Source organism: Saccopteryx leptura, chromosome 1, assembly GCF_036850995.1.
Source record: "Saccopteryx leptura isolate mSacLep1 chromosome 1, mSacLep1_pri_phased_curated, whole genome shotgun sequence".
NCBI classification, from domain to species: Eukaryota; Metazoa; Chordata; class Mammalia; order Chiroptera; family Emballonuridae; genus Saccopteryx; species Saccopteryx leptura.
The window spans coordinates 95,411,791-95,555,969 of record NC_089503.1 but is presented as its reverse complement, the minus strand read 5'-3'; the positions used below and the strand labels follow the sequence as shown (position 1 = coordinate 95,555,969).

Here is a 144,179-nt window from a genome sequence, read left to right as displayed (position 1 = left end):
AAAATTTTTAAAAAGCATAAAGTATTAAACACTTTTAGATGATTATACATGAAGGAGGGCTTAAAATCTGACAGTTGTTTATCCAGGCATCAGATCTACCCCCAACCCTGCCAAGGGAGATTTGCCACCGTGAGTCTATGAGTGGTCTTGGTGTGACAGAGTATACTGCTTCCAACCTTAGTAGCTAGAGGACATCAGTCTTCCTCTAGTCCAGCTTTGCTGACAAAAGAAGAAAGTATTTGGCCCTGGTCAGTTGGCTCAGTGGATAGAGCATCAGCCCAGCATGCGGACATCACAGGCTTGACCCCCAGTCGGCACACACAGGAGAAGCAACCATCTGCTTTTCCCCCCTCCCTCTCCACCTTCTCTCCCTCTTCTCTTCCCACAGCAAGTGATTTGATTGGTTCGAGGGTCGGCCCTGGGTGCTGAAGATCACTCAGTTGGCTGGAGACAGGTTGCCCCGATGGATACCAGTCAGGGTGCATGCAGGAGTCTGTCTCTTTATCTCCTCTTCTCTCGAAAAGAAAAGAAAAGAAAAAGAGAAAAGAGAAAAGGAAAGGAAAGGAAAGGAAAGGAAAGAAAAGTACTCAAAATTGGTTTTCAGATGGCTCTTTCAATGACTCTAATATACAGTCATTGGCACAATTGGGACTACAAGTTTCACCCATTTAGAGGTGGCCTTGAAGGACTATTGAAAAGGAACATCTTTCTTTAAGCTTCAGTCAAGGAATGCATTAAAGATTACACTAAAGTGGAAAATAAAATTCTTACTTTGCAATTTTTTGGCAAACAGAAAAAGTTCAAGTGTAGGCTGGGTGCTTAATTCTGAGTATAAAGGGAAGGAAAGTTACTGTAGCATAATAGAGGCAGAGAGGTGACCCATGATATATACACCTCCTCACACCCCAGGGCCAGTGTTAAAAATCAATAAAATCAGTAGGGGATGCTAGTAACACCACACAAGCAGGGCCACTAAGGGCTCAGATCCCTTGGAAATAAAAGTTTAAGTCACTCCAACAAGAACTCCAACCAGCTAAAGAACAAGTGAAAGCTCCTGGCTGGAGGGCTCGGCTGGTTAGCGCTTCATCCCTGAAGTGCAGAGGTTGCTGATTTGAACCTCGGTCAGGACATATATAGGAGCAGATCTATGTTCCTGTGTCTGTCTGTCTCTTTCTCTCCCTTTCTCTATTTTTAAAATCAACAAATAAAATAATTTTTTTAAAAGGAGTAATTAGAGGGCAAGAATTAGTTTTGTAGTTTCAAGATAGTATAAATGTATTTTGGCTTATGAATTTCAGAAACAAGACTGACTAACATATTAACATATCCCCATTTTAAACACAGTCTGCTTGGGATTCAAAGAGAAAGTTATACCTTCTTGCTTACCGATAGTTTTGTAGAGGAAGTTAATATCATCTATTTTTATCCCGCTATGTCTTTAACTTCATCCCCTCATCTCCTACCTCCTGGCCTTGGAACTCTCTCTCTTTCTGAGTTATGATACCGCACTGTAAATAGTCCTTCCGCTCAGCAGGCAAGTTCCCTTCTCCATCACTCACACCTTATGCTCTTCCTCCACCTCTTTCCATGACTGCCCACCTACTGCCATTTAAGATTCAGACTAACAATCCTCTCTGAAGCCTTGCAAGTGCGTGCCCAACAGAACTGATCACTTCTTCCTTACTTCTACAGGAGCACCTATACTACTTTACTGACCTGATGGGTCTACATATTTGTCTCTGTTGACCATGTTTACCTTTAAAACCGCAGAGTTTGGCCCTGAGAATAACACAAAATAGGTACTCAGTAATGCATTTGGTCTAACCTAATGAACCATCAACATTTAAGGCAGATTGAGAACGAAGACTTTCAGCCATAGACTTTAAAGAAAACAAATATTCCTATAAGTTTACTTTACCTTAAATAACTAAAACTTATGTCCACAAGTGCTTAGAAAGAACCAGAATTAATTCTTTTTTCTATCTAGGCCATATAAAATAGAACTATTTTTTGCACCCAATGTTTAAGGGGGAAAGGTTAAATCAGCTACCAGGTTTGTGGATCCCAAAAGATCACAATAACAACCAATCAGCCGTGGCTCTGGTCCTGTCACTGTCCTCTCCCTTTTCTGTTCAAAGGGCAAAAGAGAGTTGCACAAACATACCACATTAGTCTTTAGAGCATTTTCCAGGATTGGCAGTTCTTGTGATAATTAAGGCTTGGAGTTCAGTAGTATTGGCAAAATTTGCATTTTTTGTTACAAACCAGTCACTCACTGACTAGCTGTTCTTCCTTTCCCTAACATTTTCTCTTGCTATGATAATTTGCTTGGTAAACATACTGTGAAATTCTGGGAAATTTCCATTTCCTTTTTTTTTCTCAAAGGCACTTTTCCCAAGAGGCCGGGTTTTTCTTTTGTTTTGTTTTGTTTTGCTTTTCAAAGACTTTATTTGTTGATTTTACAGAGAGACTACAGTGGGGTGTGGAGCAATAAGTATCAATTCTTAGTTGCTTCACTTTAGGTGTTCATTGATTGCTTGTCCTATGTACCTTGACTGGGCAAGCCCAGGGTTTTGAATTGGTGACCTTAGCGTTCCAGATCGATGCTCTAGCCACTGCATCACCACAAACCAGGCCTGACAGGTCATTTTTATACATCATCATTGTCAGAAGTATTTAACATGACAGGAGTCTTGTGACCTCTCCAAATGGTTCCTATTTCCTCTTGAGTATATTTCAATCATCTTCACATCTGGTCAGCCTGTCTAATTTTAATTGTGATTCCATTGGGCATAGGTCTGTTCACATCCAGTTTACTGCTCTGTGAAAATACTCAGCAAACCAGACTTTAATTCCATAAACTTGGAGAAAGTTAGGTACCACAGGGAAGCTACTTTAAAAGTTTTGGGATACTAGAGGCTATTTTATGCACTGAAGCAGTAACTTACTAAATGCTCCTTAGTAATCTGAGAAAAAAAATTGCTGAAATTTCCACAGTATTTAATTTGGTTCTAGAAAGTTAAGCAAAGGGAGGATCTGAGCCAATATGAACAAATGACTAATCTTAGATCTTACCTATTCTAAAATCAATAGTGTGGCCTAATAGAGTGTGCACATACAGGAAATGTGCTCGGGTACTGGCCAGGCTCTCTGAACACCGAAACACTTTATTTTCTTCTCTTCAGAAAATATCCTCAGGAGAAATTCTGTTCTTTCCTCCCTCTCCTTCTCCCTCAGAGTTGATTCTTTTCTTTAGACACCAAGAATGTATTTTTAACATGCATGCATTTTTAAATCCTAGATTACCAAATATTAGGCATATTATTTATATGTTTACATTGTTTTCTTGAAACACATAGACATTTTAAACAGAGAAAGTCAATATTTTTCAAAATGAATCAGTAGTCTTTTATAAGTTACCCATTCCAATTACACTGTATTTTTCCAAATTTGATACTTCTATATCTTTCTGCTTACTCTACAGCACCTCTCAGATATCTAATAGTCCCAAACTGAACTCTGAATTCCTTTCTTCACTTTGCACAAATCTACTTCTCAACTAGTGTTGACTTTTTTTAAAATTTTTATTTATTTATTCATTTTAGAGAGGAGAGGGAGAGACAGAGAGAGAGAGAAAGGAGAGACAGAGAGAGAGAAGGGGGGAGGAGCAGGAAGCATCAACTCCCATATGTGCCTTGACCAGGCAAGCCCAGGGTTTCGAACCAGCGACTTCAGCATTTCCAGGTCAACGCTTATCCACTGCACCACCACACGTCAGGCATAGTGTTGACTTTTTTTATTAAATGGAATGCATTTTCATTCAATTGATCAGGCCAAAAATTCTGAAATTATCCACAACTTTTCTTTCTTTCATATTCCTCCTTCAACTTACCTGAAAATTTTATTGGATTAACTTTAAACCAATATCACAATTTAACCATTTTCCACCACCTTCCTCATTATTCAAGACACCACTTTCTACCATCACAACCATTCCAGTAGATTCCCAACTGATCTCTTTGATTCCATTCTTTTGTTCTATTATCTATACAGCAGTCAGAGAGATTAAAAAAAAAAAATGCCTGGCTATGTCATTTCCTTATGTATATCCTTTCAATGGCTTCCCATTAAACTTGAGTAAAATGCTTACCGTGACATACAAAGCTCTACATGATCTGGGTGCTGCCTGCCTCTTCGCTCACCTTTCCTCCTACTCTTCCTGCTATTTCTTGAGTCTGCTCTGCATATTCCCACTTGGAGCCTTGGCATTTGTGTCTTTCTGCCTAGAATGTTGTTCCCCTAGATATTACATTGGCTCTCTTCTTCAGTTCATACACGTCTCTGTTCAAATGTCTACTTTTCAGGTTAACCTGCTAGAACAGCACTCCCTCTTCACTGTTTTCTCACTATCTTCTTGGTCTCTTTTGTTTTCTTTATTAGTCTTATCACCTCCTGACATTGTGTGTGTGTATGTGTGTATTTGTTTATTCTGTGTCTCTCCTATTAGGATTTAAGGTTCAAGAGTATGAAAACTTTTATCTCATTCACTTTCATATCTCCAATGCCTAGCACAAGTGCCTGGCACATTATAGGTACTCATTAAATATAGGTAGCATAAATGATGTGATGACAGAAAAAAGGAAAATTATAGGGAATGATGCAATATCATACATAGATGTAACTTAGGTTGGGGTATCAGTGAAAACAGCAAAGGAAGAAAATATGCATTATGGTTAACATATAGAACCGTGATGGCGAACCTTTTTATAAAAACCGCCCACTTTTGCAGTGCTGGTCAACCTGGTCCCTCCCGCCCACTAGTGGGTGTTCCAGCTTTCATGGTGGGCCAATCGGGGCGCCATTTGGTTGCTCCGCTAGGGCTCACATGCAAGCTGGAACTCCCACTAGTGGGTGGGAGCGACCAGGTTGACCAGCACTGCAAAAGTGGGCAGTTTTTATAAAAAGGTTCGCCATCACAGATCTAGAAATAGAAAAAACAGCCACACAAATGTGGACAACAGTTCTAATACTCTCAAGGCGTTGCACACACCTCCTTCTGAGCTGGTAGGCATAAAAGCTCTATTGAAGAAAAATGTTTTTCATGTATAGTTTGGTTTTATTTTTTTTTCCCAGAGAAATGTGACCAGCAATATCTTGTTTATCTGTGTAACAGATCTGTTAGGTAGTTGGACAAGAGAGATGAAAGGAGAAGGAAAGAGAAAGAAATAACACCAGTTCTGTCTTAGTTTAAAAGGCAAGGAAACAGAGAAGTCTTGTGACATACCCAGCATGATAGTCAGAGAGCTAGACATGTAATTGATCCTCTTAACTTATTACTGATCTCTGCTTCTAAGACCTGAGATAGGAGGGAAAAAGAAGTTTCTGCATATCTATCCAGAGTGGATATGTTTTCCCTTCTATCTTCTCAAGCTGAACTCATAATTCTCATCATGACTGCCTTCAGGTCTGCAGTTTAGAATTTAGGAAAGGGTAGGAGGAAAGAGAAAATGTTCTAAAAATATTTGTTGAATGGCTAACTTAATTGGTAAGAGAAAAGGGGCAAGAGAGGTTTTGTGTATGTCCATGTATTCACAGGTACAAATACACATGTAGTTCTTAATGATTTAGACCTGTGTGAAGAAAAGGAGTTTAACTGATAGCATAAAAAGAATTATAATTTATGGAAGTGGAATGTGAAATTGAATGGAGGAGTTTTATTTCCACTTCTCTCGCCCCTGTGTTTTTACTCTTAATAACTTCCCAACTTAGTTACTAGAAACTACTACTAGAAACTACTAGATAGTTTTCATTTATGTCAAAGTATCTTTTCTTTAAAATTATAAAGAAATTATATCTTTTGAGTACAACTTAATTGCTATATCAGATTTAAATATGTAACAGGTTTTTCTACTCCAGGCCAGGCATATGGGTAAATCAAACTGACAGTAAAAAAAACAGTAGCCCTGGCCGGTTGGCTCAGCGGTAGAGCATCGGCCTAGTGTGCGGAGGACCCGGGTTCGATTCTCGGCCAGGGCACACAGGAGAAGCGCCCATTTGCTTCTCCACCCCTTCCCCTCTCCTTCCTCTCTGTCTCTCTCTTCCCCTCCCGCAGCCAAGGCTCCATTGGGGCAAAGATGGCCTGGGCGCTGGGGATGGCTCTGTGGCCTCTGCCTCAGGCGCTAGAGTGGCTCTTGTCGCAACATGGCGATGCCCAGGATAGGCAGAGCATCGCCCCCTGGTGGGCAGAGCGTCACCCCATGGTGAGCGTGCCGGGTGGATCCCGGTTGGGCGCATGCGGGAGTCTATCTGACTGTCTCTCCCTGTTTCCAGCTTCAGAAAAATCCAAAAAAAAAAAACCAAAAAAAAAAAAAAATAGTATCAATTTGTTTTGGCTCTTAGAATTTCTTAATCCCATCCATCCAGATGTAGGCAGTCCTCAGAGAATGTGCTATGTGCTCACAAATGTGATCCTCTTGACTGCAGCGTGGCATCTGACAGTTCTTCCTTTTGTGCTCCTGACATGGGCCTTACACGTGCTGGGCCTTCGGGCTGTTAATTTCTGTGTGCTTCTCTGTGTCAGTATCTCTGTAATTCTTCCCTATTTCACTCCCAACTCTTCCAACACTTGTCCTCTGGCCACTCCCCTCCCCCATTTTTGATGCACAGTGTGTTCTGCTGTTCTGCATGTGCAGATATTAGTTATGTAACAACATGCTACGACGCAAGCACCAGGGCATTGTTTTTGAGAAATTGTCTCTGCCTTGTTTCCTACTTATCAGGAAAAAATGAGAGTTTATGGAAGATAATGTTAAAATGGCTGCAGAAAAGCCATTCCCAACCCTCTTTTCCATTTATGCCTCTTCTTTCCAGCCTGAAAGGCCGAATATCGGCACTTGCTTTTCTATCTGTCCTTGCATCTAGAGATGGTTCTGGAAACCAGTTCTGGCCCATGGAATTCAACTGAGGCCTGTTGATAAAGAGAGAGGGGGTTCTGAGAAAGATTCTTCTTTGCTGAAAAAAGAAAACAGATGAGATTCTGGTGTTGCATTTTCCCTTCTGCCCCCTTCTTTCTCTTTTGAATTCAGGACTGATGGCTGGATCTGCAATGCCATCTTGTAACCATGAGAAAAAGTTCAGAACCACAGACATCAGCACTGATATCACTGACTTGGAGAACAAAGGCCAACACTTAACTTCCTGTTAAGTGTGAAAAATAAACCTGTATGTATTAGAGTAACTATAGGTTTATTATTTGCAGGTGAATGCAAGTCTACAGGTACTTCCTTACCACCACACCATAGCCTCCTTTAAAGAGAGAAGCCAGAGATTTGTAAATTGAAGTCTAGGACTTATTGGTCATTATGGAAGAGCTAAGATATTTTTATTTTTAAAGTAGGTGAATTGGAGAACAGAGATGAATTATTCAAGAAGAAGGGAGGAGGCCCTGGCTGGTTGGTTCAGTGGTAGAGCGTCGGCCTGGCATGCGGAAGTCCCGGGTTCGATTCCGGCCAGGGCATACAGGAGAGGCACCCATCTGCTTCTCCACCCCTCCCCCTCTCCTTCCTCTCTGTCTCTCTCTTCCCCTCCCGCAGCTGAGGCTCCATTGGAGCAAAAAGATGGCCGGGGTGCTAGGGATGGCTCCTTGGCCTCTGCCCCAGGCACTAGAGTGGCTCTGGTCGCGACAGAGCGACGCCCCGGATGGGCAGAGCATCGCCCTCTGGTGGGCGTGCTGGGTGGATCCTGGTCGGGCGCATGCGGGAGTCTGTCTGATTGTCTCCCCGTTTCCAGCTTCGGAAAAATACAAAAAAAAAAAAAAAGGAGGAAGGGAGGAATACAATCTGGGGAAAGAGAGATGGGAAAGGATGGGAAACTATTAGATTCTATAAATAGTGGGGCTTGAGTGGCTCCAACACAGAGCCTCAAGGGGTAGGACCTCAGATGGGAGTTTCTTGTGTCACCTACTGAGAGCAGAGGTAGGGTCCTTTGTAAGAGTGTAAGAGTATTGGTCAGTAGAGAAGATTGCTATAAAGGGTATTTTTCTTCCTGCCCAAGGCAACAATGCTGAGAGACAACCTAGGATCAATTGAAAATGGCATCATGCTGTAGTACAGGGGTCAGGAACCTATGGCTCGTGAGCCAAATGTGGCTCTTTTGATGGCTGCATCTGGCTCGCAGACAAATCTTTAATTAAAAAAAATAACGTTAAAAATATAAAACATTCTTATGTATTACAATACATTCATTTCCTATCACTCATGTTCATGGTTGTGGTGGCTGGAGCCAATCACAGCTGTCCTCTGGGACAACACCATATTTTTATTGGATAGTACATATCGTACATGGGTTGTTGTTTGGCTCTCACAGAATTACATTTTAAAATATGTGGTGTTCCTGGCTCTCTCAGCCAAAAAGGTTCCCAACCCCTGCAGTAGTATAAGGAACAAGTGTAGCTCTATATAGACTAAGGACCACATTTACCCACAAACTCTGAGAGTTTTATGCAATCTAATTGCAGGTGGAGAAGAGATGGCAATAATGCCTGATATTGGAATTTTTGTCTACTCTAATAAAGAGGAGATTAAGCTGATTTAATATTTTTAACCTATCTATGTATTTATATTTAAAGCAAGTTTCTTGTAGACAGTACATTCTTGGGTATTGTTTTTTTATTTTTTATTTTTTTATTTTGTTTTTGTTTTTGTTTTTATAGAGACAGAGAGAGTCAGAGAGAGGGATAGATAGGGACAGACAGACAGGAACGGAGAGGGATGAGAAGCATCAATCATCAGTTTTTCGTTGCGACACCTTAGTTGTTCATTGATTACTTTCTCATATGTGCCTTGACCGCAGGCCTTCAGCAGAAGGAGTAACCCTTTGCTCTAGCCAGAGACTTTGGGTCCAAGCTGGTGAGCTTTTTTGCTCAAACCAGATGAGCCCGCACTCAAGCTGGCGACCTCGGGGTCTTGAACCTGAGTCTGCCACATCCCAGTCCGACACTCTATCCACTGCGTCACCGCCTGGTCAGGCAGGTATTGTTTTTTTAATCCAACCTTTTTGTTTTGTTCAAACAACAATTTTGTCATTCAGTTGGTGTGTTTAGACTTATTAATCCACTTTTAAAAAAATCAAATTTTCTAGATTTTGCATCCCTTTCAAGTTACTATGTAATTTCTTCCCTTTAGTGCCAAGTTTCTTGAAATAATCTCTATACTAGTGGCTTTCAAACTGGGGTATAGCTACCCCTGAGAGTTTACTTTTTAAGTCACAGGACTTAAAAAGGACTGTGGTTGAGGAATAAGTATTCAGGTCCCACATAATGAATCTGCTCCAACCTTTTTATCTCCCTAAACCTATGGGCTACCTCCTCCACATCATGCCAGGGAAGCTCTGGAGTCTCAGTCTCATTGCTGTAGGCCACCAATCAGTCCAAGTTTTAGCAAATCCAAGGAAGCTACTCGAGGCAGGCACCTACAGCTGCATGAGCTAACATATTATACCTGGACTCTCTAGGAAGCACCTGTATCAATTCATTTGGCTCATCTTTATATTCTACCCCCCTTAATCTAATACCGTTACAATTCGTTTCCATATATATCTCCCAGTTTCTGATGATATGCAGTCACAAAATCTTGCCATTCTTTTGGTGTGTAATCTGTTACCTTCCATAGTTGTTTTGGCCCTCCAAAGCCTGATGATATTTGACCATAGTTATGGGTCTACTGAAAACCGAGGGTGAGTGTGGTGGGTCTTGACAAGAAAGAACATTCCCTATAAGACATATGTCTGAAGTGAGATGATCATAGGAAGGCTAGTAACCTCAGGTGTAAAAGGAAAGCTACTTCTACTGGGAAGGGAGACTTAGAGTGTCTCAGGGGCTCAGAGTATCAGTAGTTTCATCTGAGTTCTCAACCAGATGTTCTCATTTCAAGCTTCAGAGTGCCATCACATCCCCTAACTTTCACATGAGATATACTTAGTGAGGTTGTAAGTTCAGCTGATATTGTAAATCTGCAAACCATATAATTACATCTTGTGTTCAGTTTTCAACAGCATTGGTTCTGTAGCTATAAAAAGTAAAGTCCCTTTAAAGATGTTAGAGATTGTGGTTGTAAGAGCATGATTTTAACTAAGAGTTATAGAACCTGAGGTTCTCTTTTTTTTTTCTGTATGCTCTCTGATGTACTCAGAAGAATTAATAATGGTCATATGCAGCTGCTGCATGGGCTCTCATAACATTATTTAATTGGCATTTAATTAATTATAGGTGATAACTTAGTTGCAATGCTTCATTCCCTGGATTACTAGCATCTCATTTTCGCTGGGCCACTAGCTTCAGTCTGCGGTTACTATCAACTCTTTTTCTGTTGGCAAGAGGCTCAGCACTTTACCCAGTTCTCACAGTCCATCCTTTTGGGTCTGTCTTCTCAGGACTCTCCAGATATGAATTCCATAGCAGCGAGAGTTTAGTCAAGAGAAAGAAATCATACCACACCTGTAATTAAAATAGGAAAACTTTTGAATAAAGAATTGTTAAATAATAAAAGGTAGTTAACTACTAAAAATGATAAAAGAGGATTCCAAAATATCCATAAGTGGCAAAGGCAAAGAAGAAATTACTAACCATAGACTAAGAAGGAGTTAACAATGTAGGAAAAAGGGACTTAGCAAAGCAGATCCGACCTCTTCAAAGAGGACCTGTCTACCACAGAAATATACATGCATAGCCTGAGCATGATGAATAAGCTGGCCAAAGTGTCTGCAAGGAAGTTGGTCTATAGAAGTGGCTCATAATTGCTGGGCTAGATGGGTGGAGAAGAGCTGGTCTATGGGAACAGGACTAAGAAGGGTAGATTTGGACCTGAGAGAAATTGATAACTGGCACTTCTAAAGATAAATAGATTTATATATTTATTCCTTTTTTTCATGGTTTGCTACAAAATAAGCCATAATGATTTTATCAATGATTTTAAATCATCTTTTGGTATCACATTGTCTGAAACTCAAAATTCAGACTAATCAGCACAAATGACAAAACAATCCCATATTATAGTCCTTGTTATTCTTTTCTTAAGAAAACTGAGAAGTTATATCATAAAAACAGGGACTTAGGGAGCAGATGTGTCTACCTTAAAGAGAAAAAATATTTTATATCTCAAATAAGCATGGGGAAACAGTAGCTACAGTCAGTATTGTTGTCCTCCAATTACTTGACATAACACAACGTTATAGAGAGCAGAAAAGCAAATCCTGGAGGGAAAAAGGGAGGGCGTTGTGGGGAGGGGTGCAAGGGGGATGTTGAAGGGAACACGGGGGAGGGGAGATGCATTTGGAGGGACACTAGGATCTTTGTAAACACAATAAATTAAAATAAAATAAAAAAGGTGGAGCCTAGTTTTCTTCTCCCAACATAGGTTGAACTTGATCTTTTCTAAAACTAGAATATGACAGAAGTGATCATGTATGACTTCCTATGCAAAGTCACAGAAGGCATTGCCACTTCCACCATGCTCTTTGGCTCACTCGCTCTGCAGGAGTGACTGTCAGTAGGACACTTGTTTGAGGAGAGGTCCCTGTGATAAGAACTGAAGTCTCCAGCCAACAGCCAACACGAATCTGCTAACCATGAGGGCAAATCATTTTGGGAACAGATCCTTCAGTCACAATCAAGGCTTCAGATGGCTGCAGCCCCTGACTTCATCTTGACTGCACCCTCATGCCAGATCCTGAGCCAGAATCACCCTGAATTCCTGACCCACCAAAACAGTGATGATAATAAATACTTATTGTTATCTTAAGCCACTAACCTTTGGGGTAGTTTGTTATACAGCAATAGAAAACTAATGCAAATAAATGTTGTAGTGTCATGAGGACATTTACTCTATAAAAGTCAACTTACTGCATAGGTGTGAGAATTGATTACATAATCAACATGTTATCCAAAGTATGAAACATGACGTGACCAAAACACTCTCACACCTACCCTGTCTCCTTCCTGTTTTAAATTGTCCATGGTATTACTTTATGATGTTGTGTTATGTGTTATTCAAGCATTTATTTACATACTAAGAGCAAAAGTCATTCTATTCCAAATTGAACGACTTATCAGTTTCATGATTAGTTCATCAAAATCTGTTTTGGTAATTGAAAAGACACTTTTGTTTCACTTAAGTTTTCCTTTCTTATTTAGGAATGGTCTCAAATGTAGGATACACTGACCACTCGGGCAATGAGGATATGAGGTAAAAGCTCAGTTCTTTCTATTTCCTCCCTGTCTCCAAGATGGCAGGTGGTATTTAGGAAGGCTATTACCTCTCAGCCTTAAAGCCTTAATATTAATTCTGAGGCTGAATGTGTTGATGAGCAGTGGGAGAGGAATGGAAACCTCTGGAGGAAAGTAGAAAAGAAGGGAAGAAAGTGATAGCTCTTCCTGAGAGAGGAAGGCATCAGGGTTTGTCTATAGGGTCATCTGGTGCTCAGCTAGTGACCCAGTGTTATCAGCTGCCTGAACACTGGCTCTTTTTTCTGATGAAGATCCTGAATGTCATCAGCCCAGGGCCCCTCAGTCTGGCTCACTGTGGCTCCATTATTTCCTGACAGGTTACTTCTCTCTTGACTTTATCCTAGGTGAAAATATATGGCACAAACCATATTGACCTTTATCCATGTGGGTGCAAGTCTTCATCACCATCTCCTGCCTTCACTGGTCATTGGAAATAAATATGTATAGATACCTTTTAAATATGCAAACTTGTTTTGTTTTCCCAACTTTAAAATTTTTATGTTCAAGAACAGTACTAGGGAAGCCTGTTCTGAGAACCCCAGCTGAGCCTAATACATATATAAGACAGAGTGAAATGGGAGTAACCAGTTGTTCCAGAGTCAGAATGTCATGGTTGTACCACAATGTGTGAGTGGTGGGCACAGTTTATGGCATGAGCCAGAGAATATGTTCTGAAGAGTTGGAGCCCTGGGTGACTGAGCAATAATGAAGTGTCTGGCTAGACCTGGTTCATTTCTATTTACTAAGGAATTGGTCAGTGACCCAGAGAAAAGTGTGTCAAAGTATTAGAGAACATGGAAGAAGCCAATCTCTTCTGAGCCAGTAGCCTCTGGTCACAGTCTTCATCCCCAGCAACAGTCTTTCTAGTCCTCTCTTTTTGCTGAACCTCAAGAGGACAGCAATTCCAATTACACCCCGAGAGTCAGAATAGGGAGCTGCCCTCCAGAATGGGCAGGGACAGAACCCGGAGGCTGGAGCTCTGATGTTGAAGTAAGCTATAGATCTCTGGTTCTTGCTTCTAGCAATCAGTTTCTAGTTCCTGCTCATTGCCTAGTTTAACTGGGCCAAGGGAGCAGGCATTCACATATAAGCACCTTAGAGTTGACTCGACTATTTATCTTGCAGTTTGTGAAGAGCCCAGCTGACAACTCACAACCATGAGAAACACTTACACATACAGTAGCCTTTTTCTCCACTTGCAGCTATGTATGTTCCCCTTGGGATAGAAAAGGAGGAGGGAAATCTCATTGTTTATTGCAAGAAGTTTATCTCCTATCCCCATTCTTGTGGTCATAGCAACTTTGTCATCTCCTCCTTACCAACAACTACTGCCTTTCCGGTCACCAATAAAGCCTGTTGTCCTTGGGCTGCAGCCACGTTGGCTGTTGTTGCCCTGGGTTTCTCATAGGAGATATCATACTGTCACCCATCACCTGAGCTGCTACTCTCTTTCCCACTCCTGCCTCGGCAGCACTGAGTCTGTGTGACCACATCTGCTACCGTCTCCGCATTGCCCTCTCCTCCACCACCACCTCTTCAGCAGCAGCCACAGCCCCTGCCTTCTGTCAGCCTGCTCTCATCTCCACAGTCATCTCCACAGCCTTCTGTCTGTTGCCTGCTTTTCCCCCTGGATATTAGAAGAATAGAATGACCTCTATGTCCCTTTTCCAAGAGGAAGATTAGTCTGTTCAGGTTTGAGGATGTTTCTTGTACTGATTGACTACATTTCTACAGAGAAAATAGATTATTTAATAAAAGTACATTATACACTGAAAACTCTTTGCTCACAAACAAGTGTGTTTGGAATTGTAATTCTGATAAAAACTATCTATACTGCATAGTCGAGTTATCTACTAGATTTTTCTGAGGAATTGACTCTTCATAGCTAACAAAATTGGAAGCAGCCTCTGCGAAAATGAAAGTGTGGGTCTGCCAACGTTGGGCTGCCATAAACCTGGTCTGGGTAAATGGCATTTCTTCACTAAACCCCTTTTAGAGGTGAGAGAGTCTGAGCAATTTTCTAGGGCCCAGGCTTTAGTCATCACTAAAACGAATAATCTGTTGCTTTACATTTTAAAGACTTAATTTTCAAAGAATTTTAATCTTATGAGAATAATTTCTAAACCTCAGTTGAAAAAAAGGAATGAAAAGAAACAGGTAATTGAAAAACCCTCACATGGGGGCAGAACATATCAGTGGTGGCCTCGGAATTAATTACTTGAGTAGCTGTTCCTTTGAGCAGTCTCCTCCATATATTAGCATATTAAAAAAAAGTCTTTTGTTCGGTGCTGGCCAGTTTCAAAAGAAACAATTCTATAATTTCTAGTCTAACAGGCATAATATAAGTTTGCTTCTCGGAACTCTGGGAGATCCCACTAATTATTATTATGACTTTAATTTGACACCCTTCTCCCAACCTGCTCACTCCTACTTTCAGCTGTGCTTAATGTTCCAGAGTTCAAAGCCTTGCTGGTTCAATTTCTCCAGAGTGAACTTTGCTCCAGTTTTCTGCAGAGGTGAGGAGAGGGTCTTACGGTAAGGAAGTATATAAATCTGGGTGTACTAACTGCTTCTTTCAGTGAAATCTCCTGTTGTTAACCCAACCGTATACTCCACCTTCAAAGGTTATTGTAGTAGAGACTACATGCCTAAATCTTTCTGAAACTCAAATATTTATTTTGGTGTCTGAAGGGAGATGAGGATATAAATTGAATCTCACTCTGTACTCGAGCTAGCCGAAGAGTCATTATTTATTGAACATCTTCTTATGTGTAACACATAAGGGAATAGAGTATGCTTTGCCTTCAGAAATCAGAAATGGTATAATAAAATTTATACCATTTTTTCTGCATCTTAAATGATCAAGCAAGTAGAAATGGGGGGAGGGAATTTATTGAGGTATAGGAAATGATGTGTGGGAACTGCATGGAGGTATAAAAATGGATGAGAAGTGAAAAATGAAGCTGATAAGAAGACAGGTACAGATCTTAAATGGCATTTTATGTCATACAAAAATATTGAACTTTTTGTATAGGACCATTAGGTCATAACATAAGGTAAGCCTAACATTTGAAAAGATACACACAACCATCTTGTTATCACACCTGTAAGTGGCCTCATGCTGGTCCCCTTTTCAGTTATATTTGACAGGCAATTTCTTCAGCTTTTCCTCTCCAAAGCATACTTCTTCATGATTCCATCAATGCTGTATGCCTTTATGGTTTTTACTTCTTTTTGTATCTGAGTGTGATACCACTAAAGAGTTACTCATCTCAAATATGCTAAATAAGCTATTCACACATCTTCTGATGTCTGGGAAATGGTAAATATGCACAAAGGACACCCAAGAGAACTCAGTAGAAAACAAAAGCCAAGGGACACTTAACAATCAGCTAAACTTTGAGTACATTACCCAACCATTGCACACATGGAGAGCAGAGTATGAAGGTTTACAGGCTTGAGGTATTTGAAAATAACTTTTGCCCAAATAATTGGTTCACTACTAATCTATGCAGATACAGAAGTAAACTCTAGGAAGTTAGGCTAAAAGAAACAAAAATTACAATTAAAACCTCAGCAGACAACCTGACCTGTGGTGACACAATAGATAGAATCACCCTGGAATACTAAGGTCACAGGTTTGAAATGCCAGGCTTGCCTGGTCAAAGAACATACGAGAGGCATCTATTACGAGTTCATGCTTCCTGCTCCCCCACCCACTCTCTCTCTCTCATTTCTCTCTCTAAAATTAATAAATAAAATCTTTAAGAAAAAATTCTCAGCAGAGACATCAGCAGCTGCATCCTGTGGGAAAGACAAACCCTGTAGTTCGAGTGCAGCAGAGATAACCCCTAAAAAAGCCCCTTAAAATTTGTAGTTACTACAACATATTAGCTAAGATGTCCAGGTTTCTAAAAAAAAGTATGAAATATGCAAAGAAATTATAACATACTTGGGACAAATAAGCAATCAGTAGAAACTGACTTTTAATGAGTTGCCTTTATCAGGAAAAGACATCAAAGCAACTATTATAAATAAGTTCAAATAATTAAAAGAAATAGTAAGAGGATTTAACAAATCAAGGATATGGATGAAAAAGTAGAAATCAAATACACATACACAAAGAATTTGATTTGAAAAATACCTCATTGAAAATTTTAAAGTCACTTGGTAGGTTCAACAACAGAGATGGCAGAAGTAGGTATCAGAAAATTCAAACAGAGTAATAGAAATTATTCATTCTGAAGAACAGAGTGAAAAAAAGATTGAGGAAAAATGAACAGAGCCTCAAAGACCTGGGAGACAACATCAAACATATTATAAAAATCCCAAAAGGAAAGGAGAGATAGAATGAGACAGAAAACCAAAGTCAAAGAAATAATGGCCCAAAACATCTCAAATTTGATGAAAACATAAATCTACAACTCCAAAAAGCTCAAATACACAGCAAAAGAAACTAAAAACAAAACAAAAAAGCAACCAACCAAATGGAAGATGATATTTGCAAACACCATGTTTTACCAGGGATTAATATCCAAAATAAAGAACTCATAACAACTCAACACCAAACAAACAATCAATTAAAAATGGGCAGAGGACCTGAACGGACACCTCTCCTAAGAAGACATACAAATGACCAACAGATATATGAAAAGATGTTTCACATCGCTAGCTATTAAGAAAATGCAAACCAAAACTACAGTGAGCTACTACCTCACATCTGTTAGAATGGCTGTTATCAACAAGACAGGTAACAACAAATGTTGGAGAGGCTGTAGAAAGAAAGGAATCTATTCACTGCTGGTGGGAATGTAAACTGGTACAGCCAGTATAGCAGTTCCTCAAAAAATTAAGAATAGAGTTACTATATTACCCATCAATCCCTATACACACAAAAAACTAAAAAACATTTATTCAAAAAAATATATGCACCCCTATGTTCATTGCAGTATTATTCATGGTTGGCCAAGATATGGAGACAACAAAAGTGTCCTTCAATAGAGGACTGATTAAAGAAGATATGCTACATATATTCTATGGAATACTACTCATCCATAAGAAAAGATGAAATGTTGCTATTTGAAACAACGTGGATGAACTTTGAGACTATTATGCTAAAGTGAAATAGGAAGAAGTTAAGAACCATATGATTTTACTCATGTGTGAGATATAAAACTGAAACTCATAGACAGACAACAGTATGGAGGTTCCAGAGGAAAGGGGAAAGGGAGTAGTAAAGGTTAAAGGGGGTCAGATATATGGTGATGGAGATGATTTGAGTTTGGATGGTGAGCACACAATACAATATACAGATCATGTATTAGAAATGTACACTTGAGGCTTGACCTGTGGTGGTGCAGTGAATCAAGCATCAACCTGGAATGCTGAGGTTGCTGGTTCAAAACCCTGGGCTTGCCTGGTCAAGGCACATAAGGGAGTTGATGCTTCCTACTCCTCCCCACCCTTTCTGTCTGTCTGTCTCTCTCTCTCTCTTTCTCTTTCTCTTCTCTAAAATGAATAAATAAATAAAAATAAAGTGCTTTGCTTTTAAAAAAACCAAACCATTCAGGTTTCTATTTTAAAAAAAAGAAATGTACACTTGAAACCTATATGATCCTATTAATCAATGTCACCCCAATACATTTAATTTTTCAAAAACTTCAAATAATCCTAGGTAAGATAAATGCAAATATGCGCACACCTGTACAAAGAGAAAATCCTGAAAGGAGGAAGAAAAAAAATATATAAAATTCTTTTTGTCTTTGTCTAGGTGTAGATATCTTTGTGACACACTTTATTGTTTTAAATTTTATTTTAAGCATTTACTTATTTATTGCTTGACCAGGCGGTAGCACAGTGGATAGAGCATCGCCCTGAGACATGGAGGACCCAGGTTCCAATCCCAGAGGTCGCTGGCTTAAGCCCAAGGTTGCTGGCTTGGCTGTAGCCCACCGGGCAAGGCACATATGAGGAAACAATCAATGAACAACTAAGGTGCCACAATGAAGAATTGATGCTTCTCATTTCTTTCCCTTCCTGTAAGTCTGTCCCTATCTCTCTCTCTCTCTCTCTCTTGGTCTCTGTCACTAAAAAAAAAAAAAGTATTTATTGATTTTACAGAGAGCGGAGGGAGTAGGGTGGAGTAGGAAGTATCACCTCATGGTTGCTTCACTTCAGTTGTTCATCAACTGTTGTATGTGCCTTGACGAGACAAGCCTAGGTTTGAACCAGCAACTTCAGCATTCCAGGTTGACAATCTATCCACTGCACCACTACAGGTCAGGCCTTTATGACACACTTTAAATTCAAAGACTCAGATATAGTAGGTTGAAATAAAAAGCATGGCAAAAGATACATAAGTCAAATAAAAGCTATATGGTAGCTAGACTGGATTTACCAGTTATAATAAACTTTAAAAATATATTTTCTGAGACCAAGAAGATGATTTCAAAATGATAAAGGACCAATACATTATGATAATTTAACAACTATAAATGGATAACACCTAAAAACAGCCCCAAAATACCTGACAACTGACAACTGAAAGGAGAAATAGACAACTCAACAATCATAGCTGGAGATTTCAGTACTCTTTTTATACTGCTTACAAAAATTAGGGGATATTTTATCGCTTCATATTCATTTTGAAATATCCTCTAATTTTTGTGACCATAAACTCAGCCCTAACAACCCACTTGAGACAAACCAGCCCAGCAGAAAGAACGGGATTAGAACAAAAGTAGGATTTCACGGGCCAGAGCCCTAAAGACTAACAGGAATGCCAGGGCTGAGTATGAATGTCTAAAGAGCAGAAGCACAATCCTTACAAATCAGGGAGGAATAGCAGAGAAACAAGGCTGAGCCAAAAGAGGCAGCGGCTGTGAAAAGAAACCTCAGTTGAGGCCCAAACTGGAACTGGTGATCAGAGGACTGATCCCAGAGAGCAGACACAGAAGCAAGTTCCAGAAAGAATAACAACAACAAAAATCCTTTCTAAGATCCCACCAGAGATCATTTGTTCCAAAGTAACGTTGGGCCAGAAATCCGAGGAGCTCAGTCTAGCCTCCACCCTATCGGGCCAGACAACGCGGAGGCCAGGAAAAAGAACTGGAGCCCGGCAAACTCCACACTCCATGCCAATTCAACCAGACTATAGCTGGACCTCGGTGAGATTAGGATAACAAAAATCTGGGTTTTGTAAACCTATCCGTTTGTCTGCTCTCATATTTGCTTTCTTTTCCTTCAGTTTGTTTTTGTTTGTTTAAAAAAATTCCAACCAAGTCCCAGTCGAACCAAAAGGAAGGCTGATTTCCCACACCTAAATCAAGATAAATAATGGAATTGCTCCAGGGGCAGTGGCGATAGAGCCAGGGAATCTGAAAGTGAGGATGTAGAAGAAAGAAGAGTTCTGAATGGTAGGGCATACCAATATCTTCCTGCCTGCCTAGGGATTTTTTCCTTTTCTTTCTGTGTTTTCTTGAAGTTTGTGCTTAAACAGTGGCCTTGGGCACAAAGTGGAAGAGGCCTTGTGACTTTCTCATGTCAGGGCAGGGGAATAAATAAAAGATTGCTTTTGTGGAATTTTGGAAAGTTTGTTATCCTAAACAAAAGCACTTGTTTTCTCTTACAGGGAAATTCTGTCATTTTATGTTAGACTGGCCCCTAAAATAAGTAGTCATCAGTGCCTTTATTTTTTTTTCTTCCAGCTTTATGGAACTATAATTGACATATTACATTGTTTGCAGTGTAACATGTGATGATTTGATATATGTATGTATTGCAAAATGATTATCACAATAAGTTAGTGCCTTTAATATAAGGGAAAACCATAAGCACGGGAAGGTCAGGTGACCTGTCTGTGGATAACCATCCAGGGGCGGTAAGTTCAAAAGCAACCTTTATAGCTGCTCAAGTTGTTAACATGACCGAAGGTCAGGTGACCTGTCTGTGGATAACCATCCAGGGGCGGTAAGTTCAAAAGCAACCTTTATAGCTGCTCAAGTTGTTAACATGACCGTGAAATCACACCCTCTTACCTGATCCCAACTGTTTCCTGCTCTGTCCTCTCCCCATCCTCCCTTCTCAAGGAGCAGGATTTTGGAGGCTACAGCCTTTGAGTGGAGAATCAGGGCTCAACCCCAGAGATGGGAAATGGAACTCGTTGACAAGTATTGTTGTGAACTCCTAGTGTGTTTAAGAGCTTTGAGGCAGCCAGAGAAAAGGGGTGTAGTCCAGCTTGCTTACAGTTGACCCTGTCTTGCTGACAGAGAGTACTTGGACCCTGCTGTGGGGCCCAGAGCTGCTTGCACAGCTCTGCGACGGCCCTAAAGTCTATTTCTAGTTCTTTTAAAAATACATATTCCTCTCCTTTGTGTTAAGATTTTATACATCACCTTTCCTTAATCTCTATCATATAAACAAATAAAGTATGACATTAACAAAAATTTGTTATGTTTTGTGACTAATATGAAGTGATTTACAATTCTACTTCCTATCTTTTTCTTCTTTACTTTCTATTTTGATGCTCACTTTTTAAAATAGTTTTCCAAAGTGAAATTAGAAACTCAATGTCTTTGTCCTCCTATTTTCATTGTTCTTCGTTGCAGTCTAATCTATAGTATACTCATGCACCCAAACCAAAAGAAAACATAATTATAAGTTTATATAAAATAGTTTCTGAGCTGATGTTATTATTCCTTGATAAACCCACATTTAGAAATTTGTAAAATACAGTAGAATCTAGTTGATAAAATATTCCTATTCCCAAAAACTGGCAGAACTGGAAAATTTTATGATTAAAATACAAAAAAATTTCGACAAAAGAATTGTTCAACTCCATTGTATAGAAGTTAAATGGTGGAAAGAAGACCAGAGAACACAGTGAAATGTTTATTTCTAGAAAATGAAAGCTAGCATATAAATTCTATGAGAATTTATTCCAAAATGAAATCAAGTTTTTTTGTTTTAAGATTATATAATTTTGTAAGACTACTACTAATTCTGTATGCTGAAGTCTGTTATCACATGTCTGACCAAATATTACTTCTTTTGAATAATTGAAAATGCTTACATTAGGAACATTTTAAATGATTTATTGTCAAATCCAAGAATGGAGTAAATGTCCCTACCAAAGAAAAATGTAGCTGATAAGGCAATATGGTTTTACACATTGTCTCTACTTATTAGCAGTGTAAGTATACTAATCCCACATAAGCCTTGCAAATGTTATCAAATGTATGTTTATTAAACAAATGAATTGTTATTTTAGACAAGTGGAGACTTTTAAGCCTCAGACTTTTGATAAATAGCAGAAGCCGGTGTAACTGCTGAGGGTCAATCTGACAGGAATTGGCAACGATAACAAACAGAACAATGAAGGTCCATTATCCTAGAGTTCACAGAAAAATGGCGTGGCACCTAGCCAATTGCATAATCAGTGTATTTTAGTGTTTATCTCACAAAGCAATGGATTTTTCCAAATAGTTGTAAATTAGGTGTGGTTCTTTTTTTCTTTCTTTCTTTTTTTAAAAGAGGATTTCCTGACAATCTGTTTAGAAGTTATGATAATATCTTTTTACCGTATTTTCATAAAATGGTACATTATGCATCTATGATAAGAGACAATGGGTCTTTGGTATCAGCTTTTTGATTCTGCGTGTTTGGGGAATTTTATTTTCAGTGGTTCTTTGATTCTTTTTTGATTTTGTTAGTCTATTCAAGGATACCTTTACGTTAGCCTAATTCCTTTGAAATATGTGTTTTGTCATGACCCCTAACAATAACTAAGGAGAGTCACATTGCCTATATGGCAGCCTGCTACCCACATATCCCTAAAACATAAAACTGTAGGGTCACACATATGTCTCCGAAGTTTAACAACTGTATTTATTAGCACTTTGCAATAATTATTGCATAATTAACTTTCCTAGTTGTCACAATGTATAAAAACTAATCTTTTAACGTTTTGGTTGTTAAGAGAAAATACTCCTAAACTTAAAATTATTTAATATTATGTTCAATATTGAAGTTGCTATAAAAAAGTTAAATATTTGTTCTTAATATTAATATAAAATATTTATATTTATTAATTGGATATATTATAAATCCATTGAAAAGTCTACAAATAATATTAAAATATGACTTACTATTGTATGTATTTGGTGAAAACTTTTAAATTATATTAAGTAATTGCTCCAACATCAGATAAAGTTCAAAATGTTCAACTATTCAAAACCCATTCAAAATATGAATAAGAAGCAGCTCCTGCAAAAAATTTTATAAAGAGCAATTATGAAAAACTACAGTGAACATCATACTTAATGGTAAAACCGAATGCTTTCCACTTAACATTAGCAATGAGGCAAGGATATCTACTTCTCTTTAAGATTGTACTGGAGGTCTTGGGTTATAAAATAAAGAAAAAGAAATAAAAGGTATACATATTAGAAAGAAAAAAGTAAAGGATTCTTTATTTGCAGGCAACAGGACCACTTATAAAAAATCCTATGGAATTACAAAAAAATAACTATTAAAACTAGTAATTGAATTTATCAATGTTAGTGGCTACAGATCAATATAAAAAAAATCAATTACATGTCTACATACCAGTAAAGAACAATGTCAATTTGAAATTTTATTTTTATTTAATTTTTATTAATTTTAATTTATTGTGTTAACATGGATTCAAGTGTCCCACTCAATATAACAAACTCACTCAACGTGTCCCCCATTACACACCCCTCCCTCTAACTCCTTCCCTCCTTCCCTCTGAGATTTGCTGTCCTGTTATCTGTATCTATGTGTTATGTATATATAATTTCACTAATCCCTTCACCTTCTCTGATCCCATCTCTTCATCCCCCTTCCCACTGACAGTTGTCCCTCTGCATTCTGTGACCCTGCCTCTGCCACTATTCCGTTCCTCAGTTCACTTTGTTCATTAGATTCCACATATAAGTGAGATCATATGATATTTGTCTTTCTCTGCCTAGCTTATTTCACTTAGCATAATAATCTCCAGGTCCATCCATGCTATCACAAAAGGTAAAATTTCCTTCTTTTTCATGGCCGTGTAGTATTCCATTGTGTATATGTACCACAGCTTCATAATCCACTCATCTACTACAGACACTTGAGATGTTTCCAGATCTTGGCTATTGTAAACAATGCTGCAATAAATGTGGGAATGCATATCTTCTTTTGAATCAGTGATTTTGTATTCTTAGGACATATTCCTAAAATTGGGATAGCTGGGTCAAAAGGCGTTCCATTTTTAATTTTTTGAGAAAACACCATATTTGTTCTCCACAGTGGCTACACAAGTCTGCATTCCCAAAAGAAGTGCAGGAGGGGGCTCCCTTTTCTCCATACCTTCGCCAGCACTTATTATGTGTTGTTTTGTTAATGAATGCCATTCTGACAGGTGCAAGGTGGTATCTCTTTGTGGTCTTAATTTGCATTTCTCTGATGATTAGTGATGTTGAATATTTTTTCATATGCCTATTGGCCATCTGTATGTCCTCTTTGGAGAAGTATCTATTCAGTTCTTTAGCCCATTTTTTAATTGGATTGTTTACCTTCCTGGTGTTGAGTTTTAGAATTTCTTTATAAATTTTAGTTATTAACCTGTTATCAGACGTATTGGCGAATATGTTCTCCCATTGTGTGGGTTGTCTTTTTGTTTTTTCATGGTGTTTTTTGATGTACAAAGCTTTTTAGTTTGAAGTAGTCCCATCTGTTCACTTTGTCCTTTATTTCACTTGCCCATGGAGATAAATCAGCAAAAATATTGCTACAAGAGTAATTGGAGAGTTTACTGCCTATGTTTTCTCCTAAGATATCATATTTATGATTTTGCAACTTTCATTTAAGTCTTTTATCCATTTTGAATTTATTTTTGTGAATGGGGTAAGTTGGTCATCTAGTTTCATTTTTTTGCATGTCCCTGTCCAGTTTTCCCAACACCATTTATTAAAGAGACTGTCTTTATTCCACTGTATGCTCTTATCTCCTTTGTCAAATAACAATTGACCATAAAAGTGTGGGTTTATTTCTGGGTTCTCTGTTCTGTTCTAGTGATCTGTATGCCTGTTCTTATGCCAGTACCAAGCTGTTTTGATTACAATGGCCTTGTATTAATAGTATAACTATCTATCAGAAAGTGTGATGCCTCCACTTTATTCTTCATTTTCAAGATTGCTGAGGCTATTCGTGTTCTTTTTTGGTTCCATATAAATTTTTGAAATATTTTTTCTATATCTTTGAAGTATGCCATTGGTATTTTAATAGGAATTACATGGAATTTATAGATTGTTTTGGGTAATATAGACATTCTAATGTTTATTCTTCCTATCTATAAACATGATAGACCTGTGGTGGCGCAGTGGATAAAGTGTCGACCTGGAATGCTGAGGTCGCCTGTTCAAAACCCTGGGCTTGCCTGGTTAAGGCACTTATGAGAGTTGATGCTTCCTGCTCCTCCCTTCTCTCTCTCTCTCTCTCCTCTCTAAAATGAATAAATTAATAAAGTATTTAAAAAAAGAAAAAGAAAAATTATAAAAAACCCAAAAAACATGATATATGCTTCCACTTCTTTTATCTTCCTTGATTTCTTTTATCAATGTCTTATAATTTTCTGAATACAAGTCTTTTACCTCCTTGGTTAAATTTACCCCTAGGTACCTTGTTTTTGTTGTTGTTGTTGTTGTACAATGCTGAAGAATATTGTTTCTTTAATTTCTCTTTCAAACAGTTTATTATTGGTGTATAAAAATACCACTGATTTCTGAATATTAATTTTATATCCTGCATCTTGCTTAATTCATTTATCAGATCAGTAGTTTTTTGACTGAGACTTTAGGGTTTTCTATGTACAGTATCATGTCATAAGCAAATAATGTTAGTTTTACTTCTTTTCCAATTTGGATGCCTTTTATTTCTTCTTCTTGTCTGATTGCTGTGGCTAGGACTTTCAGAACTATGTTGAATAAAAGTGATGAAAGGGGGCAACCCTGACTTCTTCCTGATCTTAAGGAGATTGCTTTTAATTTTTTCCCATTGAGTATGATATTGGCTGTGGATTTATCATAGATGGCCTTTATTATGTTGAGGTATGTTCCTTGTATTCCCACTTTGCTGAGAGTTTTGATCATAAATGGGTGCTGGATTTTATCAAATGCTTTTCCTGCATCTATTGATATAATCATATGATTTTTATCCTTCCTTTTGTTTATGTGATGAATCATATTTATTGATTTCTGAATGTTGTACCAGCCATGTCTCCCCAGAATGAATCCCACTTGATCACTATGTATGATTTTTTTAATGTGTTGCTGGATTCAGTTTGCTAATATTTTGTTGAGAATTTTAGCATCTATGTTCATTAGGAATATTGACCTATAGTGTTCTTTTTCTGTAGTATCTTTATCTGGTTTAGGAATGAGAATAATGCTTGCCTCATAAAAGGAGCTTGGAAGTTTTACATCCTCTTGAATTTTTTGATATAGCTTGAGAAGGATAGGTGTTAGTTCTTTGAATGATTGGTAAAATTCACCTGTGAAGCCATCAGGTCCATGAATTTTTTTTGCTGGGAGATTTTTGATAACTGTTTCAATTTCATTTGTTGTAATTGGTCTGTTTAGTTTTTCTGATTTTTATAGATTGAGTTTTGAAAGGCTGTATGTTTCTAGGAATTTATCCATTTCATCTAGGTTGTCCAACTGTTTGGCATATAGATCTTCATAGTATTTTTTTTACAATCCTTTGTATTTCTGCGGTGTCAGTTGTTACTTCACTACTTTCATTTCTAATTTTATGTATTTAAGTCCTTTCTCTTTTACTTTTTGATGAATCTTGTTAAAGGTTCATCAAACTTGTTTACCTTTTCAAAGAAACAGCTCTTGGTTTCATTGATTTTTTTTTTTTTTTCTGAATTGAGAACCTGGGAGGCAGAGAGACAGACTCCTGCATGCACCTGAACGGGATCCATCTTGCATGCCCAATAGGGGGTGATGCTTGCCCACCTGGGGTGTTGCGCCATTACAACTGAAGTCATTCTATCGCCTGAGGTGGAGGCCATGGAGCCATCCTCAACACCTGGGCCAACTTTGCTCCAATGGAACCTTGGCTGTGGGAGGAGAAGAGAGAGTCAGAGAGACAGGAGAGGGGGAAGGGTGGAGAAGCAGATGAGTGCTTCTCCTGTGGCCCTTGCCATGTATTGAACCTGGGACTTCCACACACCAGGCCAGTGTTCTACCACTGAGCCAGCCGGCCACGGTCTCATTGGTCTTTTGTATTGTTTTTTTAGCCTCTGTCATTTATTTCCACTCTGATATTTATTGTTACCTTCCTTTTACTCCTATGGGCTTTATTTGTGTTCTTTTTCTAGTTCTTTAGATGCAGGGTTAAGTGGTTTATTTGAACCTTTTCTTGCTTCTTAAGGTATGCCTGTAACACTATGAACTTCCCTCTCAGGACTGCTTTTGCTGTGTCCCATGAATTTTGAGATGTTGAATGTTCATTTTCATTTGTTTCAAGGAAATTTATTTCATCCTTAATCTCATCATTAACCCATTCATTATTTAATAACATGCTATTTAGCCTCCAATTGTTTGAATATTTTTCAGGTCTTCTATTGTTGATTTCTAGTTTCATGCCATTGTGATCAGAGAAGATGCTTGATATGATTTCAATCTTCTTAAATTTATTGAGACTCATTTTGTTCCCTAACATGTGGTTTATCCTAGAGAATGTACCATGAACACTTGAAAAGAATGTATATTCTGCTACTTTGGGGTGAAAAGTTCTAAAGATATCAATTAAGTCCAGTTGATCAAGTGTATCATTTAAGGCCACTGTTTCTTTGTTAATTTTCTGTCTGGAAGATCCTTTGTTAATTTTCTGTCTGGAGAATCTATCCATTGTGTTAGTGAGATATTAAAATCCCCTACTATTATAATGTTGCTATTGATATTGCCTTTTATGTCCATCAAGACTTGCTTTATATATCTAGGTGCTGCTATATTAGGTGCATACATATTTACAATGGTTATATCATCCTGTTGGATTGGTCCCTTTATCATGATGTAGTAACCTTCTTTATCCCTTACTAAAGCCCTTGTTTTAAAGTCTATTTTGACAGATATAAGTATTGCTACCCCAGCTTTTTTTCATTTCTTTTGCATGAAATACTTTTTTCCATTTCTTCACTTTCAGTCTATTTATATCTTTTGTTCTGAGGTGGGTCTCTTATAGATGTATAGGTCCTGTTTTCTTATCCATGCAGCTATCATGGATAGCTTTTGATTGGAGCATTTAATCTACTTATATTTAAGGTTATTATAGATATGTATTTTTTTTATAAAGGTGATAAGCACCTTTGTTTTTTTTTTAATTTTTTTTAAATTTATTTATTCATTTTTAGAGAGGACAGAGAGAGGGAGAGAGACAGAGAGAGAGAGAGAAGGGGGGAGGAGCTGGAAGCATCAACTCCCATATGTGCCTTGACTAGGCAAGCCCAGGGTTTCGAACCGGCGACCTCAGCATTTCCAGGTCGACGTTTTATCCACTGCGCCACCACAGGTCAGGCCTAGATATGTATTTTTTATTGCCATTTTATTCTTTAAATTTATAATCCTCTTTTTCTCGATTTCATTTTTTTTCTTTGCTGTTTTTACAGCGGGCCCTTTAACATTTCTTGCAGTACTGGTTTGGTTGTAATGAATTCCTTGAGTGTTTTTGTGAGTTTGCTTTTTTTGTTTGTTTGTTTTTCTCTTGTTTTTGTTTTTTGTCTAGGAAGCTTTTTATTTCTCCTTCAATTTTAAACAATAGCCTGGCTGGATAAAATAGCCTTGGTTGTAGGTTCCTGTTTTGCATCACTTTGAATATTTCTTGACAATCCCTTCAGGCCTCAAGTGTTTCTGTTGAGAAGTTGGATGTCATCATTATGAGGGCTTTTCTGTAGGTAATTAACAGCATTTCTCTTGTAGCTTTTAGTATTCTTTCTTTGTCTCTTAAATTTGGCACTTTAATTATGATGTGTCTTGCTGTAGGCCTTCTTGGGTTCTTCTTTAATGGGACTCTCTGTGCTTCTTGAACTTGTGTGACTTTTTCCTTCATCAATTAAGGGAAATTTTCAGATATTATTTCTTCAAACAGGTTCTCTATTCCTTGTTCATTCTCTTCTTTTTCAAGAATCCCTATGATGAGGATGTTGTTTCTCTTCATGTTGTCACAGAAGTCTTTTTGAGTTTCCTCTGTCTTTTTTTGCCTCTTTTCATTTTGCTGCTCTACCTCTCTGCTCTTTTTTATCTTGTCTTCTAAATTGCTGATTCAATTCTCTGCTTAATTCAGCCTGCTGTTGATTCCTTCTAGTGCAGTCTTCATTTCTAATATTGTTTGTAATTTTTGTTTCTTTTTTATGATTTCAATATCCTTTTTTGATGCTTGCTATCTCTTTATTTAGGTGCTCATTGTGTCCATCCATTGTTGTTCTAAGATCCTTGAGAATCCTAAAAATCATTATTTTAAACTCTGCATCTTATAGTTTGGTTACTTCCATTTCATTTAGTTCTTTTTCTGAGAATTTTCCTTGTTGATTTATTTAGGTCATATTTCTTTGTCCATTTTGTCTGTGTATTAGGTAGCACAGTCTGACTTTAAAATTTTTGTGGTGTCTTTATGAGGAAGATGGGCTTGGTGGTACTGGTCTCCAGGGTCACCTGTTTTCCTTGTTCTCATGCTTATTGAGGAATGCTTATTGAGGTTACTATTTTCCCTCCTGTAGTATGTGAGTACTGAATGCAGTTGGTCCTTTCGTGGGTATGGTTATTTCTTCAGACTGGCTGGCTCTATGGGTCAACCTTGATCATCTGCATTATACACTGTGCAATGTTTGTCCTGTTGGCCATATTTATTCTCCAAAGTTTCTGATGCCTGCAACTCCTCCTTTGGATGTGCTGCTTGTGTAGCTATGTAAGCTGCTGGAATGATAAGGAAGTTAACGTCTGATGGGATGAATTTCAGCCTATAGGAACCAATGTTAGAATTCTCCTCCTTTCCTGCCTGGACATACTGTTCTGAGATTCAGTCATTCACACTCTTTTCTGAGTTCTCTTTTATAAAGTTAAGCTGTAGGTTGTGCTTGATACCAAGTGATGGGCAGCTCAGCAAAGACTGTAGTATTGATTCTCCTTTATTCCCAGCTTCACTCCATCTTTTCTCACTCCTGCCTCAGGCTCTGGGAAACCTGGGTTGTCTAGGATAGTTGTAGCTGTCCGAATTAAAGAGAAGGGAGTGGGTTGTAGGACTCCTTAAAAGATAGTACTATATATTTGGATTTGGTGACTGATAAAAAGTGGAGGCTAATGAAAATGAAATTTTAGCAACCTCAAATCTAAAGGACACAGTAAAAGCAGTCTTAAAAGGGAAATTCATAACTATAGAAGTAGAAAAGCATTTAACAAATCCAATACCCATTCATGATAAATACTCCCAGCAAAGTGGGAATAGAGAAAACATACTTCAACATAATAAAAACCATATATGCCAGACCCACAGCTAACATTATACATATTCAATGGGGAAAAATGAAAAGTGTTTTCCTAATGACCAGGAACAAGACAGGGATGTTTGCTTTCACCACTCTATTCAACATAGTATCAGAATCCTAACCAAAGCAATCATATAAGAAGAAGAAATAAAAGGCATCCAAATTGGAAAAGAAGTAAAATTGTCATTACTTGCAGATGACATGATACTCTATATAGAGAACCCTCAAGTTTCCACAAAAAAACCTTAGAACTTATAAATAAATTCAGTTAAGTAGCAAGATACAAAATAAATATTCAGAAATTGGATGTATTTTTATATACCATTAATAAACTATCAGAAAAGAAAACTAAAAAAACATTCCCATATACAATGGCATCAAAAAAGAAAATACCTAGAAATGAATTTAATCAAGGATGTAAAAGACCTGTACTTGGAAAATAATAAGATATTGAAGAAAGAAATTAAAGAAGATACAAATAAGTGAAAGCATATATCATGCTTATGAATAGAAAGAAGTAACATCATTAAAATGTCCATACTACCCAAAGCAATCCATAGATTCAATAACTTCTTATCAAAATACCAATGGTGTTTTTCACAGAATTAGAACAAATAATCCAAAAATTGATGTGGATCTACAAAAGACCTTAATTAGCCACAGCAGTCTTGAGAAAGAAGAACAAAGTTGAAGGTATCATGCTACCCGATATCAAATTATATTACAAGGTCATAGTAATCAAAACAACATGGTACTGGCATAAAAGCAGAAAGAAGACACATAGATCAATCAAACAGAATTGAGAGTCCAGAAATAAACACAAGCCAAAATAATCAATTAATATATAACAAAGTAGACAAGAATATACAATACAGTAAAGACATACCTTTTTACACTATATACATGAATAAACTCAAAATGAACTAAAGACTTAAATCTAAGACTCAAAACCATGAAACCCCTAGAAGAAAACATAGACAATAAAATCTCAGACATTTTCTTTACCAATATCTTTTTTTTTTATTAAGCAATGCGGTAAAGAGAAACACTTGTGCACTGTTTGTGAGAATGCAGATTAGTTAGTGCAGCCAATGTGAAAAACAGTATGAAGTTTCTTCAGAAAATTAAAAATGGAACTGTCTTATGATCCAGTGATATCCAAAGAAACACAAAACACTAATTTAAATATATATATGAAGTCCTATTTTCATTGCACCCTTATTTACAATAGCCAACATTTGAAAGTAGCCCAAGTGCCCATCAATGAGGAGTGGATAAAAAGTGTTGTACATCTTTATAATGAAATATCAGTAGGCATAAAAAGGAATGAAATCTTACTATTTGTAAAAGCATGGATGGACCTACTGGGTATTATTCTAAATAAAATAATTCAGACAGAGGAGGACAGATACCATATGATTTTGCTTATATGTAGAATCTAAAGAACAAAATAAATGAACAAACAAAATATGAACAATCTGATAGATATAGAGAACAGACTGATGTTTGCCAGATGGAGTGTTGGGTAAAAAAGGTAAAGGGATTAAGAGGTACAAATTGGTAGTTTCAAAATAGTCATGAGGATGTAAAGTACAACATAGGGAATATAGTCAATAATATTGTAATAACTATGTATGAAGCCAGGTGGGTATTTGAAGTTATCAGATGAATTACTACATAAAGTACATGAGCCTGACCTGTGGTGGTGCAGTGGATAAAGTGTCGATCTGGAAATGCTGAGGTCGCCGGTTCGAAACCCTGGGCTTGCCTGGTCAAGGCACATATGGGAGTTGATGCTTCCAGCTCCTCCCCCCCTTCTGTGTCTCTGTCTTTCCTCTCTCTCTCTCTCTCTCTCTGTCTGTCTCTTCCTCTCCTCTCTAAAATGAATAAAAAAAGTTTTTTAAAAAAGTACATGATTGTCTGTCCACTATGCTATACACAGGAAACTAATACAAAATAATATAGAATGTAAACTGTAACTGAAAAATATAAATTTAAAAATAGATGAAAAAAGAAAGTGAAGGCTGGGAGGAAGAAGTTTAGAATTATTCTCAGGTTTCTAGGATGGATGTCTTATTAGAAGATACTTTCACGAATTGAGATGGAATATATTACAAGGAGGAAGAAGTAGAAGACAGGAGAAGGTTTAGTGGCAGAGATAATTAGTTCAATCCTGGGCATATTAAATTTGAGATATTCCTGGGTATCATGTAGAGATGCCAAGCAGGAGATAATTATATAAGCCTGCAGCTCAGGAAAGAGGGCTTAAAGCACTTTTCAAATGATTTTGTAATTTTCTGCTTGTGACATTGCTCTTCCCAGTAGACTGCGTTTCTTGAGGGAGAAGTGGTCTCACTAATATTGTGTTCCTAGCACCTAGAACAAACTGCTACACAGTCAGTGCTCAATACATTTTCTTCAGTGATAGATTAAATAAATGAATTTTAGTCAGTCAAAAAAAAAGAAAGACTTTTTGTCGTTTCAAGCTGAAATCCTGATATATATTTCAATGGGAACATGATTACAAATCTCAGTTGGTTGCACAATATCATTGGTGTAGCCACATTATGTTTTCATGAGCTTCTGCAAGCTAGCCTCAGAACTGAACCACCCTTCAAAATCATTTCCACAGGGTGGAAAAAATGTCTTTCAAATTTCAAAACAGTATACACCATAGCTTTAGAACAAAAGGTCCTTCATTAGTTGGGAACATCATTGTTTTATTTTTCCTTTCAAAAATTTACCATAACATTTTGCACACGTGTCCTGACAGCCATCATGTCTACTGTACAACTGGGTAAAGGTCACTATCTCAATGCTCTAGTGTCACCCTTGCCTCCACTTTTGGAATCAGGTCACAATACCCCAAGGAGTCTTGGGGAAGGGAACAGAGGCACATCCCAGTGACTTGAAAATGAATCCAGAGACTAAAAATAGGACCAGATCAAGACACATGTGAATTTGCAAAGGGCCTAAAGAGCTCCCTTTTTCTTCACACTTGGTTATCAGTAATAACCAACTCTGATTCCTTCACACAGTCCTTCCAACTTTTCTGTAATCACTATACTTGTGTTAACTTTCTGAGTAAAAAATCATTTAGTTACTAACTTACTAAATCTCATTGTGTAAAGCAATATGTCCTATAGGTTACTTCTGAATTGTTTTTAGTAATGACTGTTCTATCAGTCAGGGTTCTCCAGAGAAACAGAACCAATAGGAAATAGGGAGAGACATATATAAGAGGAAACATTATAAGAATTGGCTCATGCAGTTACGGAGGCCAAGAAATCCCACAATCTTCTAACTGTAAGCTGGAGAACCAGAAAAGCCAGCAGTGTAAATAAATCAGTCTGAATCTGAAGGCCTCAGAACCAGGGGAGCTGATGGTGTAAGTTCCAATCCAAAGTCAAAAGCTTGGGAACCATGGGACTGTGGTCTAAGTCCAAAAGTCTGAAGACCCAAAAACCAAGAGTGCCAGAGTTCAAGGGCAGGAGAAGATGGATGTCCCAGCTCAAAAGGAAAGACAATTAGCCTTTCTGTCCCCTTTGTGCTCCATTCAGGCCCCCAGTGAATTGGATGACTCACCTGCATTGGTGAAGGTAGGGCTCTTCATTCAGTCCACTGAGTCAAAAGCTGACCTCTTTCAGGAACACCCACATACACACAAATAATTTTTTACCATCTGGGCATCTCATAAACAAGTCACACTGACACATAAAGTTAAGCACCACAGTTGTATTTTAGAAAGGAAGTGGCAGAGTCAAAATAAACAAGCCCACACAACAGGGCTATTTTAATACAGTAACCATACCTAGATATTACAGACCACTAGTGTCGCCAAAAACAATCTTTGAGGAATATCAGGGATTTTCTTTTATTTTAAAAATTATTATTGAAGTTATTAGGGTGACACTGGTTAATAAAAATTAGATAGGTTTCAGGTGTACAATTCGATAATACATCATCTGTGTACTGTACTCTGTTCACCACCCTAAGTCAAGTCTCCTTCCATATCAGTGATTTTCTTTGCACTTAATAGGTGCATTGACTTGATAGACTTGAGCACACCAAATTGAGAGCTGCAGAACATTAAACTTGGAGACAGAAAACTTAGGTTTTAGTCCCACACTCACTTCTTGGGTGATTTTATTAATCCATTCAACAAATATTTATTGAATGCCTTACTATGTTCTGGATATTGTATATTTTTACTTATTGGGCATCAGAGTAAAAATAAATTAATGGTGTCTACATTTATAGACCTGTAGTCTAATAGAAGGAACAAAAACAATTTTTCTTTTAAGTCTCTGTGTTAATAATGCAACTGCTATTAAGTACTACAAGGAAAATTTACATAAAGATTATACCAGGGTGGCACGATGGTCAGTATAGCCTTGATTATGACTGAAATCTAAAGAATGATTAAGTGTCAACTGGATGAGTGGGGCAGAGGGAGCCATATGAACAAAGTCTCAGTGCTCTGGATGGGATAACAGGCATAGTCTAGGAATGGAAGAAGGTCAGAATGGCTACAGCTTGGAGAACAAGTACAAACCAACGACCAGCAATGGGAAGTCAACACATGGGACTGGAGGTGAAAGGAGGAGATGAAAAGGAGATGTGAGATAATGAGATAATTATAATTGTATTTCAACAAACTGACTTTAGATTCAGTGTTAAGAACTAATTGTAGGAACACAGTTCACATGAGATGACCAGTTAGGAGGCTACTGCTTGGAGTCCTGGCTGGGAGTGCTATAGATATAAAAGAGGGGACAGAGGCAAAAGGAGGTCGAAGCAATAGGAGTAAGTAATAGGTTGAGTATGAAGGAGCTGGAAGAGAGGAAGTGTTAAGGATGGCTCCTACATTTCTAACAGACAGGGGAACACTGGAAGCGCACCAGATTGAAGCAAGAGAAACTCTGCAGATCTTAATTGCTGTTTCTGCAAAATATGAGGTGGTCTTTTCTCTCAAGTCTCATCCAGTTCTAAACTTTTATGTTTGTATTATATAAGTCAGCCATTTTTCTGAAATTAAAGAATGGACTAATTAGAGTAGAAATATCTGTAAATGCATTAGTTATTTATTGTTACATAAAAAATTAACATAAACCTTAGTGACGTAAAACAAGGAACACTTATTATCTCACAATTTCTGTGGGTCAGGGATTCAGAAACAGCTGAGGTGGGTGGTTCTGGCTCAGGACACAGTCATCTGAAGGTTTGGTTGACAGGGGAAAATTCATCTGCTTCCACAATGGCTCATTCACACGGTTGTTGGCAGAAGTCCTCAGGTCCTCACTGGCTCCTGGAAGGCGTCCATTTCTCACCATATGGGCCTTTCTGTAGGCTGCTTGAGTGTCCTCATGACATGGCACCTGGCTTGCTCCAAGGCAAGTCATCCCAGAGAGTGCCAAAGAGGAAGCTGCAGTGACTTTTACCATCTAGTTCCAGAAGTCACATAACATCAATTCTACTTTGTTGATTAGAAGCAAGTCCTATGTCTAGTCCACTCTCATGAGTGGGGAACTGGGCTCTATCACTTGAAGAACAGAGTTTCAGCTAATTCATGGATATGTTTTAAAATCACCACAGTTAAATTTAAATCTCATACACTTGACATTTTGCAAAGTGCTGGCCACCCTTCTTTTATATTGTAAATAACACTGTTTTATAGATTCAACTAAATGAAAATAAAACTTGTTTGATCAGTGCTAAAGTTCAGGATGAGTTTGATTATTTTATATATTTACATATCTGTATTTTTGAATGTCATTGAGTCACAAACTAATGAATATTTGGGTCAAAATTATAAAATATCATGGTAAGCAATTCTGGATATAAACGTTTAACGCATATGTTACACAAGCGTATTTTACATGTAATCAGAGTTGACGAATTTTAGAGCTTGAAGCAAACTTACAGATGGTCTGTCTAATCCAGCTCCCTTATTTAATATGAGAAAACTGAGAGTTCGTTAAAAAAAATTTTTTTTTCCTAGAGCTTTCACACTGTGGCTGAAAGCTACTCTTGATGGGATGGCCATTTCACCATAATGTTGGAGAGGGAATTCAATGCTCTTTGAAATTCTCTTTTAATCCTGAAAACCTACATGTCTGAAAACAATCTCCAGGAAAGGCACAATAGGTGTAACATTCTCCTTTTTTTTTTTGCCAGAAGCTCTTAATTGTGGTAAGACTGAACTCTTGTGTGGTAAAAAATAGACTCCAAGTTAGAGGGGTACAGCAGAGCCCAAGTTAGAATGATATATAAATGTTTGTACTTTGCACTTAAACATGGGAAACAAGTTAATTTGTTGATCAGTTTTTTTTTATTTATTGTGTTTACATAGATTCTAGATTCTCCTTTTAACGCAAGTAAGTTACAGACTAGTCCATTGGATCTTTCAAGGTCACCTAGCAGCTTGTTTGTAGAATTTAAGACGAAAGCAAAAGGGATAGAACCTCTCATTTAGACTCTTTTTATTCTGTTTGTGACCTACCTCTGAAATTTTATTGCCGTTATCACAAACTAAATTGGCTTTATTATGTAAGCGGAGAGGATTGTGTTAAAACTTGTACCTTGTCTGTGTTGAAGACTGAAATGCTCATATCTGTGAACACATTATGAATTATGTACTTATGTAATTTGATCTTAGATAGGGAGAGAATAAAGGTAGAAAAGGTCTGTGGTTTCTTGACTCTTAGTTTAAGTACATTAGCCATCAAACTTCTATTGACTGTACTGAAATTTTATAGCTTATATCAGCAATTAAATTTGCATGGCTTACTAGGCATACAAAGTAGATGATAAGATACTTTTATTTACCTTGTCTATTTTTTCCTGAGGGTTATGATATTAGCAAACAAATTGTGCTTATGTACTTAAATACGCACGCTAGTGTGAATAGTATGAAATACAATTTATAATAAAAATTAATTTTTGCATTTCTTTCTATGCAAAGGTTTTAAAAATATTCAACAGTTGTGATTTTTCATGGTTATGGAATTTATAAAATGGTAAATAAAAATTTTTGATGGAAAATTTAAGTTTATTACTATGCTTCAGATTAACTTAATGTCTAAAACTGTAGTAAAATCACTGGCTTGAACAAAACTATATTTTTCAAAAAATAGTTGGAAATGAAAGGCTTATTTTATCATGTTTTCTCTGTATGTTCATTTATTTGACAAGTACTTATTAGATGTCTCATTTGCCATTGTTCTAACAGTGCATTTATTTCCGGCTACTGAATATACATTTGTTTCCTGATTGTCTATAGACATAAAAGTCTGCATCTTCCTAACCTGCCTAATTATCTTGATCTCTCAGTTCTACTTCTTTAATACTCCCCATTTAGCATAATGGTACTCACTGGAAACCCTGAAATCATTTTAACATCACCCTTTCTCTCACTCCTCATATCTTTTAAAAGATTCTATTTCCTCTTCTTCATCCTCACAGCTTCCCAAATTCTGTTCCTCATCCTCTTTCCTAGGCCTTTATAGCAAAAATCTACATAAGATGTCCCTCCTTATCCACTCACTGTCACACACTTTTCCCCAAGCAATCCACATGACAGCCAGTTACTTACTAACATAAATCAAATCACATTATTCTTCTTTTGAACAACTCTTATGGATTTTCCTCAAGGGTGAGGGGTGAACTCTGAACTTCCCCAAATGATCTTAATTTACCTTTCTGAAACTTCTGGTTTAAATGTCTTTGTTTCTAAACATCAACCCCATCTTGCTACACAGTATCCAAAGCTAATTGCCTTCCCCCAGTTTGGTCCTTTGACTCTCCCTCCCTTCCTCTGTGGCTTTCTCTTCCCTAGGCAGAGTTAATTGCCTTCTTGTCTGTCTCCCTTGACACTATGTGCCTATCTTTATTGTAGCTCATATTGCACAGTGGTTTGTTTGCTTTTCTCATTACTGAATCTAGAGGGCCAGAGTTTTACTCTAACTAGCGCAGGGTTTGGAACTCAAATGTTTGTTCTAGATTGGAAAACTTCCATTTATAAACAATACTTGCAAAAATGAATTTTCTTCATTTCAAGAAGTACTTTTATAGGTGTTAGTGAGACAAAGGTTTTGTAACTATTACAGAATTCAGAATTAGCCAATAGATTATGGTGGAGTAGAGTAGGACTGCAGCATAAAATACTTAGTAATAGGTACTAATAGATTGGTTTTTGGCCTTCTTTTTATGTATATTATGTGCTACATGTGAAAAATTTTCTTTATAACTACTGATAATATCAGATTTTTCCACCTAAAAATGTTTCAGCAAATATATGTGATACTGTCCCCTTGAAATCTGGAATGTTGGAATTAAACTGTGAAAGAAAATTTTTAATTAAGTCTCTCATATATTTGATGTAAGGGACAAGATAAAACAATGGTTTGTGTAGATTACATTTACAACCAACAGTAAACCTGACCCCTGACTATAAAATCCTGTCAACTCAGTTCACCACAATTCTTCACAGAAGAGCCTCACACTTTGGAAATAGTGTCTTTGTTGCTGGTGATGTCAGCTCTCAGTCCTTGAGTTTGACAAAGAAAGAATTCAGAGCCAAGAACTCTAGCACAGAGGAAGTTTATTTAGCATGCAAAGCAAAAGTACACTTGAAGATTTGCGCTGGCTGCTTAGAGAGCTGCCTTGGACATTTTGAAAGAAAGTCACAGAGGCAGAAGAAGTGAGCCAGTTGGGCCGCCTGGACTCAGGAAACAAGTCACAGTGGCAAAAGAAGGGCCCTTGGAGACAGGTTCAGGGGGTTAGCCCAGGACAAGCTGCCACTACCTGCTGCTCCCCTGGCTGCATCTCTCGTGGGGACTCTTAAAGTTTAGGAGAAAGAAAGCAAAGATACATACCTGAAGAAAAAAGGCGTGGGCTTGCTCTAGAGAGAGAGCATGCACTGGGTCCTTTGTCTTAAGGGTTTTTTAAATCTGTTTTCTAAAGGCAGGAATTATCAGGGAGGTCTCAGGAGAGGGTCTCAGTAGAATATTCATCACCTTTTCAGGTGTATCCTTTTTTATTTTGAATTTATCAGGGTGACATTGGTTAATGGAATGACATACATTTCAAGTCTACTGTTCCATAATACATCCTCTATACACTGCACTGTCTGGGTGTGTCCTTTAATATACTGACACATCAAAATGAGCTTATAGGGTCAGGGTTGTGGTCTCCAATGACTGGTCAGTGCTAGGGTAGGGGGTCATTGGTCACTGCATCTGGTCTTGATGTTAGGCATGGCACTGTTTCCTCTATTTTGTTGCCTTTCTGGGCCTAGAGCTGAAATACAACTGAGCCCTAGATGTTATCTCTGGTTGACCAAAACTCTGTTTCTTTGGGCAACAGATATGAGCCTTCTTCGGTTCTAAGATCGATTCTGATCAGAGTGGCTGTGCAAGGGAGAAGGAGGCACATGAGTCAGGGTGCTGGATGAGGCTAGTTTGAATCAGCTTTTTATCTCAGTTTCCCCATTTCACTTGCCAAGAAATTTTCATAGCTTCTTACTACCCTGCCACAGCTTTGCTATTTTTATGTAACTGTCAACCCATACTGTAGTCAAGTTAAATAAATTGATTTATTTTACACAGCAAAAGTAGCAGAACATACTGAAGAACAGAATAAAGGTGGAAATGCCCATAGAAACACTACCCAGAGACAACCCTGGTTTCAATCTTTCTTATTTTCTAACACCTCATAGATTTTTCTCTTTTTTTAAAGAAAAACATAGATGTGATCATACTTCGTGGGTAGTTTAACTTGTTTTTTTCCACTTAGTACTACAAAAAACCCCCAACAAACAACCCAAAAAACACTTGCCATGGTGTCATATACATTGCATAAACATTTAAAATTGAACCTAAAATACTATGGAGTAGACTTACGTTTTTATTTTTGCATCTTAAAAATAATACCTTGTTGGAGAGTTTATGAATAAAGTTTTTTCTCTGTTTCAGATTTTTCATTCAGGGAGACTCCCAGATATGGGATGACAGGTTCCATGAACATTTATATAGGTTGAATCACAGTGCCAAACTCCTTTTTAAACAGGTTGTTTCAGTTTATCCTCGTACTTACAATGTCTGCAAGCATCCTTTTTATCTCATCAGCCTTGACTATTATCCTTTATTTAAACATTTACTAACATGCTAGCCAACTGAAATGCTACGATTTCTGGTCTGTTTGCTGCTGCATAATATGGAACAAAATCAAGGCTTAGAATTAAGTACAACTAGTTTGGTCATAGCCTTGCCCCTTTCCAGCTGTGTTACATTGAGCAAATTACTTATTAGTTTGAGGCTCTCTTTATTCATTGTCTCCCCCCCACCAAACACAGGGCTGTTTTAATTATTAAAAGAAATAGTTATATAAAAGCATTCCACACCAGTGCCTGGCATATGTCAAACAACAATGAATCATTAATTTTCCATTGCAAAAGTATGTTATGTACTTTTAAATAGTGTACCACCTAGGAATTTACATTTAACTTTGACTATTACGCATGCAACATGATGTGGATAATTTTTGCACCCCAGGGAGAGGGTCAAGGGGCAATCTTTTAGTAAAAACAGACAAGCACGCACCTGATTTCCATCCCTGAGGAACTGGCAATCCAAAGCCCTTTGAGTTGAACTCTTGGGACTTCTGATTGGCCAGAGAGGTCTCCAAGGGCAATGGTGGAAACTCACTGAAGAGTAAGCATAGTCAAAGTGATCTGGAGAAAGAGTTCCAGGAAAAGCTACTGACTAAGGAAAGGCAAATGTTAAGGAAGGAGGGGATGAATTATTGTTTTGTAAAAGTTAAGTATGTTTCTGGTGTTTTATTTGAATCTAAAGTTTGTTCAGAAACGGTAAACTATATGAAGTATCACAAACTGGGCCAAGTTTAGGCTAATCTAATTTTGTGCACTTGCTGATTGTTTACTTATTAGCAAGTGTTGCTCTTGGCAACCCAGCAGAAAACAGAGAGGAGAGGGAGCATGGCAGATGACACAACCCTGACCACAAACCTATCTTGTTAGCCACTAACTAGAGTGAGTAGGCTATGACCAAACGTATTTGTCTAAATTTAATATAATTTAGGTTTGGCTGCTCTTTAGCAGTCCCACTTCGAACTTTTTGATCTATTCCTTCCAACTGCCAAAGAACGTCGGTGGTGATAAAACAAATTATCAAATATTCTTGCCTGAATAAAAATCTGCATTCCCGTTTGGGGCCATGCCCATCGAGGTTTTGGTGGAGTTTAAATACTCCTGAAAAGCACGTTTTTCTAGTTGGGTAAAACCTGCCAAAATAATTTAAACGTTCTTTGTGGCAAAACTGAATCCCCCTGAAATAGGCCCATTTCTCTCTCCCAATCCGGGATTTTAAAGCTGAACAGCTAAGTAACACCCTCGATTTTGTTCTGGATTCCCTGCGGGAAGAATTCCTCCTCAGGGGCGATGGAGACGCCCTCGGCGAGTTTTTTGCCACCAGTGGGAGTTTCAAGTTTCTGCTCAGGGGAGGCGGCGGGCGCACTTCGGCCTTCGCGTTGGGCAGCTCCGCTTCCCCCAGCAGCCGGCTCCCTGAAGCCCGGTCCCTGGAAGGAGTGAGCCTTTCTCCGCGCTCGCCCCTTCTTCCCCCGGGCGCAGCCCGCAACCCCGCCCGGGACCGGGAACGCCGTGGACGCCCCGCGAAGCGGGCAGCTGGGCGCCCGGGGGGCAGGGCGGGCGCCGCGCCTCGCTGCGGCGGCGGCAGCGCTGCGTTCTGGCCGCGGAGGGCGGCCAGGCGGCCGGCAGGGGGAGGCGAGGGGCGCGGGCAGCCCCGCCTTTCCCCCCGAGGAGCCGCTGGGCGGCCATATTGCGGAGCTGTCTGCGGTGGCCGCGGCGCCTCTTTTCTCCGGCGGCCCAACGCTCCCACCTCTGGCGCTCCCCGACTGCCGCAGCCGCGACGCCCTGCCCCGCTCAGCGCCGCCGCCGCACTCCGGGCGGGAGGACCCGCTCGCTGTGGGGTAAGCCGCCGGCGCTCCCTTCCCCCACCCGCTCCCCGCTCCTCCGAGACGCGGAGGTGGCGAGAAGTTGCGGGGCCCGCGCAGCGAGGGCCTCGCTCGCTGCTGTTCGCGGGCCGCGGCTCCGCCGCCCTAATGGCCCGGCCGGCCGGCAGGCCGCACCCGGGCTGGCGGGAGCCGCGAGGCCCGGCCCGAGTTTTGACCGGGCTGCGGCCCGAACGTGCGGCCGCGCGATTCTCCTCCCGACGGACGGGGGTCCGCTTCGGCGTCGGCCCTGGAGCCCCGCTGTGCTCCGGGGACGGTCGGACTCCCGCTGCCTGGCGCGGCCCCGGCTCGGCCTGGCGCGTTTCTGCAGGGCAGCTTGGAAATACGGGTGTTAAGCGGAGGTGAAATACAATTTGCAGTGTAGGGAAGGAATTCGGTAGAACTTCTTACCCGGTCTCCAGTTTGAAAGTAAGGGTGTTGGATTACTAGAGAGCGTGCGTTCCGCCCTGGTGGCAAAGGGGATGCTGCACTACGGGGTTCGGGGCGCAGAGCGGCTCCTGGGCGCCGGCGGGCGGAGGGCAGTGCTGCGCGCAGCCTCGCCCTACCTGCTGCCGCCGCTGCGGCCGCTGCCCCCACTGACCGCCGCGTCCGAGCCTTAGAACTTTTTTGGTCCCGGAGGCAGCCCGATTTAGTATCTCAGACCCCAGTAGACAAGTTAAGTACATTACGGTCCCCCTCTTCCTTTAAATGGTTCTAAAGTTATTTTTCGGGCTGTGAAAGGAGGGGGCACTACAGTATTTCAGTTTAAAAAGAACACCTCACTCCACCGATGTCATGGTTCTTTAACCACTTCCAATGTTTGTTTGTTTTCTTAAGGAGTGGTTATTAATGAGGTTGGAAATGTGAAGGCACCTTCCTCAAAGATGTATTTTGAAATCGAGTTGAGATTTTCAAGAAGACATTTTAACGAAAACTGTGGCACCAAGGCTGGCATGATGTGTATGTGTAATCCTAAAATAGTATGGGTGTATTTGATAAACGAGTACTTGGACATAGACATTACAATCCAGTGTTTATGGAACATTTGTTAGAACAATAACACTAAATACTTTTATACTTCTAAACAGATTTCTGAATGAACAATTGCCTCATTCACTTTGCTGGATAAATAATGGCTTAATCCATTTGCCAAAACAGCATTATTAGATTTGAGAAGAGAGATTAGTACTCAGACTTGAAATATTTTTATTTTCAGAATTCCATTGCTTTCACCAGTGTACTTTAGCTTTCAGAGACAGTAAAAATAATTTACCTCAAATATGACAAAATTTAGAACATTCATTTTGAAGTTAATAGTATATTGTAAAAAGGATTGCACTAGCTTTGTTTAATGACTTTTATATAGGATGGAATTTAATAAACGGTAATACATTATTAGTAAATACATTATTAGTAAAGAATGAATAGATATACATTGTAATTCTTTACAGAATTGACATGAGACAAAATGTGGTTATGGCATATCAAAATGTTAAATTCTTGCCCTTGTGAATTATACCTTGTTTTGTTTACTTCTGTATCTCCATTTATGACAGAGCATGGAGGAGAAGTTTAGAAGTATTTGTAGAATACATGTAATTAATTTCTGTGCGGGGGGGGGGTGCGGGGGGGAGGCTGTTGCATCTGTCCTTTGTTTTAGACATTGTTATTACTTAATTGGAAATTCATTATTATTTTTCTTGTGGTGTTAAGAAATGACAGCTTTTACTATTCTTTCTCTCTCTTGCTAACTCTCGGGAGTCTCAGGGAGGGAGGGAGAGCAGGAGTTGTTTCTTGTTTTCTGCTTCACCAATCCTAAGAACAGAATTGGGTTTAAGATTCATTTTCATCTTTTGCAGGCTGTTGAAAGTCTATAAATTTCATCTTAATTGCAATTTTCAATCTTTATAGAGGTTGAAATGTTGGATGAATGTGAGAGCCTTGTTTTTCGTTCATTTTTAATTTATTGCATTTTAACTTACATCGTTTAAAAATGGCAAGTTTTAGTCTATTTTCCAAAGACTAAAAGCCTATAAAAATGTGTTCTATTAAGATTGTGAAGACTGAGCTATGCTGATGGAGCGTATTTGATAAGGTATAGCTAGCTAATAGAATTTTATGCTACTGCTTTGAATTTGGTAAGTCAAGGAACACACCCTTTCTTGGATGGCTTGGACCTACCTCCTGCAGACCAAGAGCTAGAGGGCACTTCTTACCTACCCTGTTACTACTCTTTGGGTAGTGGATCAGTGGAACTGGATTGAGTTGCTGTAGACTCCACCCTTACAAGGTTATTTTAAGCCTCATGGTGTTACTGAGAGCTAAATGCTGTTTGTTTGGGGAACTTCCCTGAACTTCTGCAGCCAGTATATGTTCACCTCTTAACCGTGGTAGAAGTAACTGGTCTGCCCCTGGAGAGAGGTCCTCACTTTCTAGCTTCTTTCAGAGAACTCCTGCCTTTTCTATTCATTTTAGTTCCTGGTGTATTTCTCAATATTAATTTTATTGAACATATATTTAAGCCATTTTTAAAGACTGAAAAAGTAATAATATTTTAGGAGAAAGTTTAAAGACCTCAAAAGGTATTAAGGGAGAAGTAAAAGTTCTCCTCAGTCCCCAGAGTCTCTTAACCTCTTTCCCAGACCTGTTTCTCATAGGTAATTGCTATTAGCAATTCCTTGTATATAGAAAATGCCAGTACTTATGGAAGGGTAAACATATAGTTTATCTTATTTTTTACTTTAAAGTCTATAAAAATAAGGTTATTTTGTAACACAGTAAAAGGGTGTTTATTACTTTGTTAAACATTAATTAATATTTCTCAGATTTTCATCGTTTGAATGAAATAACACAGTGGAATAATGATTTTCAACTGGTGTGCCGCAAGAATATTTAAAACATGCAACTCCTATTTAGTCAGGGCACTGACTTCTTTTCCCTTAGATTGTCAAATAAAAAAAAATGACAACAGCCAACATAGCAAAAGCCATTCGATGTGAATGAATCAAAATTATACTTACTTTTGTCAGATTGGCAAAAAGTATATTTTTCAGTGTGCTGCAGAATTTTTGTAGTTCCTTTGTGTGTGCCGTGAGATGAAAAAGGTTGAAGTCTCTGTCCTATAATAATTCTTAAGGATGCTTATGTATATGTGCAAAATTTCTTCACTAATGATTACGGGTGAAGTCACTTTTTGTTTTTTTCTCAGTATATGGTATGTTAATGCCAGTGGAAAATGGAGTCTTTTGAAAAAGGGTTTATGGTTTTGGGTAGTGAAATGTGCGTATAATTTGTATCTTAATACCAAGAACTATTTGGAAAAAGATTATTGTTCATGTGATTAAGTGCTTTATTTATTCTATTTTAACTCTAATTCAGCTTCCTGGAATAGAGGAATTCATTCAAAGTTAGGAAATATATAGCAGATATCTTGGTTTCATTGGCCAACAATTGGGGCACATTCTATACCTAACCAGTCACTGGTGTGGTAATGGAATTGCCTGTTCTTCTAACTGGTATTTCCATTGGATTATTTTCTTCATTCATATACCATGTATAGATTTTTTTCTTACCCCCATCCAAAATCAGATCCAAGATTTGTCACACCTAATCCTAACATGGGTACCATATTTATTTAAATTATGGAATGAAAAACATTGATTTCCTTCCAAAATACTTTAAGGCAGGGGTTGACAAACTGAGGCCCATGAGCCAGATCCAGCCTACTGCCTGTTTTTGTAAATAAAGTTTTATTTGAATACATCATAACTTATTTGTTTACATGTTATTTATGTCTACTTTCATGCCACAACAACAGAGGAATTGCAAAGAGACTGTAAGATCCACAAAAATTAAGTTTATTTCTCCAGTCCTTTACAGAAAAAGTTTGCCAATCGCTGCTTTAAGATATCTTTTTTACATTAAGATATTTATAATTATATGCCAGATACTCTGGACTTTTGATGTATAAGATACTGAGAAGGTCAGACTCTAATGGAAATATAGTTGTGCCATATTGTACATCATAAAGTGTGTTACGTTCTCGTGCCTGTATAAACTGGAGTTAATATTCATTGCATTAGATTTTAACCTATCTTTGTTTTTCTATTTTAAACATTTATTATATGAATTTTTTATGTTTCCATAAATATAAAATGAAGAAATTGGACTGGATTTAGCTTTCTTACCTTTTAGCATTTAAAATTATCATTACAAATGGTAATGTCTTATTTGTTTTTCTACCCACCTTGGGAATACAGATATGGGATTTCTTGTAAATTTATAAAATTCTTTTAGAAGAAAGTGTAAATTCAATGTAAAGCTTTTTAAAAATATCTGTACTGTTTTATACTGCTCACAAAAATTAGGGGATATTTTATCGTTCCATAGTCATTTTGAAATATCCCCTAATTTTTGTGAGCAGTGTATAAATTCTAGACATTGCATTTTCAAAACATGTATATTCTGCTAAAAAGTGTTGACTGTTTCTTTCCCTTGAAAATACACTTGGGAAAATAATCAGTTTGCTGCATAAGAACGTACTTAATATCTTATTTAGAACTGCATATCATCCTTACAGGAAATCCATTTATGGAGGTGATTATACCAATATTAATGTGTACTTCCAGTATCCTTAGAGGTAGTCTTTTGACATGCAAACCAGAGAAGAAAGCTCTAGCAATTGTTTGGGATGAACTTGTCTAGAATGATATCTGAATAAAAGGCAGAATAAGATAGCCCAAAGAGCCTAGAACTAGGATTTAGAAGGACCTCCAAGTTTGTTAACTAGACTTTGGGCAAGTCATTTATCTGAATTTGAATGTCCTTATTAGAATGAGGGATTATGATACTTATCTTGGGCAGGGGGAGGAAGGGAAATTATAAAAATTAGATAATATGGCTGAAGAGTGAGCATTCTCCAAGTATTCCCTCCATTCACTACTCTGTTTTTGCTTTTAGTCTATTTTTCTATTTGCAAAATGGAGCTAAAAGTTCGTGTTCTTTTTGTTTCACTTGAGGAGTCACATGGTGTTATATAGATAAAAGTGAATTATCGCTATTAAATACAGTATTAGCACTGAGCTAAACAATAAATAAATAGTTCTGTATAGATTAGAGGTTTTAAGCCTATGGATCTGTGAGCTTGGATAGGGAAAAAAAGTTACATTATTACATATATTTTTTTCATTGTAAGTGTGGGCAGCAGAAGCAGAGACTATTTCCAATAGAAATTACAGATTTTTCTTAATCCATTACTGTTGCAGATTGTGTTAAAGTGAAATTTATACTCATTATTACTTAGAAGTTTAAGTATTAGACCCACGAGTAGATATTGTTTAAAGATTAATAAAAAGCATATATATTATTATAAATAATGTGCTTTTTATATTTTGATAATTGTATTTCATTGTGATTGTTTTTGGTGTTATTTTATGTATTTATTTTATGATTTTAAAAATACTTTTCTGGCCCTGGCCGGTTGGCTCAGCGGTAGAGCGTCGGCCTGGTGTGCGGGGGACCCGGGTTCGATTCCCGGCCAGGGTACATAGGAGAAGCGCCCATTTGCTTCTCCACCCCCTCCCTCCTTCCTCTCTGTCTCTCTCTTCTCCTCCTGAAGCCAAGGCTCCATTGGAGCAAAGATGGCCTGGGCGCTGGGGATGGCTCCTTGGCCTCTGCCCCAGGCGCTAGAGTGGCTCTGGTCGCGGCAGAGCGACCCCCCCCCCCCAGGGGCAGAGCATCGCCCTGGTGGGCGTGCCGGGTGGATCCCGGTCGGGCGCATGAGGGAGTCTGTCTGACTGTCTCTCCCCGTTTCCAGCTTCAGAAAAATACAAAAAAAAAAAAAAAAAAAAAAAGATTATCAAAAATACTTTTCTAAGAAGGGGTTCATAAGTTTCACCAACAGGGGCCAGTGTGGGGGGTTAAGAACTATTATTATTGATACTGTTATTGTGTTGATTTGAATGCCAGAGTTACCTTATTAATTCAGTTTATACTTCTCTTTGTTACACTGCTTCCCAATCAGTAAACTGGCAGAGGAATTCTTTTGTAATTTTTTGGTTTGCAGAGAGACCAAAATCAGAGATTACTTTGTGTCTCAACACACAAAGAAATTTTCAGTTAGGCTTGGGAAAAAGACAGAAAAAAATTACAGTTAGGCTTAGGGAAAAGAATATCTTAAGAGTAAAATTAGGCAGCTTGATATAAATTATTGAAGCTTTAGTGTAGGCCCAGTATGGACTAGACTTAACACCTGTTTTCCCACCTGACAGGTGGGAAGAATCTGTTGTGCTGCTGATTTACCAGAGCTCAAGGTGTTATGCATGAGGCTGTTCTTCCATTGTGTGACTAGAGAGGAGGCTGTTTCAGAATCCCCCTTACATTTAAAGGACAAAGAAGAGAATGTTTTATATGAATGTTTTGTTTCTATGAATGTTTTGTTTCTAAAATGTGACACATTCAGTGTTTCTGGAAATAGGGAATATGTATGCTGGCAGCACTTCTTAATTGTTGGTTTTGCTGCCATGATATGATTTCACTGCTTATGGGGAGTCAGTATGGAAGAGGAAGGGTCAGACCACCTTGAGAAATTTAGAAAGAGTGAGGAGGAGGGCCTATTTTTTTCTCGGATATTAGGTATTATGAGGGCAGAAGGAAGAAGAGTTGATTTTTATTATTTATCTTTGATTTTACAGTGGTTTAGGTGATTACAGTGTATATTACCATTCTTTTAGAGAGGGAAGAAAGGAGGGCACTGACAGTATTCAAGATGAATCAGTTAGAGGTGGAACTGGACGTGTATCTAGGTATAATGACTTTTCCTGTGACATTTGTTCTGCTACTAGCAGATGGCAGTTTCAGAAGAAATACATTAATACAATCAGAAGGACTAGAAATTTTCAATTGAGGTTAAATAATATTGTATAAATATTTTTCAGTAATCACTTAATTGGTTAAAAACTTAGGTTTTAATTACATTTATACATAGTCTTATCCTAAAAAGTTTAAGGCAGAATTCTTATCTATATCATATTATATAATTGAATAATATATAAACAATTTAGTGAAACAAATTCTCATTTGATTTTTAAAATTAGAAACAACAGAAAATACTTTGATTAGAATTAAGTGCTCAGTTGTGTATATCCAAATATAATTTGTAAGGATGCCTGCATTTTTACCTAGTTATAATGCCTGGTACATAGTCTGTCTTTTCACTTTATTGACAGTTTGTCATAATACAGCTCCAAGAAACTAGTTCATCATGTCACATAGTTTCAGCATTAATTGCGTTTTTAATCACTAGCTGTTATAATGAGTGCTGCTGAGAATATTTTGGTACAGATTACTTTCTTTTGTAGTTATTTATTTCTTTGGGGTATTGTCCAGAAGCTGACTCCTGTTCAGATACACTTTGTAGCTTTTGTTCTGACAGCTTACTTTCTGAAATGTGGAGTCAATTTACATTGCTACCAGCAGTATTTTACCTACTTGCTTACCAACACAGACTGATCAGTTCTGGTATGCATAATTAATAATTATTTTGCTAATTGAATGAATATATAATCAATAATACTTTAAAGCAGTGGTCCCCAACCCCCAGGCTGCGGACCTATACCCATCTGTGGTCCATTTGGTATTGGTCTGCAGAGAAAGAATAAATAACTTACATTATTTCCGTTTTATTTACATTTAAGTCTGAATGATGTTTTATTTTTAAAAAATGACCAGATTCCCTCTGTTACATCTGTCTAAGACTCACTCTTGACGCTTGTCTCGGTCACTTGATACATTTATCCGTCCCACCCTAAAGGCCGGTCCGTGAAAATATTTTCTGACATTAAACCGGTCTGTGGCCCAAAAAAGGTTGGGGACCACTGCTTTAGAGTCATTTTGATTTTTAGTTTTACTTTTTTCTTTTACATATGGTTTGTTGGTGAAGAGTTCTCATTTAACCATTTTTACTAAGTGAAGTCTGAGTGGTATTATTATATATTTAATTACTTTATATATTTAATTACTTTTTACTTTCATAGTAACTTTTGTTATGGCTGTTGAATATTTTTCTATTCTATTACTTTATTTTGATGTTTACTTTATTCTACCTATGTAGGGATTTTAAATAAAATATATTAGTCTGTTTTGCTCATAACCTATATATCTTCCTAAATCATGTTTTTCCTCTAAAACTAGAATTATTTTGTTTCTTTTTGATAAAAGATTAACCTACTTAGATTTTATTAAATGTTATTGTGAAGTTATAAGTCCAACTTTATTTACTTAAATTTTGTTCTTTCATTCTAAGGAATTTATTTTTCTTACTGCTCTACATTTTTAATTTAGAAATTTATAGATAAATTCTAATTCTGCAGAGATTCAGTACTTTGGAGTTTGATCATTCTCGGTCTTTTTATACCTTTTAGAAGGAATTGATGATACTGTATTTATGGTTTTATAACCTGCCTTTGTACTTAGTAGTTTGTAAATAATTTGCCATGTCATTTAATATTTTTCAGTAATATTTTGATTGGCTGTGTTGTGATCCAGAAGAGCCTACAGATGTATCTAACCTCTTAACTAACCTCTCAGTATTCACTTAACTAACGTCAATCTTATATATATATTTATAAATAACACAATAACTAGAATCTTTATACATTTGTTTTTTCTTTGGGTAAATATTCACAAATTAAATTATTTCCCTCTTTATTATTATTATTTTTTAATATAAAAAGGAAAACAGGTGATATATGGTGGAGCTTTGGACTCTAGGTGTCCGAAGACCATTTGGTTATTTATTACCCAAGTGATTTAGAACAAGTCACTTTTATGCAGCTGTTTCTTTAACTATAAGGTATCTATAATACAGCCTTTCTTATTTGTCTCCTAATTTTTGTTAGTAGAAAATTAAATAATATATAAGAATATACAACTAGGAGTTATTTTATAAATACGAAGCATTGTTAAGTAATTACTTTTATGTTCAACTGGTAAATAAGGATGTAGAGTTGTATTATTCTCAGATAATTTATAACAAATAAAACAGGGTGATGACTAATTTGAACTTTAAGAAAGAATACTGGTTAAAATATACAGTTTTAGAAGCTCCTTTTAGAAGTTAACCATCTCTGTATTTGTGAAGGCTTTGGGTAGGTCCTGTACTTCCCACTCTGTTGAGATCAGTTAGGCTTGTTGGAGAGTTAAAAAACTTAATTAGCTTGTGTAATACCTGGTTTTATGTGTACTGATGTATGTATGATATTCTTTTAGGTCGGCACAGGCCTCGTTTTAAAACTAAAACTTTAATAATGGATTGTTTTACTTGAAAGGTCTTTTTTTTTTTTTTGGATTTTTCTGAAGTTGGAAACGGGGAGGCAGTCAGACAGACTACTGCATGCGCCCGACCGGGATCCACCCAGCATGCCCACCAGGAGGCGATGCTCTGCCCATCTGGGGCGTTCGTTGCTCTGTTGTAACCAGAGCCATCCATCCTAGCGCCTGAGGCAGAGGCCATAGAGCCATCCTCAGTGCCCGGGGAAACTTTGCTCCAATGGAGCCTTGGATGCGGGAGGGGAAGAGAGAGACAGAGAGGAAGGAGAGGGGGAGGGGTGGAGAAGCAGATGGGCGCTTCTCCTGTGTGTGCCCTTGCCAGGAATCGAACCCAGGACTCCTGCACGCCAGGCCAACGCTCTACCACTGAGCCAACTGGCCAGGGCCGAAAGGTCATTTTTATAGCATATAACTTGAAGTAACTCTAATATTGAAAACAGGGATAAATGATTTTTTAAGGAAAAAAAAAACGCCCTACCTTCATTTCGGTCTAGTATTTGAGTAATACATAGCTACAGAGATTCTACAAACCTGCATACTTGATATTTATGTACCTGCCTATCTGGTCCTTGGTTTGATAAATGCTTTTTCTATAATTTGAGTGCTTTAACTTTGTTTATATGCTAGCATATAATTAATACTTCCTATCCTTATTTCCTTACTGATTAGAGATTGCATATGATCAGTACATGACTCTTAAGTCTGCTAACTTCTTTAGGGTGTTGCCATGGGGTCTAATATGATAATGGAATGCTAAATCAGGGAATAAAAATTTGCCTAAGACAATTAAAATTTCTTGTACTCTGGAAGGAACAAATCTTTAATATCTTTGTAGGGATGTGTACACATTCAGGGTTTGTAGGACTCTTACACTGGTAAAGGACATGAACTTTCTGTTCAAAATTACAAACTCTGTAAAGAAATTAGCTATAATGAATTGAAAATAGTGAAATAATATAGTGACATGAAATATAAACATAAGGATAAAGGGAGGATTCAAAAAAATTATAAAATAGTATAGCATTATTAATAAACTTAAATTTTATTTTTAAAATTGATTTTTATTTATTTTTAATTATTTTTATTTTTTTTAATTTTTTACAGAGACAGTGAGTCAGAGAGAAGGATAGACAGGGACAGACAGACAGGAACAGAGAGAGATGAGAAGCATCAATCATTAGTTTTTTGTTGCGCGTTGCAACACCTTAGTTGTTCATTGATTGCTTTCTCATATGTGCCTTGACTGCGGGCCTTCAGCAGACCGAGTAACCCCTTGCTGGAGCCAGTGACCCTGGGTTCAAGCTGGTGGGCTTTTTGCTCAAACCAGATGAGGCCACGCTCAAGCTGGCGACCTCGGGGTCTCGAACCTGGGTCCTCTGCATCCCAGTCTGACACTCTATCCACTGCGCCAACACCTGGTCAGGCTAAAAATTGATTTTTAGAGAGAGGCAGGAAGGGAGAAAAGTAAGAAGCATCAACTTGGCCCTGGCCAGATGGGGTCGGCCGGCAGATGTGTAGATGTCCCAGTTCCATTCCCATTCAGGGCATACAAGAGAAGCAACCATCTGCTGCTTCTCTCTCCTTGCTCTCCCTTACCCCCTCCTCTCTCTCTTCTCTTCCTTTCCCCCTCTAGTAGCCAGTGGCTCGATTGGCTCGAGGGTCACCCTGGTTGCTGAGGATAGCTTGGTTTGGTCCCAGTTGGTTGGCCTCAGGTGCTAACAATAGCTTGGTTGATTGGAGCATTGGCATTAGATGGGGGTTGTTAGGTGGATCCTGGTTGAGGTGCATGTGAGAGTCTGTCTCACTGTCCCCTCATTTAAAAAAATTTTTTAAAAAGATTCATCAACTCGTTGCTTCACTTTAGTAGATTGCTTTTTGTACATCCTTGATGGAGGTGGGAGGGGCTCAAGCTGAGCCAATGACCCCTTGGTCAGGCAAGTGACCTTGAGATCATGTTCATCCCGTGCTCAAGCCAGCAACATCGGCGTTTTGAACCGGGTACCTTAGCATCCCAGGTTGATGCTCTACCCACCATACCACCACTGATCAGGCTGATAAACATTTTTTTTACAAACCAAAAGGAATGTTAAATACTTGAAATAAAAGTATATAATCACTGGAATTTTAAACCCATGGACAGTAAAAACAATGGGAGAGAATTAGTGATTGGGGGAATGTTGAACAGAGATATAAAGAGTTGGAAAATAGGGAAAAGTAAGCATGGTTAGAGAATACGGTATTCAGTAAGTCTGTAAGGATTGCTGAATGAAAAGGGAAAATGGGAAAGAAACAATGGCTAATAATTTTCCAAAATTTATGAAAATCATGAGTCTTCAGAATAAGGAAATTTACCAAATTCTGAACAAGATAAATGAAAGCAAATCTAAAGAATTCCCCCATCTCCCCCAAATTCTTAAAGAAAAGCTGAGAAGAAAGGCATATTACCTCAGAGGAATGAGTTAGATTGACAGCTGACTTCTCATCAGCAGTAACAGATCCCAGAATGTCTTCCAAATGCTGAGGCAGTAACTGTCCATGTAGAATTCTATGTGCAATTAAATTACTTAATTGAAAAGGACATAATCACTGTAAAGATGTAACAGTTATAACCCTGTGTTCACCTAATAACATAGTATAAATTATATAAATTTAAAAATGTCAACTTAATGCCTGTCCTGTGGTGGCACAGGGGTTAAAGAATAGACCTAGAATGCTGATCTAGAATGTTACCAGTTCAAAACCCTTGGCTTGCCTGATCAATTTTCATGTGAGAAAAAAATGTCAACTTAAAAAAAGAAATTAATATCCACAATCATACTTGAGAAAATTTAACACCTTTTTTCCCCAAATTGTTGAAGTAGACTAAAATGAACAATAGTAGAGAGACTACACAATGTTAAATACTTGGTCTAACTTGATCTAGTCTATCAAATGCATAAAATATATTTTTAATTATATCTGGAACAGTCAAAAAAGAAACTTAACTGACCAAGTACTAAACATAAAGGAAAGCTAAATGAATTCCTTCACTATAGTGTAGTAAATTTAGAAATACATAAAAAAAGATAGCATTCTGCTCTCAGACCTCTAACCATTTCATTTGAAAACTTCAAAAACGGTTCTTAGTGATTAGAAATCATAATTGGAAAGTTAAATACTTAGAGCTAAACAATTTTTTTTTTTTTTGTATTTTTCTGAAGCTGAGAACGGGGAGAGACAGACAGACTCCCACGTGCGCCCGACTGGGATCTACCCGGCACGCCCACCAGGGGGCGAAGCTCTGCCCACCAGGGGGCGATGCTCTGCCCCTCTGAGCCATCGCTCTGTTGCAGCCAGAGCCACTCTAGCGCCCGAGGCAGAGGCCACAGAGCCATCCCCAGCGCCGGGGCCATCTTTGCTCCAATGGAGCCTTGGCTGCAGGAGGGGAAGAGAGAGACAGAGAGGAAGGAGAGGGGGAGGGCTGGAGAAGCAGATGGGCGCCTCTCCTGTGTGCCCTGGCCGGGAATCGATCCCGGGACTCCTGCACGCCAGGCCGACGCTCTACCACTGAGCCAACCGACCAGGGTTAGAGCTAAACAATTTAAAAGTACGTAAAAACCTTGTGAGACACCACTAAAATGGCATAGAAAAATACTATGGTTTAGGCCCTGGCCAGTTGGCTCAGTGGTAGAGCGTCGGCCTGGCGTGCAGGAGTCCCGGGATCGATTCCCGGCCAGGGCACACAGGAGAGGCGCCCATCTGCTTCTCCAGCCCTCCCCCTCTCCTTCCTCTCTGTCTCTCTCTTCCCCTCCTGCAGCCAAGGCTCCATTGGAGCAAAGATGGCCCCGGCGCTGGGGATGGCTCTGTGGCCTCTGCCTCGGGCGCTAAAGTGGCTCTGGCTGCAACAGAGCGATGGCCCAGAGGGGCAGAGCATCGCCCCCTGGTGGGCATGCCGGGTGGATCCCGGTCGGGTGCATGTGGGAGTCTGTCTGACTGCCTCCCCGTTTCTAACTTAACAAAAATACAAAAAAAAAAAAAAAAATACTATGGTTTCAAATAGAAGGTAAGATATTTTCTCAAAAAATATTCCCCAGGAAAGGATATTTATATTTACATTCTTAGGAACTCTCTCATTGCAGTTCTCATGTTCTCTTTCTCTTGAGTGTGACCTGAAGTGCCTTTTAGTATGTGTGAGTTTGGAAAGCTCAGAGCTCATCTGATAAGAGGCAAAGAAATCTAGCACAGATCTGGTGTTTAAAAAATCACTTAAAAAAATACACTCTGGCTACACTGTCGGTATCAAAAGATACCCCAGTGTTACAAATAGGAAAAAAAGTCCTAGTGTTTTATATAAATGGGCAGTTGTACCTTGGGATAAAAAATTTAGTGAGAGTGCAATTTGCTGATTCGAAAGTGTTTATGTATCTGGAAAATTTACTGTGATTAAAAAAAGTTTGGATACATTCATGTCTCAGGAGTGTGAAGAAAATGTTCATGAAATATGAGATAAAGCAAACAATATTCTGGATCAGTATTTTACAGATTATGTGTTTTAATATTTAAGCATACTAATAAATACATATTTGATTATTTTACATATTCAGATAAAAATTATTTTAAAATATTCTCACTGGCAAAATAAGAAGATCACTATATTTGGAGCCGCCTTACTAGGACATGTTTAGTTTATGACCTTAATTAATGCAAGTATTAAAAAAAAGATTGAAATTACATAGTTACCTTTCAATTTTAGGGATTGGAAAATAAGCCACAGAGTGAAGCCAACTAATGAGAAGAAAAATAATGAGGAAAAGGACAGAAATTAACAAAGAAAAAAATATTAGCAAAATCAAAACTGAAAGCTGGCCTTTAAGCCAATAAACTAAGCAACTTCTGCCAAATTAAACAAAAAGGAAGACAAAAGGGAATGAAAAGAGGGTTATACCTGCAGATGTAGTAGAGATATAGAAAAATTATGAGGGAATACAATGAATAACTTTCTGGAAATATATCACCAAGACTTTTACAGAAAAACAGATTCAGCGATAGGTTAGGGATTTAAGTGTTCTTTGACCACTTTATGTTTGAGATGATCTTTAGATGTTGCGCAACCAGGTTAGCTAAGCATGCTCTGGAGACATGTACAGATTTGGAAGTTACTAGCTTATAAATGATGTAAAAAGCAGGTCCATTTGGAAGCTGTTTTAAGATCAGAGATGATAAGGATCTGAACTAAGACATTGGTAGTGGGATGAAGAGGGTGTAGAACAGGAGTCGGGAACCTTTTTGGCTGAGAGAGCCATAAACGCCACATATTTTAAAATGAATTCCATGAGAGCCATACAACAACCCGTGTACGTTACTCATTATCCAATAAAAATCTGGTGTTGTCCAGGAGGACAGCTGTGATTGGCTCCAGCCACTGCAACCATGAACATGAGCAGTAGGAAATGAATGGATTATAATACATGAGAATGTTTTATATTTTTAACGTTATTTATTTTTTTTATTAAAGATTTGTCTGCGAGTCAGATGAAGCTATCAAAAGAGCCACATCTGGCTCGCGAGCCATAGGTTCCCGACCCTGGTGTAGAACTAGAAGATAGAACATTTAGGTTCATGAATGTAGGTGATTATAGGAAAGGAATATTTATCATTTCCCAGCTAAGAGTTAAGGAAATAGAGTTAAGAAAATGAGTTTATACTTCCAACTGAATTTCATAGCCCACTATATTCGATAAAAAATACCTACGGAGGAAGTTCCCTCTGTAGAGAGGTTTATTGGTATGTGATTGAGTAAAATTTAGGGAAATGAACTTACTTCAGTACTTCAATTTTATTTCAGTTTGGAGAGTTTTCAGTTTTAGTAATTGTAGCATCTTAAAAAGCCATTGATACTATGGTTTAAAACATAAAATTAATATATTAATTTAGTTGAAACTACTATAATGAATGAAGTTTCTTGGCAGAGATATTACCAATATACACTGATCTTCAAGTAATAATTTATCTAAATATACTTTTCACTATAGGTTTTCAAATTGGTATGATAATTTATTTCTGGATAGTCGATATTGATTAAGAGTGTCTGATCTTTTGGTAGATTTGCAGGGAGAAAACCAGTTTTGTTAGATGTTTGTAAGAACATTTACCCTAAAACGGCATGATGGTTTTTCAGGATTAGGATTCACTTCTGTTGCTGTAGGAGGAGAAAAGGTAACATTTAACGTTGGTTTTACCTGCATTTCAGTGAAGGCCACTAGCTTGCTGGTATGTACCATGCAGGCTATTGTGCAGACTATGGCCATTTTATACACCTAAGCTGGATAAGCTACTCATGTATTTTCTCTAATTGGATTTTTAAACTTTCAAGAATAAAAACTAATATTCTTTAAAAAATTATCTTTTATAGTTTATATTAAACAGAATATCCTTTTGTCTTTGGCAATACAGAAAGAAGGTTGAAAAGTATTTTTGAATTCATTCCTTTAGACTCTGAATCCATCTATGCTTACCTTTGCTTTCTGTATCCTTCAGGCTAGGTCTCGGGGTGATCCTGAGTCAGAGACAGCATTCAGGCCTTCAGCAATCTTGTTTCCTGGCTGTGTGTTGATGCTAATTAAAGTTTTAGTTGGTGATCAATATGATTTATGTTATTTGAGATGCATGCTGTTTTAAATTACAGCTATATGTATTTTTAGAGAATGTGAAATGATAGTAGAAAACATTGAAAATTACAATAAAATAAGAGAGTTCTATGTTACCTTAAACTCACATTTTGAAATGTCTTAATTTTTCAGAATCATACACCTGACACCTATATAATTTTATTAACCAATGGCACCTGAATAAATTCAATTAAAATAAAAAATGTTTAAATTTTTATTTTATTCTATTATACATGTTAAAAGTATTGTATGAAAAAGCTAATATATAAATTATACTTTTTCTTTAACAGAAGGTGACAACAGAATTTTTAAAAGTGAAGAATTTTTAAAGAAGGTGACAAAAAGAAGGAAAATGCCAAAACCAGTAAGTATAGTTTATTTTACTTTTGCTGCTACTTAATATATCAATATAGCACTCAGTTTCTTTTGGAACAAGACAAAGTAGTATATAGTAGAGTTGCTGGGAAGGAAAAGGCATTGAGGCCTGACTGGTGGTACAGTGGATGGAACGTTGACCTGGGATGCTAAGGTCTCAGGTTCAAAACCCAAAGGTTGCCTGCTTGAGCATGGGTTCATCAGGCTTGAGCATGGGATCAGACGTGATCCTATGGTCACTGGCTTAAGCCCAAGGTCACTGGCTTGAGCAAGGGGTCACTGGCCCAGCTGGAGCCCCCTGGTCAAGGCACATGTGAAAATCAATCAGTGAACAACTAAGATGCCACAACTATGAGTTGATCCTTCTCATCTCTCTTTCTTTCTTGTTTATGTCTGTCTGTCTCTCTCTAATAGAAAAAAAAGAAAGAAAGAAAAAGAAAAATGCACTGATATTACTGTTATTTATTTTAGATTAATGTGGCTAAAGTGCTGTATTATGTGGGCCAGTGAAGAAGAGGTGTAGGTAGCTTTGTAGATAAGTTTAAAATTCATATGTTCTGGGATCAAACTGTTCTGTTTCTTGTTCTGGCTCTGCTAATTAATTTGAGTGCCTTTTGTGAGATTAGTTCAGTCTTTCCAATTCTTAATTTCCTCATATATAAAATGGAGATTTATATGGTGAGGATTAGAAGTTGGTACACACATTCAGTGCTCAGTAAAGAAAACCTTACTGTTAAACAGAAGGAATGAGAGGTTCATGCATTATTAATTTTCTCATAATTCTGGCTTTGATGCTGATGATATGCTGATACATAGTCTTAGATTTTTTATTTAAGGGTGTATATGTACTCATTTCATTTAGTTTTATAATTATGTAGTTCTTGACTCTTATTCCTTCTGTCTTAGGATAAATGCTCTTTAATAATATCTGAGTGTCTTTTTCAGTAACTTTCTTTTGGTCAATTATCTTTCTAAGAAAATTATTGGTTATAATTATTGGAATTTCCTGGCATGCATATCACTTTGGAATTACTTTAAAGACTCAGCAGGTAACAAAGTGTGCATTGTTTGAGGGAGAGAAGAATAAAAAGAAAAGTCATAATAAAGGAAGATACAAATTTTTCTATTTGCAGATAACATGATTGTTCATGTAGAAAATCCTCAGAAGCAATAGCTACTAGAAATAATAACTGAATTCAAGATTCTTGGACACTAGGTTCTATTTTTTAAAATCAGTTGTCTTTTTTATATACTGGCAGCAAAATTTGAAAAAAAAATTTGTAACAGTATCAAACACATAAAATAATTAGAAATAAATTTACAGAAATGGTACAAGATCTCTTTACTGAAAACTCCTTTGAAACTAAAGACCTAAATATACATAAAAGTATCTATTGTCTAGATATATCTAGAAAACATTAAGATGTCAGTTCTCTTGAAATGTATTGGTAGTTACAATGCAATTCTAACCAGTTAAATACTGTCAGACTTTTGTGACTAAAATTGACTAGCTGATTGTAAAATGTATATGGAACTACCAAACCAAAATTCATATGAAATGGCTAAAGTAATTTTACTAAGTACAAAGTTGGAAAACTTAACACCTGAATTTCAAGACTTATTCACAAGCTATAAAAATAAGAAACTGTGGTACTATTGAAAGGATAGCTAATAGGATCGGTGAAACAAAAATGTACCTGTACACATATATTATAATGAAAATATCATGTTTTCAATAAGGGTATCACACAATTCAATGCGGAAATTCAATTCTTTCCAATAAATAGTGTTGGAACAAAATTGTTCATACAGGAAAACATGAGCATTGACCCTTATCTCATGATTTGCACAAAAATTGAGCTCTAAGTAGATCATAGACATAAGTGCAAAAGCCCAAATTATAAAACTGCTAGAAGAAAACATAAGGAAACATTTTTGTTACCTTGGGGTAGACAAAGTTTCTTCTAGAACGCAGAAGCTTTGAACCATTAAAAATAATTGGATTGCATCAATATTAAAAACCTTTGCTCTTTGAAAAACAGTAATAAGAAAATAGAAAGGCAAGACAGAATGGGAAAGAATATTGCAATATGACATTTTTTAGAACTCAGTAAAGCAAATGTTAAAAAATGGGCAAAAACTGAACCAAATGCTTCATAAAAGAACATATTATAACCAACAAACACAGGAAAAGATCCTCAATATTGTTAGTTATCAGGAAAGCACAAATTAGAACTACAGTGAGATACCACTTTATACTTTTTAGAAGGGCTATAAATTGTACTGATGGTACCTAGTGTTGATAAGGATGTGGATCAACTGGAATGCTAATATATTTCTCAGAGGAATGTGAAAGTTTGCAACTGCTTTGAAAAAGTCTTTTGTCAGTGTAATTAAGTGGAGAACATTTATTCCTTAGTGTATGGACTCAAATTTTATTTATGGTTGGATATAAATTATGTGGTGTTATGCATAAAAATTCTGGAAGAAAATATTTTAAGACATTAAAGGTAGTGTACTTTTTTTCCTTAAACTTTTTTAGATCAGTATTTAATTAACCACACCTCCCATCACTCCCCCAAAATAAAAAAGAAAGCCTAGTATTTTGCCTGACTGGCAGTGGCACAGTGGACTGAGCATCAACTCAAGATGTTGAGATCCCTGGTTTGAATCCCTGAGGTTTCTGGCTTGACCAGGGGCTTGCCAGCTTGAGTGTAGGATCACTGGCTTGAGCGTGGGATCATCAAGATGGTCCCAAGGTTGCTGGCTTGAGCCTCCAGCCCCTCTCTTCAAGGCACATATCAGAAGCTATCAGTGAACAACTAAAGTGAAACAACTATGAGTTGTTGCTTCTTATTTTCCTCCTCTCTCTCCTTTCTTCTACTTTTTCTCTCTCCTCTATCTTTCTCTTTCTCCTCTCTTTTCTCTCTCCCTCTTTCCCATTCTCTCTCTCCCTCTCCCTCTTCCCTCTCTCTCTCTAAAAAAAGAAAGACTACTTTTTCAGAACACAAGCTTAGAGAAGTTGAATTTGATCTTCATATTTTACACTGATCTTGGTGGCCAAGCATTGTACTTGGTAGATATATAGCCTAGTTCAGTGGATAAATTCTATAGATCTATTTTTTTAATTGTAAAATAAAGTTGATTTAATAATGTGCTTTGATTATGTTAGAGAATTACTATTGGGATGAAATGAAAAGGCTTTAAAAGTTGCTTTAAGTGCTTTTTTGTTAAAGCTATTGATAAATGATATTTTGTATTCATATTATTTATGTTCTCATTTAATAGGTTTATTCTTATAGTGTTTTGGGGTGCTTTGCAATTGAAAAGTTTAAAGAGAACTTGGTACTAGGAAGTTTGAGAACTTCCAGCCTAGGGTGTTATTATGTCTTTGTAATTGAAGGTAAGTTAGTGCTGTGTCTGGGTTGACTCCAGCAGGAAGGGAGGAAAAAGCATAAGGAAGCATTCTCACTAATTTATGCCTAGGCCTAGAAGTGGCTTATATCTCTTCTGCTCACGGCCTGTGGGTGAGAGCATAGTCACGTAGCCATGCCTAATAGCAAGAGACATTAAAAGATGTTCTGTAGCTTAGTAGCCATATGTACAACTATAACTTGATTAGATTTTGGTGGTCAAACAACAAGCAATCTCTGCCATAATTAACATGTTAGTTTAAGTGAGAAAAAATTATATGATAAATTTAGAGGGAGCAGTGACTAAACTTGAACAACTATAAATAATTATTTTTTTTTTCATTTTTCTGAAGCTGGAAACAGGGAGAGACAGTCAGACAGACTCCCGCATGCGCCCGACCGGGATCCACCCGGCACACCCACCATGGGGCGATGCTCTGCCCACCAGGGGGCGATGCTCTGCCCATCCTGGGCGTCGCCATGTTGCGACCAGAGCCACTCTAGCGCCTGAGGCAGAGGCCACAGAGCCATCCCCAGCGCCCGGGCCATCTTTGCTCCAATGGAGCCTTGGCTGCGGGAGGGGAAGAGAGAGACAGAGAGGAAAGTGCGGCGGAGGGGTGGAGAAGCAAATGGGCGCTTCTCCTGTGTGCCCTGGCCGGGAATCGAACCCGGGTCCTACGCACGCTAGGCTGACGCTCTACCGCTGAGCCAACTGGCTAGGGCATAAATAATTTAAAAAAAAATTAATACCTCTTAAGCTAGATATAGAAGAAAAGCTATATATAGTGAAAGCAATTCTTAAGATATTAGCAGTGAAGCATTTCTTTCAAAATCAGGAACACGCCAAAAGATACACACTGTTTGAAGATGTTAAGATTTTTCTTTAAGGGGTTGGCAAATTATGGCCCATAGACCAATTTCAGCCTGCCATCCTTTTGCATAGCCTGTAAACTAGGAATGGTTTTACATTTTCATTTGTTGGAGAAAACTATGTGAAATTCAATGTTCAGTGCCTGAAGTTTTATTGGAACATACTATGTTTTGTTATCTATAACTGCTTTGTTGCTGTAGTGTATAGTTGAGTGTGCCATGTGCAAAGCCTAAAATATTTTTAGTCCTTTACAGAAGAAGTTTTCTGGCCTCTGTTTTATATAAACACAAAGATTCATAGGCTCATTATATAATAGGCAAGAGAACAGATCTAAAGGATCAATATGAAAAAATAAATTGCATTTCTATAGAAGCAAAACCAGAAAAAAATTGGAAATTTTAACAATCCTGTATTTGAATGATGAGTTTAAGCTAGATGAGTTAAGCTAGATGGGTTTTGGTATTTGGAATTTTTTGGATTTTAGTAAGGTGAATATTCAGTAAGGTGAATATGCCATATTTATGTGTGCCTGTCATTATATCTTGAAACTCTATTGAGGTCTGTTACATTACCTCAAAAACATTAATACTTGTAAAGACTAATATGTAAATATTCATTTGAAGTGGGGTGATTTAATTCATTAGTTAGTTTCATATCACTCTATGTCAAATTTTAATAGGAATTAGCTAGTAGACTTTTTTTTTTAACTGATTGAATTTAGATAAGAGGAAGGGGGAGAGAGAGAAACATTGGTTGATTCTTGTATGTGCCCTGACCAGGGATTGAACTCCCAACCTTGATATTTTAGGCTGATGCTCTAACCAACTGACCTACCTGGCCAGGGCAGTTTTCAATGTTTTTAGGATGTCAGTGATTGTGGACCTGTATATTTATAAAAACCACAAAACCATAATGAACTAGGGGAAAGATATCTAAAAAATGATTAATAATACTTTTATGGAGAAAATTATAAACAATTTTTTGAAAGATACTAAAAAAGATTTAAATTAATGCACAGAGAGAACCATAGTCATGGATAGGAGAGTCAGTATTGAAAAGATGTGATTTCTCTAAGAGAATCTGTTGTATTATTGAATTTAGTGTAGTTCCAATTTAAAATCATAATAGAGTATTGATTATGATGCATAATGAAAAGTTTACAATTTTATATGGCACCAAGAACAAGCACAAAGAACTAAGAATAACTGAAACAGTTCTGAAGATAATGAGGGGGACTAGCCCTACCAGATATCAAGAATTATTTTAAAGATATAATAATTAAGACTATATGTTATTGGCAGAATAGTTAAATTGTCCATTGCAGGAGAATTAGCACAAAATCAGACCTATACGTATAGACATACGGTTTAAAACAGAGTAGTCTTTTGGGGCATGAAATCACAAATCAGTATACATTGTTTGGATGTTTTAAATCTCTATATCTTTATCCTTTTGGGGATTAAAAGATGAAATTAGACCTCTACTTCAAATCATAAGAAAAAAATCATTGAAGACAACTTATGAAAAACAAAACTTGAGTCGGAAATATATTGTGTATACTGATTAGTTAATAACTTCATGACTCCAGAGTAGAGTAATATCTCTTAAACATGACACAAAAAAATCCCTATGTAAACATTGATAAATTCAGTATTATAGTTAAGGATATGTTTACCATAAAGAAGGGCACTTTATAAAGTAAAATAACAAACTATTGGGAGAAAAAAATTTTGTGACACAACTGAAAAAAAATCTAGATCTATAAAAGTTTCCTACATAGAAGTAAGAAGACAATTAGAAAAATAAGCAGTAGACATGAACAGACATCTCAGAGATGGAGATTGAATAGTCAGTAAATGTATTAGTTTTATATTGCTCAATAACAAATGACTGCAAACCTAATCGTAGCTTAAAACAATAGTCTTGTATGCCTTGCAGTTTTATGGGTTAGCAGTATGGGATGTTGTGACTGGAAATGAAACGGAAAAAAATACCTGCTTTTGTGCTGCCTGTCACCATTCAGCCAAATAAGTAGAGACAAGATTTGAATCTTTATGGGGCTTTGTTCAGATGGCTGGCAATCTAAGAAGATGGGTTCTGTACCCAGAAACCGTCTTAACATCTTGTCTCAGCCATTCTTTTTATAGAGGAAAAAAGGCAGAGTTGAGGGGTTTGGAAGTTAGGGAAAAGTTACTAGTATTTTTTTCACCTGCTGATCAGTAATTCTTTATCTGCGTCCTTGTCAATGGGCGTTCAATCCTTGGAGCATTGGGCTTAGATACCATTTTGTTTGTGGATCTCCTAGGCTACAAAGGTAGATTGCTTGCAGCCTCATAGAGTCACATAGACCCATTCCTGTATCCAGCTTCTGGAACAAAGCTTTATACTTGCATTAATCATTAATCCTATTGATTATAACTAAAGGTACTATTACTAAATTTCTAATTCTTCAGTTCCACTATTAGTTTCTCTGCTTAGGGTTTTTCATTAGCCTGAAATCAAGATTTACCTCAACTGCATTCTTCTCTGGAGCTTGGAGTTCTCTTCCAAGCCCATTCCTTTTATTAGCAGAATTGATTTTCTTGCAAAATGATGCATCTGTTTTTACTGGAGAAAGAAGTTCCATTCTCTTGCTAGCTATTGGCCAGAGTTGCTCTTAGCTCTTAGAGGCTGGTGTCAGGTCCTTGCCCCATGGCCTCTCCAGTTCAGCAGTGGAGAACCTTCTTTGTGTCATACTCCTATCTGAATTTTGACTCTCTCTGATTTCTACAACCACTCAGAGAAAAGGCTTTCTTTTTAAGGATTTTCACGATTAGTTTAGGCCCACCCACACAATCTTCCTACTTTAAGGCCAACTGATTAGTATCCTTAAGCACAGCTGCAAAATCCCTTTTGTCATGTAATACAATATAATCATGAGAGTAACACCAGGGATGGAGATCATGGGGCCATCTTAGAATTCTGCTTAGCACCCAAAAGAAAATGTTCTCAGCCTCATTAGGTATAGAGTCTGCACATTAAGACCATATTAAAATATAATTTTAGATGCACTAAATTGTCAAACATTAAAAAAACTGAATGCCCACTGTTGGTAAAAATATAGATCAGCAGCAATTCTTATACACTATTGATGAGAACTAAGTTGATACTGTGATGTTGGAAGATAATTTAGCATTACATAGTAAAGTTGAAAGTATGCATAATTTATCACCCTAGAATTCTTCTGAGTATATACTTCTAGAGAAACTCATCTAGACCCATAGGCATTAGGAGACATGTATAACAATATTTATAGCAGTACTATTCTTTATAGTAAAAATTGGAAACAATGCTCATTGACAGGAAAATGGGTATTAAATTATTGGCTAACATAGATATTGTATAGCAGTCAAAATGAATTGTAACTACTCACAAAAACATAATTGAATCTTAGAACTATAGCTGAAAAAGCAAACAATAGCATAGTATAATTTTTGTTAAAATTTTATCAAATATAAATGTGTATGTAGTTGATGAATTTTTATAAAATATGCCCATGTAACCACTGCTCACATCAAGCAATGAGACTTTATTGGTAGTACTGTACAATTTTAATATAGCTAAAAATCAAAAACTACATTTTACAAGAAAAACTAACTTTCCATACAGATAACTACATTTGTGATAGAGCTATTTTTATTTAAAGCAATGGAATGACAGCGCATAATACAGGTTAGTGCTTACCCGTGGAGGGTTGGGGACAGGAAAATTCAAAAAGAAGAAATACACCGCTATTGGCAACAATCTTTGTCATTTTTTATTAAGTTGGATGATGGTAGATTTTTGGATAAATGAAAACTTTCTTTACTCACTAAATTTTTACTTCAAATGTGTGGGTTTCCAAGAAGTACTAGAGACACTACTGGTAGTGGGTCACAGACAGCATCAACCCTAAGACTCAACTACCGACACAAGCAGCACACACAAGTTGGAATCTAGCAGGCACCAGACATTGTGGAGAATAAATACGCCCAACAGGACAGACATTGCACAGTGTATAATATACATAATCAAGGTTGACCCTTAGAGCCAGCCAGCCTGAAGGGATAAACATACCCATGAAAGGACCAACTGCATCTAATACTAACATACAACAAAAGGAAAAATAGTGCCCTCAAGAAGCATTCCTAGAACAAGGAAAACAAGATGCCTGGAGGACAATACCACCGAAACCATCTTCTTCATAAAGACTACACAAAAATTTCAAAGTCAGACAGCACTACCTAATACATGGACAAAATGGACAGAGAAATGTGACCCAAGTGAATTAGCAAGAGAAATTCCCAGAAAAAAAACTGAATGAGATGGAAGTAACCAAAATACCAGATGCAGAGTGTAAAACAATGATTTTTAGGATGCTCAAGGACCTTAGAACAACAATGGATGGGCATATTGAGCACCTAAATAAAGAGATAGCAAGCATCAAAAATGACATTGAAATCATAAAAAAGAACCAGTCAGAAATGACAAAAATGATATCAGAAATGAAGACTGCACTAGAAGGAAATAATAGCAAGTTGGATGAAGTCTAGGATCGAATCAGTGATTTAGAGGACAAGATAAATGGAAGCAGAATAGCAAATAGAAAAGAGGCTCAAAAAGTCTGAGGAAGCTCTTAAGAGAGCTCTGTGACAACATGAAGAGAAACAACATCCTCATCATAGGGATTCCTGAAAAAGAGAGAACAAACAAGGAATCAAGAACCTGTTTGAAGAAATCATAGCTGAAAATTTCCCTAAATTGATGAAGGAAAAAGTCGCACAAGTTCAAGAAGCACAGAGAGTCCCATTAAAGAGGAACACAAGGAGGCCTACAGCAAGACACATTATAATTAAAGTGCCAAAGGTAAGAGACAAGAAAGAATACTAAAAGCTGCAAGAGAAAAACAGTTAATTACCTACAGAGGAGCCCCCATAAGGATGATATCCGACTTCTCACCAGAAACACTTGAGGCCTGAAGGGATTGGCAAGAAATATTCAAAGTGATGCAAAGCAAGAGCCTACAACCAAAACTTTTTTATCCAATAAAGCTATTATTTAAAATTGAAGGAGAAACAAAAAGCTTTCCAGACAAAAAACTCAAGGAATTCATTACAACCAAACCAGTACTGCAAGAAATGTTAAGGGGATTGCTGTAAAAACAGCAAAGGAAAAAAAAAAGGATGATAGATTTAAAGAATAAAATGGCAATAAACAACTACATATCAATAATAACCTTAAATATAAATTGATTAAATGCTCCAATCAAAAGACATAGGGTAGCTGTGTGGATAAGAAAACAGGACCCATACATATGCTGTCTACAAGAGACGCACCTGAGAACAAAAGATACACATAGACTAAAAGTGAAGGGATGGAAAAAAGTATTTCACACAAATGCAAATGGAAAAAAAGCTGGGGTAGCAATACTTATGACAAAATCAACTTTAAAACAAAGGCTATAGTAAGGGATAAAGAAGGTTACTACATAATGATAAAGGGAGCAAGCAATCCATCAGGAGGATATAACCATTGTAAACATCTATGCACCTAATATAGCAGCACCTACATATATAAAGCAGATTTTTAAGGATATAAAGGGAGAAATCAGCAATATTAGTATAATAGTAGGAGATTTCAATACCCCACTAACATCAATGGATATATCCTCCAGACAGAAAATTAACAAAGTAACAGCGGCCTTAAATGACACACTAGATCAACTGGATTTAATAGATATTTTCAAGACCTTTTACCCCAAAGCAGCAGAATATACATTTTTTTCAAGTGCTCTCGGTACATTTTCTAGGATAGACCACATTAGGACACTAAAAGTCTCAATAAAATTAAGAAGATTGAAATAATATCAAGCATCTTCTCTGATCACAATGGCATGAAACTAGAAATTAACTACAATAAAAAAACTGAAAAACATTAAAAAACTTGGAGGCTAAATAGCTTATTATTAAATAACGAATGGGTTAACAGCGAGATCAAGGAATAAATAAAAGATTTCCTTGAAACAAATGAAAATGAACATACAAAAGTCAAAATTTATGAGACACAGCAAAAGCAGTCCTGAAAGGGAAGTTCATAGCATTATAGGCATACCTTACGAAGCAAGAAAAAACTCAAATTAACTTAACCCTGAATCTAAAAGAACTAGAAGAAGAACAGCAAAGCCCAGAGAAAGTAGAAGGAAGGAAATAATAAAGATCAGAGTGGAAATAAATGACATAGAGGTTAAAAAAACAATACAGAAGATCAATGAAACCAATAGCTGGTTTTTTGAAAAGGTAAACAAGATTGATGAACCTTTAACCAAAATCATCAAGAAAAAAAGAGTGAGGACGCAAATAAAATTAGAAATGAAAATGGAGAAGTAACAACTGACACCGCCGAAATACAAAGGATTTGAAGAAAAGAAGATCTGTATGCCAAAAAATTGGACAGCCTAGGCAAAATGGATAAATTCCTAGAAACATATAATTTTCCAAAACTCAATATGGAAGAATTAGAAAACCCAAACAGACCGAGTACAACAAATGAAATTGAAACAGTTAATAAAAAATTGCCCAGCAAACAAAAGTCCTGGACCAGATCACTTCACAGGCGAATTTTACCAAGTATTCAAGGAAAACTAACACCTATCCTTCTCAAGCCATTTCAAAAAATTCAAGAGGAGGGAAGACTTTCAAGCTCCTTTTATGAGGCAAGCATAATCCTCATTCCAAAACCAGGTAAAGACACTACAAAGAAAGAAAACTATAGGCCAGTATCCCTGATGAACTTAGATGCTAAAATTCTCAACAAAATATTAGCAAACCGGATCTAGCAATACATGAAGAAAATCATACATCATGATCAAGTGGGATTTATTCTGGGGAGGCAAAACTGGTACAGTATTTGCAAATGATAAATGTGATTCATCACATTAACAAAAGGAAGTATAAAAATCACATGATAATATCAATAGATGCTGAAAAAGCATTTGATAAAATCCACCCCCTATGTATGATCAAAACTCTCAGCAAAGTGGGAATACGGGGAACATACCTGAACATGATAAAGGCCATCTATGACAAACCCACTGCCAACATCCTACTCAATGGGAAAAAATTAAAAGCAATCCCCTTAAGATCTGGAAGAAGTCAGGGGTGCCCCCTTTCACCACTCTTGTTCAACATAGTTCTGGAAGTCCTAGCCACACAATCAGACAAGAAGAAAAAATAAAAGTAGCATCCAAATTGAAAAAGAAAAAGTAAAACTATCATTATTTGCTGATGACTTGAGACTGTACATAGAAAACTACTAGACCTGATAAATGAATTTGGCAAGGTGGCAGGATATAAAAAATTAATATTTAGAAATCAGTGGTATTTTTATACACCAACAATAAATGGTCTGAAAGAGAAATTAAATGAACAATCCCCTTCACTATTGCAACAACAAAATAGTAAAGTACCTGGGAGTAAATTTAACCAAAGAGGTAAAGAACTTGTATTTGGAAAAATATAAAACATTGATAAAAGAAATCAGGGAAGATACAAACAAGTAGATGCATATACTGTGTTCATTGACAGGAAGAATAAACATCATTAAAATGTCTATATTACCCAAAGCAATGTATTGATTCAATGCAATTTCTATTAAAATACCAATGACATACTTCAAAGATATAGAACAAATATTTCAAAAATTTCTATGGAACCGAAAAAGAACACAAATAGCCTCAGTAATCTTGAAAATGAGGAATAAAGTGGGAGGTATCACACTTCCTGATATTAAGTTATACTACAAGGCCATTGTAATCAAAACAGCCTGGTACTAGCATAAGAACAGGCGTACAGATCACTAGAACAGAACAGAGAACCCAGAAATAAATCCACTCCTTTATGATCAATTGATATTTGACAAAGGAGGTAAGAGCATGCAGTGGAGTAAAGACAGTCTCTTTAACAAATGGTGTTGGGAAAATTGGTCAGGTACATGAAAAAAAATGAGACTAGACCACCAGTTTACACCATAATACAAAATTACAAATATAATCTCAAAGTGAATAAAAGACTTAAATGTAAGTCATTAAACCATAACCATCTTGGAAGAAAACATAGGCAGTAAACTCTTCGATATCTCTTATAGCAATATTTTTGCTGATTTATCTCCACAGGCAAGTGAAATAAAGGACAGGATGAACAAATGGGACTATATCAAGCTAAAAAGCTTTTGCACAGCAAAATACACTATTAATTAAAATAGAGACAAACCACACAATGGGAGAACATATTCGCCAATACGTCTGATAAAGGGTTAATAACAAAAATTTTATATAAAGAACTTTTAAAACTCAACACCTGGAAGGTAAACAATCCAATTAAAATGGGAAAAAGAACTGAACAGATACTTATCCAAAGAGGACATACAGACGGCCAATAGGCAGATGAAAAAATGCTCAACATCACTAATCATTAGAGAAATGCAAATTAAAACCACAATAAGATACCACTTCACACCTGTCAGAATGGCACTAATTAACAAAACAACACAGATAAGTGCTGGTGATGATGTGGAGAAAAGGGAACCCTCCTGCACTGCTGCTGGGAATGTAGACTGGTGTAGCTACTGTAGAGAATGGTATGGGGTTTCCCCAAAAACTTAAAAATGAAACTACCTTTTGACCTAGCTATCCCACATTTAGGAATATATCCTAAGAATACCAAATCACTGGTTCAAAAGAAGATATGCACCCCCATGTTTACTACAGCATTGTTTACAATGGCCAAGATCTGGAAACAGCCCAAGGGTCCATCAGTGGATGGATGAGTGGATTAAAAAGCTATGATATATATACACAATGGAATGCTATGCAGATGTGAAAAAGAAGGAAATCTTACCTTTTGCGATGGCATGTATGGACCTGGAGATTACTATGCTAAGTGAAATAAGCCAGGCAGAGAAAGAAAACTATTATATGATCTCACTTATATGTGAAATCTAATGAACAACCTGAACTGAGGAATGAAATAGAGGCAGAGGAGAGATCACAGGGACCAGACTGGCAGCGGTTGGAGGGAGGGAGGATAAGGGGATGGGATTAGAGAAGGTTAAAGGGATTCTTGAAATTATACATACATAATACAGAGATATAGTTAACAAGACGGCAAATCCTAGAGGGAAGAGGGGAGGGTATTGAGGGAAGGGGGGCATAGGGGGTGGGAGGGACACGGGGGTAGGGGGTGAGGGAGTTATATTTGGTGGGACACTTGAATTCATGTAAACACAATAAATTAAAATTAATAAAGAAAAAATGGAACTGCCTTTTGACCTAGCTATCCCAATTTTAGGAATGTATCCTAAGAACAACAAATCACTGATTCAAAAGAAGATATGCACCCCCATGTTTATTGCAGCATTGTTTACAATAGCCAAGATCTGGAAACAGCGCAAGTGTCTGTCAGTGGATGAGTGGATTAAAAAAAGTGGTACATATGCACAGTGGAATACTATGCAGCTGTGAAAAAGGAGCTCTTACCTTTTTGTGACAGCGTGGATGGACCTGGAGATTATTATGCTAAGTGAAATAAATCAGGCAGAGAAAGAAAAATATCATATGATCTCACATATATGTGGAATCTAATGAACAAAGTGAACTGAGGAACAGAATAGAGGCTGAGGTAGGGTCACAGGGAGCAGAGGGACAGCAGTCAGAGGGAAGGGGGATAGAGGATGGGATCAGAGAAGGTGAAGGGATTAGTGAAATTATGTATACATATCACACAGATACAGATAACAGGACAGCAAATCCCAGAGGGAAGAGGGAAGGGAGTTTGGTGGACAGGGGCAAAAGGGGTATAAAAAAGGGACATGGGTGGGGGTGAGGGAGTTATATTCAGTGGGACAGTTGAATCCATGTAAACACAATAAATTAAAAATTAATAAAAATTATTAAAAAATGTGTGGGTTTTACACACCAAGCAATTCTCCAGTTCTATGTGTATTCCAAATGTGTGTGCTATATTTCATTCTGACACCAACTCCTGAGTTTATGAGGGCTCAGTCCCATAACACTGCCCCCTGGCCTTCAAACACCAATCACAAGATTGGGTCCTCAGGTTACCCATACTTCTGTCTAATTTGGCTACAATTGGGAATTTCCATGATCTTTCCATGATTTTCTCCTCAGTTTCTATAATTTGTTATAACAGCTCACAGAATTCAGTAAAACACTACTTACTATTTTATATATATGGATAATATAAATATAAAGGCTATTGTAAAGGATACAATGAATGATACAGATGAAGAGGAAGGAGGTAATAGAGGGTGAGGTCCTGACTGGTCCCGAGCACTGGAGCTTCTGTTGTCGAGTTTTGGTGCATCATCTTTTCTGCATGTGGATGCATTCACCAGCTCTGGAAGTTCACTGAACCCCTTCCTGTAGGGTTTTTATGGAATTTCCATTATGTAGGCACAGTTGATTAAATCATAGGCCATTGATGAACTCAGTTCCCACTCTCTCCTCTACCTGTAAGTTGGGATGAGTGGCTTTAATCACATAGTTGTTTTCTTTGCCCCCCCCCCCCATCCTGAAGCTGTGTAGGAGCCCTTGTGGTATCAGCTCATTAGCATAAACTCTAGTATAAATGAAAGGGGCTTATTATGAGTAACAAAAGATGCTCCTCACTTCTGTCGCTTAGGAAATTTCAAGGGTTTTAGGAGCTGTCCAGGAACCAGGATGAAGACCAAATATGTATTTCTTATTGTATCACAGTTGGTTTTATTTTTATTATGTTTCATTGTTTACATATGTGACATGTATTGTTTTATTTAGGTCAATAGTTTCTAATAGATACTACTTTAAAGGATGAAAGGTCTAGAAGATTTATTTTATTACAGAGGTAGAAGATCTATATGTGTAGGGGTTGTGGTTATTAGAATGAGTAAAACATGTAAGGAGAAATAAATCTGATTTAGAGTTCTACTAGTGAAGTTTAAAAGAAATATTTATACCACATCATGGTGAAGGTGCTACTTTGGAATTACAATTATTTTGGTGAAGACATGTTAAGTTTTTGGTGAGATAACCATCTAGAAAGGTATTTACATACAAAAAATTAGAGCTTAAAATACAATCCAGCACAAGGCAATAGATGAATGCTTTTTAGAAAGTGAAAAATACCTTTGCAGTATGAACAAAACTTCCATTTTTGTGTTTAAAGAGATATGAGGTAGTAAATGACATTCAAAGAATTCTGAGTTATACCTCAGTTTAAATTTCTGCTCTGCATATGATAGCCGTGTGTCATTGGGCAAAAAATAGGAACTCTTTCAGTTTCTATAGACATGAGCGTATCTTCTAGTATTGCTGCCAGGACTAAATGAGAATATGAAAAGTGTACAGCCTATTACCAGTATATGTTAGTGTTCAATAAGTGTTTTTAAAAGGAGATGTTATAAGGTTTTTGTTTTATAAATAGATTTGAGATTTCCCATATTAAAATCAAACCTTATCACTCTATCTGTTAAAGAAACTATTAGATACAATTACGAAGTTGCTCTTTCTGCCTGCATATTATATCACTTTATTTTAGAAATCAGATAAAAGTATTTTCTTTTGTCTAATGTTTAATAGGTATATTTGCTTTCCTACTGATTATCCCTTTTGTTTTTATTACAGATCAATGTAAGAGTAACCACAATGGATGCTGAGCTAGAATTTGCCATCCAGCCCAATACAACAGGCAAACAACTTTTTGACCAGGTATCATTTAACCACATGAAATATACAACCTTTGACATCACAGTGTGCATGCTATTGCAACTTTGTGTGTTTTTCTATACCCTTCCAGGTAATGCAACATCATAGCACTGTAACTTTTCACAATACTGTACCTATTCAACTATGTTGAACAGCTATAGAGATAGTCTTTCTCATTCCTAGATTTGAGGGATAGGATTTAAAAAAATAACTGTTAGGTATTTATTTAATATAATCTGCTATGCAAACCATTGTAATGAAGACTAAAAGGAATTCATAGACATTCTATGTAGTGGAATGGGTGCAGATCTTAGATGGAGGGGATGTCAGGAGCAAGAAGACCTGGGGAACTTAGAGAGAGAAGGAGAAAGGGGGAGAGAGGAGCATCAACCCATTCTTCCACTTGGTTGTGTACTCATTGATTACTTTTTCTAAATGTCCTGACTGGGGATCGTGCCCTACGACCTCAATGTGCCAGGATGATACTTTATCCACTGAGCCACCTGGCCAGGCCAACAGTTAATTCTTATAGTTTCTGTTCTATTTCCTGACAGCTCTCTTGAGCTGAAATGAAAAAAAACTAAAAGTAAGATTTACCGCCTGATAGGTGGTGGTGCAGTGGGTAGTGTCTCAACCTGGGACTCTGAGGTTCCAGGTTCAAAACCCTATGGTTGCTGGCTTGGGTGCAGGATTGCCAGCTTGAGCACAGGATCATTAATACGATTCCAAGGTGGCCAGCTTTGGCCTAAAGGTCACTGGCTTGAGCAAGGGGTCACTGGCCCATCTTGAGCCCCCCCATCAGGGCATGTATGAGAAGCAATCAATGAACAAATGAAGTGACACAACTATGAGTTTATGCTTTTCATGTCTCTACCTTCTTCTTTCTCTCTCTCTCTCTCTCTCTCTCTCTCTCTCTCTCTCTCTCCACTAAATAAATAAATGAATAACTAGTAAGTTTTACTTTGGGTATAGTGAATATATGGGGTGAGATGGCAGGTACTTAGGTTCAGGGTCAGGTCAGAAGCAGACCTAGAGATAGCTCCTCTAAGTGAGAGTACATAGCTACATGAGACCACCTGTAGCAAAGTCTCTTCTAATTATGGTGCTGGCATGAGGCCAGCTGCTGGATGTCGTCGTCTCTGGCTGAGTGCTTCAGGTTCTTTGTTGGCTCCTTGCTTACTCATCCTTCTCTAGCCTCATCTTCCAGTATCCACCTGTAGGATACCCCCAAGGAGTGCTCCACATTATCTGTTAAGGTGCAAGAAAGGAATAGGGAACTGTTTGTCTTTACTTTCAAATTACTTTAGAAATATGTACTTTATAATATATGTGTGTAGTTTATCAATGAATATACATATAGTTATGTGCCCATTTTTTTAACTTATACATGGTGAGGCAAAAGTAGGTTTACAGTTGTTTATATGGAAAACAATACAATACTTAGTTATACAGTAATAAACTTTGATTCATGTACTCACACTGTAAACCTACTTTTGCCCTATGCTGTACCTGTATGTGATTAAAAGTTTTTGAGAACATTTCCAGAAGTAGGCAAAGAGCCACTGAAAATACAAGGTCTCTTCAGGAATTTTTTTTTTTTTTTACAGAGACAGAGAGAGAGTCAGAGAGAGGGATAGATAGGGACAGACAGACAGGAACGGAGAGAGACAAGAAGCATCAATCATTAGTTTTTCCTTGTGACACCTTAGTTCAGGGGTCCCCAAACTTTTTACACAGGGAGCCAGTTCACTGTCTCTCAGAGACCGTTGGAAAGCCGGACTATAAAAAAAACTATGAACAAATCCCTATGCACACTGCACATATCTTATTTTAAAGTAAAAAAACAAAACAGGAACAAATACAATATTTAAAATAAAGAACAAGTAAATTTAAATCAACAAACTGACCAGTATTTCAGTGGGAACTATGCTCCTCTCATTGACCACCAATGAAAGAGGTGCCCCTTCCGAAAGTGTGGCAGGGGCTGGATAAATGGCCTCAGGGGGCCGCATGCGGCCCGCAGGCCATAGTTTGGGGACCCCTGCCTTAGTTATTCACTGATTGCTTTCTCATATGTGCCTTGACCTTCAGCAGACTGAGTAACCCCTTGCTCAAGCCAGCGACCTTGGGTCCAAGCTGGTGAGCTCTGCTCAAACCAGATGAGCCTGGACTCAAGCTGGTGACCTCAGGGTCTTGAACCTGGGTCCTCTGCATCCCAGTCTGATGCTCTATCCACTGCACCACCGCCTGGTCAGGCCTCTTCAGGAATTCCACTGCTGCACTCTTGCAGTTCCTGGTGCTTGCTGTGATGGTCTGAAGTGAAGGTTTTGTCCCTGGGGTCTCTTCTGGCACCTCCCCATTTTACTTACCAGTCATTGTGAATCCCACAAAGCCTGGAGGCAAAAGCTCAGTTCAGCTACTCTGATACATTTCTCTCTGTTGTTCACCACCTGTGTAAGTTTCCTACGCCTGCCACTGTGGGCTGGAGTGTTTTCTATAGCTCTGTTGGGGTAACCTGTCTTTTGACAAAGTTAAGAGATCTGAATCTTTGTCTACAGTAAAGTTTTGTGGTTTGGCATTGATAGGCTTTTGCATCAGTGTGAGTTTTTATATTCCACATCATCCATAAAATTCTCAATTTTGGTTTTTTTATGCACAACCAAATGATTTTTCTCATTTTTTCTGAAATACTTTATTTATTTATATTTATAAATTAAATTTAATAGGGTAACACTGGTACATAGGAACACATAGGTTTCAGGTAAACATCTCTGTAGCATGTGAACTATTCATTGCATTGTTTGCCCATAACCCAAAGTTAAACCATTTTCTGTTGCCATATATTTTTAAAGTGTGTGTATGTGAAATTTTTTGAGACAGAGAAAGTAAACTGAAGGGTTCAGTTTGCTATCTTGAAACCAAAAGCCTGACATGTTTTTAGATTTGAAAGGAAAAAAACAAGAATATTTACCACTTAAGAACTAATATTGAATCTTTTCTGTAAAGCTTTTAAAATGTTAATAAACTTTCACCTTCTCTGGCTTAGTTCCCTCATTTTATTTTAAATACAGATTTTAAAAATATATACTGTGTTATTGTGTTGGTATAATTATGGCTTTGGGTGCTGCTAGCTTACCACTTTATTTACTCTTCTATTTTTGAATACCTGCCACAGGTACTCATTCTTTGAGATGAATGGAGCTTAAGATTAATAAGGCAGATATCCTCTGTCCTTAATTGTAGACAGTCAAGGAGAATAAATAGACATACTGTTAATACAGTTCATTATGATGTGATAGGTAAATGTTCTAAAGGCAATATGGATAAAGTACTGTGGGAATGTCAAGGAATAAGTGATTCATTTATCTGGATGATAGGAGAGCTTTATTCACAGAAAGCATGTTAGTTGAGTTGGGCCTTGAGAAATAAATTATTCAACAGATGGTAAAAGTACAAAAGAAACATTCTGGGCAGAGGAAAAGGCATGATCAAAGCTGTGGAGGGTAAAATTCATGGCATGTTCCAAGAATGGTTTCTTGCTCAGTGAGGGAAGATCATCGACTGGATACTGGTGAGTGACGGGAAGAAGGAGTGGGCTTAAAATCACCAGCTGAGTCAGCTGAGGCATGGCATTTAGTGTCTCCAGAGCCTCTTATCACCAAAACGGTGCTATATGCCTTGGCTAACCAACAGTGTAGTCGTGGGGGTAATTTGAACAGAGGGCTGCACATATTCTTTCAATTAATGATTTGGGTTTCTTTGGCTATATATATACCCAAAGTGGAATTGCTGGATCATAAGGCAGTTCCATTTTTAATTTTTTGAGGAACCTCTATACTCTTTTCCATAGTGGCTATACCAATCTGTATTTGTTGTGGGGGTAAATTGAAATAGGAAAATGGGATTATGGCATCTGTTTCCCCAACCTATTCTTGTTGTCTGTTGGGATCATGATGGGAGTTGAGAAGGAAAAGGAGGTATCAAATAAGATTGAAATAACTATAAAATTTAATACATAAAACTGAATTTACATTTTCAGATTTTTTTTTTTTTCTGAAGTTGGAAACGGGGAGGCAGTCAGACAGACTCCCGCATACGCCTGACCGGGATCCACCCGGCATGTCCACCAGGGGGCGATGCTCTGCCCATCTTGGGGCGTCGCTCTGCCGCAACCAGAGCCATTCTAGCGCCTGAGGCAGAGGCCACAGAGCCATTCTCAGCACCCGGGCAAACTTTGCTCCAATGGAGCCCTGGCTGCGGGAGGAGAAGAGAGAGACAGAGAGGAAGGAGAGGGGGAGGGGTGGAGAAGCAAATGGGCGCTTCTCCTGGGTGCCCTGGCCGGGAATCGAACTCGGGACTCCTGCACGCCAGGCCGACGCTCTACCACTGAGCCAACCGGCCAGGGCCAAGTTTTCAGAATTTTTAATTAATATGTTGTTTAGGTAAGAGCTTCTCTGTAGCAAAGGAATATACCTATAATACATATGTAGTTTTGTTTTTCTATTGAAGTATAGTGCCATCTATTTATAGTGTGATTAAACTAAAATTGGCTTTTTTTTTAAGGTGGTGAAAACAGTAGGTTTGCGTGAGGTCTGGTTTTTTGGGCTGCAGTACGTGGACAGCAAAGGTTATTCTACATGGCTCAAACTAAATAAAAAGGTAAAAGTATGTATAATAACATTCAGTTAATAATTAAGTTACTTTGAAATTAATAATCTTGAATTTATGCCAGAAAAGCTTAGGGTCTAACTGATGCAGACCTTCTTTTGCATTATCTCTGTGAGTCTTTAAAGGTGTCATATCTTTTACTCAATAAGGTACCATAAATTTATCCCAGAAAAAGAAATAGTCACTTGAAAACACGTAAGAAATATTATTAGGTTTAACTTAGTACTTTGACTTTTATGTAAACATGCAGAATAGGTTCTCAAGAAGTTTCAGTTTGGTTGTTAGGATCTGTGAGTTATAGGTCATATAGTATAGAATCTTTTTTCCCACATATATTTTCTACAGGTTTAGAATCTTATAGATTTAGAATCTTATTGATGTTTTATAGCTTTCTAAAAAAAGTTTGATTTGACTAGATTCAGTTATTTTGAACTTAAGATTTTTGTTGATTATAATCGAAATTACTGTTCCAGGTGACACAGCAAGATGTTAAAAAAGAGAATCCTTTACAGTTCAAATTTAGAGCTAAGTTCTTTCCTGAAGATGTTTCTGAGGAATTAATTCAAGAAATAACCCAGAGACTTTTCTTCTTGCAAGTTAAAGAAGCTATCTTAAATGATGAGATATATTGCCCACCAGAAACTGCAGTCCTTTTGGCTTCCTATGCTGTCCAAGCCAAGTACGGAGATTATAACAAAGAGATTCACAAACCGGGCTACCTGGCTAACGATAGACTCCTACCCCAGCGGTGAGTGAAACATGGTTTTATGTTCTATTCTCTGACAAAATATATTTCAGAAGTTTGTAAATAGAAATTTTTGAGTTTTTGTTTTGTTTTTTTAGTTTTTAAATTGCCAGCTGAGGCAGAGAGTATAGTTTTAAAAATCCTGACTCAGTAGCTACATGGATTTATATTGTCTGCAGCGACCTAAACCTTCTGCCTCTTCTTTCCTCATTTCCACAAGATAAGCTGAGGGAGGAAGTGACTGTTGTGCTTGTTAAAAAATTCTTACACAGGCAGATAGGTGCTTAAGAAATGACTTTGAGAATAATAAATACCAGCCTGTTTCCTCTATAGAGTTAAAATTAACTTTCTAACTTTCATAAGGTGTTTTAAACTCAGTTTTCAGACTACTAGTCTAGTGCTCTGTTCTTATTTGCATTATACTCTTGCCTCTATGAGTTACTTTAAAATAGCATGGCATAAGAAACAATCATCAGACAGGAGACCGAGATTTTGAGTTCTGATTCTGCTCTTTGCTGGTTATGTGACCTTGGGTGCAAAAACCTAAAGTTCTTGAGCCTTCATATCATAATCAGCAAAATGAGGATAATAATTCTGCTCTGCCTACCTTATACTTGGTTACTGTTCATGAACAGTATGTTTTACGGTTTTATCTGTAAAATGCAATACAAGTGTTGGTAGCATTACTTAATAAATTTAGAAAGAACAGCATCAGATATTACCTTTAAATATCTCAGTTCTTAATTGTAACGTACACATCATTCATCTTAGAATGTATGTGGAGACCTGTCTTTTGGAGCTGGAGAGAAGTTATGACTGTTTGTAGTTCAGATTCCCAAGCTTTAAAATTTTTAATTTAAATTGAAAACATATTTTTTTATCTAAAATTTTAGTTTTCCACCACTTCCTCATGGTAGTTAAACTCTTAGATGTAGTTTCTTTTTCATAGGTACTAAATAATGAAGAAAGACTAAACTATGTCATGCTCACATGTATTTATTTCCTTTGGTTATAGATATTAATGTTTATTTTTCAGTTACCAAAGTATATTCTTTTGATATATGCTTTATAAGATACTATTAAATGCAGTAGCGTTAATATTTGATTATTAAATGTTGCATTATTTTGCCCATTAATATTATTGCAACAATAGTTTTCTTAGAAGATAAAACAGTACATGTTGTTCAGAAAGAGAATCAGGAATGTGAGATACTTATTAGTCTGTATGTTTGTCTGGTATTTACTATTACTCCAATCCAAAATTCTTTTCCTATGATTTTTCTAAGCACTGAATTGAGAAATTGATTATTGGCACAGTAGAATTTAATTTCAGATAAGGATTAGTTTTTATTTTTAGTTGAGGTATAATATATAGTAAAACGTACAGCAGATTAAGTTTTAAGTTAGTACATAAGGTAAATATTATGTATAATCAAATTTACCCTTAAAGTTTTTAATTGTTTATAAAAGCAATTTTATCTCAAGTATAACATAGTGGTTCTTTCAGTGTTCAATCAGATTAGTATTTGGTTGTGCACCAGATAAAGTAATTGGTTTACATTTAATAGTCATGTGATTTTTAAAAATCTTAGACTGGAAGCACACTTAAGCACAATTTCTTATTTTAAATGCACTTGTGCTGTAACCACTATTTAAAAAGGAAAACAGCACATGCTCTTTAAGATTTGGCCTTTCACATTGCAAGTCCACTAAGCTGTTCTTCAGGTTGGTAGTGTTTGGAGGACTAATTCCAGCCTTCTAAAACTTAAGAGGCTACTCCTAATGTTAGAGTACTAACTTTTGGCTGGGAATGGAGAAAATACATTCACAATGATTGACTTATTTCATGTATGTAAAAGTTATTAGGTGATTATAAATCATGGTCATTATGGTTTTGATGGATACTTTAATTTTTATATTAAAACAATCCAGATATGCAATCTATTCTTCCACAGTAGAGTTTAGCTTTCTGGTGATATGAATAATCAGCTCCACTGTATAGTATCTTTCTCTTTTAAAAAGAGCTTGATATGGCCCTGGCCAGTTGGCTCAGTGGTAGAGTGTCAGCCCGGCCTGTGGATGCCCTGGGTTCAATTCCCGATCAAGGCACACAGGATAAGCACCCATCTGCTTCTCCACCGCTTCCCTTCTCTTTTCTCTCCCCTCCCACCCCCCCGCCTCTGCAGCCATGGCTCAATTGGAGCAAGTTGGTCCCTGGCTCTGAGGATGGCTCCATGGCCTCTGCCTCAGGTGCTAAAAAGAGCTTGATTGTTACACAATGGAGCAATACCCCAGATGGGCAGAGCATCACCCTCTAGTGGCTTACCGATGGATCCTGGTTGGGGCATATGTGGGAGTTTGTCTGTACCTCCCCTCCTGTCACTGAATTAAAAAAAAATAAAGAGCTTGATACACATAAATTTTTAATATCCCAGGTTTCTGACTTGGATATTTGGGTGGTTGGTTATACCTTTTTGCCAAAATAGGCGTGTGGGGGGAGGAATACATTTTGCAGGAGAGAGAGTTCAGTTTTGAATTTACTGAGTCTGAAATATCTACGATATAACCAAGAGCTAGTATTCATTTGTTGATGTGGGTTCAGATCTTGTAGAGCAGTTTGAGCTGTGATACAGTTTTGGGAGTAATTAGCAAGTAGATGGGAATGAAAGAGATGGACCTGAAAGTACAGGTAGAGTAAGAAAAAGGCCTGGGACAGACCTTGTTGGAAGTTTACTTTTAAGTACAGAGGAACGGCTCCTATAAAGTATATTGAGATTAGTACTCTGGGAGTATTGCATCATGGAAGTCAAGGTAAAAGAAGCTTTAAGGAGAGACTGGTTAGCAGTGTCAATATACTGCTCATAAAAATTAGGGACTATTTTATCACATCATATTCATTTTGAAGTATTCCCTAATTTTTGTGAGCAGTATAGTATGAAGAGGTCAAGTATGAGGGAAACTAATATGTCTGTTGGGTTTAACAATAAGCAAAGATTGGTAGTGACCTTACAGTGAGCAGTTTCAGTAGAGTGTTGGGGACTAAAGCCAGATTGTGGTAGATAGGGGTGAGGGAAGTGGATTTTAGGTATGGAAATGAAGGATAGTGAATATGGACAGTTCTTGAAGGAAGTTTGCTGTTTAGAAGAAAAAAAAAACTTGGAGTAAGGAAGTATGGGTATACAGACATATTCTGTAAGAGATGGGAAAGAATTGATATTGTATTTTCTTTATTTTCTTTACAAATTTTGAGTAGTCTTTGGTGCTGACATTGGGCATATAGTGTGAAGAACATAGATGTGATCTTTGTCCTTTTTTAAATTTTATTATTTTAATGATTTTTTAAATTTATTCATTTTAGAAAGGAGAGAGAGAGGGGGAGAGAGAGAGAGGAGAGAGGGAAGGGGGGGAGGAGCAGGAAGCATCAACTCCCATATGTGCCTTGACCAGGGTTTCAAACTGGCGATCTCAGGATTTCCAGGTCGACGCTTTATCCACTGCGCCACCACAGGTCAGGCCGATCTTTGTCCTTTATAACACAAATAAGTATAGATGATAATATATGTAGGCAGAGAATAATAAATAGGTCCCCTGCCATAAAGAATGTAGTGAAGATCCTTAGGAAGTAGAGAGAAAAGTCATTTAAAGGCCCAGATAGATTTAAAGTCAGGCTGGACAGACAGATTGGCCTTAGGCATGGGAAAGGCCTCTGTTCTGCACAGAAGAAAAAGAGGGTAGGAAGTTTTGGATACCTGCAGATCAGTCATGCAGATTTAATAATACAAGTACCTTATGCAAAATGCAAATAATTATATTTAAAATACAGGATGTAAAAGGCTATAGCAGAAATTTTAGTGGCATCCAATTTAATTAACCCATACCTTCAGATTTAATTAACATTCTGGTACCAGCAATTGGCTGAATTGATAATGCCCTGAAGACTGATTACATTCCTGTTGTTGAGCACAGGCCAGACAGCAAGAGATAGTGAAACTGAAGTGATCTAAGGAAGAAGACAAGACTCCTTTCCCTAAAAGTAATGGCTTAAAAAAGGATACATGGAAGAGGGAACAGTTCGCAATAAGAACATAATAGTTTGTCTGAGACCCCATTAAGGAGTCCACTCTAAATAGAAACTGGTACAAGGGAAGATTGCATCCTAAGATTTCTTTATACTGCCAAGAATCCCCGGGTTTCATGTAAAATTTTTGTATAGCGTGCATAGTAGGTAAATTATATGCAAATTGAATCTGCAAATTTGGTGTTAAAATATTAGTAGTAGAAAATACAGTTTGTATGATTTTATTTTTGTATAAGGAACACTGGAAAGATACTAAAGAAATGTTAATGAAAAATTATTTGGAGGGCATGGGTGGTGAAAAAAGTATGGCTTTTCAACGTTTTACCTATAAAACATAAAATTAAATTTAGCAGCACAGAAAGTACACAGAATAAAGGAAGAGTTAAGGCCTAAGAATTCTGATTTTTCGATCTGTTCTCTAATTTTTCTATTGATAATGAGTCATTTTTCCTTTTTTAGTCTATTTTGTTCATATGAAACGTTTGAATTCTTATAAATTATCTGTGTGATAACTTAAAATGTGTTTAAAATCATTTTAGGATCCTAGAAACTTTTCATTTTGAGATAATTGTAGATTCACATGCAGTTGTGAAATAATAGATCCTGCGTCCTCTTGCAGCCTTCCCTGATGGTAACATCTTGCATAGCTTTAGTGAAGTATCATAATGAAAGTACCGACGTTGATACAGTCAACCCACCTTATTCAGATTTCATCAGATTGACATGCAGTCATCTGTGTTTGTGTGTGTGTGTATTCTGTGCAGTTTTATTGTGTATAGATTTGTATGACCATCACCACGGTCAGGGAATGATTCCAGATTTTTAAAACAATATTTTTCAATCATGGAGGCATTTTCATATATTTTTTTTTCTTTACAGTGTTTTGGAACAACACAAATTGACAAAAGAGCAGTGGGAAGAAAGAATACAGAACTGGCATGAAGAGCATAGAGGAATGCTAAGGTATTGGATGACTGTTTTATTTTCCTCCAATTAAAGTATTTTTATTTTCTAACATTAATTATTATGTCAGATTATCCCCAAAAGGTCATTTGGCTTATATGAATAAAGCACTTAATTTAAAGTCTTTTTATAATTTGTTTGGTATTACTCTTATTTAAATATATGATTATAGTAAGTTTTATTTCAACAGGGAAGATTCAATGATGGAATACCTGAAGATTGCACAAGATCTAGAAATGTATGGAGTCAACTATTTTGAAATAAAAAATAAAAAAGGAACTGAATTGTGGCTAGGTGTTGATGCTTTGGGCCTTAATATATATGAACATGATGACAAGTAAGTAAATAGCAAACTAGTCATTACTCAGTTGGCTTGATTATCCTTACTGGGTTTTTTTCCCAAATTAAAAGATTAGTTAATGCCACATAGGCCTCCCAATGTCATATTTTCATTTTCTTGCCATTTGTGGTTTCAGATGTTTACTTCCCTGTGTATTTATCAAATGGGAGATTCACTTTTATTTGAAGTGTGCTTCTTGCTCTCTCATGAGTTATGTCTAGTAACGTAATTAACCCTTTGAGTAGTACGAACGTTCATGTACGTCCTCGTGCCTCCTGACCATCCAGAGTACAATCGATTTATTTTAAAAATGTGTAAGGCAACATTAAAAAAAGGCAAATGTATGTTCTTGTTTCCATAAATTGGTTATCAAACAAACATGATTTTAAGTTATAAAATTGTAACTGGAACTAATTTCATTTTTTGAAAAAAAAACTCACTCCTGGGGGTCAGCAAGTATGAAAAAATCTCACTACTCAAAGGGTTAAAATTTGTTCCCTCAATTGGTGAAGAATAATGCTTTAAATGTTATGCCTGGCATACAGGTTGAAATTGAGATTAGCATATATAAGAAATCAGGAGCAGTGAAACAATTAAAAGATGTGTGATTTATTGTGATTTGTAACACTTTTTTATTGAACATTTATATAGGAATTGTTTTGAATATATTTAGACATTAATAAAGTAGAATATCCTGTATTAGAAATAGTGAACAGTATAATATTTATTTTGAAGTTGACCAGGTATTTTTATATTAATATAAAGTATATCAAGCAGTTTTCAGGAATGATAGCTACACTCTTGCTTTATATCTTTAATTTCTTTACCACACCACATAAGCATCCAAGTCTGTGCTGGGAGCACCTTCTCCAAAGGCATTTCTCTTTATTCTGGGTTGGCTCCAAAATATCATTATTAAAGATATCTAATAAAATGCATGTTTCTAAGGATATACATTATGACTCCAAAAGAACACATTTTACTGATTTTACTCTGATATATTTTTTCACTTATATTACAAAGCAAGTTAAATGCTCTGTCATTCAGAAGGGAAGATTTTGAAATTTTTGAAAACCAAAAAAAGAAACTTTGACTATTATAGGCCAATTTTTTTTCTTTTAAAAATTATTGAATTCGTTTTTATTAGAGTATTTATTATGTATTTATAGGTAGAGATAAAGATGAGGAATATGGAAGAGGGGGTTAGTTCAGCAGGAGGGAGGGATAGGGGGTTGTGGACAAAGTGTTCTTTGGTTTTTTCTGTAATGGCTCAATTTTGTTATATACTGAGAATGTATTCGTTTATTACTTACATTTCTAAAATTAAAAAATATCAAGATAGCGTACAATTTTAAAAGGTTAGTTAGGGTTTTTTTTTGCCACAGCTCTGCTACTAATGACCTTTGTGACCATGGTCAAGTTACTAACTCTGAAATTTGTATAACCATCAGGCTCACCTCACAAGATTGATGTGAGAATTATTTGAGGAAATTGCTTCAGAATTTTAAAAGTAACAAGTAAATGTAGTATAATGTTGCCTTAGAAATTGTGTTTTAGCAGCCTTCCTTTTAAGTAGATAATTTTGACTTATCTTGGTGGCCATTAGGAGATAGTATAATGCATGCATATTGAATAAAAATGTTTTTTTATAGAAAAAATCATTTGCTGTGCTGCAGTCAGTCTGCTTAAGAATTAAAAGGGCTTGGCCCAGCTGGGTAGCTCAGTTGGTTTGAACATCGTTCCTAAATAAAAAGGTTGCCGTTTGGTCCCAGGCCCGGGCACACGGGAAGCAGCCAAGGAATGCACAGCTAGTGGAACAACCAATGAGTGTTTCCTTCCCCCTCCCCTTGCTCTCTGTTCCTCTCTCTGTCTCTCTAAAAATCAATCAATAAAAAATTAAGCCTTGGCCATATAGCTTGGTTGGTTGGAGTCTCATTCCGAAGTCCAGAGGTTGCTGGTTCAATTCCCAGTCAGGGCACGTACAGGAACAGCTCGATGTTTCTGTCTCTCTGTCTCTCTCTCCCTACCTCTCTCTGAAAAAGAAAAAGGACTTTAAATAGGTAGAAATTTATACTCTGTTATCAGAACACTGACTAAATATGTCTTTTGGCCAACATAGGTGTCACAGTCATTTCATACTTTTTTTTAAATTGATTTTAAGTTTTAGAAAGAGGGGAGAGAGAGAGAGAAAGAAGGATGGAGTAAAAGCTGGAAGCATCAGCTCATAGTAGTTGCTCCCTGTATGAGCCTTGACGGGGGTTTCAAACTGGCAACCTCAGCATTCCAAGCTGACGCTTTATCTATTGCACCACCACTGGTCAGGCTGCATACTCTTGTTACTGGATAGCAGTGAGTGACACATTGGATGGGTAGTCTGAAACAGTAAAATAGATGAAGAGCAGGGGTAAAATTACTTGTTCCAATCTGATTCCCTAAATCTTGGTATGTAGAGAGGCAAATGTTTTATAGTCATAGAGTTAGGATTTCACTTCTGCTGTTTATCCAAACATTTGTGTTATATGAAAGTTAATTTTTTTTGTGTGTGAGAGAGATGTCACATACCATAAAAATAAGCCTTTTTAGATATACTGGAAATTTAGTGTTTTTAGTATAGTCATAAATAATGTAAACATTTTAAAATTAAACGAGGAAGCAACTTTTTAGTACCTTATGTCCATAATTCACATGAAAAGTTATAAAAACTGTCTTTCCCTTTCTCTCTCTTCTTAAACATATTTAAAATTATTAGTTATAGTAGATTGAGTCTAAATAGAGCTAGTGTAAACCCTAAGAGGCTCGGTTCTACACTCCGTAACTAGATAGTTTTCCCTAGGTGATTTTGGGGAAATTAAGGTTTATGACATATTTATGAAATTTTTGGGATAGTTATTCTTTGTTTTATGTGATTTAACTAATCAAATTTCCCCCTTAAAAATAATTTCAGTAGTATTTTATGAATAAGTTAATATAGTTTGAAAATCTGGAACTCTTAAGACTGGTCATTCAGTGAAATTGGCCCCCAAACAGTTGATAGGAATTTTGTCCATTGTTACTGCTTTTAACTAAAGGGATGCTCTCATTTTTTAAGGTTAACACCTAAAATTGGTTTTCCCTGGAGTGAAATCAGAAATATTTCATTTAATGATAAAAAATTTGTTATAAAGCCGATTGACAAAAAGGCACCTGTAAGTAAAATTTTATAATGTTTTATGTATTCTAAATCTCTGCCACTTGGCTGTTATTACTTGAAGAATGACATTGTTCATATATTAAATTGCGCCTGATGAATATTCTTTTTCCATAGTTTAACTTTCCTGGTGATAAAATAATAAATATTAATAAAAATGCAATGTTTTAATCTTAATACAATATATAAACATTATAATTTTATTTTAACTGAAATTTAAGTATAAAGTATTAGAAGGTGATTGAAAATAATCACTATTCCTGAGAAGCACTTTTAAAAATCTTGTTTGTTAATGTCTATAATGTAGCAGAGGTAGCCTTATTCTGTGTTAATTCTGTTCATAGGGTTTTGCATCCTGAATGTTGTATTTTTATAACTTGAAGCCTTAAACTTAAATCTTTATATTTAAATAGATTCTTTGATTCCATTAGTGTTGAGCATACTCTTGTACTCTGTTATTGAAAAGACAAAAAGGGAGAACATTTCAGGTTAAGAACTTGACAGCCCTGAACAAAGAGCAGTTTTGAGATAAATATGGCAAAAGGTCAAAAAAGGGAAAAACCCGTCTGAGACGGAGGAACAGATGCTAATAGTGAATTTGGAGAACAAATAATAACTTTAATGTATTGCGAGTATGTGATTATTAGCCTCTCCACGAAACTGGTGGGGAATGAAAAGGTGAGGAACCTCTTATATGAAAGTGTGGTGTACTCACCGAGTTAGAAAATTTATGATTTCTAAACTGTATATAATGTGACATAGAATTCATATTGAAATTTAGTGCAGATTATTGTGAGAGAGACTGGTCTTCAGGAAGATTTAAAATTCAGAATACTTTATGTTTAGGATTTTGTTTTTTATGCACCTCGCCTGAGAATCAATAAGCGGATTTTGGCTTTGTGTATGGGAAACCATGAACTGTACATGCGAAGAAGGAAGCCTGATACTATAGAAGTACAGCAGATGAAGGCTCAGGCCAGAGAGGAGAAGCATCAGAAGCAGTTGGAAAGGTATGGAATTTATAGCTTTCATTCTTAAAAATTGTAGAATGCTCAGTTTCTTTCAACATACTCAGAATTTACATTTTTTACATTATTTTTATTGTATTAAAATTGAATGGCAGAGCCTGACCAGGCGGTGGAGCAGTGGATAGAGTGTCAGACTGGGATGTCGAGTACCCAGGTCTGAGACCCTGAGGTCGCCAGCTTGAGCGTGGGCTCATCTGGTTTGAGCAAGGCTCACCAGCTTGGACCCAAGATCGCTGGCTTGAGCAAGGGGTTACTCAGTCTGCTGAAGGCCCGCGGTCAAGACACTTATGAGAAATTAATGAATGAACAACTAAGGTGTCGCAATGAAAAACTAATGATTGATGCTTCTCATCTCCGTTCCTGTCTGTCCCTATCTATCCCTCTCTCTGTCTCTGTAAAAGAAAAAAAAAATTGAATGGCAGTGTTATCACTATCCTCTTTTAAAATGAGTATGTATGATTTTCAAGTTAGAAATCTTTGAAAGATTGCTGCATAAACAGCTCTTCATGATTTGTTCTTTTCTCTTATACTTGCTTCTCATTGACAGACATTGGTGGGATGTAGTATAAAATTTTCAAGTTTGTTTTGCTAGTGGCTTATATTTCTTAATTTTTCGGGGTAAGAATATGCTGAATGTTTTTCTTTGAAACAACATCGTGGACATTGTAGAACTCACAATGGCAGTATACAGAGTACAGCAATACCAGTTCTCCCTGCCAACAACACTGATCTTTTTAACTATGGTTCACTTAGATTAAAAAAAAAGAAAAAGATATTGTTAACTATTGGGTTTTTCAAATGAAAAGATTGAGTAAAATTGTTGTCAACCCTAGAACCAGGTTACTGGGTCTGGCAATAAAACTTCCAAATCTGATTCTAGATTAATTTAAACTTTATGCTTTATTTGAAAAAAATTTATAGACACCAAACCAAAGTTAACCTTTATTGAAGAAACCTTTATAGAATAGCATGATAGTCCAAGAAATAGGTCCTAAAGAAAACAAAATTGAGGAGCCCTAAATATATATAAATTTATATATTTCAAACATATTAGAAATTACATGTTTTGAATCTAATAAATGGGCCATCTGCTAAATATAATTTTGCTGCCTATACTTTTAGTGTTTCAGTTTTAATGATGTAATTTTTTCTTAAACGATTGGTGGAATTCAGATCATTTTATTAATTCATATTGCTAACCTTAACTTATTTGCCTTAGAGAAGTTGACTATATTCTAAAACATTTTTTACATAATCATGAAACTTCCCAGTAATTCCTGACCCACCAAAGATACAAAGTTGGATTGTTACTTTGGGCTGTCATTCTTTTTAGTGGTCTCATGTGGCTTAGGATCACAGTGTGGTTCTAGCATTACATTTTAAAATGGTTCTTTATTGGGCTTTACTGTCTATATATTCAGAAATTACAATCATCCTCGTGGGGGATTGGTTCTAAGACACCCCCCTTATATAAAATGGTGTAGTATTTGCATATGACCTATGCACATCCTTCCCTGTACTTTAAATCATCTCTAGATTGCTTATAATACCTAATACAATGTAAATGCCATGTAAATCTTGAAATACCGCATTGTTAGAGAACAATGACCAAAAAAAGTCTGTACATTTTCTTTACAGACACAACCATTGTGGGCCTAACTACATTGTTTACATGAGCAACAATGGGCCATTTTTCAAATATTTTTGACTCACGGTTTGTTAAATCAATGGCGAGGAACCCACAGATGCAGAGAGCAGACTGTTTCATTGCCTGCTCATCACTCAATAATATCCTAACTGTTCTGCTTGTCTATAATATTGATATTTATATTCTTAAATATATTTGTGTACTTGTTTCTTATTTCTCACACAGAGAAGTGCTATATGCTTTCTAGTTTATGTAGTATGATTAATCCTAAGGCCTGGATGAAATGGAAGACTAAATCCCTTTTTTGCCACAATAAGAATCCTATTGTTCTTATCCTGGATAGATTTTATAGCCTTTTGTTAGTAAGCATTGTACACAGTAGGAAATCATTAACTGTTTAATTAATTTGAAAGCCTAGAAGGTGTTTTATATTAGCAACATAGGGATTGGCCTGGTGTCAGAAATGGTGTGTCAAGTCTTCATTTACTCCCTGCTCTACAGGTCAGAGGGAGAATAATGACAAGTGGTATGTGGAAATAATTTTGGTCAAGCCCATTGGCAGAATAGCCAGTGGACATACTGGGGGAATGCTCAGAGGTATGCTGCCTGCACTGCTGGACTCTCTTGGGCAAGAACAGTAGTTAGGAAGCGGCAGCATGGAAGCCTTTTTGCTACAATACCTTGGTGTATGTGGCCCTGTTCTTTCCCCGTAGCTCTCATAACTTTGGGTTTTTCACAGTGGAAATGTTTGTGTATATCATATAGCATGGATTATTGATCTCTGTAGTCTGTGATCTGAAATATATTTACATCCAGATTGATGACGATTCATTCTGTAATTCTGAACATTTTTTGGTATGGCTAAATTGTTACCAGATTTAAAAACTAAGAGCCTCGAATTTACAATTTATATTCAAATACTCACGCCAATTGTAGATTAGCAATGGGATATTTTGTGTCATGGTTGGCTGCCTGTATCAGTAGGACACAGCTGGTGTTACATAAAGAATACAGGCTAGGGAACCAGATAAATCTGGGTTTGAATCCTCTTCTAACACGTTGCAAAAAACTGAGCCACTGTTTTCTTACCCTTAATTTGAAAATAACTTTTACCTTTAAGGATTTTTGTGAAAAATAGTGACAGTAGTATACAAACATTTAATAAATAGTAACTATTTTAATCTTTTTTTTTTAATTCAGTGAGAGGAGGGGAGGTAGAGACAGACTCCTACATGCATCCAGACCAGGATCCACCCGGCTAGCTCACTACGGGGTGATGCTCTGCCCATCTGGGGCCGTTGCTCTGTTGTTTAGCAACCAAGCTCTTCTTAGCTCCTGAGGTGGAGGCCATGGAGCCATCCTCAGTGCCTGGGGCCAACTTGCTCCAGTTGAGCTATGGCTGCAGGAGGAGAAGGGGGAGTGGGGAAGCAGATGGGCACTTCTCCTGTGTGCCCAGGATCGAACCTGGAACATTCACATGCTGGGTTGATGCTCTACCGCTGAGCCAACCGGCCAGGGCAGGTCTTAGAATCTTAAATGCTGCTACGATTTACAAAACCAGGTGGGAAGTTGTGGTGACTCCTAAATTTCATGTTTGACTTGATACATAGGGGGATCACCATCAGTTACCTATCTTACCTTCTTGGTGACTTGCTACAATTCTACCTTTTAGCTCCAAAGCTGTATTCCCTTTCTCTATGGGAGGTAGGGGAGGACAGATATCAGTTGCAGGAATTTTTTAATTTGGTTTTTACAGAGGAAGGTAAAAAAAACTTTGATGAAACATTGCTGATAAGTTTATTAGAGACTGGAAGTTGAGAAACTACATGTCTTTGTACTTGGTTATTCAGGATTGACATCAGATGGCAGTGATATCTTTTTTGAGAGTATTTAGACATAGGTTTCAGAAATGATTTAGGTAAGTTTCAGAAATCCACATTTTTAACTAAAAAAATTATTCTCATTAAAGTAATAGCGATATTGAATATTGATTAAACTTATTTAAATAGATAATATTTCTGATGATTAACATAGTGTCACATCTAATTCTTATTTATCTTTTGTATTTCTGGCCTTCAGCATAGAGTCAGTTTCATGGTAGGCTTTTGGTGGATGTTTGATGAACTAATTGGGTGATTTTTAGAAGAAACAGTCTCCTTAGCCCCATGGCGGATGCAGCTGATGAAGGCAGTGTTTTCCTAGCTCTCACGACTTTTTAAAAAGATTTTATTTATTGATTTTAGAGAGGGGGGGCAAGGAGTGGGAAGCATGAAGCTGTCCTAGTTGTTCCACATTTGCTTCTCAGGTGTGCCTTGACCAGGCAAGCCTGGGGTTTCAAACCGGCGACCCCAGCCTTCCAGGTGAATGTTTTTTCCCCTGTGCTGCCACAGGTCAGGCTCATAATGATCATTTTAAATAGCATTATGCAGATACAAATAGAGTTGTGAAAGGGGAAAAACTGATTTGTTGTCTTGTATCTAAGCATAAATTGGTTCTACCTTAGAAATTAAATTTGCATTAATTTATTAATGATTGAAAATTGTTGCCCTCCCTTCAAGCTCCTGCTAAGCTAAATAAGTCATTTTCTTGGGTATGAAAACTGTGCAGTTAACTCCTTTTGTGCTGACCTCTAATTTACTGTCAGGGTTGAGTATGCATGTGATGCGTCTCATACTGTTATTTCTTCACAGGAATGCTTTGCACACAAGGGATATATTTGACAGTTTTACTTTCCTAGCACTTTTGAAAATTTGTCCTTTGAGATTCTTTCTAAAATGGCTGGTTTTTTATATTTTTAAAATAGTGATTGACTAAATTTATTGTGACCTCACAATAAGAAACACATTTTAATCCAGTATATGTGTATATAATAAGGTACTCCTATATTTTTTAACTATAATTTTTTGAACACAGCTAAATATAATGAAGACAATATTTATGATGTAGTTTCTTCTTAGCTGATCACAGTTAGTACTTAGGTTTCACATGAATATTTCCAGTTATTATTTTGTAATAAAACAATTGCAATTCTTTTTAAGGGCACAGTTAGAGAATGAAAAGAAGAAAAGAGAAATAGCAGAAAAGGAAAAGGAAAGAATAGAACGCGAAAAGGAAGAGCTAATGGAACGTCTAAGGCAAATTGAAGAACAGACAATGAAAGCCCAGAAAGGTAAACGTTTCTTTTTTTTGTATTTTTCTGAAATTGGAAACGGGGAGGCAGTCAGACAGACTCCCACATGCACCCGACTGGGATCCACCCAGCATGCCCACCAGGGGGCGATGCTCTGCCCATCTGGGGCATTGCTCTGCTGCAACCAGAGCCATTCTAGTACCTGAGGCAGAGGCCACAGAGCCGTCCCCAGCGCCTGGGCCAGCTTTGCTCCAGTGGAGCCTTGGCTGTGTAAGGGGAAGAGAGAGAGAGAAAGGAAAGGGGAAAGGGTGGAGAAGCAGATGGGTGCTTCTCCTGTGTGCCCTGGCTGGGACTCGAACTTGGGACTTCCACATGCTGGGTCTACACTCTACCACTGAGCTACCTGGCCAGGGCTGCCTCATGACTAATTTTTATTCTGGCATGTAAAGCTCTTTTTAAATTGAAGTATAGTTGACATTATATTAGTTACAGGCATATAACATAATGATATTTTACATTTATAAACCTTATAAAAAACTCACTGTCTGTCATTGTGCAAAGTTATTGTGATATTATCCGCTTCATTTCCTATGTGCTACTTTATATCCCCGTGACTTATGTTACAGCTTTAATCTTCACCTTTTGCCGGTACCCCCACTGCTCAACCCTCTAGGAACTATCAGTTTTTCTGTATCTATGAGTCTGTTTATTCATTTTTTTTAATGACTTCATCAGGGCTCAGAGTGCCCACTCTTTATTGTTTTTTGTTGTTTTTTGTTTGTTTTTTTACAGAGAGAGAGTCAGAGAGAGGGATAGACAGGGACAGACAGGCAGGAACGGAGAGATGAGAAGCATCAATCATTAGTTTTTTCGTTGCGCTTTGCGACACCTTAGTTGTTCATTGATTGCTTTCTCATATGTGCCTTGACCGCAGGCTTTCAGCAGACCGAGTAACCCCTTGCTCGAGCCAGCGACCTTGGGTCTAAGCTGGTGAGCTTTATGCTTAAACCAGATGAGCCCGTGCTCAAGCTGGTGACCTCGGGGTCTTGAACCTGGGTCCTCCGCATTCCAGCCCGACACTCTATCCACTGCGCCACCACCTGGTCAGGCTGTTTATTCATTTGTTTGTTTGTTTTTTGAGATTCCATGCATAAGTGGAATTTTTACTTTTCTGACTTACTTCACTTAGCACAGTACTCTAGGTCTATCCATATCATAACAAATGGCAAGAATTAATTATTTTTCATGGCTGAGTAATGTTCTGTGTGTGTGTGTGTATGTGTATCACATATATACCACTTGTTTATTTATTGATGAACACCTAGGTTGCTTTTATATCTTGATCATTGTAAATAATGAGTCAGTGAATATAGGGGCACATAAATCTTTTCAAATTAGTGTTTTGTTTTCTTTAAATAGTCACCCAGAAGTGGAATTGCTGGTTCCTTCTTTGTCTCTTGTTATAGCCTTTGTTTTCAAGTTTCTTTTGTCTGATATAAATATTGCTATCCCAGCCTCTTTTCGTTTTCATTTTTGTCAAGTATCTTTTCCGTCCCTTTACTTTGTCTATATGTGTCTTTCAATCTGGAGTCTCATGTAGGCAGCACAACGGGTCTTGATTTTTTATCCATTCAGTCACCCTATGTGTTTTCAGTGGAGCACTTAGTCAATTGCATTTAAGTAATTATCGATAGGTATGTACTTATAGCCATTTTAATTGTTCTCTTACTAGATTTATAAGTGGTTGGTCTATCTTGATTATATGTTTGCCTTTCACATATTATTTCTAGTTTTGGCCTTTTCTTTTCCACTTAAAGAATTTTCTCTAACATTACTTGTAATGCTGGTTTATTGATGATGAACTCCTTTAGCTTTTGCTTGTCTGGGGAAATCTTGATCTCTCTTTTAATTCTACTTTATATCATTGTAGTTTAGTCTTATTTTTTTCTAATAGATTTGTTGAGATATAATTCACATACCACACAGTTAACCATTTAAAATGTACAATTTAATGATATTTAGTATGTTTATAGAGTTGTGTACCCATCAGCATAATTTGAGAACATTTCATAATTTCAAAAGCTCATATCCTCTAGCAGCCATGCCCATTTCTTCCCAGTCCTCTCTTCCCAGCCCTGGGCAACTTTCTCTCTAGATCAGTGGTTCTCAACCTTTCTAATGCCGTGACCCCGCAATACAGTTCCTCATGTTGCAGTGACCCCAAACCAAAAAATAATTTTGGTGGCTACTTCATAACTGTAATTTTGCTACAGTTATGATTCGGAATGTAAATACCTGATATGCATTATGTATTTTCCGATGGCTTTAGGCGACCCCGCCGGGGTCGTGACCCACAGGTTGAGAACCGCTGCTCTAGATTCACCTGTTCTGGACATTTCATATTAATGGATCATGCAAAATGTGGTCTTTTGTGATTTGTCACTGTCTTTTTCAGTGAGCATGTTTTTAAGTTTCATCCATGTTGTAGCATGTATCAAGCTCTTATATATTTTTTGTTGCTTAGTAATACTTTATTTTGTGGATATTATTACATTTTACTTATTCATCAGGTTTTAGACATTTAGGTTATTTTTACTGTTTGATGACTGTGAATATGCTGACGGGTTACTGTGTTTTCGTATGTGTTCATTTCTTTTGGGTGTAAACCTGGGTGTGGACTTGCTGGGTCATATAGTAACGGTTTAACTTTTTGAGGAACTGCCAGACTGGTTTCTAACACTGCTTGCTTGTGTATGATTTCTCCACATCCTAATGGACACTTGTTAATGTTTGTTTTCAGATTATAGTCATCCTGATGGATACGAAGTAGTTTTGATTTGTATTTTTCTAATTGTTAATGTTTTTGAGCATCTTTCCATATGCTTATTGGCTACTTATGTATCTTCTTTGGAAAAATGTGTTTTCAGAGTTCATTCCTGCTTTTTAATTGCATTATTTGTCTTTTCGTTGTTGAAGTGTAAGAATGTTTTATAGCTCTAATACAGGTCTCTTATCCCATATAAGATATATAATTTGCAAATATTTTCTCCCATTTCATGGGTTGTCTTTTTACTTTGTTGATGGTGTTCTTTGAAGACCAATGGTTTTAAATTCGGGTGGAGTCCAATTTATTTTGTTTTGTTGCTTGTGTTGCCTGTTTTTGTACCACATATAAATGAATTCATGCACTCATGTTTGGCTTTTTTTTTTTTTTTTTTTTTTGGCTCAAACTTAAGCATATAGCTGTAGTTCATTTACATTGTTGTGAAATATTCTATTGCACATGTATACCAATTATTCATTCTCCTGGTGATGACATTGGGGATATTTTTAGTATAGGGCTATTATAAAATAAGGTTGCCATGAGCATTCTTGAACATAGCATATTTGGATTAACTTGTAGGAAGTATACCCTAGGAGTGGAATTGCTAGACAGCAGCTGTGCTCAACTATATAGCTGCTCCTGCCACCGTTTTTCTCAAAGTGGTTCTATTCTCAAAGTGTATCAGTTTTCATTTCTACCAGTAGGGAATCAAAGTTCATTTGCTCTGTGGCTTCACTGTTGCTTCTACCACTTGTTATTGTCAGGGTTTCCTTTTGTTTGTTTAGTTATTCTAGTGAGTACAGTGTATTTTCTTTATGACTGATGATTCTGAGCATCTTTGCAAATGCTTGTAACTATCTGTAAAGTGCCCTTTTACATCTTTTGTACCCATTTAAAAAAAATTGGATTTTCTTTTTTTTCAAGTTGAGCTGTAGGAACTGTTTACGTTTATTGTCAAATATCTCCTCCCTATAGTATATGTGGTCATTTAATGAAGAGTTCTTAATTCGAAGTTCCATTTATCAAACTTTTCTTAATGGTTGTGAATATATACTACTCACAGAAATTAGGGGATTTCAAAATGACTATGAAGCTATAAAATATCCCCTAATTTTTGTGAGCAATATATATACTACCTTCTGAAAACTGTTTTGCCTGTCACATTTAGGTCCACAGTCTGTATGTAACCCTTTTGTAAGGGTCAAGGTTTTTTCCCATATGTATTTCTGACCCATTTACTGCAAAGACTGTCCTTTCCCCATTGTTCTATGGATTCACCTTTGTCACAAATCCAATACTGTACATGTATGGGTCTGTGTCTAGACTCTGTTCTGTTCCACTTACATTTTGTCTGTCTATTGCTAATGCCACATTGTTCAATGACCAGTTGTATCTAGAAGGATTTGTAACTGACATCTCATAAGTGAATAATAGGTGTACAACAAATTTGTGCAGTAAGTGCACAGTGATTGTCAAAGACAAGATAGCTAGCTCTTGGGCTTATATGTTACTTAGATTTTTAAATTACTTTTTATGGCATTAATTTTGTTGCACGTTGCATACTTTTATAAAGTAAAATAATTGCTTGAAAAATGTATTTTTAGGAAGCCATTTAATTTATAACTGAATGAGCTAAATCTCCAGAAGAGTTTAATATTGGCCAAAACTGGACACCTTGGTTTGAGCCCACAGTTCAAATAGTCTGCGTATTTTGCAACATGTACCCTCTCCTGTTACATTGTTAGGTGATGTAGTGCCGGGTTGTTTCTGGGTTGGGTGAGTTTTCTGTTTGCTTGCTTTATTAGCTGAACTTTCCTCTCATCTTCCATGGCCTCCCATTTTATGTATTTGTCATCCTTTCCTGAATACAGAGCTTCTGAAGAAGTAGTTCTGGAGCTGGGAAGTCAGGAGAGGAAGACCAGTTGTTGGGATGGATGTCTTTGCTGCAAACTTCTATAGGCAGAAGATCTCAGAACAGTTTCTGGAGGCAGCTTTTCTGTTGGGTCCCCTGCCCCCCCCCAAATCTGGCGTTTCTAGGTTTTTCCTTAACCTCTCATCTCAGCCACCAGAGGAGCCTCATGTGCTCTTTATGTTTGCAGTTTTGCTGATTATTTGGTGGTTATAAAGGTTTTATCTTTTTTAAGGGGGATTCAGTGATGATTTAGTGGCTCACTGTTTTGCTAAAATAAAATAAGTAGAGTGTCTGGGTCTCTGTCAAAGACCTCATGGATTTTTACTGAATGTTTCTCTGAGGGGGCTATGGATTACGGGCCTAAATGTTAGGTAAAATGAAGTTTCTAGAAGATGGCAAAGGAAAATATGTTCTTAACCATAAGGCAAAGATTGATAAATTTAACTTTTATCATTGTAAAGGGACTCTGGCCCTTGGCATCTTTGCAGAGGATTTGTACGATGCCTGGAGATCAGTTGCTGTTACTGTTAGTGTTCCCCTGGACCCTGATTCTTTGCTTATGCTTTGCTTATTTCTCAGCTCTCTTGATAAGTAGGCATGATAATTATTATTATTATTATTTGTATTTTTCTGAAGTGAGAAGTGGAGGGGGGAGGCAGATAGACTCGTGCATGTGTCTGACCAGGATCCACCTGGCATGCCCACCTGGGGTGATGCTCTGCCTATCTGGGGCGTTGCTCTGCTGCAACCAGAGCCATTCTAGCACCTGAGGCAGAGGCCATGGAGCCATCCTCAGTGCCCAGGCCAACTTTGCTCCAGTGGAGCCTTTTGGCTGCAGGAGGGGAAGAGAGAGAGAGAAAGAAAGGAGAGGGAGAAGGATGGAGAAGCAGATTGACGCTTCCTTGTGTGCCCTGATCTGGAATCAAACCCGGGACTTTGACACGTTGGGCCGATGCTCTACCACTGAGCTAACCAGCCAGGGACCATAATTATTTTAATGTCCTATTAGCTGGCTCCACTGTAATCCATTATAATACTGGATAATCTCTAGGCCTAGTCTATAGTCTGTTTGGGGGGGCAGGGTTTATAGAGGGGTCATTTGTTTTCATCTCCTGCTATGCCTGGTCATTTTGGTGGAATGTCTAATGTTGTGTATTTTAAGTTGTACAGACTTTGGCCAAATCTTATTTTCCTGTAGAGAGGACTTAATTTTCTTTTTATTGGCAAAATATGTGCAGATCATCTTGATGGAGTTGAACTGGGTCTCAGGATTTGTTAGATAGATCTCTTTCTCATTTAGTCTGTAGCCCTTTGGGGTGTCATCTGAAAGACCACATATTTATGAGGGCCTTTCTTAGAGAGCCCTGAACTCCAACCTTTGACTCCACATCTGCAAGCGGGTCAGTCTCTTAGCTCAGTTGTGTTTAACCCCATGTGTATGCTTTAGGAGTTGGCAAGTATCTCGGGAAGTAGCAAGCAGATTTGGGGGCTTACTTTTCGTTCACTGCTCTTCAGGCTCTTGGCATCTCAAGCCTGGATGCGGTGTTGGCAGCTGCAGAGTTTAAACCTGTTGCTCACCCTGGTGACAGTGCGGGCTTCCGGCTCTTTGTTCTGGTTTACCTCTGCTCCACTCGACCGGAGGAGGGCAAAGGGGGACAACGGTGAGGGAAGGAGCCCTGGCTTTGGGTAGTGAACACACAATACAGTGTACAGATGATGTATTGCAGAATTTTATACTTGAAACCTATATAATTTTATTAAGCAGTGTCACCCCATTAAATTCAACACACATTTTTTTAAAAACTTTTTTGGGGGGCTACTTTTTTAAAAAATGGTATTGCAAATTTTCATTTCCTTCCATTTCTGAAGTGTAAAATAGAGTTTTTAAAAATGATGGGGCTGGCCCTGGCTGGTTGGCTCAGTGGTAGAGCGTCGGCCTGGCGTGCAGAAGTCCCGGGTTCGATTCCCGGCCAGGGCACATCTGCTTCTCCACCCCTCCCCCTCTCCTTCTTCTCTGTCTCTCTCTTCCCCTCCCGCAGCCAAGGCTCCATTGGAGCAAAATTGGCCCGGGTGCTGAGGATGGCTCCTTGGCCTCCGCCGCAGGCACTAGAGTGGCTCTGGTCGCAATAGAGTGATGCCCGGAAGGGCAGAGCATCACCCCCTGGTGGGCAGAGCGTCGCCCCCTGGTGGGCGTGCCGGGTGGATCCCGGTCGGGTGCATGCGGGAGTCTGTCTGACTGTCTCTCCCCATTTCCAGCTTCAGAAAAATACAAAAAAAAAAAATAAAATAAATGATGGGGCTTTTACTAAATAAAATATGAGGTATATTTTCATTTGTACTTTTAGAAACTGTACAGATTAGATTTCTTGCTGTTATTTTGGCTTCTTTTGTTAATGAGTATAATTAGAATTAATTATTGTTGGGTGGGGCATATATATTTTTGACAGAGCTCGAAGAACAGACTCGAAAAGCTCTGGAACTAGACCAGGAACGCAAACGAGCAAAAGAAGAAGCAGAACGGCTTGAAAAGGAGCGCCGAGCTGCTGAGGAGGCCAAGTCGGCGATAGCGAAGCAAGCTGCCGACCAGATGAAGAACCAGGAACAGCTAGTAAAGACCCTCACTTCTATGTTAGAGGAACAGAAAGGTTTTAGACACAAGCATGATGGAGTGAACCTTGTAAAAACTAAGTATATTATTATGTCTTCTGGAAAGCAGACCAAAGATACAAGTAACATAATAATAAAGTGTGGAAATAAACCTAAAAGTGAAACAATAAAAAATAAATGGAGCCTATTGCTAGCAAAAGATTCTGATTCACTTAAAATTTACATAAGCCACTAGCATGTTTTTTTGCTTTAAATAAATTGACAATATATTGTAAGCCCTGTAAGGTAAATGTAGGCTATAATTTCTTGGATTTTTGTTTGTTCAGTGGACTTGCAAATAATAAGGAATAGACATGACACTTAGAAGACCCTGGATTTGAATATTGGTTCAGGCATTTACTTCCTACTGTCTTTGGGTCTTTCTGAGCCTCAGATCCCTCTTTTTGAGAAAAAGAATAAGACCACCTAATAAGATTGTTGGGAAACCAAATGAGATTGTTTGATAAAGTGCTCTTTAAACTGTAAAGCATTATAGAAATACAATTTTTTTCTTTTGTAGGCATTAGAAAATACTTTATTGATAAAAATTTAAAAACAGCTCCTGAGTCACACATTTTAGGTTTCTGTTACCAAAACATGAATAAGTTCTTGTCTATAGAATAACAAAATTTTATCTTTTCTTTTTATTAGCTCTTATTCACTCATTAGACCTGTTGTGAATAACGTATTTATGATCTTAAAGAAATGCTACCTATTTTTAAAATGGAAGACTAAGAAAAACAAAACAACCCAAGCATGTACATTAAAGTTTTGTTAACTTAATATAAATTATTGAAAATGATTGTTTTTTACTTTTGGTAATTATATTGTTTATTTTAGGCAGCAGAACTTGCCGAATTCACTGCCAGGATTACACTTCTAGAAGTGGCCAAGAGGAAAAAAGAAGAGGAAGCTAATGAGTGGCAGCAAAAAGTAATTAGTTATTTGTTCATTCACTATCAATAACTGAATACCTGTTTTGTACCCAGAAATATGCTGAATTTAATAGAGATGTAGGAATATGGGGTACTCTTACAGTAATTTAGAGGGGAACGATACCTGCGTGTAGTGCAGTAATACTCATCTGTTGATGTAAGCTAGGCACTCTGGGAACGCACCAGAGGTGATAATTACTTGGGCATGAGGCACAGGTGTTTGGGAGACTCTTGTAAATGTAAGTTGGGTTTTAAATGATAAATTCAATTTTGGGTTAGAAAAGATTGGGAGTGGTAAAAGACTGAAGAGGAAGTCATTCCTGACAGAGAGGAATGGAGTCTGAAAAGTATGGAAGCACATGACAGATTTGAGGACAACCAGTGAGCAAGCAATTCACAAATTTTGATAGATGTGGCTGGAACATTAAAGAGGAAATTAAGTTGTGAAAGGCTTTATATAAATGCCCTGCCAAGGCAGGATGGTGGGGAATATCTGGACACATTGTGTTCTGAAGATTTCCAAACAGGATTGTAACACGATCAATTATGGTTTTATAAAAGTAACATAGCAGTCAGTTTGAAGGATGGATTGGGGTAGTGGATAGGATTACCGTACTTTAGAGCTAAAGATCCTAACTAAGGATGTGGCAGTGAGAATAAAGAGAAACAGGAATTGTGAGAGACATTTTGTGGTGGATTCAAAAGGGCATGGAATCAGATGGTTGGATATAAAGTTGAATGAGAGGGATGCAATGAAGATGATAATGAGATTTCTAATATGAGTACTTAAGTAGATGAAACGGCGATTGTCTGAAATGGCAGACAAATGAAAACTAAGGTTGGAGGAGTGGGGAATTTAAGATAATGTGCATAATTCAAACTTTAGATGACATTAACTCTTAAATTTATAGTTATGACATTTGCAATAAAATGAATATGGTTTTCTTTCATTCTTAAAATTTTTGTAGCAATATAAATTTTATAGAGAATTATGTGTATATATGTGCAAAAGGGCTAAAATTCTGTAAACCTGCCTGTTTACACTACTTTATTAGAATTTTATAGAGACATAGAAACTTAAATACCACAGGGACAAATCCTGTGAATTATGGAGATTAGAAAATTCACACGAAGACTCACATTCCTACAGACCAGGATCATTATTATACCCCAGTGCGTGTCCTTTCACGATCTTTTCCTGTTTGTGTATGTGTATCATTCACATTTATATGTTCACTGTTCATTTTAGTCAGTTTTCATTTCATCTGATACTACACTATATTCAAAAATTTTTTTTAAATTTAGATATACCTAATTAACATTATATTAGTTGCAGGTGTACAGCATAATTCATATTGAATATATTGTGAAATGATTATCACAGTAAGTCACTATACAGAAATACAAATGTTTTTTCTTTTTGATGAAATTCCTTAAAAAAAAGAAAGAAAGAAACAGACTCCCTGCATGTGCCCTGACCAGGATCCACCCTGCAAGCCCTGTACTGGGTAGTGCTCTGCCCATCTGGGGCTGCTGCTCCATTGCTCAGCAAATGAGCTATTTTAGCGCCTAAGGTGAGGCCATAGAGCTATCCTCAGCACCTGGGGCCACCTTACTTGACCATTCAAGCCATGGTGTAGGAGGAAAAGAAAGAGAGTGAGAGAAGGGGGAGAGGGAGGGGTGGAGACGCAGATGATCACTTCTCCTGTGTGCCCTGACCAGGAATTGAACCTGGGACTTTCACACTCTGAGCTGATGCTTTACCGCTGAGCCAACTGGCCAGGGCTGAAAAATTTTAAGCTAACTCTCTTTAGCAACTTTCAAACATACAATACAATTTTCTTAACAACAGTTGTCATGCTATACATTATATCCCATGACTTATTTTATAGCTTGGAGTTTGTATTTACTAACCCCTTTGTTGTATTTTGCCCATTCTTTCCTCTGGTAACCACCAGCTTGTTCTCCGTATCTATCAGTTTTATATTCCACATATAGGTGAGATCATATGATATTTGTCTTTCTTTGTCTGACTTATTTCACTTGGCATAATGCCTTCAAGTTTTATCCATGATGTTTCAAGTCACTAGATTTCCTTTTTATGTCTGAATAATATTCTATTTTGTGTTTGTTTGTGGGTATATTCTTTATCTACAGTATTTATTCCTCAGTGGACACTCAGGTTGCTTTTATATCTTGGCTGTTCTAAATAATGCTACACTACATGTGGGGTTGTATATATCTTTTCAGGTAAATACCCAAAAGTAGACTTGTTGGATCATATGATTGTTCTATTTTTAAATTTTTGAAGAATCTCCATACTGTTTTTCAAAGTGGCTACACCAATTTACAGTCCTACCAGTGTGCATACACTGGGTTCTTTTACTCCACATTCTCACCAACACTTGTTTGTTTGATTTGATTTTTTTTTATAATAGCCGTTGTAACTGGTGTGAGGTAATATCTCACTATGGTGTGATGTTCATTTCCCTGATGATTAGTGTTGTTGAGCACCTTTTCATGTGTCTGTTTTAGTGATCTGTATGTCTTCTTTGGAAAAATGCCTATTCAGTTTTCTTCCCATGTTTTAATTGGATTGTTTGTTTTTAACTATTGCATGGTATGAGAGTTTTTTTATATATATATATTTTGGATATTAACCCCTTATCAGATATATGATTTATCTTCCCCCATTTGGTAGCTTGCCTTTTGTTGATGGTTTTCCTTTGCTGTACAGAAGCTTTTTAGTTTGATACAGCTTTGTTTAGTTTTGTTTTCTGTTGCCTTTTTTTTTGTATCAAATACAAAAATCATATCCAAGAGCAATGTCAAGAAGCTTATTGTCTATGGTTTCTGCTAAGAGTTTTATGGTTTTAGGTCTTAAATTCAAATGTTTGATTTATTTTGAGTTGATTTTTATGTATGGTATAACATAATGGTCTAGTTTCTTTTCATATGGCTGCCCAATTTTTCAACACCTTTTATATATATTCTTGGCTGCTTTCTTATAAATTAATTGAACATATATGTGTGGATTTATTTTTGGGCAGACTATATTCAAAATTGACTCAAAAAGTCTTTATAGCTAATTTGCCCGGCCAGTGTCCAAATAGGACTCTGCATTGCAGCTCTTTGCTCTAAGTCTGTGATATTCAATCAACAAAACCATCAACAAAAGGAAAACCATCAACAAAAGGCAAGCTACCAAATGGGGGAAGATAAATCATATATCTGATAAGGGGTTAATATCCAAAATATATATATATATATAAAAACTCTCATACCATGCAATAGTTAAAAACAAACAATCCAATTAAAACACGGGCACCCAGATTTTCCCTCCTCGTGTATTTTTGTCTAGTTGCTTTCTCTCAGGTCATTCAGCTGGTCCATTTTACATCAATATGAATTGCCTCATGGAAGATAGACCTAAAAGCTTGAAGGATTCAAGTTAAAAGTTTTTGGTTATAATGCCTCATAGGTGAGACTTCCATGTAATTTATTATACTAATTAGAATATTTTTTCGTGTTATTAATAATTACACCAGGACAGTAGTGTAAAGCAGCACTTCACAGGCAAACCAGCATAATGTGATCACTCAAATAATTGGTTTTGTTGGATACTTCCTGTTGTATCATATCAGATGATACTGAGTACCTAGTTAACTCATTATTAGTGATTTTTTTATTATTGGATTAGAGTAATTACAGTCTGAGTCCTGCATTGTATGGTTACATTTTCCCTCTTGTGGCTAAAATGTAATCTATTAGGTGTGGCAATCTTTGACGTTATACTGACATCCATTTCTCATCAACCATTTGCAGAACAATTTTAGCAATAATTGATAATCCTTGCCAGAATTAATAATTAGGGTTTCCAAGTAATGTATGCTTTTTAAAATTGTCAGTCCTGCCTGCTGATATTCTTCTGTAAAAATAGAACTTTCATCAATAGCAGCCTAGTTTCATTACCTGAAATCTAGTTTCTATTAGTAGGTATTACTTTAATTTTTTTAATTACTGATTTTTAAAGTTGCTGATTAACTTATTTTTAATACTCAGGCTTATGCAGCCCAAGAAGACTTGGAAAAGACCAAAGAAGAGTTAAAAAGTGTGATGTCTGCCCCACCTCCACCTCCACCTCCACCAGTCATTCCTCCAACAGAAAATGAGCATGATGAACATGATGAGAATAATGCTGAGGCCAGTGCTGAGTTATCAAGTGATGGGGTAATGAACCATAGAAGTGAGGAGGAACGTGTAACAGAAACACAGAAAAATGAGCGTGTAAAAAAGCAGCTCCAGGTATTTAAAATTTGCAATTGTATGCATATTTAAAATATAGATTGCATTTTCCTCTTATTTATCAAAGCAAAATTATTAAAAAGGAACATTTGCTTTTTGGAGCTTTAACACTAGCTAGCCTCGTGATTGGTGAGTGAGGGCTTGTCCTACAGGCACATCATTTCATTTCTTTCATGTAGGACTCCATTAGCCAGTGTTTGTTAGTCTTCTATAACCAGACCTTAACTGGTAGGTTATTCTTTAATTATAGCTTGACCCATGTTTAGAGAAAGTATGTTAATGCTGTGTTTAAGAAACAAAGGAATTTAGTTGTTAAACAAAGTATGCAACAAAAAGCAATGATAATTTAATAGACTACCAGTATGACATTACACAATCTTAATTATTGTTTGCTCTAATTATAAAATTAGATCAAGGAGATAAATTTAAATATTCCTGCACTTTTTTTCCCATTAAGTTCCCTAATTTTTTAATTGGCAAAATCTTTATGTTTTACTTTAATTTTTTGAGAGAAAGAGACAGGAAGGGAGAAAAATGAGAAGCATCAATTTATAGTTACGTCACTTAAGTTCGTTGATTGCTTCTCATAGGTGCCTTGACTGGTGGGCTCAAGCTGAGCTAGGGACTCCTTGATCCAGCCAGTGACCTTGGGCTTGAAACCAGCTACCGTGGGATCATGTTGATGATCCCGCACACAAGGTCCTGGTGAGCTTGCACTCAAGCCGGGACCTCAGTGTGCCAGGTGGACACTCGATCCACTGTGCCACCACCGGTCAGGCTGGTGAGATCTTTAGAGATTAATAAAGAAAAGAAATTGAGGTGTTTATTTTAATAAATATATTAAGACTTGAAGAAAGCTGCTCTCATGGTGTAGATTTTAGATCATAAAATAACAATATTTTATAATGGCTACATTAAGTCTTTTGTAAGTCCTTACAAGTATTTCATGAGAAAGTTAAGGAAATTTAGATTAATACACAAAATCGTAATGGTTGATGGGTGTAGAAATGAAAGGCCATGAGTGTTTTTTCCTAACCACTATCCCCACGATTACTACAAGTAAAACATACTTACCTATTTTAAAGATTTCACAATGGAATTTTAAATATACTAAAAAGCAGGTTTCTTACATGGGCATTTTTGTCTTTAAGTCTTTTTTCATAAGTTTCAAAATCTAAGAAAAAAATAAAGTCATACTTTTTTATTTTTTAAACATAGGCATTAAGTTCAGAATTAGCCCAAGCCAGAGATGAAACCAAGAAAACACAAAATGATGTTCTTCATGCTGAGAATGTTAAAGCAGGCCGTGATAAATACAAGACTCTGCGACAGATTCGACAAGGCAATACAAAGCAACGTATTGATGAGTTTGAAGCAATGTGAGAGCTGTTATTTTGCATACATGTTCTTCATAAGCTGAACCACCAACAGAGAAAAGCAGGCCTTTGCTGATGTGATGGAAGGCATCCCACCTTGCCAAAGCACTTACACCAGTTTGACTGTGGTGGCTGAAAGACAGATTTAAGGGGAGCTCTTCAACATTAAGGCAGTGGGACACCATGCTTGGTTTTCTTTTTCTTTTGAGGCAGGGAATGGAGAAGTGTTCATCACCTCCTTTCATATTTGGCATTTTTAATTTTTTTTCTGTTGAAGATTAACACTAAAGGTCATGTCTGACAAATGTGTATGTGTGATTAAGCACCTTGTACATTTTCAAGGATGATGTGATTTAATGAGTGTTTAGGTTGACTGCTTTCCCTTGCTCCTTCCATATTTTACCTGCATGTATTCCCACATTCTCTCTCATTATAATTTTTCAGTGTGCCCGTCTCATAACTTGCCATGCCCACAGCCATAATTCTGCCACCTTACAGATCATTGGCGGTGTTTACAATGAGGGTAGGTCACAGGTGGACAGTCTTTGTGTCACATTGTATAGAAGATGGCTGTGAATCATGAAAAGAATTAAAAAAGTTTAATAGTGTAGTGTGCAGCTGTTGGCTAATTTTTTAAACCCCAATTTTATTACATTATCAGATATTTGATACTTGCTTATTTACTTAATTTACAGTCATCTTAGCTGAATTGATTGGCATTCCTCCTCCTGTCTGCCTTCGGTTTTCTTTGCTTACTGATTCACTAAGGTGTAGACAGCTGGTAGTAGTTCCCTAGGAGAGTTTATCGATGAAATACTACCTGCAAATAACAGTTACCTGAAAGACTTTAAAAGTTTTTCTCTTTCATAGACAAACACATTTAATAAAAGAAAATAATACACATTTGTTGTTAATTGATTATAATCATTAAAATCCCTGGACCTTCCTGGAAGGGCAGCATGTAAAAACATCAGTCCCCTGAGGGGACAGCACTGCTACCTCACTACTACACCTATGCTGACTGGTTGTTCAAGCACAGTAGAGTGTTCAAGCTATATGTTTTATGATGTATAGTAATACGTTCAATCATGAATAACTGTGTTTGAGATTTCCTTTTCCTTCAGAATTACCTTGGAGTGCTAAATTTTCCACTGCCTTTTTGTTGAGCTGAATTGTAGGACTAAATTGTATTAAAATTGTAAGCTTTCACTGGTATACTACCTTCTTAGAGAGATGTTGTATGTCTGAGGAAGTGTGTGTGTGTTTGTGTGTGTGTGTGTATGTGTATGTGAAAGAGAGAGAGATGTTGCCATTGTAGCATATGAAGAGTGTCTGTATCTTCATTTCTTCATATAATTGTTACATAATCACTTTAGCATATTTGGTTTCTAAATCATTGTGCTTATTTTTTTTTTCAGTCTCTAACCTAAGAGTACTTAAATGTGGTTTATTAATCCTACTTTAGAAATTATGATATTCAGTAATAAGTTCAATTATAAATCTTTTTAATCTGAAAGATGTTCTATATTCACATGTTCTAACATTTTCTTCATTGTAAAACATCTGGTTTTGAAGATAAGGAAAGCCTTGTTTTCTCTGTGTGGTTCAGCTACTTTTTATTTGGTATTGTGCATTCAAATTGACATCTATTAAAATTTTCATTTTGTTAAGACATTTTTCATGCACAATAGATTGGAATTGTGTCTGAAAATATCTCTTGTGATTTTTTGATTTTGCTGACTTTAAAAGGATTAATCTGGGCAGACATTATGAAAAGGAAAGGTTGCATTTAATATATTTTTTGGACTTTGTAGAACAAAATATAACTGGTTGACCTTGAAGTGACTGTTGTACAGTGGTTGTGCGCATGCTTCAAAACACTATGGGAGAGAATGTTTCTACTTTGCACACATTAGAGGAATACATGGTGAACCCTGCTATTCATGCTTTATTGCATAAATGTTCATTTTTCTAAAACAGTTGCCATAACATGTGAAAATAAGGACTGGACTGTCATTGGATTTTATGAATTTTCTTCATTTTGAATTATGTGCACTACCATTGATACATCAGTTTGATATCAGTGTTGAAAAATTACCAGTTATATTTGCTGTTTATAATCTATTTGTAGATTAGGATTAAAATGGAGTCAATCCACTTTTAAAGTTGTGTGAATTTTTCTAAACAGGAACAACTATTTGCAATATGGATTTTCATAGCAATTAAACCAATTATAACTTTTATTAGCAGTTGAGAGCACATGTTCATAAAGCACTGTAAAAATATATTAATGAATATTTGGTAAATTCCCACAGGCCTTTACCATTAGTATAATTTTGTGTTGTACAATTAAGTTACAGTTACATCTATAATTTTGGATAACATTCATTGGTTAACAATAAAGTGACAAAAGCTCATGCCTTTTAGGTCCACTGTTGTTATTTAACATTGGGTTTTTGGTATATTTTCTGAAAATTATCATCTCTGCTAGGCCCATAAATCATCACATCTTAAAAATGAAAAGCAGTTAGGAAAAAATTCAAAATCCTCCTGGATTTACTCTTTCCCCTAAATTATACCTTTTTTGAAATGGAGGTAGTATGCTTGTTAATTTTGTGGTAATCAATAAATGACTCTGTTGATAATAGAAATCAGGATTTTTAGTCATTTTTTATTGTATAGCATTTAGTTTCTTTTTCCTAAGGAAGATACAGTTTTATTGTCATTGATTGTTATTGGTCAATCATTATTAAAATGCTAATATTCTTTAAAGAACATATGCTAAGTGCATTTATTTAAATACATATTCTTATTTTAAAGTAGCATTACAGAGCAGTTACCATAAATCTAGAAGTTAATTGTCTTTTTAAAAGTTTCTTACTAATTTATAATGTAAAGATTATTCTTAAATAGACAAGTGATAAATCTAAGAATAGGTGTCTTCTTAGTTTTTTTTTTTGTTTTTTTGTTTTTGTTTTTTTTACAGGGACAGAGAGAGAGTGAGGGATAGATAGGGACAGACAGACAGGAACGGAGAGAGATGAGAAGCATCAATCATCAGTTTTTTGTTGCGACACCTTAGTTGTTCATTGATTGCTTTCTCATGTGCCTTGACCACGGGCCTTCAGCAGACCGAGTAACCCCTTGCTGGAGCCAGCGACCTTGGGTCCAGACTGGTGAGCTTTTTGCTCAAACCAGATGAGCCTGCACTCAAGTTGGCGACCTTGGGGTCTTGAACCTGGGTCCTCCACATCCCAGTTCGACGCTCTATCCACTGTGCCTCTGCCTGGTTAGGCTCTTCTTAGTTTATAGTAACATTTAACTTACTTTTTTATTGCTGTTGTCAAAGGCAGGTAGCGATTTCTTTATTCTGATCCTCTGAGAAAAGGGCATTTTATAAGATTTTGCTTTATATTGAATCAGAGCTTTTCTTACAGAACTAGAATTACCTCTTACAGAGTACCTTGGACTGTATTGGAACTCTTTTTCATGATTATTATTTGAAAAGAGTTTCAATGTTACTATTCTAATTAAAAATAAAAAATGCCTACCTCTTTCTCAGTTTTGATTACTTTGTTGAATAGTGAAGTTAGAAGAGAAAGTAAAAGTTTTCTGGATCCAAAAGCATCCCATTTTACATATGTATGATGAAAAAATTCGTTTTTTTTTTAAATCTAGAGCTTCAAAATGAAGTATAAAGAATTACTGCTTTTAGCATTAATTTACTGATTGGTAAAGCAAAACAAGATATTTTTAATAGGATAAGGGAAAACATTTAAATATTGAACTGCCCTGGTAGACGAGTTGCTCAAGTTTGTTCCAAATGAACAGAACGCTAGCATCTTCTTATTTTGTACTTTTTAAAACTAGATTATGTATTAAATGTTCTGATGTGGTTTATTATGCAGAATGACAGTATTCTAGTACATTTCAAAAGCTCAGTGGATTCTGCAAATGTTTTGATAACTCCATAAAATGTCAAGGCAGTCTGAGTCCTCAGATTTTACACTGTAGGCTCACAGTAATGTTTTATATATCAGAGCTTATCACTTTCCCATCCTTGACTTTTGTACTTAAGCTTAACTCCCATTTTTTCCTAGTGGACCTACTTCTTAATATGCCCATCTTCCAAGGTTGTAGAGCTGCCATTTTCCCTGTGGAAAGCATTAACTCCTTGCTTTGTTGCCTCGGTATTTTGACCTCCCTTAAACTCTGTGATACAGTTTTCTGATTTCAGGTTCCATACACTGTGTTAGGAATTGAAGTGCCCGTCATTACTCCCCACAGAATTTTGAGGTTAATGATTATGACTGAGATAATTACCCTGTGGCAGATCTTTTAAATTCAGGTTTATGTTTGGCTTTGGACTTCCCTAGCTACTAAATGGTTCCAGGTTCTTATTTAATGACCTTCATTTAGCAGTGTGTTTTTACTATGTATTAGCTATATCCTGGGATAGAGAAGAAGCAAGATTAGAATGACTGTGACTCTTTGTTACAGCCTATCTTAAAATGTGGAACATCGAATACTAATTTATGTAAGCTTGTCACATTAATCTGGTACAATACGAGATTGTTCTAAAAATGGCAATACTATTTTGTCAATTTATGTTATTTGTATGCCCAGATTCCTCCGTGCTTGTTATCTAATCAGTTGCTTCCATCCGTGTAACTTATTATTTGTATTTCTCTGTTTTAATTGTTCGTGTTTATTTAATGGTCATTTAAAAATTTAGATGTACTTTGATATTTATGCATGTCATTTAGTTTGCTCCTAAAAATAGTGATACTGGTTTTATTTTATTTTGACTGAGTTTATATAGCCAATATTCCATCTTCCAAGTGGTAATATGGGACCAGAATTTCTGAGGTTTTTGTGACGATCCTTGGAAGACTTCCTTTTGATAAAACATAGATTTATTATAAGAAGTTCTTGCACTTTTATAATGTATGCAATAATATCCTTTTTAGTTTTTTACAAGTTAAATTAAGATGTTTTATGTTTTGATGTAGAAATGCATGTCTGTCATAGACTCATAAGACAGTACCTTCTCCCTCCCTCCTCTGTTTATACTTAAAAATCTGTAATTCAGGTCTAGCATTTGAATCTGTATCACATCATTCCATTTATAGCATTATTTACTTTAAAATTTTAGCTGTTTTGGATAAAAGATCCAGTTTTTGATGAAGGAACCACTCCAATTTAAAGAAGATCAATAGGGTAAAATTAGTGATGGAGAGAGAATAAGAATACACTGTATAGTTTCTCATATGTTTTTTCTTTGACAAATTACTTAATTTTTATTTTATAGCTCAAATATTAAACACTGGTCAGTATTTAAAGATATTTTTTTTAAAGTGCCTAATTTTAAGTTTTTCTAACTTTATAGGAAAGATTATTTTATATACAACTGACAAACTATTCAAGTATCGTAATTAATAATACTCTGTATTAAATATTAAGGTTTAATGGCATTAGTTTTCAGTTGAATTTTTTTAATTGTGTTAAAATATTATATAAATGAAAAATTTACCATTTTTATCATTTTCCAGTGTATAGTTTCATAATACTGGTACATTTACATTGTTGTGCAACCATCACTGCCCTCCATCTCCAGAACTTTTCCATCATCCCAGATAGAATCTCTGTATTCATTAACCACTGTCTCCCCATTTCTCTCTGAGTCTCTGATGGCCACTATTCTACTTTCTGTCTCTGAACTTGTCTATTCTGGGGTCCTCTTAAAAGTGGACTTATAATATGTGTCCTGTGTGTCTTACCATGTTTTCAGGTTCATCTTTATTATTGCAGGTATCAGAATTGTATTCTTTTTAAGGCTGAATAATAATCCATTGTATATATATACCACATTTTGTTTATCCATTCATCAGTCGGACATTTGGATTGTTTCCACATTTTGACAATTGCCAACAATGCTACGATGTACATCAGTGCACAAATAGCTGTTCAAGTCCTTGCTTTAAATTCTTTTGGGTATATACCCTCAAATGAATTGCTATGTTTAATTTTTTGAGGAATTTTCATACTATCTTAGCAGCTGTATCCTTTTACATTCCTACCACCAGTGCATAAGGGTTCCCGTTTCTCCACCTCTTCACCAACAATTGTTGTTTTTGTTTGTTTTTGATAATAGCTATCCTAATGGATGAAGTGGTATGTCATTGTGGGGTTTTTTTTGTTTTTTGGGGGTTTTTTTTTGTATTTTTCTGAAGCTGGAAACAGGGAGAGACAGACAAGACTCCCGCATGCGCCCTACCGGGATCTACCCGGCACGCCCACCAGGGGGCAATGCTCTGCCCCTCCGGGGTGTCTCTCTGTTGCGACCAGAGCCACTCTAGCCCCTGAGGCAGAGGCCAAGGAGCCATCCCCAGCGCCCGGGCCATTTTTGCTCCAATGGAGCCTTGGCTGTGGGAGGGGAAGAGAGAGACAGAGAGGAAGGAGAGGGGGAGGGGTGGAGAAGCAGATGGGCACGTCTCCTGTGTGCCCTGGCCGGGAATCGAACCCGGGACTTCTGCATGCCAGGCTGACGCTCTACCACTGAGCCAACTGGCCAGGGCCGTCATTATGGTTTTGATTTGGATTTGCCCATAATGCATTTCTCTGTGATGTTGAATCTTTTCACGTACTTATTGACCATATGTGTACCTTTTTTGTTGAAATTTTTATTTTTAAATTATTTGTTTTCTGTTATTAATGAGTTATAGTTATCGTTCTTTATATTTTCTATATTAATCATAACGTGAGTTGCAATGTTCTCCCACTCTCTGGGTTGCCTTTTTACTCTGTTGATTGTATCCTTGGATGCACAAACATTTTTAATTTTGATGAACCCCAGTTTATTTATTTTTTTGCCTGTGTTTTCAGTTTTCATCTGTTTTAAAGAGAAACAAGCCCTGGCCGGTTGGCTCAGCGGTAGAGCGTCGGCCTAGCGTGCGGAGGACCCGGGTTCGATTCCCGGCCAGGGCACACAGGAGAAGCGCCCATTTGCTTCTCCACCCCTCCGCCGCACTTTCCTCTCTGTCTCTCTCTTCCCCTCCCGCAGCCAAGGCTCCATTGGAGCAAAGATTGCCCGGGCGCTGGGGATGGCTCTGTGGCCTCTGCCTCAGGCGCTAGAGTGGCTCTGGTCGCAACATGGCGACGCCCAGGATGGGCAGAGCATCGCCCCCTGGTGGGCAGAGCGTCGCCCCTGGTGGGCGTGCCGGGTGGATCCCGGTCGGGTGCATGCGGGAGTCTGTCTGACTGTCTCTCCCTGTTTCCAGCTTCAGAAAAATGAAAGAAAAAAAAAAAAAAAAAAGAGAAACAAAATAATTTTTGATGAAGGTGTTAATAAAATGAGGCAGACCAGGATGGATATTATGTACACTGGTTCAGATCAAAAGAGGTGAAAAGTAGACTGTCTTGGCTGCAATGGACTCTACAGTGGTAAACCTAGAGTGAGTTGGGTCAGAAATTTGTGGAGCCATGAATCCTGTGCTGAGGCAGTTTTGGTTTGATTTGAAAACATCTCGTGCCTTTGGGAATAAGTTACAGAGGGAAGAATAACTAAACATAGGTCCAAAGGAAAATTCATGCTGCTACGTAAAGTATACTGGAAAGTTCAGAGAGTAAAGAAAGCTTAGTAGAACTATGTTTACTTTAATAATTAGCCCAACGAAAGGCTGTGATCATGAGAAGATTAAATTACTACCTTCTGAGAATTTAAAGGAAATATCTGGATATAATTTGCTTTCTTGTTTGCTATGTGTAGTAATGTTTTTTCTGCTTATTTTCCAAGTGACTTCTTTTGGTACAGTTATGATCTTCATTTTCATTCTTTTATCCAACCTTTGGGGAATAGGTCCTTCAGTGGCAGAGAACGAGAAAGACATCCAAGAAGGAAATACATTGGGTTCTGAGTTCTAAGTCCAGATATTCGACTCTCATCTAAACTTTATTTATAAGCAGTTTCATATTACTGAATTAAATTGTTTCAGAACATTTTTCTGGAATCATATTTAGATACCTAGATTCCAGATGCGTTGTCTTCCCAAATACATAAATGCCCCACCGAGGGTTAATGTCCGTGTACTTTGAATTTTAATACTTTCTTATAGTTGAAAAACTATTACTGCAAACTGTGCTTACATCAACAGTTGTATCAGTATCCTTTCTGTCCCCAGATGATCCTAATAATATCCTGACAGGAAGATACACTTGAAGGGTTTTTTTTGTTGTTGTTATTTTTTAATTAAGTGAGAGACAAGGAAGCAGTGAGACTGCTGCATGTGCCCTGACTGGAATCCACCCCACAAGTGTCTACTGGGTGATGCTCTGACCACCTGGGGCCGCTGCTCTATTGCTTGGCAACCAAGCTATTTCTGTTGCTTGGCAACCAGGCTATTTTTAACACCGGAGCACTGGAGACGAGGCCATGGAGCCATCCTCAGCACCCAGGGCCAACTGGCTTGAACAATTAGAGCTATGGCTGCAGGAGGGGGAGAGAAAAAGAAAAAAGGGGGAGGGGAGGGATGGAGAACAGATGGTTGCTTCTGTGTGCCCTGACCAGGAATCAAATATGGGACTTCCACACACTGGGCTGACGCTCTACCACTGAGCCAACCAGCCAGAGCTTGAAGGGTTTTGTAAAACAGGTTTTTAAGGAGTTCTTTAAAGATCATTATGAAGAGGTTTTATTCACCAAAACACAATTCAGTGAAGATTATCTCAGAATGTACACATACCGTTTATTCATTGACTGTGACAGCTTTGAATAACTTTGGAAATTTCTGTGTGTTTTTTCAAGTTGAGTATAGTATTTTATTAGGCTTTGTCAACTTAGCTTTTGCTAGAAAAATGATTGGATTCATCTGCTTATGCCCAAATGATATGTTAGGGGTTGCTTTTCCTTCTCATTTTTTGCTTATTTTCCCCATATAATTCTTAATAGAGTATTTTTCTCAATTTTTAAGCCATAAAAGTTTTTAAATGTAGGGAAATGTAGTCTTTTAGTAACTGAGTTACATGTGAATGGCTTTCATTCCCACTAACTAAACGATAACAGCTTATTGTTGGTGTGCAAATAGTACTTGATGGTAGCTCATTTTAATTTCTTAGAACTTTTAGGTTGATTAAGCTATCATTTTTTCCCTTAGAAATATTAAGATATTTTAAAAGTAGTTGATCATAAATATGAAAAATGTTTTTTGTTGGTAGGTTCAAAGTCACTGCTATTTGGTAGTGTGTATGCATTCTTAAAATATCCGAGAGAATATCTCAATTTTGTAAAAACTAGACTACCAAGCAGTATAAAACCTAGAATTAGAACTGAAACCTAACCATTTGTAAAGTGTATAATATATAATAGTTTCATGTATGGGGCCACATTACGTTCTAGTATAAGCTGATGTTTTTAAAGATATTGAGGATGAGTTTGGGGGACAAAGGCTGTAACAAAGGCTTTGCATCAAATGTAGACAATGTATCCATTAGAAAAGTAGCTTTGCATCTTTAGAGGAGATTATTGGCATTAATGTTTTTGGAATGTTCTCAAGCATTAGGAAGACTGGAAGCAAGTTTGTCTTCTAGATTACTGGTATGATGTCTACAGGTAAGAAAATGTTCTCTACTACTAATTATTTTTAAGATATTATACATTAGTTCTTAGATACTAGAAATTTAAAAGGCTTTGCATTTAATAGTGTTAAGAAACCAATGCTGAATGGGAGGCAAGGAGGCATGGCAGTTTTTCCTCCCTAAAGTAATAAGATTAATACATATGTGTACATATGCATTCCTACATTCATTCATTCTTCCAGAGATTTACAGAGGAATGGCTATAAAGCACTGTTAGAATTACTATGTCATGGAAATTGTAGTTAATCATGGAGTTGAGATGTATACTCAAATATAAAGTAAAGTAGTAAAATACCAGAAAAAAATGAAATAAAATGTTAGGAATTAGAGAAATGAGAAGTAACTTGGTGCTAATTAGCAAACAAGAAGTATGATATTAATAAGGCTGGAAATTTTTCCTTCATTTGTAAATTACAGTTATTGGGAAGCATCAAAAGGTATATAAATTCAGCACAGGTAGGCTACCTAATATTTTAGATTTGTTAGTTCTCTGCTCCTAAGGAATGGCATGTCCTTTAAATATAAATGTGGTTAATTGAATATGAGCAACTTTATTAATTATGGTTTACATTAGAAAGGCCAATACTGAAACATTAAACATCGTTTTCTTACGATCTTTTGTGTTTACTATATTTAACTTGCCATTATGTTCACCACATTTTACTACAAATTATTTTTCTACTTTACATATCAGGATATCCATTGCCTCAAGCAGTGCAGGTAGAATTTCCTTCTTAAACAGTTGTATGAATTTTTGTAAGTTTATATAGTAATAGCTTGTATCATAGCAAAGCATCAAAAATGAATTTTTTTTTTTGTATTTTTCTGAAGCTGGAAACGGGGAGAGACAGACAGACTGACTCCCGCATGCGCCCGACTGGGATCCACCCGGCACGCCCACCAGGGGGCGATGCTCTGCCCCTCCGGGGCGATGCTCTGCCCCTCCGGGGCGTTGCTCTTTTGCAACCAGAGCCACTCTAGCACCTGGGGCAGAGGCCAAGGAGCCATCCCCAGCACCGGGGCCATCTTTGCTCCAAAGGAGCCTCGGCTGCGGGAGGGGAAGAGAGAAAGGAGAGGGGGAGGGGGTGGAGAAGCAGATGGGCGCTTCTCCTGTGTGCCCTGGCCGGGAATCGAACCCGGGACTCCCGCACGCCAGGCCGACGCTCTACCACTGAGCCAACCGGCCAGGGCCAAAAATGAATATTTAAGGATTTTTTTTTTTGTTATTTTTTTCTTTGGGGATTTTTTAAAGCATTAAAATAATGAAGTTATTACCAAATTTCCTCCTTTCAAAAATATTTATTGGAGTTACACTGGCTAACATAATTATACAGGTTTCAGGTACTCGATTCAACACATGTATATGGTTAATATACTGCTCACAAAAATTAGGATATATTTCAAAATAAATGTGAAGCGATAAAATATCCCCTAATATTTGTGAGCAGTGTATTTGACAAAGGAGGCAAGACTATACAGTGGAGTAAAGATAGTCTATGGTCTATTCAATAAATGGTGTGGAAATCGGACACATAGTGTCCAAAAGAATTGAAGCTAGCTCACCTCCTTACACCATACACAAGAATAAACTCAAAAAGACATATTGGGCTCGAAACCATAAAAATCCAAGAAAAAATAATAGGCAGTAAAATTTCAGACATCCCTCTCCTTTTTATATTAAAAAAATGTTTTTAGTTCCACTTAAAATTTTTTTAAAAAACACTTAGAAAGTGGATTTGTTTTAAAAACACTTAAATAATTTTAGGAAAATATCTTTTTCATTGACTTTTGGTATTATATGCTGAAATGGCCCAGTAATAAAGGTGTTTTAAGTCATACTTAGCTACTTTATGGTTAAAGTCTCAATTTAAAAATTTTAAACTTGGTTAAATCATTAAAATTTTTAAAAAGAAGTGAAACAAACATGAAACAATTCAATTGCTACGATAGGATAACATTTAAAAACAAGCCTTTCTCTGTCCTCTAGTCTCCAGCTCTCCCCAGAGGTAACTTTTCAACCTGTTCGTCTTTTTGGAGATTACTTGCACTATTTATTTTTTGTTTACATAAGTTACCGCATTCTGTAAACACAGTTTTCCACTTCTTTCACTGAAGCATTACACGTCACTACAAAAAGATGTGCTTCTAATGAACGTTTATGTTGTGATCAGCCCTTTGCTACTATAAGCAATACTGTAGAGTATTCTTACACAAACTGCTTGTGTTTTATCTTTTTTAAGAAATTGTGTTCTAGTTAAGAGGATAGGATAAGTTTACATTAAATTTTCTGTATCTTATGCATTCCTAAAATATAGGAAGTTATTTTTAATATAAATGATATATAGTTGTACTTTCTCATTAAAAAATTAAATAGTGCTTCCTGTATACTTTATAAATTGGATTTCTGTATATGTCAAGCTTACTTAAAAGGTGACATGGCTGTAACAGTGTCAGTGCCTCACTTTTGAGAGCCCAAGTGAAAAAGTTCTGCCAATAATTAAAACTGACTTCTACAAATTCTATAGTCAGAAAATGCTATTTTTTAAAAGAAGCAAATCAATAGGGTAGGATTTTCTATGTGTACTTCGGTAGCTTTTTGGGTTTTAATTTACCACCATTTCCTCGGTGATTAGTTTTCATTTGCCTGCTTTTCTTAAAATGGCAAATGGCAAACTCAAATCATTACCAAACACTAATACATAAGAGAGTACCATGCCAGCAGATGACAGCAAATGTATTTCAAAGAACTTTGATTTAGCATGTTTTCTCTTATTTTTAAGGAGGTATAAAACATTTTTTAACATCTTCTAAGTTACAAGACATGCATCTTAATGCAATATATTATTGTGATTCTTCCTTCTGAAATTAAGAAAATGTCCTTTGATTTCAGAGCTTTCTTTTGTATCTATAAACTAGCTCTCTTGTCTATAAACTTTGGCTTAGTTCTTAAAAATTACTTTCTTGGGCCACAAGACAGCCTAGATTTTTTTCAAAAGTGTTAATGACATCTCATTCAGAAGAAATGCTAGTCTTAGTGGTTTGCAGTCTCCCTCTTTCCTTCTTCCCCTTTTCCGAGATTCACCCTGAATTCTAAGCTGATGTGTCAGGGAGGCTCAGAAGGTCACCATCATCCCTGTAGCTGCTGACTTCTGACCCCTGCCTTCTGTTTCTGCAAGTCCTTTGGATTCTATTTTTAATATCTTCTGTTTGCCTTTTAAGGATTTTACTTGTGATTCTTAGGAGGTTTTGCTTAGCATATGTTTATTAGAATGTGTGCCAGAAACTGTTAAGTATGTGGATAAATGAGCAGTAAATAGTTTTAAAAAAGTAATTTGTATTTGTATTTTATGGATAAGTCAGGTTGCCTTCTCCGCTGCTTATGGGAGTGCCCCAAAGCCCAGGCCTTCTCTGCCTACGGTTGGCTCCTTATCCAATGTTCCGTGTGAAAACTCAAGTCTCCTCTAAACATCTCCTTGAACTTTGGACTAATATATCCAACTATCTACCTGAAATTTCCACTTTGATATCAAATAAGCATCTCAAACTTATTTTCTCAAACCAGACTCAAGAACTCGACCCCCCCCCATAGCTTGCTTCTGTCTCAGCTAATCAATGGTAAGTCCATTTTTTCAGTAAATCAGAGCAAAACATTGACTTATATTACTCTTCTTTTTCTCTTCTGACCCACATTGAACCCAACCATGAACTGTTTGCTCAGCATTCAAAATAGACAGTATGTGCAGAGTAAGACCACGTGATAACCCTCCTCAGCTATCCCTGCTCCACACCTCAGGGTTGCTTGGGTTATTGCTAGAGCCTTCTGATGGGTTTTCTTGATTTCTCTCCTGCTATTCTGTAGTCTTTAAGGTAGCATCCTTAAATAGGTAAATCAGATCTTGTCACTTCTCAAATTCCTCCAGAGGTTTCCCATGCCAGAGTAAAAGTGCAATTCTTCTCAGTGGCTATGCAGAAGAAGAATTGCACATGGTCTGGTCTCTTGTCACTAGGGCCTCATCTGCCCATTTCCCCTTCTCTCACCGAATTGAAGTCAGCTGGCTTCCTTTTTTATTCTTTAGCCAATGCTCCTGTTACCTTAGCTGGAATGCCTTCTCCTCCCCTCACCCTCAGCCCCCAGATACTTGGATTTTGCTTAAATGTCACTCCAATGTGGCCTTCCCTTTCCTATTGAAATCACACCTTCCCTGGTATTCCGCACCCAGCTGTATTCATTATTTTTCTCTAACATCATTCACATATATTTTACCTGTTTGTATTGTTCTGTTTCCTCCCACCAGAATGCAAGCTCGATGGGGACAAGAACTTGACCTTTACCCCCGGCAACATTTGCTCAGTACCTAGAGCCATTAATGGCTGGTGTGTGGTAGATGATATTATTTGTTAAATAGTGGGCCGGGTTCTGGGAACTCAGAAGGAAAGCACCTAATCTTGCTGGAGAGTTCCAAGGGAGGCTCCCTAGAGGAGGTGATCCCTAAACCAAGTCTTTAAGAAGGAGTTATTCTTAATGGGGGGGGGGGGGTAAAGATAGGAAGACTATTTAGATAGAAGGAACTATATATGCAAATACATTAAGGCACAGATAGACTTATTGTAGTGTAACTGCCTGTTTGTATTGAAAAACAATAAAGTTTGAGATTCATAAGATGGGGCAATGAAACACTAGAAAATCATGGGCAGAAGCAGTTGGAGATGTGCTGTGACATTTCTTCAGACACTTTCAGTTTTGGAATGCCAGATGAAATTGCCTGAGGGGAAAGTGTGAGGAGAGAAATGGTTCAACACAGAGCCTTGGAGAGAGCCCACATTTTAGTACCGCCAGAGCGAGAGGAGTGACCCTGGAGACGGTGTCAAGGACCACCAGGGGAGAGGGCCACAGACAGCACGGGACAGAGCAGTGGAGAGCCCCGTGAGACCACCAGCAGCATGAAACGGAGGTCTAATACAGTATTTAAAATGTACACTGTTTTTGGCAACAAGAAAATCATTAAAAAGAGCAATTTTTTGAATTAGTTTTCACTTAGCTTCACTGTACAGTGTTTTCTGGGAAGTGTTTCCCACAAACCTGTGCACAGAACAGGAAACTGTTCTTTCGAGCAGCGCCCTCTGCCACCTCCAGGTGTCTGAAGCTGACCCTCTGGTATGAACTCCGCCCCACCCCCCTCGCTCAAGTCCATGAGCTTATACCTAGTAAGTGAAAATCTGTTCCCATACTTAACTTCAAGGGATGCTCTGTGTGGCACTTGATTGATTTACCGGTAATCCATTCAGATGCTTTTTATTCATTCAACCTTGAGTGCCTGAAGGAAAGTCCTTAGGATTCATAGATAATTTTTAAAACCATTCATAGTGCAGAGGAGGAAACTGGAGAGTTAAGGAACAATGTGACAAGTAAAAGAGAATAGAAAGATTTGGGGAGCCACCAACCTCTTGCTAACATCTCGAAGATTATTGTAATTGTCAGCAGTTACCTCAGGAACACATTCCATTTCTCCTGCTGTGCCCCCCTCCCCCCCCCAGCTTTCATTTAGGGCTGAGGGGACATCTCAGTGGTGTCCAGGAGTGATCTCAATGCTGGTTTGCACAGGCTTTCCTAGAGTAATTTCCAATACTAGACCCAGGGGCACCAGCTATGTGAGCAGAAGCTGAGAAGTCTGGGACTAGATTCAGCTCCAGCGCTGAGTGGGGCAGTGGGTTAGGAAAGTCCACTTATAACTTGGGCTAATTCTAGAGACTTCAGGATAAGTTAAAATGGATTTCATGTACTGGAGCTGCTAGGAAACTTATGGGGGAAGGAGTCCTTTCATTTATTCATCCAAATACTTTCATGCCTAGTATCTGCTAGGTGCTCTAAGTTCTAGTTATTGAGAATATAATAGTGAATGAGACTAGATCCTCATCCTAACGCACTAAGCTTCTATAGAAAGACTTGATACACAAGCAAAAGAGTTTAAAAGTTGAAAATTATATTAGTTGAATCATGTGAAATTGTCCAATATTCAACCATCTTTGATCTATAACAAGAAAATTTATATCAACTTGATATTATGAGAGAAACAAGGGACTGACATGGGGAAAATATGGGGAGATAATTTGGGATAGAAAGGTCTCAAAAGATCTCTGTGAGAAGATGGCATACAAGTTGCCACCTGAAAGGAGAGAAGGCTGTACCATCTCTTTTATTTAGATCCAGGTGGTAAATGCAAATAACAGAGGGACCCAGGAGTGCACTAGGCTGGCGAGGACTCAGCCCAGAGTCTCGTGCCCAGTCTGAGGAGCGTGGCAGCCCCTCAGATACAGAAGTCCCTCTGTTGCTATACCATTTGATTTTCCAAGATAAACTAGAAAATGGCCTTTAAAACATTTAAAAAATAAAGCTTTAGATATTGGGGGGGGGGGCAAAAGAGAGAGAAAGAAAGAGAAAGGGAAAAGCATCAACTCATTGCTCCACTTTAGTTGTGCATTGATTGCCCTTCATATGTGCCCTGAACCAGGGCTGAACCAGCTTCTTTGGGCTGAGCCTCAGTGACCCCGGCTCAAGCCAGCGACCTTTGTGTTCCGGGTTGATGCTCTATCCAATGCACCACCACCAATCAAGCTAAAGCTTTAGTATTTAAGTTGAAATGTAATTTTATGTGATATCTCTCAAATTTTATGTCAAATATGTATTTTTTAATTTAGAAAATGTTTTGCAAGCCAAACGTTTCTGCTTCCCAGGAGTGGCCCACTGGACACCAATTTGCAATCTTCACTTGAAAGCATTTCAGGTAGAGGGAACAGCATATGTGAAGACCTTAGGCAAGAAAGGGCTTGCCGGGTTTGAGGAACAGAAAGAGGGTGGTAAACCCAGAGGGAGTGAATCCATTAGGCAGGGTCTGAGCTAAGTGAGAAAGGAGCCGATCACAGGAGCCCACAGCAGCATTGGGGCAGGATAGAAGAACAAGTTTAGTGTGTACTGCACACCACAAGCATGTGCCCAGGGGCTATCCAGGGCTTCGTCTGCCTGGATGGAGGGGCAACTTTTTCTTATCCACACCGAGATGTCATAAATGTTACAGGGCTCCTAAATTTCTTCATTTTACAGTTCAGTAACCTGCCCACAGGCAACTGTAGTGGCAGAGCCTGCATTTGGTTTTTGAATTGGAAGCCTATATCCTCTTGACTACAAAACACTAACTGCCTTTGCAGTTGAGATATGTGTACATGATGGTGCCCTTTGGAGGATTTGCTTATCTGCATAGCTGAAAGTGAATGTACCTGTCAATTGAGAGTCCAAAGAAGAATGTTTTAATATTAATTGAATATAGAGGAACAGTGATCTGGAGATCAAACCCCACCAAATTGAAGATCAGACTTATTCAGCTGTTTTGTGTCAGCTAGTAACTCCAACCTATCAAGTTTTAGTGCTCTCATTTTCAAGATAAGGTGAATATAGCTTAGATATCAGTTGAAATATATGCTTCACTCTTGTGAGAAAGCACCCTTCTCTCTTTTTTTTAATAAATAAATTTTTATTTTAATGGGGTAGCATCCTTCTCTTTTTATAGAGTGGGAAAGCCCTCGAAATCAAGAGGGTCTCTGTTCAGGGAGCTTAGAAATCTAGAGAAAGATGAAATCCAAGCAGTAAAGATGGATATGGATAAAACTAGGATTTTTTGGCAACCCATAGGTATTGAATAAGATATTTCAGGAATTCAGTGAGTAGGACTTCAGTGACATGATCTGAACTTGGCCTGGAAAATATTCAAAAGCTGAGAGTCAGAGGTAGGAAGGATTTGGTCCGGCGAGCATCAGCCGGGGAAAGGAGGATGGTGGCCACAGTACGAGGCCTGAGAAACAAAGTCTATGTGCAGCCCGAGACAGGCTCGCGGTGTAAGTTAACCACCTGAGTAAACGCTGGCGTGAGGACATTGCTAAATTAGTTTTCAAAACTAAATGTGATTGAGTACATTAAAATTCACCATCAGTTCTTTGTCACTTATAAGAATATTTGAAGAGAGAAAGTGCATATTTAATAATATTTCCCAGATGCTTTACGTGGGTTATTTAATTTGTAGATTAAAAAAAAGGAGCTGATGTACTTTATTATTCTTTAAGCCAATAGATTTTTTTTACCTGTAGAATTAAAATGAAAGTGTATTTTTAAGATAAAACCAGTATGATTGACTATATTGTGCATTTAGATGGGTGAATTCTTTATCAAATTAAAGCAAAAGCTGGCAAAGTTTCTGTAAAGGTGCAGATATTAAATGTTTTAGACTTTGTGGGCCAAATAGTTTATCCCAACTATGCAACTTTGCTGTATTAAGTACAAAGACAGCTATAGACATATATAAATGAATGCGGATGGCTGCCTTCCAATAAAACTATTTATGGACACCGAAATCTGAATTGTAATTAATTTTTGTCAGTTATAAAGTATATGTCTTTTGATTAATTTTTATTTTTAAAATATGGCCTCTACAAAAACAGGTCCCCAGGTTACAGTTCATGTTCTTCGAAAGGCCAGAGGTCAGGCTTTCTCAGCTGTCTGTAATTTCGAGTTGACTGTAGGAGTCTTTCTTTGCTGTAATGAAGAGGCTTCCTTACACAGTGAAAGACTTCCAGCATTGATTCTTACACTAGCATGCATCAGAATCACCTGGAGAGTTAGTGAAAATGTAGACTGAAGGGCCCACCCCCTGAATTTCTGAGTCAGTAAATCTGTGTGAGGCCCATGAACATGCATTTTCCACAGATGAGATTGGTGCTGCTGTTTGGGGACAACACTTTGAGATAAAGCACTGATTTAGAGATGAGTGTGCCCAACACTGTGGGAATAACAAGGCTGCTTCTTTTAGTCGGTGTCCTTAGAATAACTATTGACTCTGCTACTTAGATGATTTCTTTGAGACGTTCCCCATCTATTGTATTTTTCTTCCATTAATTTCTGTTTTAAACACTTAAAAACTAGAGATAGTTTTACCACAGTGTTGGGAAAAGATGTGTGCCTAGAAGAAATAAAAATAAAGGAAAGAATATATTATTATATATAGTATATGTATCCCCCTCTCCTTCCTCTCTCTCTCTTCCCCTCCCGCAGCCGAGGCTCCATTGGAGCAAAGATGGCCCGGGCGCTGGGATGGCTCCTCAGCCTCTGCCCCAGGCGCTAGAGTGGCTCTGGTCGCGGCAGAGCGACGCTCCGGAGGGGCAGAGCATCGCCCCCTGGTGGGCAGAGCATTGCCCCTGGTGGGCGTGCCGGGTGGATCCCGGTCGGGCGCATGCGGGAGTCTGTCTGACTGTCTCTCCCCGTTTCCAGCTTCAGAAAAAAAATATAAAAACAAACAAACAAACAAAAAAAAAACCTTTGTGGCTGGTGCATAGAAATGAACTTGAGGGCCTTGGTCGGTTTGCTCAATGGCTAGAGTGTTGGTCTGGTGTATGGACATCCTGGGTGCAATCCCTGGTCAGGGCATAGAGGAGAAGCAACCATCTGCTTCTCTTCTCCTCCCTCTCCCCCTTCTCTCCCTCTTCCCCTCCCACAGCCAGTGGCTCGTTGGTTCCAGCATAGGCTCCACTAGGTTGGTCTGAGTGTTGACCCCAAACAGGCATTGCTAGGTGGACCCCTGCCAGGTCTCATTTGGGAATCTGTCTCAGTATCTCCCCTCCTCTCAATTAAAAAGAAAAAATTTTGATTTTTGTTTGCTTACCTTATATTCAGGAAATTTGCTTAACTCTCATTGTTTCTAAGAATCTGTGAAATCCTTTGGACTTCAGATGAATAGTCATAATCTACAAATAATGACAGTTATTAGTCTTCTCAATCCATAGGACATTCACTTCTTTTACTTATCTAATTGAGTTGACTCAACGGAACACTCAGTACAATGTTGAACATAGGTGGCATCTCATTTCTGATGTAAGAGGAAGGCATCTGACATTTCTAACATTTGCCACTACATATTTGCTCTAGGTTTTCGGTACATGCCCTTTATCAGGTTAATGAAACTTCCTGTTATACACATTTGCCTATTTTGCTAGAGGTTTGTTTTTGTTTTTTTCAATAAAAAGGAAGTTTAAAATTTGTCAAATGCAATTTCTGTGTATATTGAGATAAATGTTTGTGCTTTTTGTTTGCTAACATACTGGATTAGATAAGTAGATTTTCTAATGTTAAACCCAGTTTACGCTCCTGGGATAACTTCATAGGTGACCTAACCCACGGCCTGGTGCTCCTCCCATCCTGAGCCCCGTATATTGTGAATATCTTGTCCCTCTGATTTGTGTGGACCTTCCCCTCACCCTCCTTTAAGGGTTGCTGCCTTCAGCGAGGTTATTTTAATCTCATGGCGCCACTTGGTGGCACCCTTTGGAAATTTCTGATTTGATACCTCTACCTTTCCCTCCTAGGGAAGTGGAGTGTCCCGGTTATCACTGTAACATCCACTAAGTCTGTTTTCTTCTGTGTATCTTACATTTATCCACTTTACTTCCCTGTTCCCCTTTCTCTTGATCTTCATGCAAATAATTTGCTTTTCCTTCCTTTGCTCTTTCTCCCTTTGTTCCCTTATGAGTATAAATCTTCCTCCGTTATGGTTAATCATGGTGACAGTACTGCTGGTGACTAAGGAAAAAAAGACAGTAACACATTTTTAAATGACATTTCATGTGATAAAGTGCCAGCTCTGCTAACCTTCCAAGTCCTTGAAAGTACTTAAAATTCCCTTAAAATGTTCTTAGATTTCAAGTACTACATCATCATCTAATTAATTCTGCCCAGTTTAACAGCAAGCTAAAGTATCAAAGAAAAATTATAATAGTGTTAAGTAAGTTTCATTGTTTCTGGCTTCCTTTATGACTAGTGTTGACAGATTTGGGGTTTCTGCTGTGTTTTTGTTGCAAAGACTCAATTTTTCATATGGGTTAAGCTGCATGGAAACTGAACTGCCATCTATAATGTGGTTTCCCCAGGCAACAGACCACCAGAGACGCCCTTTTGGTACATAACTGATAAGAGAAAGATTTCCAGTAACTGACTTCCTAATCGTTTAACCAATGAGCATAAAAATACTCTGAGCAGCATTCACCCCAGGGACTGATGCGTGGAGAGGCTTGCTTGGTGTAGTGATTTCTTTGCAGACTTAGTTGTGCCTGATTTTGGTGTCTCTAAGACTCTATCTGAGAATGGCAGGTGAGCCAGCAGAAGAAACCAGGCCAGAGAAAGTCAGGCTGAAGCAGCTCTCTTGAACCACTGCCGTGCCAGCATGGCTGTGGGAGAGGTGGTTTTTACGTTCCCTTGTCTTCACTCACACTGGCCTCTTAGTAGGCAGGTGCATTATACTGAGAATTGGCTTATTCTCAGTATAGCAACTGTTGATTTTAAAGTAAGGCACCGTAGAGTAGTTTGGGTCCATAACTCTGGTTGGTGCCTAAAAGACATTTTAACGGTGTCTAATTAATGATGAGAGACTCTCAAGTAAAATATAAACTCTATCTTCAGCATTATTCTAATACTTTCAAAGCTTTGATGTGTGGCTGAGATCCATTATTCTTGTGAAACTGAATAATCTATGTAGAGTTGCCACAACTGCTAGAATTCTAGCATCTATTTAAAAGGGAGATTTAAAGCTATTCTTATTTTCATATTGTAATAATAGAGATTCAAAAGTGGATTTAAAGAAAGATTAAGAGGGAGATTACTTTGGCACTAGGTTACCCAGAGACCCTGCATGATACAGGGCGACGAGGACTCCTGGCATTCCGCACTTATTTGACTTCCTTCTGTGTTCTTTTGCTAAATGCTTTCTAACTTCTTGATATCTCTTTTGAAAGGTGGGGACCCAAACTATATGCATTCTTCCAGATGCGTTCTTGCCAAAACAGCATAAAGCAAATGTAACAGTTAGGAAGAAGGCTCTCTCCCTTACTAGGTAAGTACGACTGGCAGCTGTGGCCAGGGCCAGCCCACCTTCCCACTAGAACTGCCACATCTGTCCACTGCCAGGATGCTGACAGGGCCCATGGCATCTGAAGTCTATCAAAGGAGCTGACTCAGAGCAACCCCTACCATTACAGCGTCTCATTCTACCCCTCCGGATCCTTTCTCAACTTTTTACATCTCGTGGGCTCTTTGCTAGTCAGGACCATCTTCCTTGAATTTAACAATTTTGAGGTCAGATAGTTTACTAAATTGAGATTTTACCTGTAATCCTGGTGAACTGAGTGGACCTGCTACTTTAGACTATTCTCTTACCTTTCCGCAAAAACACTCCTGATGCAAGGTGTTATGGTGCAAGTTCACATGTGTGACGTGTGCTGCTTTAGGATTTTTCTTATTTTTGAAAATTTAAGATATTCTTAGAAATGAAATCCTACCCATGCATACTGAGTAGAAAAATTCCAGAATTGGTTTATAAACTAGGTTAGTATTATGCATTGATCTCAGTTTGTTAATATTTAAAAATTATTGGTCAACATGATTACCATGATCACAGCTTGTTTTAAAATTCCTTAATTTCTTTTGCAGATCTATTTTGACTCCCATTTCTAAATAAAACCATAGCAGCCCTGGCCAGTTTGCTCAGTGGTAGAGTGTCGGCCCTGCATGTGGAAGTGCCGGGTTCAATTCCCGGCCAGGGCACACAGGAGAGGCACCCATCTGCTTCTCCACCCTTCCCCCTCTCCTTTCTATCTCTCTCTTCCCTTCCACAGCCAAGGCTCCATTGGAGCAAAGTTGGCCTGGGTGCTAAGGATGGCTCCATGGCCTCTTCCTCAGGCACTAGAATGGCTTCGGTTGCAATGTAGCAATGCCCAAGATGGGCAGAACATCGCCCCGGTGGGCATGCTGGGTGGATCCCGGTTGGGCGCATGCGGGAGTCTGTCTCTCTGCCTCCCTGCTTCTCACTTCAGAAAAATACAAAAACAAAACCAAAAACTAATATATTGATGAAATTAATTGAAAACAAAAAATTAGAAAGATAAATAAAACCATAGCAGTGCAGTTTCTCTTATAAATCTTGAAAGGTTCATTTGAGTTTCTCTAACTTGCTGATCAAGCTTCCCAAAATTCTGTAAACCCAACTCTAGCTATATGCAAATATATTTGATATAATCCTATAAGATCTGGAATAAATGTCCATTATAACAATAGTATATTTTAGACTTTTTTATGTGACACAAAAAGGATCATATAGATTTGCTTCAGGTGGAGGATTTTTTAGAAAGGATGTGCTTCTTGGGCCTTGGATTTTGGATTGTTCTGAAATGAGTTAAAGGTCACGCAGTAATCTCTGACATTCCATGACGTCGACAAGCTCTTCATTGTTTCAAACCCTCTTGCGAGGCTTGCAACATATCTGTCACCATTTGCTCTCACTCACTTTGAAAAGGGTGAAGATGGTTGTGAATGCGTATAATCCAGTTAGCCTTATTCCTGATATTTGAGCTAAAATCCTTGGTTAAAACACATTCTTAATGTTCCATAAATTGCCACAAACAATTCTTAGCTATTCATCTTTATTTTTATGAGTTTATTTGAGCCAAACTAGCAACATGTGGTGGGGAAGCAAGATCTCAAATGCTTTAGAAAAGAGCGGTTTTGGAGCTTCTTTTATGAATTTGAAGTTAGGAGAGAAACTAAGGAAGATTACATGGATATGGGAGAAAGAAGGCAGGACTCAGATTACAGGATAGTTAACAAAATCATGTGCTTTCTTGATGCTGCTTATGGCTTATTTGAAAAGTATGTTAACCTAGATGCACAGAACCAATGGATAGGGACTGCTCAAGACAAAGATAAGCCTCCTATAAAAAGTTGTATGTTTGGGGCATGACTACCCAAAACGTTCATTTAGAAATTTATGATCAGATCACCCTGTTTAGCTATTCATCTTTAAACCATTTTTTCCAGTGCAGGAATTTATGTAACTTTTTCCATTTTGTTTGCTTAATTTGGGTAAAAATCCCCAAATTAAAATTTTCCTGATGTTTTACAGTTTTTCCTCATTGACTTTTATCCATTAATGTTTTTGCTTTTTTTTAGAGCAAAGCCTTCCAGTGAGTTTGAGTCTCTGTTATTGTCGTCAGAAGTAGGAAAATACATTTTCTGCATGACTCACTGGAAAAGTCAAGATCAAATGACAGAGATTTTGAGTTATCCAGAGATTAATTTTTTAAAGGATCAAGGAATTGGTGATCATCACATCCTTCAGCTTGAAATATCACATAGTTGGCAGCCTCACAGAAAATGCTGGGCCCCTCCATAATTGATTACAGTGTTACCCAAGAAAAAGGACAGGGATCAAATCATAAATCTGATCAAGAAAATTCTAAGTGGTTTTCTGGTTCTTCTTCCCCAATGTTTACGGTTTCTTCATCAACCTATCTTTCTATGGCCTATGGGATTATGGTAGTGAGGAATTAGAGGTGCTGTCTGCAGCCATGGACAAGCTCTTGCTGGCTGGTTACTTCAGGGATAGAATGCCCTGCAGCCTCAGGTACCAGGCTATCCAAATTACTAACCGTCCCCGAAGGCCTCTGGCAGTCTGGTGCTCAGACCACATGGTATTCCATCTCATCCTTCAGGCATTGTCCTTTCTCTGACACTGGGCTGATTTTGGCTAGAGGGCTGTGTTAGACCTGATCAGAAGACACTCTTTCCATGACCTCTGGGGTGGGGAGTGGGTAGGTAAGACCAAGCTGGTGTAAATAGAGTGGGCTCACCCTTGGGTATGTATGCCTCACAGGCTGCTCCACGACCTCTCTAGTGATTCATGTCACAATGGTTTATGTGACTGTGATTTGGAAGGGAGTGCATTTATACTGTGATCTCATATCCACATTCTAATTCTGGATCTGAAGGTTGCAAGATCTGTGTTAGATTGCCTTTGAGACCAAACACAATTCTAGCCTGGCTGAGCTCAGAGGGCAGATAGAGTGTGTGGAACCACCTCTGTTTCGGTGCAATCTGTAAGTCATGGCATTGCGTCCATCCCTCTTCATGATTCAAGAGTAAACGCAACCATGGCTAGATGCTACTTATGAAATGGGGAAAGGTTTTCAGGGCCATACCCATTTCAAGCCTACTATAATATTTAAGTTACATTTTCTTTTTTCTTACCTAACTTCACTGTTTACTTTCTATGTCTTCATGCAGATTCCTGGCATCTGACCTAAGGAGAGCTTTAGGATAAGAACCTACCAAGAGATTCCTGATGCTCTGAATGACTGTCCCCCAAAGTCCGGAATCCCAGCTAGAACCAGATGGACACGTGTTCCTGAAACCAGGGCTCTAGCTGATGGTTCTCTCCACATCTCAGTTTACTGTTTGTTTTCCCTTTCTCGCTATCCTGTCTCTCTCCTGCCCCCTTGTGGTTGCCTTTCCTAGGGACCGACCCAGGAAAGACGGGCTAGGACTGGGGGAGCCTGCGCCGCACCTTGCAGTTCCGAGCCAGCATCTGCTGTGTCCCATTTCCCAGGCGCGTCCTCCAAACACGCTGGAAGGCATCAGCTTCTCAGAGCCTACTTTCTTTCTGCATGACTAGCTTGTAAGGAAAGGATATATGGAAAGAATTTTCAACTTTTTTCACAAAAATGTATGTGACTTATTTTTGGCTTTGAATTGCAAGCAAACTCAGTGGTGGTGTACAGCTCTGTTTACTTGCACACATCCGTGAAATATGGAGAAATTGACGCAACATTCCTCTTCCTGTCTGGGCTGTTTGTATAATTGTATATAAATGTAGCAATAAATATATTCTAACCTCAGCCTGGGGCATTCCTTTCTGCTTGATGGCATCATAATGGTAAGCAGTGACTGTCACCTCCTCCAGGAACTGCCTTGCTGACCAGTGGGCTGGCTTGCCCTGTCTCAGCTTCTCACCTTCTCTGATTTCACGAAGTATTAGTTTGGAGTTGGCCCTTATTTGGAGAAAGAAGGTGAGGAGTCCAGTGGCAGAGCTGGGACATGAAGCGGCATAATTAATTCACTAGGTGGCACTATTTCTGGCACTGTGAAGTGGCTTGAATGTCCAAGGACTGAAGCTTAGAGGATTGGGTGACAGTTTGCAACAGGAGTCAGCTATTTTAGTCACTCTTACGTCCTTCAAGAATGTATTGTGCTGCGATTATGTGGCAGGTACTTACTTACTGTACCTGCTGGGCACAAAGATACCCTTGAAAGATTTTCAGGAAAACTACACAACATATGCTGACATGATACTGAATTTTATGTCTGAATCTGATGTTTTTCAGGTGTACTAAAACTAGCTGTTTTAGAAGCTGTGACCTTCTAAAGGGGACATATAAGCAGTGAACATTTTCCTGCGGCAGAAATAATGGTATTTGTCTAATATCAAGGAATACTTATTCCCAAAGTGGTCTCATCACTTACTTGAAATCTTTGGTTATCAGGCATTTTGATCACTTAAAAATCACTTTGTTGTGGTTTATTATCAAGTTGCTGTTTCTAAGGTCTCTCCTCATTTTTTAAGAAGAATTGGTGGACAGTCATTCTGCCGGAAGACCTGGGAACACAGTGGAGTGTGAACTTGGCTTCCCATGGCAGGGGTTCGAAGGCCACCTTTGAAACACTACCTTTTATATATTGAAACAATATAGACCGGAAGCACTTGATGAAATCATCGGGTTGAGCCCTTTGAGCCACTGATAAATAACTAATCAGATAACTATCTGAACGGTCCATCATGCCAGGTATGTTCTTACTTTCACCTTTTAATAGACCCATCAGAGAACTCGAGGCTCAGGGTCAAAAGATAAAGAGAGCTCAGTGTGGGCCGCTGCCTTCTGTGGCAAAGTCCTGTGTGATACCCCTCGCCACACCTTTCTCCACATAGAGCTGTCTGGCCAGGACTGGTGACCCAGGGAGAAATGACTTAAAAAGACATGTGACAAATAATCAGCTGCTTCTGGTGACAGTGTGATACAAGATAAGCCCAATGAGAGAGAATGTCTGTAAGCAATGGTTCATAATCTTATTTACAGAGCTGTGGAGGGCTGAGGGTTTCCAGCCGGCGGGTACTAAACATGGATGAGGATTGTGGATGTGCTGCTAATTAGAGGTGAGACCGGGACACGTCACTTCAACTCGCTGAGCCTCTGATTTGTCTGCTGGAAAAGGGGGTGTTTGGACTAAATAATTTCTCAGGTCCTTTTTGTTCTTTGTCTCCTCCTTTGGGAAAGAGAGTAGCATACTTTTTAATGCTAAAAAGGAAGGTCATGGGATAGCAGAAACCAGGCAATTGAGAGGCAGAACAGAGGTTTGAAGATTGCTTATTTTCAGGTACTAAGACATGAATTAAGACAAGAAGTCAAAGCACCACCTGACCAAGCCCCTCCTGGGGAAGCTATATTTAGCTTTCCCCCTTCACTTCCTGTCGAAGGGATTCTTCTTGGGGTCTCTTCCGCAGAGGGCAGAAAGACTGCCGTCTGCCCTCGTCGCTGGGGCAGACGAGTGGATGCTGAAGCCTCAAAATAAGACGTCACTTCTATTTATGAACTAACTGCCCACCCCACCAAAGGGGCAGAACCATGAAGAGCACCCTCGGTCCTTGTAAAGTGTTGGACTTCAGTCCTGGTCAAGCAGGCAGAGCTGACAGAGGTGTAGCAACCCAAGAGGGAGAAAAACCGATCACTTCCAGTCACTAATAACCCACACCCACACGTAAGGAACACACTGGTGGGGAACAGCTCCCGCCTTCAGTGCAGATACAGGGCCATTTAGCAGGACACTCCCGCCCTCTGGGCCCACCCTCATCCCCGATCAGGCAGCTGGGATGAGTTGCCTGACTGGTGAGTGTGGAGAGGAGCTGCGGACTTTCGTCCTCATTTCCGGTGAGCAGCTGGCTGTCTGCAGGCAGCACAGATCACGGTCTGCTCCTCCATGGCTTAGTTTTACAGACGCAGGCCCAGGCTCCCACCCAGAGGGGAAGTCTGTCTAATTTGGGTTCAACATTAGGAAGCTAGTTGCCATCGGGATCAGCCCGTGTTCTCCAGGACTAGTTCTGTCAGTGATCAAGGTGATCTATGGCCTTCACCTGCTTTTTCTTTTGCTTTAATTCCCAATTGATTTAGCACAATAGTTCTCACTTTAACGTGTATCAAAATCACCTGGAGGGTTTGTTAAGACACTGGTGCCGGCCCACTCCCCTGGTGTCCAGTGTCCCAAGTCGCAGGCCAGGCTTTCAGCTGAGGCTGTGGGCTCGTAGCCCTGGGACCACACCTGCAGGCCCGGGGAGCGCTTGGCTGAAAGAGGAGTTCTATTTATTGTTCCCCACCAGCTCTGGGACGGAATGTTCTCAAAGCTGTCTGAGTCAACTGGGTGTCCTTCAGGAAGCGGAGCCGGCAGGCATTCTCTGGCCAGTATGAGTAACTCTTACAAATCAATATCTTCTTCTAGCCCACAGCCTTGGGGAGAAACAAATGATTACGGATTATACTCATTTCTGTTCTGAGCAGAACAGCAGTGGAACCAATACCAGCCATAAATCAGCCTGGAAATGCCAATTTAAAAATAGACTGCAAGAGATGTGTGCAGCTCTCCTTTGATAAAACCTCGTGGAGCACCATGTGCTAATGAACCCTTAAGCGGGCTTTGCAAGAATGATGGAGCGAATGCCCATTAAAAACTTTTCACAGGAGTATAAAACACAAACATTGGCAGATTAGTGGACAGACTCCACGGACTGAAAGCTACAGTGGAACCAGGACCAGACCAGAAAGGTCCCCTATGCTTTCCCCAGTTGCTGTTGGGAAAACAGCGGTTAGGCTTGCTCGCTTGTACTTTGCATGATTACAGCATGAGCACGTGGCAGAGGCACGCGTGCATAGTCTATGTAAGGCTACATGTACTTGCCCTCAGGGCAGACTGCAGGCTGCCCACCACTGTGAGGGGCATTTTTGCTGTTTGTTCCCCTGAGTAGTTGCTCGTCTACCTTTACAGGAATCTATTAAGCGGAACGGTCCACTGCTTTCCAACTCCACAGTTTCTCTGCTGTCTGCCCAAATCCAATGTGGACCTGCCTGGCCTTGGCCACTGGCATTACACTGACCCTCTGTGGGGCAGCTGTAGGCTTGCTTGCTGGTTTACTGGCTGCAAGCCCTTTGCCTGACTGGTACATGAATGTGTGGCAGCACCACGTGTGTGTGGCCTGTGTAAGGCTGTGGGTGCTTGTGCTTAGGGGGCTGCAGATGGCGGATTGCCTGCCCGCCACTCTGAGGGGTCATTCTTGCTGTTTCTTTGCCTGAGAGGTGGTTTCCCCTGCATGTGTGTTGTCCATCGTGTGAATCTCTATTAAATGAAATGGCCCAACACTTTCTGGCTCCTCAGTTTCTCCACTGTCTGCCCAAATCCAGGGTGGACCTGCCTAGCCTCCATCACCGGCATTTCATCTGGCATAGTCAGCAGAATTTGTAGCAGGTTGGTATGGAGCCACTGACACCCTTAAGGGGTGGAATAGAGGAGTGGCTGTTCTCGGTGGCTCTCCTGGTGGGGACCGTGGGCTGGGTGTTTTTTATAATCTGTGAGAAGAAACCAAGAGCTTTGTGTGAGGAGCTGAGTGAGGTAGAAAGCTCCAGGATGAGCTGCATACTGAGCACTAACGATGGTGTGAACTGGAGCCAGCACTGGAGAGGGAAGCCAACTGGGTTTGAGAATTGCGGAGTGGGGTGCAGGTTGAGCACCAACGGTGCCTGAAACCGGAGTGATCTCTGGACAGGAAGTTGCAGGTTCGTGAGCTGCAGTTTGTCCTGGAGGCTGAGCGTTGGTAGCAACAGCTGTTGAAGAGACAGTTGTGAGAATAAGAGCTCGAGAGTCAGCTTCAGGCCAAGAGCTGGCAGCTGCAGGAGCCGAAGCGGGTGTGGAAGACGCAGCTGCAGTCCTGACAGCGGAGTGGCTCTGAGTCAGTGGGAGCAGGTGCTTCCAACTCCTCCTCTTCTGAGGAGGAAGTTTGAGCTGCAACTGCCATCTGCAGACTCAGAGCCCAGCCAGTGGTTGCCAATAATGTAAAGACTAAGCAGCCAAGAGTCCCTCAGGGGCAGCCACAGGTCACTGTAATGGAGCACTCTGTGGTCTGGCCGTAAACCTGGGCAGAGCTGATGGAGTTGGGGGTGGAATTCAGGCAGAAAACCACTGAGCTGCTGGCAGCCTGCTTGGTGCAGCTTCGGGACATAGGGGTGGGTGGCATCATGCTCTCTGGAACAGAGATGGACCGTAAGGCTGTGAGGGCTGCTGCCTGTGCTGCCCCCCAACTAACAAGAGAAATGGGCCTGCAAAAGTTACCCAAACACAGATGTGGGTAGATTTGATTGTGGCCGGGGCAGATAGAGAGAAATTAGATGGCAAGTCTAATAAAGTCTTGCTGGAGCTTTGGTGGCAGGTTGAGTCAGAACAGAGGTTCCAGCTGCTGAAAGAGTGGAGAAAGCAATTGGCTCCGGCATCTGCCAGGCAGCAGAGAACTATCAAGGCAGCACAGGCCTCAAATGTATTTGACCCTGCCAGGCCCCGTGAGCTTGCTGAGGGGTTTGGATGGGGCTCGTGGCAACAGACAGAGCACTTATGGAAAGGTGCTGAGGTCCGTTAATAGAGCTGTGTGGTTAGTTACCTGTAATGGACCTTGACTGTGCTGATTTGCACAGACAGCTGGGCTATCATTAGACTGTGACTATGAGAGACCCTGATGGGGGGGCTGTGGCACCTGTGGAGCCCCTCCTGCACCAAGAAGCTGCACTCATCCAGTTGCAGAGATACACCAAGGACATTTTCTTCAATGGACACAGCCCTGGACTATGCAGGCCCTCTCACCTACCATGGGGTAGGGAGTTAGAGATGGGCCTCCAGGTGACATCCTGAGCAAAGTGCTCAGGGAGACATTGTGAAGGGCACCTTTGTAATTATTGTGTAACTTTTGCTGTTGCCGTAGTCTCTGTTCATTTCCTGTCATGTAGAGTATGAGGTGAGCAACCCTAAAGGGGTGAAATGCGGGGCAGCTGTGTTAGGCTTGCTCACTGGTTTACTGGCTGCAAGCCCTTTGCCTGATTAGTGTGTGAGCGTGTGTCTGCACCACGTGTGTATGGACTATGTAAGGCTATGGGTGCTTGCGCTCGGGGGATTGTGGATGGTGGACTGCCTGCCTCCCACTGAGAGGGGTACTTCTTGCTGTTTGTGTGCTGGAGAAGAGGTTTTCCCTGCTTGTGTGCTCATCTGCCGTTGTGAGACTTTATTAAACAAAATAGCCCAATGCTTTCTGGCTCCGCAGTTTCTGTACTGTCTGCCCGAATCCTATGTGGACCTGCCAGGCCTCGGCCACCGGCATTACACCCTCCCTCTTGGGGGAGGTGCAATCTGAATTCTCAAAGGGCGGGATGCTTACTGTTGGGTACTTTATAGAAATGTAGTTATTCTCACAGGGCAGGATGCTTACTGTTGGATACTTTATTGCAATGTAGTTATTCAGCTCATGCTCTCTAGTGTCTGGTTCCTTTTACTCAAGAAACTGAATTCTGGACACCCAGCCAAACTGCCTACAGCCCACGCCACTCGAGCTGCCTCTCAGGGCTCTCTCTGTCCTGGGGCTGCCTGCGCCCACCTCCTCCACCATCTTCCTCATTTCCCTCCAGAGAGCCAGGTTCCCCTCAACTGTCCACGGCTGGACCCTTCCACCTGAAGGCCTTCCTTCACGCCTCCCCCGGTTTCAGATTATCATCAGTCAGAACAGACAGGGCTATTGGTCCTTGACAATGCCCACAACTCAGGCCTATCCCTCGGCCCCTAGGCATTGGGAATGTTTTGCTTCTCATGGTTCTGGGAGAAGAGGTTTTCCCTGCACTGTGTGGAGCACGTGGTTGCTTGGGCACCATTGCCGGGGCATGGAGACTGGAGAACTCCACAGGGGCTTCCACTGCCTGGTCCCAGAAGCTACGCTGGTCTCATATTTCCTTGGTCAGTAGTCACTCGGCCACTGTGAGCCACAGGGACCTGGATGAGGTGGGAATGTTTGATGAACATCACTGTCTTTGCTACACAGACTTTCTTAAAACCAGAGTATGACCCCCTTTGCCCTTTGAGAAAAAAGGAAACCTGTCTGTCTTTCTGTGAATTCAGTGAAACAGTAACCTCTCCCACATCTGAAGGAGTGGTGTGTGTAGGAGCCTTCCCGTTGTACACCGGGTGAGCCGAGTTTCCTGGCGGACCAGCAGGAGCTGGAGTCTACCCCAGGGAGACCGGGAGCAGCCTCACTCAGGCTGCACTGGCAGGGGGGCTGGGGCTGCATCTGGATCGGACTCGGGGCAAGGGGAGTCCTGGGAGGAAGCCAGGCTGAGGCCTGGGGCTACAACTGGAGTGGGCATGGGCTGTGGATGTTCTGGGGCAAGCCATGCTGGAACCCAGTTATAGTAATATTAATTTTTATTAAAATTATTTATTTAGTTTAGTGGGGGCAGAGAGAGAGAGAGAGAAGAACATTAAGCTGTTCCCGTGTGTGCCCTGACCGGGGATCGAACCAGCAACCTCTGCGTTACCTGATGATGCTCTAACCAAGCTAGCTATCTGACCAGGGTTGGGATTCAGTTTTACCTGAAACACACGTGAGCCATTAAGAGTCTCATAGGCAGGTCGGACTCAGAATGCCTTGGCAGGCCAGTTGGAATTGGAATTCGGGTGGGCTCCGACCGTGGGGAGTCCTGGAGGCAAGCTGTGCTGAAGCCTGGCGCTGCAGCTGGAGGGGGAGGAGGCCTCTGGAACTGGTCACATTGGGGCAGGAGCGGTGGCTAGGGTGGCTGTGAGCCGCAGGAAGTCCCAGGGACCAGCAGCACTGGGGTCCCCTTGGTGGGCTGGGTGAAAGCTGGAGCAGGCCAAGGAGAGACCCAAGGATAAGCTGTACCGCAGCCCAGACCTGCGGCTGGAGAGGGAGTGGGCATGGGGAAACCTGGAGGCTCGGCTTGGAGGGGTGTGGGCCCGGGGTGCTGGGACGGCTGCAGTCGGCCTCTGGAGGCCTTGGGAGGGCTGCTGCCTGTGCAATCACGCGGGGAGGGGAAGCACAATAAACGGTGCCATCCGATACTTGGGGTACTGGAAAAGTTCTTGCAGCTCCCCTCCTGATTGATCCATGCTCTAGGGCTAGCAGGTGGATTTCTTTCCAGTACAGTCTAGGTGCCCTTGAAACCACTGTCTTTCTACAGTGCCCCAGGATGGGTGAATCTGTACATGGGCCCTTCAGTGATACCTTCCTACTGCATGTTGGTACACTGGGGATGGGATTCCCACATCACATCTCTCTCATTACCCATTTCTGTGGTCTCTCTCTAGTGCAGAAGCTGTTCTGTCAGCTCTCAGGTCAAGATCTCTTTATAGCTTAAAACGTCACTTCAAATGGACCTCATGTTTGAATATATTATATGATTGCTATAATTCAAATTCCTCCACAACATAATTTTATAGGTAGGAAGGCTCTAATAAGAACATCTGAAAATGACTATGTATTTAAATACCTAGCATTTACATAATAACTGCTGTCCTTTATTGAACACACACCACGGACCTGCCTGTTCAAAGGAACTTAATCAGTCTTAGCACAGCAGAAAATGAGGCAGTGACCTTGAAGTAGTAACTTGCCCCTGCCTGTAGGATAGGTGCAAGGGAGTCAGCCTCTATAGTCTGCTAGTTGTACTTAGAGAGGAAGACCTTTTTAGTTTACTTTAAAAACCTTTAAACCTTAAAGTGTTGAAAAAATTTCAAAAGTCCTTTTAGAAGCCTTTAAAAATGCCTAATGAATATAACTAACTCTAAAACAGCGTTCGAAGCACAAATGCTAGGAAGTATATATGTTTAATGAGGGCCCAACTACAACTATTTTGTTTTGGCCCAAAACAAACTATTTTATATGCTTTTTTACAAGTCACCTTCTCAAACATTACTTGATTCGTCAATGTGTACCATTCCTTTCTCTTCAGACAAAGGCACTAGGTGGTGGGGGTGGAGAAACTGATTCTGGTCAATACCGTAACCTAATCTATTCTCCTCCTAGAGTCTCAGCTCAGCCTCTCCAACCTATCATTTGTTTTGAGTATGCTAAGTTCTCTGTCACTACAGTTAAACATAATCAAATCTGCTGATAGAGCTGAAATAAATTACCTAAATCCATAAGATCCCAGGTAAGCAGCTTAAGAGAAGTGAGGGAAAAAAGAGAAATACCTGACAATGGCAACTAGCAATTTTAGGAATAAAATAACAAGAAAAGCAAAGGTCTGGAACAATAAAGGGGAAAGTATGCTACCTGAAATAAAATAGTTCTATATGCTAACGTCAAGTTTGAGTATGTTAAATCATAAGGGTCACTAGACCATTTCGTAACTGTGACTGAAATAGAGTATTTTCAATTCCTAGGAAGTTATAAAGGGCAAGTGAGCCTGCTCAGGGAAGGCATCAGTAAGATAATAAACTTCATTCATGCAAGGAGAGATGCAGACAACTAGAAATATCTATATAATCAAGACCTCACCAGGTCACAAGAGGTGACAGAAACCTCAATGCCAAGACAGAAATAGCTTAGATTAATCACTGAGAGAACAGTATTAGACCAATAAGGTATGACTGGCTGTTTTTGGCATTTAATTCCCAGTTTCATATGAATTAATTATGGCTCTAACACATTGCTACTGAACGCGTGCTTACCCTATACAAGACTCGCGTGTTATTAACCACTGACTGCAGGTGAGCTGTGGGACCAGAGAAGGATGTTTTATGTATATATTTAGTATCTGTGCTGCTGCATGAAGTACATATCTTCAGGAAACAAAAACAAACCAGCATAAGAAAAATGAATTTTTAATTATTTTTTTCTTAGTGGCAGAATCACATAGCTGTTGTGATACGATTTCCCGTAGGTCTAAAATACTGCTTTTGTGGAGTTGTAAGAATTCCATTACAGAACCACACAGAACAGACATAGGATAAATAGAATCACATCAGTTTATAAGGTAGTTGTTCTAAAGATATTCTTTGTCTTATTTTCCTATAAGAAAAGTCTGAAGGATCAAAATGGGAATTCTACTATCAGCATACAACTATGGTTTGGGAGGAAAAAACATAAAAGGAAAAGACAAAATCAGTAACCGGGTGCACTTGCAATGCTCTGTGTACCCCTCTGTCAGAAGTCTGCATGTTCGTGAGTATTCTGTATTAGCTAGGACATTTATAATTTAAAAAAATCTAAGGAAATCTAAAACATTCTTTATAAAAACAAACTATTGCTCTTCAATGTCATTTTCCCTTGAAACAAGCTGCTTTGGGAAAGGGGTCAAAAGCTTTTTTTTTTCATGGACAACCATTTGTTATTCATCTCAAATATCCAGACAGTAATTTGGCAAATTTGATACATGGTTTAAAACGTGAAACTTTAAAATTTTTATGAAACAAAATATGCACATACATTTTTGAAAACTATCAAATGGTCAAAAGTTAATGTTGTTTTTAAATCAGAAACTCTTAGGACTTTGAGGGAAAAAGCCACCCTTAACACATAACAGTACTATTGTAACAGAAGTAAAAACACAGGTTAACAAATGGCATTAAAGAAAAAAAAAAATCAGTAACCAGTTACTGTTAAAACTAGAATTGTATTCCAATTTTAAAAGGAAGTATAACTTAAGTGGATGGTATGTTCAAAACTAATGGAAATGATGTTTCTAATGTAACAATTGACAAAACATTGTGAATCAGCATGCTCTACAGTGTGCACGCACAATGAATTTAAAATTACACATGACCATGTTAAGGACACTATTCACCAAGGACTGTCCCAAGATATCTTTAAAAAAACACACAAAACTACACTAAAGGCTTGGACAGAGAAAGCAGGAGACACTGTTTCTTAGATACAGTATAGCAAACGCACTCACAGTTTAGCTACCATTACACTTGTCACATTTTAACCTTACAAAATAAAGCCACAGTCTGTGAAATTACAATATATTTATCTTCTTTAAAACCATTTTTAAAGAAGAGCAGAGATGTCATTTTTAGAAGTCAAAAACCAGCAGGAAAATGTAGCTAGTAAATGGAGTCTTTAAAATACTTTGTGGTTAATTATACGCTAGTTTTCAAAACACAACAGACTTTTTTTTGGTCCATGAGGCCCTTAAGAAACAAAAGGTAGATAAGGGATTTCCATTTATTAATAGAAATACAAAGTTCATGAAAAATTTTCAATAACTATTAAAATATCTTTTTTTACAGAATGCTTTTTTTGTGGTTAAACAGAAGAAATCTCTAATAAATAGTGAGTAGGAAAAACACATAAATTAAGATGCTTGCATATGACTCTCACACTCTTCTTTTGAAGGCCATCAATGTAAGATTTTCTTTCAATGCCAACTGAAATACAATTATTTTTTATAGTAACATATATCAGGATATTTTTTGCCAAAAATGTCTGTTTTTCTCCCTCTAGGGCAGGGGTCAACAAACTGAGGCCCACAGGCCACATCTGTG

General features: G+C 38.1%; 1 protein-coding gene across 4 annotated transcripts; it reads left to right on the top strand.

Annotated features, from left to right (window-relative positions):
* Positions 1 to 41,373: 41,373 nt before the first annotated feature.
* Positions 41,374 to 133,441, top strand: RDX (radixin). 4 transcript variants are annotated; one of them, XM_066371636.1, is made up of 16 exons: positions 48,592 to 48,658; positions 58,120 to 58,193; positions 74,184 to 74,267; positions 78,828 to 78,923; positions 79,406 to 79,680; positions 84,635 to 84,718; positions 84,909 to 85,055; positions 88,147 to 88,243; positions 89,092 to 89,255; positions 93,960 to 94,090; positions 101,235 to 101,395; positions 102,274 to 102,366; positions 106,431 to 106,673; positions 107,892 to 108,052; positions 129,509 to 129,606; positions 132,831 to 133,441. In XM_066371636.1, the coding sequence occupies exons 1-15, from the start codon at positions 48,622 to 48,624 to the stop codon at positions 129,573 to 129,575; spliced, it is 1,914 nt and encodes a 637-aa protein (XP_066227733.1). In that variant the 5' UTR covers positions 48,592 to 48,621; the 3' UTR covers positions 129,576 to 129,606; positions 132,831 to 133,441. The 4 variants fall into 4 exon arrangements, with proteins under 4 accessions (XP_066227731.1, XP_066227732.1, XP_066227733.1 ...); XM_066371634.1 differs by lacking the exons at positions 48,592 to 48,658; positions 129,509 to 129,606; positions 132,831 to 133,441 and adding an exon at positions 41,374 to 41,834 and having other exon boundaries at positions 107,892 to 110,475; XM_066371635.1 differs by lacking the exons at positions 48,592 to 48,658; positions 129,509 to 129,606; positions 132,831 to 133,441 and adding an exon at positions 42,797 to 42,815 and having other exon boundaries at positions 107,892 to 110,475.
* The last annotated feature ends 10,738 nt before the right edge of the window (positions 133,442 to 144,179 follow it).

Excerpts from the sequence above, each read along its gene's own strand:
- RDX (XM_066371636.1), top strand. The coding sequence starts at position 48,622 with ATGAATCAGTTAGAGGTGGAACTGGACGTGTATCTAG. Across the intron at positions 78,924-79,405 it reads GGCTCAAACTAAATAAAAAG|GTGACACAGCAAGATGTTAA; the intron begins GTAAAAGTATGT and ends TTACTGTTCCAG. Across the intron at positions 79,681-84,634 it reads GATAGACTCCTACCCCAGCG|TGTTTTGGAACAACACAAAT; the intron begins GTGAGTGAAACA and ends TTTTCTTTACAG.